The 102506-nt window shown below is 46.3% G+C and overlaps 2 protein-coding genes across 9 annotated transcripts; both read right to left on the bottom strand.

Moving 5' to 3' along the window:
* Positions 1–41681: 41681 nt before the first annotated feature.
* On the bottom strand, positions 41682–61886 carry LOC106987543 (zinc finger protein 709-like). Its single transcript, XM_027050407.2, has 4 exons — positions 61010–61886; positions 45410–45536; positions 45130–45187; positions 41682–44187 (listed from the first exon to the last, which is right to left on the bottom strand). Exons 1-4 carry the CDS (start codon positions 61010–61012, stop codon positions 42450–42452), a joined length of 1926 nt encoding a protein of 641 aa, XP_026906208.2. The 5' UTR covers positions 61013–61886; the 3' UTR covers positions 41682–42449.
* A 4840-nt stretch (positions 61887–66726) lies between these two features.
* On the bottom strand, positions 66727–100279 carry LOC106983941 (zinc finger protein 709-like). 8 transcript variants are annotated; one of them, XM_053219859.1, is made up of 6 exons: positions 99558–100279; positions 90297–90423; positions 90034–90106; positions 89402–89517; positions 83565–83706; positions 66727–67068 (listed from the first exon to the last, which is right to left on the bottom strand). In XM_053219859.1, the coding sequence occupies exons 1-5, from the start codon at positions 99615–99617 to the stop codon at positions 83573–83575; spliced, it is 510 nt and encodes a 169-aa protein (XP_053075834.1). In that variant the 5' UTR covers positions 99618–100279; the 3' UTR covers positions 66727–67068; positions 83565–83572. The 8 variants fall into 8 exon arrangements, 7 of the variants coding, with proteins under 7 accessions (XP_053075834.1, XP_053075835.1, XP_053075833.1 ...); XM_053219858.1 differs by lacking the exon at positions 66727–67068 and adding an exon at positions 81189–83055; XM_053219860.1 differs by lacking the exon at positions 83565–83706.
* Positions 100280–102506: the final 2227 nt, after the last annotated feature.

The following is a 102506-nucleotide window of genomic DNA, read 5'->3' as shown; positions in this document are numbered from 1 at the left end:
GGGGTCCACTTTGGGCTCCGCACTGAGCATGAAGCCTACTTAAATTAAATTAAATTAAATTAAATTAAATTAAATTAAAGTGAAAAATAAGGGGCACCTGGCTGGTTCAGTCAGTGAAGCATCTGACTCTTGATCTCAGGGTTGTAAATTCGAGTGCAGTGTTGGGTGTAGAGATTACTTAAAAATAAAATCTTTTTTTGTTTGTTTGTTTGCTTTAATTTTAGAATGCACAAAGTGGGGGGAGGGGCAGAGGGAGAGACAGAGAATCCCAAGCAGGCTCCAAAGCTCAGTGCAGAGCCCTACACGGGGCTTGATCCCCCAACCCTGGGATCACGGCCTGAGCCAAAATCAAACCGTCAGACGCTCAACTGAGCCACCCAGGCGCCCTCAAAATAAAATCTTTACAGAGAATAAAAATGAAAACTGTGCCTGAGGACACAAATGTACCCATCTTACCACTTGAGAGTCTGTTGCCTGAAATGAATTAAAAACTGGTTTCAAGATTTTCTTGCCTCATACGTATTTCTCAATCACCTTACATTTTCAAAGCCCAAGAAAGAAAAACATCTTGCCCGCTCGGACAGAAATAAAACTGCAAACTGCGAAGGGAAGCCATAGTGGAAGGGCTGAAATAGTCAACAGAGAGAAGAATGCTAAGGAAAGAAATGCAAACACTCACATCCGCTCAGGTAAGCAGCCTGCTAACCCAGAGCTCAGGAAAACCCACGTTCAGAAAGTTAAACACGTCCAGGCCGGGTCCACACATGCCCCGTTGAGACAGCAGCCCCACAGCGGGTCAGTCCCCAGGGAGGGAGGGTAGGGACACCTGAGCGGCCACGGACATGAACTCCGAGAGCCCTGCACACCCTCCCCTCTCCCGGAAGCTTAGCAGAACCCCCCCTCCAAACTCAAGCAGATTCAGTTTAAACTCCCAAGTTCATCAACATTTTGTCCCGGAGACAGAGCTCTGGACCTTCACAGAGTTTCTCAATACATATATTATACTCTCAGGGCATCCATATCATGGATGCAAAACCCGAACATGTAAAAATATCTAGACCTAAGGAGACTCCCTTGGTCAGCTTTGAGCTGGCCGTAGCTTGGAGTCACTGGCCATGAGCCTCTGCTCCCCAGTCATGCTTTGGACCACCATGAATAATTTAAAAAAAAAAATTTTTTTTAGCGTTTATTTTTGAGAGAAAGAGAGAGAGCGGGAGCAGGAGAGAGCCAGAGAGAGAGGGAGACAGAGAATCCGAAGCAGGCTCCAGAAACTGAGGCTCAGCACAGAGCCCGATGCGGGGCTCGAACCCGCCAATCGCGAATCACGACCTGAGTGGAAAGTTGGAGGCTCAACCGCCTGAGCCACCTCCCTCCCCCTTTCCCCCCCCCCCCATGACAAATTTAAATGACAGAAATCCAGTAATTCCTGAATCCGGTGAAACCACCCCGTGTTTTGTACGTTAAGGAGGAAAGAAAAATTTCAGGAATTTTACCAGTTCAACAAGAAAACCAACAGATTTCTACTATCAGAAGATGAAGGTGTGATTAGTCCCAAGAAAAGAAACAGATTTGTATGCAACTGGACTGGAAGGCTTGGAAATGTTACAAGTCCACGCCCTGATAAGCCACTTGAAATCACCTGCAAGAAGGAACACACCTCGGAATATTACTATAGCCACTTGGTAGAAAAAGGGAACAGATTTTAACGAATGGAAAGTAATATTTTTTTTTCCTGAAATTCACCTTTTTGGAAATACTTTTGGAGTGTCTTCCAAGCCCGAACTAAGTCTCACATGAAAAAATCTTTTCAAAGTGACAAATGCAAGGAGGGGGTATGCGGGCAGATCACCCAGCAAAGTTTTAGAGAACTTCCACTCAGAGGGCTTCCCCCCAGGATGTCTGTGCCCAGGAGAGATCCTGAGTGGGGAGGCGCAGGATTTCATAAAACATAGCTCCGTGGTTATGCTTCGCTTTCTTCTGGTGTAAAATATCCCCCCCCCCCATCTTTAAAAAGAGCCATTCGCGGCTCTGTGGTTAAACGATAAAATACTGCGTAATTTGAAATGCATCACGGAGAACAAACAGTTAATAATGATGCTGTGACCTGGAGAGGGAAGATGGCGTTTCGGAATGCAGGGAAGGATCTGGAAATTGAGGCATTTATTTCCAGTCTTACGAAGAGCTAGCCTGGGGCACAGGGTCGTGGCTTTGAGACCCCACTCCCTGGACATCTGGAAAAGTGAGGGGAAAACGGGTACCCCCCCTCCCTCCCGGGAGAGAGGGACTGGGGACCCCACAGACCACAGCTCCTCCCGCGCACGGACCCCGGAGACCGAGGCGTGACCGTCCCCCGATGACCCTCCGGTGGTCATCGCCCAGTCTACGGGAGGCGCGGCCGCGCACAGCGACGGGACAGGACGCCCGGGTCCCGGCTGCCGCCCGGCCCCGCGCTGCGTGCCGCGCCGACAGCGGACTCGGGTCCCCACACTCCGGGGGTCACGGCCGCGAGCCCAGGTCCCGCCGCCCCCGGTTCCGACTCCCGGCCCCGCACACTCACCATCGCTCGGTTTCCGGGGTGCCGGGTCGCCCACCATCCGGCTGCCGCGGCCAGCGCATCGCGGCGACCCAGGACGCGGCGGAACCTCCCGAAGCCCTTAAGGACGGCGCCAGCGGGTGCGAGGCTCGGACGCACAGCAGCCACCGCACACAGCCCTCGCCGTCCACGGCGTCCACGGCGCGTCGCCCGCACGTACGGCTCCGGCGGCTCCCCTGATTGGACGGCTCGCACGGCCCCGCCCCCTCCCGCCTGAGCGACAGCGGGCCGGAGGTCACGTCTTTGAGCCGACCTTGCTTGGGCAGGGGGCTGCCGCCTGTTGTCTCCAAGGCCGTCGCTGGGAAGCGCGAGGCCGCCAGGCCACTCACGGAACCGTGACCCTTCCTCACAAGCGCACGCGCAAGTGACCTCACCATTCGTAAGCATGAGTCCGGTTCCATGTTGGTCTTTCTAGCAAATCCTACCACAAAACATTTTGTACGTTCTTTTCTCAGTATGTTGGATGATCAAAGACTTTAACAAGTTATTAAGGTCGAAAAAGAACAATTTGTAAGTTTGTTTCTTCTGTAATGGGGCAGTGTGAGTTTTCATTCTCGGGTGTGGCAGAAAAGAAATTGGTTAACAACTGGCTGTTTAGAAAGAATTGGTTGGGGTGCCTGGGTGGTCCAGTCGGTTAAACAGCAGCTGACTTGGGGCTCGGGTCATGACCTCCATGCTGGTGAGTTCCAGCCCCGCGTCTAAGCTGTCTAAGCTGACAGTTTGGAACCTAGAGCCTGCTGCAGATTCTGCGTCTCCCTTTCTCTCTCTGTCCCTCCCTGCTTGTTTTCTGTGTCTCTCTCTCTCAAAAACAAACATTTAAAAAATTTTTAAAACTAGAAAGAATTGGTTACATAAACTCATCATCATACTTTTTAAAAACCAGAGTGGCATGCATGTATTGATATGTAAAGATCTGGAGTATTCGTTAATAGAATAATTAATCAAAGTATATTGCAATATATATACCGTGTTACCCCTTCTATAACTGTGAGGTTCACCTGCAGAGTCAGGTGGGCCCCCACCCTAGGTCTGGCTGACCACATTCCTTCCAGGAACATATGGAAAGGTTAATTCTTTGGATAATGGAAGTGTCCAGGTAGGGCAGGCCACCCAGGCAGGTGGGAAATGCCCTGGAAGAGTAAGGGAAGGACCCCGGCCTAGGTTTTTTATTGAGGTGCAGTGGGTGTCTGGAGTAAGAGTTTGTGCACAAGGGCAGGGACTTCCTGGGACTGGCCCTCATGCCAGCAACAAAGCAGTGAGCTGCCAGGTTTTCTTGTCACCTTGTTCAGATGGGGGGCACAAGGGGACAGAGGAGGAGGGCGGCTTTTAACAGCTGTCAGCCAACAAACATTAAAAAATGGGAGTCAGGGGCGCCTGGGTGGCTCAGTTGGTTGAGCGTCCGACTCCGGCTCAGGTCATGATCTCGCTCGCGGTCCCTGAGTTCGAGCTCTGTGTTGGGCTCTGTGCTGACAGCTCGGAGCCTGGAGCCTGTTTCACATTCTGTGTCTCCCTCTCTCTCTCTCTGACCCTCCCCTGTTCATGCTCTGTCTCTCTCTGTCTCAAAAATAAATAAATGTTAAGAAAAAAAAAAAGGGAGTCAAAGGGGCGCCTGGGTGGCTCAGTTAAGTGCGGACTTCAGCTCAGGTCATGATATCAGGGTTCTTGAGTTCGAGCCCCACATCGGGCTCTGTGCTGACAGCTCAGAGCCTGGAGCCTGTTTCCGATTCTGTGTCTCCCTCTCTCTCTGACCCTCCCCCGTTCATGCTCTGTCTCTCTCTGTCTCGAAAGTAAATAAACGTTAAAAAAAAAGAAAGAAAGAAAGAAAGAAAATCAGCAGGGCTTAACTCCGGGAGCTGTGAAAGGCAGTGGGGCTTACCTCCAGGCAAGCTGGAGGGCTACAGGAAACCGAGACTCTGCTCTTAAAGGACCAGTGCCCAGGCTCACTCAGAGACCCAGCACAGCGACGGCAGTTTGAAAGGCACTGAGGTACTGGTGGGGGCAAATTTTCTTGTGCTCCTTCAGCCCAGTTGCCAGGTCTGACACTCTCCATCTACCTTTTGCTAGCACTGCTCACCTCACCCTGGTGTTCCCCTGCAGACCCGCCCTGCTGAACCTGCTCACCCCAGCAGGTGCCGCTCCAGAGCAGTTCCCACCCTGACACACCTGGCCGGTGGCCTTGGCCAGGACCAGAGCTCCCCCAAAGCAGCTACTGCCCTGTCACATCCAGCAGGTGGCCTTGGCCAGGACCCGCACAAGCCTGGTGGCTCCTGCCCCCATCCCCACCACCACACATGGCAGGCAGCCCTGTCCGGGACTGGTGCCCCTCCAGACACCTCCTATACCAGTGGGGGAGGGAGGCTCCACCCACCAGTGTGCCTACAATTATAGCAGGGCCTTCCCACAAGCGTGCCTGCAGCAGTCGTGGTCCATACACCACAGGAGGACATAGGCAGCCCATCCAAGTAACACCACTGGAATGCCTGGTTCCGGTGACCAGAGGAATTGCACTTCTGGGCCCCAAAGGGTGTCTTGTACATAACACCAGGAGACGTAGCTGATCTAACACCTAGACACAAACACAGAGTCAGGCAAAATAAGGAGACAGAAGAACATGTTCTAAATGATAGGACAAGAGAAAACCTCAGAAAAAGAAATAAATGAAATGGAGATAATCTCCCCGATGAAGTAGACCAAATTAAGGGTCATATGCTCATCAAACGCAGGAGAAGAACGTGAATACAGTGAGATCTTCAACAAGGAGAAAGGAAATATTCAGAGCTGAAGAATACAAGTAGGAAATGAAAAATACACTAGAGGGAAACGACAGCAGATTAGACAATGCAGAAAAATGGATCAGCAATCTGGAGGACAAGGTGGTGAAAATCATCCCAACTGAACAGCAAAAACAAAAAATAATAATAGATTTGAGAAGATAGTTTAAGGGACCCTTAGGACAACATCGAGCATGCTATAGGGGTCCCAGGAAAAGAGAGAGGGAAAGGGACAGAAAACATATTTGAAGAAATAATGGCCGAAAACTTCCCTATCCTGGGGAAGGAAACAGACATTCAGGTCTAGGAAGCAAAGAAAGTCCTAAACAAGATAAACCCAAAGAAGTCCACACCAAGACACATATTAATTAAAAGGTTAAGGGGCGCCTGGGTGGCTTGGTCGGTTAAGCGTCCGACTTCGGCTCAGGTCATGATCTCACGGTCTGTGAGTTCGAGCCCCGCGTCGGGCTCTGTGCTGACAGCTCAGAGCCTGGAGCCTGTTTCAGTTCTGTGTCTCCCTCTCTCTCTGCCCCTCCCCTGTTCATGCTCTGTCTCTCTGTGTCTCAAAAATAAAAATAAAAAAACGTTAAAAAAATTTTTTTAAAAAAGGTTAAAAATTAAAGATAAAATCTTAAAAGCAGCAAGAGAAGAACAGCTAGTTACATATAAGGGAAAACCCATAAGACCATCAGCTGATCTTTTTTAGCAGAAACTTAGGCCAGAAGCAAGTGTCATTATATGTTCAAAGTGCTAAAAGGAAAAAAGGAAAGAGAAAAAAACTATAACCAAGAATACTCTACCTAGCAAGATTATCATTCAGAACTGAAAGAGAGATAGTTTCCCCAGACAAACAAAAGTGAACAGACCACTAAACTGGTCTAATAAGAAATGATCAAGGAATTTCTTTTGAGTATGGCCATTTCTTTCCCACTTAAATTTGGAAAATTATGAAAGAAGAAATCTCATTGGTAAAAGCAAACATGTAGTAAAGATAGTGGATCAATTACTTATAAAGCTAGTACAAAGGATAAACTACTAAAATATTAAAACCAACTATATCTACAATAATTAGTTAAGGAGTACCCAAAATAAAAAGAGGTAAAATATGGCATCAAACACATAAAGCATGAGGAGAGGGGGAATATACTTTAGAATGTGTTTGAGGGGCGCCTGGGTGGCTCAGTCGGTTGAGCCTCCGACTTCGGCTCAGGTCCTGATCTCACACTCCGTGAGTTCGAGCCCCACGTCGGGCTCCGTGCTGACAGCTCAGAGCCTGGAGCCTGTTTCTGATTCTGTGTCTCCCTCTCTCTCTGACCCTCCCCCATTCATGCTCTGTCTCTCTCTGTCTCAAAAATAAATAAACGTTAAAAAAAAATTTTTTAAATAAATAAATAAAAAGAAGGTGAAAGGCCTGTATTCTGAAAACTATAAGAAACTGATGAAAGAAGTTTAAGATGATGCAAATAAATGGAATGATATACCATGTTCATGGATTGGAACAATAATATTAAAATGTCTATGCTACCGAAAGCAATCTACAGCTTAAATGCAATTTCTGTCATAATAGCAATAGCATTTTTAGCATTTTTCACAGAACTAGAACAAATCATCCTAAAATTTGTATGGAACTGAAAAGACTCTGAATAGCCAAGGCAATCTTGAGAAAGAACAAATCTGGAGGTATCATGCTCCCAGATTTCAAATAATACTATAGAGCTATACTAAACAAGACAGTACGGTACCAGCATGAAAACAGACACAGAACTCAATGGAACAGAATACAGCCCAGAAATAAACTCATACTTATATGGTCAATTAATCTACGACAAAGGAAGCAAAAATATACAGTGAGGAAAAGACAATAAACTTTGGGAGAACTGGACAGCAACATGCAAAAGAATGAAACCAGACTACTTTCTTATACCACATACAAAAATAAACCCCAAATGGATTAAAGACCTAAATGTAAGGCCTGACACTATAAAACTCCTAAAAGAAAACATGGGCAGTAAACCTTGGACATTGGTCTCAGCAATATCTTTTTGGATGTCTTCTCAAATAAAAGCAAAAATCTACAAGTAGGACTATCTGAAACCGAAAACAAGAGATTTTTACAGCAAAGCAAACCGTCAACAAAACAAAAAGGCAAATTATTGAGTTAGAGAAGATATTTGCAAATAACATATCCAAGAAGGAGTTAATATCCAAAATACATAAAGAACCCATACAACTCAACACTAAAAAAGTCTGATTTAAAAATGGGCAGAGGACCTGAAGAGATATTTGTCCAAAGAAGACATACAGATGGCCAACAGATGCCGGAAGAGATACTCAACATCACTAATCATCAGGGAAATGCAAATCAAAACCACGATGAGATATCCTATCACAACTGTCAGAAGGGCCATTATCAAAAAGACGAAAAGGAATATTCCTGAGCCCCCAAAGAGGATAAAATTTCTCCATGTGTGACAACATGAGTGGACCCAGAGCATATTATACTAAGTGAAGTAAGTCCGACAGAAAAACAAATACCACGTGATTTCACTTATACGTGGAACCTAAAAAACAAAACAAAGAAAATAAAACAGAATCATACTTAGAAATACAAAGATCAAACCGGTGGTTGACCGAGAAGGGGGTAGGGGGACTCATGAAATCAGTAAAGGGGATTAAGAGATACAAACTTCCAGTTATAAAATAAATAAGTCACAGGGATGTAAAGTAAAGCCTAGGGAATATAGTCATTAATACTGTAATAATTTTTTAAAGTTTATTTATTTGAGGGAGAGAGAGGGAGGGAGCGAGCACAAGCAGGGGAAGGGCAGAGAGAAGGAGAGACAGATTCCTAAGCAGGCTGTGCGCCATCAGCACAGAGCCCCATGCAGGGCTCCAACTCACGACTGTGAGATCATGGCCTGGGCCTAGATCAAGAGTCAGACGCTTAACCGACTGAGCCAGCCAGGCGCCCCATACCGTAATAATTTTGTATGGTGACAGATGGCAACTAGACTCCCATTTTATACCTGTCACATCTTCTTTATCTATTCGTCTATCAGTGGATACTTACATTGCTTCCATATCTTGGCTATTGCCCATAATGCTGCAATGAACACAGGGGCACATATATCTTTCCAAATTAGTGTTTTCATTTCCTTTGGGTAAATACCCAGAAATGAAATTGCTAGATTGTATCGTAGTTCTATTTTCCATTTTTTGAGAAACCTCTACACTATCTTCCAATGGCAGCACCAATTTACATTCCTACCAACAGTGCATGAGGATTCTCTCTTTTTTTTTTAATTTTTTTAAATGTTTGTTTATGTATTGGGGGGGGTGGGGGGACAGACAGAGAGGAGCGAGAGAATACCAAGTAGGATCTGTATTCTCAGCGCAGAGCCCAACACAGGGCTCAGTCCACAAACTGTGAGATCATGACCTGAGCCCAAACCAAGATTGGGATGCTTAACTGACTGAGCCACCCAGGCTCCCCAAGCGTTCTCTTTTCTCCACATCTTACCAACACTTGTTACTTCTCGAAAAGATGTCTGTATTCCCGTGCTCACTGCAGTATTATACACCATAGCCAAGATATGGAAACAACCCGAGTGTTGACAGATGACCGCATAAAGAAAATGGGGCGTCTACAGACAAAGGAATGGTATTCGGTCTCATAGAGCAAGGAACATTCCGACATTTGTTAAAACCTGAATGAATCTGGAGGACGTTATGCCAGATGAAGTAAGTCAGGCACAGAAATAATACTTCATGAATTCGCCTAATGCAGAATCTATAAACGTTTCTTCAATACTAAATTTATGGAGAATTTTTAACATGAAAGGGTGTTGAGTTTTGTCAAAGGTTTTTTTTCTCTGCACCTGTTAAGATGATCGTGTGCTTTTCACCCTTTATTCAGTTAATGTGGTGTATCTCATTGATTCGTCCAGCTTTGTCATCAGGGTAGTAATGCTGGCCTGGTAAAAGAACTCTAGGAGGGTTCCCTCTGCTTCAGTTTTTTTTTTTTGTAAGAGTTTACGAAGGATTTGTATTCTTTCTTCTTTGAATGATTACAATTCACCAGTGAGGCCATCCAGTCCTGGGCTTTTCTTTGTTGGGAGGCTTTATTGGGAATTCAATCTCCTTACTCACCATTGGTCGGTTCAGATTTTTCTGTTTCTTCATGATTCAGTCTTGGGAGGTTGTGTGCTTTGAGGAAGTCATCCAATTATTTTAGGTTACCCAATTGGTTTGCGTGTAATTGTTCACAGTAATCTCTAACAATCCCTTTGTATTTCTATGATGTCAGATATAGTTTCTCCTCTTTCATTTCGGATTTCAGTAATCTGAATCTCCTGTATTTTTTTCTTAGCCTAGCCAAAGTTTTGTCAATTTGGTTTATCTTAAAAACAACAGTAGGGGTGCCTGGGTGGGTCAGTTGGAAGAGTGTGTGACTTGTGATGTCAGGGTTGTGATTTTGAGCCCCCCGTCGGATGTAGAGAGGACTTTAAAATAAAAACAAAGACAGTTTAACCCGTTAGTTTCAAACTTCCACATTTTTTGTCACGTTGTTCATCAGCATCCATTTATTTAAGCTTCCAGAATTCCCTCTTGCATCTCCTCTAAGGCAGGCCTACTGGTGATAAAACTCCCCCAACCAGAGATGCCTGGGTGGCTCAGTCAGTTAAGCGTCAGACATCCGGACTTCAGCTCAGGTCATGATCTTACCGCTGGTGGGTTCCAGCCCCGTGTCGGGCTCTGTGCTGACAACCCAGAGCCTGGAGCCTGCTTCGGATTCTGTGTCTCCCTCTCTCTCTTTCCCTCGCCTGCTCATTCTCTGTCTCTCAAAAATAAATAAAAACATTTTTTTAAGGTTTAAAAAAAATAAAAATAAAATAAGAAAATAAACTCCCTCAACAGTTGTTTGTCTGGGGAAGTTTTTATATTTCCTTCGTTTCTGAAGGACAGCTTTACTAGGAAAAGCATTCTTGGTTGACAGTTTCTTCTCTCAGCACTCTGAATATAGGGATCCAATTCTGTTCTGGCTTGTAAGGTTTCTGCTGAGTAATCCACCGATAGTCTAATTGGGATTCCTTTGTGTGTAATGAGTCACTTTCCTCTTGTTACTTTAAGAATTCTTTGTCTTTGATTTTTGGTGACTTGATCATAATGTGTTTGTGAAGTGTTCTTTGGGTTGAACCCATTTGGTGACACTTGATTTCATTTACCTGGGTGTCCCTGCCTCTCCCAAGATTTGGGACGTCTCCAGCCATTATTTCTTTCCTCTCTCTCTCTCTTTTAGCTACAGGATAGATGTGTTAATTTGCTTGATTGTGATAATCATTTCACAATGTATGTATGTATGTATCATCACATTGTACACCTTAAATATATGCACATTTTATTTGCCAATTATGTCGTAATGAAGCTAGAAGAAAAAGGGAAGCTGCCAAAGGAATATAAGTATATTACTGTTTTTAAGACAATTGAAAGAAGTGGAAGCAATTTTTGTAAGGCAATATTCTGTTTCCATGACGACTGTCGTCAAGAGAACAGAACCTCAGAAGGGAACTTCTCTGATCATTATCAAAAAATTTTGGGGGCGCCTGGGTGGCTCAGTTGGTTAAGCATCCAGCTTTTATTCTTTTTAATGTTTATTTATTTTTGAGAGAGAGACAGAGTGCAAGCAGGGGAGGGGCAGAGAGAGAGGGGGAGACACAGAATCCAAAGCAGGCTGCAGGCTCTGAGCTGTCAGCGCAGAGCCCAATGCGGGGCTCGAACCCACAAACCGCAAGATCGTGACCTGAGCTGAAGTCAGACACTTAACTGGCTAAGCCCCCCAGGTGCCCCTCCAATGCTCTTTTCAAAGAATTTCTGATTTTCAACTTAAGAGAGAGGAACAGCTTTTAATTCGCATCCCTTGCGAGCGGGATGTAGGACAGGCTAGACCAGGTCATTGACTGCAACATGCAGAATAATAAGGCCGGTCCCCTCGTGTGCCACCAAAGAGCAGCACACGAGGTAAATATGAAACACAAAAAGCAGAATAATCGTTGCAAAGCCATCTTATTGTTTCAAGCATGCTCTTCAGCTGCTTCAGACTCCCATTAAAAAGCACACACTGGCCAATGCAGCAACATTCCCAAGGGTATGAAATGCAGGAAAAGGCTTTATGCCGCCTGGAAGGCACAGTAATCCAGTTCCAAGGATAGTGAAGCCTATCACAGATCACTGCGACCTGGTGTTGAAACCAAGGGAGGAGGCATCAGGACCCACGTGGTCAGGCCCTGGCTCCCGCTTGCCTGCCCCCCCCCCCCCCGGAACCCGGAACCACCTAAGTGCCCGACTCTTGATTTCGGCTCAGGTCACGGTCTCCCGGTTTGTGAGTGCAAGCCCCACGCCGGGCTCCGTGCTGACAGTGCGGAGTCGGCTTGGGATCCTCTCTCTCTGCCCCTCCCATTCTCTCTCTCTGTCTCAAAATTAAGTAAAATAAAAAAATAAAAATTTCAAAAGCTGCCGCAAATAAATCTTCAAAGAAATAAAATAAAATTGGCAAGTGCCGAAGACTTCATTTAAATTTAATTCATTCCTTGCTCGGTCAGAGTTGCTCTGCTTGGTGAAGGATATTTCAGGCCACCGTGGTATGACCACAGGGAAGTCAGGCGAGACAGTAGTTTTCTGATGATTAAGGTGAGTCATACTCTCTTGTCCTCTGTATGATATTCAGTAACTCCCCAAAGATGATCCGGGTATCTTGCTACAACTTAGTGGGGTCCCCGGGTGTCACTGCGAGTTGACCCTACCACTGATTAGGTGCAGGAGGGTTCCTAAATTAGCAAGATGAATTCAGAACCCACCTCTGAGAGGCCCCGAGGGCCAAGCAGGGTACTTTTCTCCTTTTTATTGCGTAAATTCTTTTATTACACGTTGCCTTTCCGGTTGGGCAAATTTTAGACCTTGGTTTCAACACTTGTTTCTTCTGCTTCCTTCTCTGTCTTGTTTTTTCCCATCACTGGATATACTTCGGGGGAGGGGGGTATCCTCTCTACCCGGGTATTTTTAACATTTTCCTCCAGAGAGCCTCAGGGTTCTCCAGAGCCTCTCCCGTGACCACTGGCTGCCCTACAGGGTTTAAGGGCCCTGGACTTAAATCAAGTGGAACCAATCCCTTTGCTGTGCCACAGGGGCACCTGAGTGTCGTGCCCTCTACCTGGAGGCTCAGGATCTTGGCTGCAGTAGAGGCAGGGGCAGAAGCAGCAGAGGTGCTTAAAGGTCCTGGTGAGTCCTCTGGGGTCAAGGAGCGTGGACTCAGGCCCCCATCTACTGGCTGCCTTTGACTCTCCCTTCTCTTTTTCTAATTAAATGACTGCTGCCTCTGGGGTGCCTGGTTGAGCGTCCAACTTTGGCTCAGGTCATGATCTCACAGTTTGTGGGTTTGGGCCCCGCGCCAGGCTCTGTGCTGACAGCTCAGAGCCAGGAGCCTGCTTCGGATTCTGTGTCTTCCTCTCTCTCTGCCCCTCCCCGACTTATGCTCTGTCTCTCTCTCAAAAAATAAATACACATTAAAAAAAAAAAGAATGACACCCACGTGGCACACAGGCACACACACAAACACACCCCGAGAGAGTAGGGGAAAGCTCAGGACTCACATGACAGGCATCCCTGGGGGAGGAAGGGCCGGCCTCGCAGGCAGCTTCAGAAAGCCAGGAAAGGAGCTGCCTGGTTCGGGCTTTCCCTGGGGGTGGGGTGGGGCCGGAGCAAAGATTCTGCACACAGGCAGGCCGGGGTTTGTGCGATTTTGAGTCTGAAGTCAGCGCCAGAGAAGGGGGCTTCCAGACGTTCTCATTAGCTTTCCCAGTGGGGGGCGGGGGGCACAGTTCAGAGGCCGGGGCCGGTGTAAGCTGCCCGCAAACAACAAAAAAATGCCCAACTTCTCATTACAAGGCCAAATGTAGATAAGAAAAATATGCATTTGCAACGGCTGGGTTTTTTTTTTTTTAAGTTTATTCATTTATTTTGAGAGAGAGTGAGCATGAGTGCATGCAGGTGGGGGAAAGGGGGGAGGGAGAGATTGAGAGAGAGAGAGAGAGAGAGAGAGAGAGAGAGAGAGAATCCTAAGCAGGCTCCACACTACCAGCATGGAGCCGGACACAGGACTCGAACCCACGAACTGCGAGATCATGACCTGAGCCGACGTCAGACCCTTAACCCACGGAGGCACCCAGGTGCCCCCTGTGATGGCTGTTTTTATATAAAGAAACACTAATAAAAAGTTCAAGAAATGATAAACACCGTGTATTTGGGTGGGGCTGGTGTAACCGTGCTGGAGGGATCCAGGATCTATGGGCAGCAAGTTTTCTTAGGTTAGACTTTGCTATCTACAGATTTATTTAAAATAAACAGAGACATGTGGGGGTGCCTGGGCGGCTCAGTGGGTTAAGCATCTGACTCGGCTTCAGCTCAGGTCATGGTCTCACTGTTCATGATCTGTGCCGGAGGCGTGGAGCCTGCCTGGGATTCTCTTTCTCCCTCTGCCCCTCCCCCACGCTCGCTTGCTCTCCCTGTCTCTCAAAATAAATAAACTTTAAAAATTAAACAAAAACAGGGGCTCCTGGGTGGCGCAGTCGGTTAAACGTCCGACTTCAGCCAGGTCACGATCTCGTGCTCCATGAGTTCGAGCCCCGCGTCGGGCTCTGGGCTGATGGCCTGTTTCCGATTCTGTGTCTCCCTCTCTCTCTGCCCCTCCCCCGTTCATGCTCTGTCTCTCTCTGTCCCAAAAATAAATTTAAAAAGTTGAAAAAAAAATTAAAAACAATTTATAATGTTAAACTCTCTGCCCGAGAAGGAGCGCAAACCTCATTAACAACACACTGTATGTATAATCACGCGTCCAGATGCATGTGCAACCTTGTGCCCACCTCTACATACGAGGAAAAAATTCCCCTTTCTGGATATTCATCCTAACCCTAAATATTTAAAAAAAAATTTTTTTTTTAGTGTTTATTTATTTTTGAGAGAGAGAGAGAAAGAGAGACAGAGCGTGAGCTGGGGAGGGGCAGAGAGAGAGGGAGACGCAGAATCGCAAGCAGGCTCCTGACTCCGAGCTGTCAGCACGGAGCCCGACGCGGGGCTCGAATTCACCAAACCATAACCTGAGCCGAGGTCAGCCGCTTAACCGACTGAGCCACCCATCCTAACTCTAAATAAAAGGAACCCACTCTCACCCTTGCCGGGGAGTCCAGGCTTTGGAAGTTATTCCCTGTGATCTTATTCGCTCCAAATAGTTTCCATTGTGTGACAGCTCCCCCCGGATGAGCCTCTACCCCTATGACCCACCAAAGAGCAAACTCACATTCGTTGGGTTACAGCATTACCGAGGAGAGGGCTAAAAACAAGCTGAGGGCAAGACATGAGCTGACACCCCTTAACCACCACCCCCTCAACACACACACACTCTCTTTCTCTCTCTCTCTCTCTCTCTCTCTCTCTCTCTCTCTATGTATATATATATATATATATATATACACACACATATATAGTTTGCAACTGTCTGAATGGTTTACAAGAAAAACACAGTCCTAATAATAGACCTCCAGGAACTCCAGGAACCTATAGACCCAATTTCCTGAAGCCCTAACGTCACCTTAACCTGCGTAGGATAGAAAGCCTCATATAAGGTGCACATGCACCCCAATGTTTATACCAGCGCTTCCAACAATAGCCAGACGATGGAAAGAGCCTAAATGTCCATCAACTGATGAATGGATAAAGAAGATGTGGTTTATATATACAACGGAATACGACCTGGCAATCAGAAAGAATGAAACCCTGCCATTTGCAGCAACGTGGATGGAACTGGGAGGTACTATGCTGAGTGAAATAAGTCAATCAGAGAAAGACGGGTATCGTATGTTTTCACTCATATGTGGGTCTTGAGAAACTTGACAGAAGACCAGGGAGGACGGGAAGGGGGAAAAAATAGTTACAGAGAGGGAGGCAAACCATAAGAGACTCTTAAATGCAGAACACAAACTGAGGGTGGGGGCGGGGCAATGGGTGATGGGCACTTGAGGAGGGCACTTGTTGGCATGAGCACTGGGTGTTGTACGTAAGCCAATTTGACAATAAATTATTATTTTTAAAAAACCTATGTAATCAGTCCCTGCTCACAACCCCAGTGCGGCTCTTTCTGCCCACAGGTCCTGTCCCCGCACTATAATAAAACCACCTTTTTGCACCACAGAATGTCTCAAGAATTCTTTTTGGGCCATTGTGCTCAAAGATCCCACATCATCAACAATCTGCCCTGCCCCTATGTCACCCTCAGGATATCTCTGGGAATGGGTAGCAGATTCTGATGCGTTAGGGGTTTGAGTTTAGCTCCTTAAATGCATCGGCTTTTCAACGTTTTATGTAAGCTTTGGCTGGTTTTCCTCGCATCAATTAAAGTAAGAATTCAGTTGCTTTGGCCTGTTGGTGTCAGTGTTCTCCAGGGACTCATACAAACAAAAACTGACCCAAGAATGAAAAATGACCCAAGAACTTAAACACATTCATCTCACACTGTGAGGTTGTCTTGAGTAAAACTGAACACAAATCCTACTTGGGTCTCCCACAGTTTCCACCTTGCCTCACACCGTCTCTCTCCACCAGCTTACAGTTCAGGGGCCCAAGTTCCAGGGGGAAACCGGGGCCCAAGGGCTGCGCTGTTCCATCAATAAAGGAATCTAGGAAAGAAACTGGACTCAGCACGGACGAGCAGCCCGCGTCCCACAGGACACGAGGAAAGCCACCTTCAGAAGGTTCCCCGCTCTAGACTGTCCCGGTGGAGACAGAAGCCCTGGAGTGGGTCAGTCCCCTCGGAGGGAAGGGAGGGACACCCGAGCAGCCACAGGAATGCGCTCAGGGAGCCCTGCACACCCTCCCCTCCCCTCCCTTCCCCTCCCCGGGGCAAAGGGAACCTCTCCCTGCCTCAGGGTTCCAGGCTCCCAAGTGAGGACACTCAGCAGGGTTCAGTTTACGGTTCTGACCCAGATGACCCCCCCATTCACTGACACGGTTCCAGGACACAGAACTGGACTTTCACAGACTTTCTCAATGTAAACAATTTGCACTCTGAGTACACCTACTCTGTGCACATGCAAAACTCCAGTGTATGCTTAGAAAAGGCCCCGGGGCGGGGGGGGGGGCGGGGCACCTGGGTGGCTCAGTCGGTTGAGTGGCTGACTTTGGCTCAGATCGTGATCTCACAGTCTGTGAGTTCGAGCCCCGCGTCGGGCTCTGTGCTGACAGCTCGGAGGCTGGAGCCTGCTTCGGATTCTGTGTCTCCCTCTCTCTCTTCCCCTCCCCTGCTTGTGCTCTGTCTCTCAAAAATGAATAAATAGAAAAAGGAAGGAAGGAAGGAAGGGAGGGAGGGAGGGAGGGAGGGAGGGAGGGAAGGAGGGAGGGAGGGAGGGAGGGAGAGAAAGAAAAAGAAAGAAAGAAAAGGCCCCAGGGAACAACACTTATAACTTCAGAAAGAGTGTCGCCTCCCCACCTGGTGTACTTCTATCCCCAGCTTTCCAGGGCTCTGTGCTTTCTCTCAGTAGAAAGGGGTACTTCTCAGGTGTGTGTAAGTAGGTAGGACACCTGCAGGAGAGGCCCCCCAGAAAGATCCGAGCCCCGAGGTACTTTGCAGGTTCCAGGAGGGGATCTTACCTTAAAGACACTGACTGCATGCCTGTGACCCCAGTAGGGTGGCTCTGGACCACCACTGATACATTTTTTTCATGTTTATTTATTTTTGAGAGAGAGAGAGACAGAGAGCACACATGGGTAGGAGCAGAGAGAGGGGGAGACACAGAATCGGAAAACAGGCTCCAGGCTCTGAGCTCTCAGCACAGAGCCTGACGCGGGGCTCGAACCTGTGAACCGTGAGATCATGACCTGAGCCGAAGTGGGATGCCCAGCCGAGTGAGCCACTCAGGCGCCCCCCCCCCCCACAGTGATATTTTAAGGGACACAAACCCAGTGTCCGAACACTCCAACAAAATCCCTCAAACCCAGTGATTACGTAAAAGTAGACAAGAAAATTGTAAGGTATTTTTCTAACAAGAAAACCCACAAGTGTCTCCCGCATTCAGAAACTAATGATATTAATTCATTATTATTTGCACGGCAAGAAACTGTTCAACAGTCATTCTTGAACGCTCTGGTGTTGCCAGTCTAAACTCCCCGCCTAGGGGAAGAAAAAGAGAAAACCAGAAATTCTATTTTTATTATTTTTTTTAGAAAACAAGAAATTTTAACACATGCAATGTAATACTACTTTCGGAAACTCTCCTCTTTCTTGCCTCCTTGGACCTATTTTATACTGTTTTGCAAGACCTGTTGATTAAATACATCGTACATGTATTATCAAACAGAGACTTTAAAAGAGTGAATGTAATGTTTTCAATGGGACAGACCCAGGAAGGTGCGGGGCTGTGAGGACAGATCGCCCAGGAAAGTTTCAAAGGGTGTTCAAGGTTCCAAAAGATAGCTCAGCTCTGGAAAGATCCGGCCCGGAGGGGCACAAGGATTTCATACAGCTGTAGTTCCAGGTGGATAGACTCTGCTTCCCCTCATGCAAAATATCCATAAACAATAAATAAACCTTTTTCTTTTAAAAATTTTTTTAATGTTTACTTATTTTTGAGACAGAGAGAGACAGAGCATGAGCAGGGGAGGGGCAGAGAGAGAGGGAGACAGAATCCGAAGCAGGCTCCAGGCTCTGAGCTGTCAGCACAGAGCCCCACGTAGGGCTTGAACCTGTCAACCGCGAGATCATGACCTGAGCGGAAGTCAGACGCTCAACCGACTAAGCCACCCAGGTGCCCCCCCTTAAAAAAAAAAAAAAAAAAAAAAAAGCTTATTTATTTATTTTTAGAGAAAGAGTGCGAGTGAGCACGGAGGGGCAGAGAGAGGGAGAGAGAAAATCCCAAGCAGGCTCCGCGCTGTCAGTGCAGAGCCCAACATGGGATTCGAACCTACAAACCATAAGATCATGACCTGAGCTGAAATCAAGAGCCAGTTAACCGACTGAGCCACCCAGGCGCCCCCCAAAATAAACCTTTTAAAAGAAGCCATCCACTGGCTGTGTGAAAACGATAAGCAATTAAAATACTGTTGTCTGTTTGAAATGCACCACGGAGGACACATAGTTGATACTGAGGCTGTGAACTGGAGAGGGGAAGGCGGAGCCGGATTTGGAAAATTAAGCATTTGTTGCCAGTTCAAGGAAAGGACAGGCTGGGGCACAGGGTCGTGGATTTGAGACTCTGTTTCCCAAACATCTGGAACACTCCGGAGAAAACGGGTGCCCCCGGGGAGACAGGAAGGGCTGGGGACCCCACAGACCACAGCACCTCCCGCGTACGAATCCCGGAGACGGAGTCACGACTGTCCCCTGACGACTCCCCCCCTCCCCCCGTGGTCACCGCACGGATCGGGAGAGACGCGGCCGCGCGCAGTGACGGGACAGGACGCCGCGGGGTCCCGGCTGCCCGCACAGCCCGCAGGCCGCGCGCGGAGGGGGACTGAGGTCGGAGCGGCGCCACCGGGGACTCGGGGGACTCGGGGACTCCGCCCCGTCCTGGCACACCCGGCCCCGCACACTCACCATCTCCCGGCCCCTCGGGTCGCCCGGCGTCGTGCCCGCTGCTCCCGCGGCAGGTGCAGGTCACTGCGCGATTAACGCTGCGGCAGAGCCACCTGGGACCTTTTAAGCGCAGGTGAGAAGCGAACCGGGGCCAGGCCTCGAGCTTCCAGGGGGCTGCGGGGCGTCGCCACACCCACCTGCCCCTGCCGCGGCCCTGATTGGACCGCTCGCAAGGACCCGCCCCTCCGCTCCTGAGTGACAACAGGGCAGAAGGTCCGCTTGCTTGCGAAATCCAGTCTTTTAGGTGGTCGGGAACCTGTCCCCTCCTGGGACGTTTGCTTTTAAACAAAACTTGGTCCTGGCCCTAGGGGGACCGTGGCGTCTTCCTGCAGCTCCTTGTAAACGTGGGGACACAGGCGTCCAGAGTCCGTTCCGGTGGAGCGACTCCCTTGTTCAGAGGAAGAGGGGCCAGGCCAGGCGGGGTTTACACACAGGGTCTGAGGTCCTCCCTGGGTGGGGCCTTGGCATGAGGCTGCGAACCTACTCATGGACCTGTGACCCTTTCTTTACAAACATACTTTATTATTATTATTTTTATTTTATTTTTTGTTTATTTTTGAGAGAGCGGAAGTGGGGGAAGGGGGGAGAGAGAGAGAGACAGACAAACTCAGAATCCGAAGCAGGCTCCAGGCTCTGAGCTGTCAGCACAGAGCCCAACGTGGGGCTCGAACCCACCAGCGGTGAGATCATGACCTGAGCCTAATTAACCGACTGAGCCACCCAGGCGCCCCCAGAAGATTGCCATAGGCTCTATGGGTAAAGGGCTCTAGGGAGAGAGACGCGAATGAAATAACTATCATTTGATGAATTCTGGAGCCATTTCTTTCCTCGTTTAAAACTAGTCAACTTGTTAACTGTTGTGTGAATAAGCAAGCCAGCAAATCTCATAAATATGCAACAGCGGAGATGGCTGTGGCTGAGGGGACTCGACCCATGACATCCGTTCTTCCACTGCTCCTGTCACCCTCACAGCTCCCAGCCCCCGGCCTGGTGTTGCCACGGAGAAATTAGCATGAAAATACAAGTCCACATGACACCATACTTGCCATACGCAAAACTTTATTTCGGCTGTTACCATGGAAAATGAGAAAAAGGCTCCTATATCCATCACCTAAAAAAAGAGCTTTCTCAGCAAGAAAAGTACAGTACACACGTATAATGGAGTAAGGATATTCAGGAACTGGTGCACCCGACCAGTAGAAAATACCAACAAATACCAAATTATTTTTCAATGGTCCTTTCACACACAAACAAAACATTACAAAAAAATTAAACCGAATTACTCATGACCAATAGACTTCAATTCCCCTGTGGATCCAACAGGCTTCTACAGGGAAAGAAAAAATATGAGTGACTGATAAAAGGGGGGAAAAAAACTACCTATAATCTCAGGGGCTGTGGTGGAAAGACAACTCAGAATTCCCTCCTCTCCACATTCATTTCTGAGAGTAATTAGGAGAAAGGCACCCTGCGATGGTGTGCTTTAAGGAAGAGGCTCAGTAAACGCAATACACATGCAACTGTAATAACAAGTCTTCCGTGTGGAAAGTTTTCTGGAACTCTACAAAGGGATTCCTTCGCATCAAGCTTTGTCATGTTACTTACGTGTCTATTTCTTTTCCGGAAGAATTTTCACATCTAAGGGCATGCGCCCGCTGAAGTCTTTCCTACACCGTTTGCAGGAGAGGTTTTTACCCGGTGAGTCCTTTCATGCCTTTGGTAGGACTAGGATGACAGAAGGCTCTCCTACATCCTGCACAGTCACGTGGTGTCGCTCCCGTGCTCACCCTCACAGGCGCTTTCAAGTTGGCACAGAAATGATGGCTTTCCCACGTTCCGAAGGTTTGTCTCCACTGTGAGTTCTTTTGTGTGCTGGTCACAAACTGCAATCCCTGTGTAGGCTTTGCCACGCTGCTCAGATTCATAGGGTTTTCTCTCCACTGTGAGTCCATGTATGCCTTGGACAGGAAACGTGAAGATGAAATGCTAACCCACTTGCCTGACACTGACATGATCCATTTCCAGTATGTATTCTCCAGTGTGTCTGAAAAACCGATGGATAGATGGGACTTCCCACATTCTTTTTTTTTTTTTTTCACTTTAAATGTTTATTTATTTTTTTTTTTTGAGAGGCGGGGAAGGGCCGAGAGTGGGGGGGGACAGAGGGTCCGAAGCGGGCTCTGTTGCTCATAGCAGAGAGCCCAGTGTGGGGCTCGAACGTAGGAACCATGAAATCTTAACCTGAGCCAAAGTCGGATGTTGAACCAACTGAGCCACCCAGGCGCCCCTCTCGTGTAATTCTAAGGCTTGGTGTTGGGAAAAGTCTTTCCCACGTTCTTGGCATTCATAAGGTTTGTCCCCAGAATGAGTTCTTTCGTTTAGTTGCAAGCAAGTGTAGGAACTAAGGGCTTGCCCACGTTGTTTATTTTCTTAGGGTTTCTCTCCTGTGTGAGTCCTTCTATGTGTTCTCCATGAAGTGGAATCGCTTAAATTCCCCCTTCCTTACACTCCTAAGGAGCATCTTCTGTATGCGTTTCCATGTGTCTTTAAAAAGGCTGTGGACCACATAAAGCTTTCCCACATTCCTTACATTCGTAGGGGTTTTTCTCCAGTGGGAACCCTTTGGTGACTTTTAAAGGATCCACAAAAATGGAAGGCTTTCCCACATTCCTAATTTTCTCAGTTTTGCTCTCCCTTGTGATTGCTTCCTCTTTCCCCCCCCCCCCCCCCAAATACTGGAGACAACTGAAGGCTTTACCACCTTCCTTACACTCGTATGGCTTCTCTCCATATTTCTGGTACTGATAGGGCTTACGGCCAGTGTGACATCTGATGTGACTATTAAGGGATGAATGACCCAAGAGGACTCTTGCACATGCACTCAGATTGAGATTTGGAATAACACTGAACTTGTCTCCACACTGATCCTCTTGACTTTCACAGACTCTCTCTACTGTATGACTTCTATAAAAAATGAGAAGCACGTTAGTAATGACTTCTTCCTTAACAAATTTTGTATTTATGAGAAGGGTATTTAAACTACATTTTTAAATGTTTATTTATTTTTCAACGTTTATTTATTTTTGGGACAGAGAGAGACAGAGCATGAACGGGGGAGGGGCAGACAGAGAGGGAGACACAGAATCGGAAACAGGCTCCAGGCTCTGAGCCATCAGCCCAGAGCCCGACGCGGGGCTCGAACTCACGGACCGCGAGATCATGACCTGAGCCGAAGTCGGAAGCTCGACTGACTGAGCCACCCAGGCACCCCTGGACTACATTTTTATGGTTTGTTCCCAAAGGGTAGGTTTTCCCCTTGTCTAGATTGTTTCAAACCACATCGAAGGAATGCTAGAGCATCGTGCTATTATCATCCACCCATCGTCCTATTATCAAAACTGAGTGATATTCACATGTAGGGTTTATTAATACCATTTCCGAGTGAACTATTTTGCAAGCACTGAATAAGTACGTCACATATAAGAAAGTATTCTGGGTGAAAATTTTCTAGGAATCACTAAATTTGAAGCAGGCGTTGCCCTTTTTTCCTTCCCTCCTTTAGTGAGAGAGTGTGAGCCGGGGGAAGGGCAGAGGGAGAGAGGGAGAGAGAGAGAGAGAGAGAGAGAGAATCTCAAGCAGGCTTTACACCACCAGCACAGAGCCTGACGTGGGGCTTGAACTCACGAACCGCAGGATCATGACCTGAGTTGGACGCTTTTCCAACTGAGCCACCCAGGCGCCCCCGGGGAGAGAGAGTCTTAAGCAGGTTCTGTACTACCAGCAAAGAGCCTGACATGGGGCTCGACCTCACAACCATGAGATCATGACTTGATCCAAAATCAAGAGTCAGACACTTGACCAACCGGGCCACCCAGCCGCACCGTTTCCTTCTTCTAAACTATCATCACATGAGACACTGCTATCTCTTGTGAGTTAACTCACCTTAGTTTCCCCCCTGGCTTTTATACTGATCTTCAAAGTCACGATCTTCCCTTTTTTCCTCCGAAATGCAGAGCCAAACAATTCCAAAAGATTACAAATTCGAGAAAAATTATTAGATTCTCTCTCATCTGTTCGCTGTGACCATGCCTTGTTTAAAAAAATTTTTTAAGTTTATTTCTTTTGAGAAAGAGAGAGAGAGCACGAGCGAGCACAAGCTGCGGAGTGGCAGAGAGAAGGAGAGACAGGATCCCAAGCAGGATGGGAGCCATCAGCACAGAGCCTGAAGTGGGACTCAAACTCACGAACCGTGAGATCATGACCCGAGCCGAGATCAAGAGTTAGATGCTTAACCAACTGAGCCACCCAGGCGCTGTCCCCCCGCCCGCTCCATGCCTCGTTTAGTTACCAGTGTCCTCCCTTCCCGCATTCCACATCTTAGAGCAATGTGAACGGAGAAACACCTGTCCGCGGATTGACAAGGTAAAGTTAAGTCGTCGCCCTTACTTACTCTGACAACGTTCCCGAAGGTTCCCCGCATCACATCTCTGTAGGGTTTCTTCTGTGAAGGATCCAGTAAAGCCCATTCCTCCAGGGTGAAGTTCACAGCCACATCTTTACCGGCCAGTGGGACCTAACACATCCCACGTATGTGTTCAGTGGATGGGGGAGACCGACAGCACTGGGGAACTACCCTCCACTTATAGGAAGGTTACATATGATTCTGTCTTCTCCAAACATTTATTTTAGGACTCGGTCATCAGAAACTTACTCTCTCTGCACACTTCCTTGAAACTGTGGCAGCATGACAAACACATGGAAGTTGTGTGCCCACTTTCACTGTGATCACATTCCACCTTATTTCTAACAGCAGGATCCACAGGGCGCCGGGAAATGACAGAAATGCAGTGCAGATGACACAAATATTGCAATTTGAAGACCATCAACTCCTTAGGAGAAACATTTTTTTCACCTTCTTATTACCCACCACTTACAGCACCCCATGAGGCAGAAGGCCAAGTCTGCAGGAGTTTTTCATAATAAAAACAGCGAAGAACTAACTTTTTTCTTCTAAGCCAACCACCAAACATGAGAGGCTGGGAGGCCTGTGGAAATCAAACTTTAAAAAAAATTTTTTTTTAACGTTTATTTATTTTTGAGACAGAGAGAGACAGAGCATGAACAGGGGAGGGGCAGAGAGAGAGGGAGACACAGAATCTGAAACAGGCTCCAGGCTCTGAGCTGTCAGCACAGAGCCCGACGCGGGGCTGAGATCATGACCTGAGCCGAAGTCGGACGCCCAACCGACCAAGCCACCCAGGCGCCCCGAAATCAAACTTTTAACAAAGCCCAGTTGGTCATATGATTCTAAAGTATTCCATGCCATTATAAGTCATCGGATTCAGCTGTCTGGATAGGAATATTCTTGAACTTGGGTGGCTCAGCCAGTGAAGCGTCCAACGTGGGCTCGGGTCATGATCTCGCGGTTTGTGAGTTCGAGCCCCACTTCGGGCTCTGTACTGACAGCTCAGAGCCTGGAGCCTGCTTCGGATTCTGTGTCTCTCTCTCTCTGTCTGCCCCTCCCCCGCTCATGCTCTGTCTCTCCCTCTCAAAAATAAACATTAAAAAAAAGTACAGTGTACTAGGAAAAAAAAGGTGAAGACAGACACATTTAATATTCACACCTGATGACTGACTCATGACAGGCATAGACCATCTTTCGTAAATTAATCTGAATTCATTTCAATAAGTCATAATGGTGCTTTATGAGGCCTGCACCCTGAGACTTAGAAGGGATGGAGAAACTTCCACTGAATGCCTCGTTGGAGAGGCCAGCACTGTATGTTCTGGGAAGTGAAGTGAGTGCCCTTGTGACTATCTGTGGTGTCTGAAACCCTGACAAAGATAAGGAGTCTCCTGGCGAGGCCTTGGATTATGGCCTTAGGATATGTAGAGACAAGAGCTACTTTGAATTTTTTTTTTTTAACGTTTATTTATTATTGAGAGACAGAGAGAGACAGAGCATGAGCAGGGGAGGGGCCGAGAGACAGGGAGACACAGAATCCAAAGCAGGCCCCAGGCTCCAAGCCATCAGCACAGAGCCCAACGCAGGGCTCGTGCTCACAAACCGCGATATTCTGATCTGAGCGGAGGTCAAGAGTCGGACGCTTAACCGACCATGCCACCCAGACGCCGCCTTGTCTCTCTCTTTTTAAACAGCAGCCGTTTCAGGAGCAGCCCCCATTGGGTCCTCCTCTCACACAGGGTGGAGTCTCAGCTGCTACACCCAGTCCCCGGGGTATACCCGGGGCCAACCCGGCCTCTGTCGGTTCTTGCTAAGACCCAAACAGACACTGGCAAAGACATCCACCTAGGAGCACTTTGAGGAGAGCCCCAACTCCATACTCCTGCTCCCAAATTCCCAGGAACTCTCAAAACTGCCAACTGGGATAGGCCTAAAACTAGAACTGAGGCTTGATGGGGTCGCCAACGCAACACAGGGCAGCATAGGTCACGGCACGGGCTCCCCGGCACCCGGCAGCCCACGGTACGTGCCCTTGCCAGCCAGCAGAGCAGGTGAGCAAGTCAGAGCAAGAAGAGACAGAACCACCGGTCATGGTCATGGCTGGACATGCTGCTCCCCGCGGCAACTATTATGGTCTCCTGTAGACATGTGGCTCAGATTGATAGCGGGGGTCCCATGCACACACTCACCCATACAGAAAGGAGACGAGAAGGCTCATGACTCCCCAAACAGAGATCTCCGCTCTGAAATGGCTTCAGAGAACAAGGAAAAGAGGGGCACCTGGGTGGCTCAGTCGGTTAAGTGTCGGGCTCCTGGTGTCGGCGCAGGTCATGATCTCACAGTTCGTGAGTTCGAGCCCTGCATCAGGCTCTGTGCTGACAGCGTGGAGCCTGCCCGGGATTCTCTCTCTCCCTCTCTCTCTGCCCCTCCCCTGCTTGTTCTCTCTCTCTCTCAAAATAAATAAATAAACTTAAAAGGAAGGAAGGAAAGAGCCTGGCCTGTGTTTTCACTGGGGTTGGGGAATAGAGCAAGGGTAAGAATTCGGCACACAGACAGGGGCTTTTCTGCTTGGAATCTCCTGCCTGCTCTCGCGAGACCACTCAGGCCTTCTCATCAGCTCGTCCAGCCAGAAGCACAGGCAGCAGAAGGTGGGGTGAGGCGTAAGCTCTCGGCACTCAAACATCCAAAAATGTGGAGCCCGCCCACTGGCTGCAAGAACGAACACAGCAAAGAATTTGCAATTGCTTGTCTTGATGATATTAAGCAACACTGGGCATCTGACTGGCTCAGTCGGTGGAGAGCGCGACTCTTGATCTCGGGTCGTGAGTTCGAGCCCCACATCGGGCTCTCATGGCAGAGCCTGCTTTGAGTCCTCTTTCTCTGCACCTTCCTTGCTATCTCTCTCTCAAAAATAAAGAAATAGACATTAACAAAATAAAATAAAGATATATTTCTATTCTTTATTTTTAACATTTTTTTAGAGAGAGAGAGAGAGAGAATCCTACGAGGGGCAGAGAGAGAGAGAGAGAGAGAGAGAGAAGAGGGGCTCACCCAGGGTTCTTGTTTTTACCTGATGCTGGACTCGAACTCACGAATTATGAGATCATGGCCTGAGCCGAAGTCAGATGCTTAATGACTCAGCCACCCAGGGGCTCTATTTTTAGCCTGCATACATAAGAAGCCATTCTAAGATTTAATTCCTTATAACACTGACAGTTACAAAAGCACAAACCATCCAAGATGAAAATTCTCAAGTCTCTTTCTAACACGACATGGGTGGGGCATGTAGTTTGTCCCTCCCCTATACTACACCTGGGATATTTCCAGGAATGAGTAGCATTTTCTAATGCTTTAAAAACTTTCAGTTTAGCTCCTTACATGCATTGGGTTTTCAAAGATTTACATAAGCTTTGGGTGGTTTTCCTCACATTAATTAAAATAGAAATTCGGTTGCTCTAGCCTGTTGAATGGCAGTGTTCTCTAAGAATGCAAACAGATAAAAACTGACCCAAAAATGAAAAATGAGGGGTGCCTGGGTGGCTCGGCCAGGTAAGTGTCCACTCTTGCTTTCAGCTCAGATCATGGTCTCATGGTTCATGAGTTCAAGTTCATGAGTTGGGCTCTGCACTGGCAGCACGGAGTCTGCTTGGGATCCTCTCTCTCCCTCTCTGTCCGCCCCTTCCCTGTTCGTGATCTCTCTTCAGAATAAATAAATAAAAACTTAAAAAGGGCGGGGAGCACCTGGGTGGCTCCATCAGTTAAGAGTCCGACTTCAGCTCAGGTCATGATCTCATGGTTCACGGGTTGGAGCCCCGCATCGGGCTCTGTGCCGACAGCTCAGAGCCTGGAGCCTGCTTCAGATTCTGTGTCTCCCTCTTTCTCTGACCCTCCCCTGCTCACACTCTGTCTCTCTCTCTCTCTCAAAAATAAATAAACATTAAAAAAAAAAGAAAAAACAAAGAAAAATGACCTGAGAACTTAAACACATTCATCTCACGCCATGAGGTTGTCTTGAGTAAAACGGAACACAAATCCTACTTGGGTTTCCCGCAGTTTCCACCTTGCCTCACACCGTCTCTCTCCACCAGCTTACAGTTCAGGGGCCCAAGTTCCGGGCGGAAACCGGGGCCCAAGGGCTGCGCTGTTCCATCAATAAAGGAATCCAGGAAAGAAACTGGACTCAGCAGGGACGAGCAGCCTACGTCCCACAGGACACAAGGAAAGCCACCTTCAGAAGGTTCCCCGCTCTAGACTGTCCTGGTGAAGACAGAAGCCCTGGAGTGGGTCAGTCCCCTCGGAGGGAAGGGAGGGACACCTGAGCAGCCATAGGAATGCGCTCCAAGAGCCCTGCACACCCTCCCCTCCCCTCCCTTCCCCTCCCCGGGGCAAAGGGAACCTCTCCCTGCCTCAGGGTTCCAGGCTCCCAAGTGAGGACACTCAGCAGGGTTCAGTTTACGGTTCTGACCCAGATGACCCCCCCCATTCACTGACACGGTTCCAGGACACAGAACTGGACTTTCACAGACTTCTCGACGGACGTGATTTATACTGAGCGCACCTCCACTGGGCATGCAAGACCAGGCCTACGAACAGGCCCAAGGCAATGAGAGCTACAACTCCAGAAAGGCCTCGACTGCCTCGTCACCCCACCCACCCCGAGTGCCATCCCAGATTTCCACCAGCCTGCAGCTTCTCTCAGAATAAAGGGCTCTCTCTCTTTCTCAAAATAAATAAACGTTTAAAAAAAATCATTAAAAAAAAAACAAAAGAATGTTACTACCAATGCTGAGAGGAAAAAGGGGGAACAAGAATTTTTAATACAAGCAGGTGCATCTGTCAGCTCACTGCGTAGAGCATACAACTTTTCATCTTGGGGGCCGTGAGTTCAAGCCCCACGTTGGGTGTAGAGCTTACATAAAATAAATAAAATAAAGAAAGCCTTTTTTTTTTCCAACTAAAAAATAAATAATTAAATAAAATTATATTTTAAAAGAATTTATTTTATTTCTTTAAAGAATTTCTAATACAGGCAATGTAGTACTGGAATTTTTTTGTTCTGAAACACACCCTTTCCTTACCTCCTCGTTAATACTCTATATTGTTTGAAGTTGTATTGATGAAATAAATGTTCATTCATTAAAAAACTGATGCTAAAAATGAGTAAATTTTTTTAATTATTTTTTTAAATGTTTATCTACTTTTAAGAGAGGGAGAGAGAGAGTGTGTGTGTGCCCAAGTGGGGGAGGAACAGAGAGAGAGGGAGACACAGAATCCAAAGCAGGCTCCAGGCTCTGAGCTGTCAGTACAGAGCCTGATGCGGGGCTCCAACTCACGAACCCCGAGATCATGACCTGAGCCGAAGTCGGCCGCTTAACCGACTGAGCCACCCAGGCGCCCAAAAGTGAGTAAAATTTAAAGGTGACTAACTTAGTTTGGGGCAGTCCCACTGTGGAACCCTGCTGACTGGGCAGATCATTCGGGAAAATTCTCCCAAGAAGGACCGCCACCCAAAGGACTTCCCACAGGATGTCCGTGCCCAGGAAAGATCCTGGGAGTAGTGCAAGAATTTTCCAAACGTAGTTCCAAGCAGTTATTCTCTGCTTTCTTCGGATGTAAATATCTACGGACAAAAATAAACCATTTAAAATGAGCCATCCATTCACTGTGGGAAAATGATGGACAATTAAAACTTTGGGACCGTTTGAATTGCACCACCGAGAACAAATAGTTGGTAATGATGGGAATCTGGCATTTGGGCAGGCCGGGAGGTAATTGAAAGAGGCATTTACTGCCAGGCGTCGGAGAGCTTGGCTGGCGAAACAGGCTGGTGGATTTCAGACCCTGCTTCCCAAACATCTGGAACACACAGGAGAAAATGGGCTCACGGTGGGGACAAAGGAGGGACCGGGGACCCCACAGACCACAGCTCCTCCCACACACGAACGCAAAAGAGTCACGCTTGTCCCATGGAGACTCTCCCCGTGAGACGAAGCGGGCGCGGAGCTGATCAAATGCTTCAGGGCCGAAATCCTGGCGCGCAGGGACCGAGTGCGGTCCCCACGCCCCTCGCCGGAGGCGACCGAGGTCCCAGCGGCGCCATGGGGGACTCGGGTCCGCAGACTCCGGAGGTGACCACGGGGAGGATTTCGACCACGGCTGGTTGGCGCCTGTTTCGAGCGACACTTTCTACCCGGTCATCAGACTCCGCGGGCGCAACCACCATTTCTACGTTTCCTGGATTACCCAATGGCCTTCCTTCAACTCCCGCGGGCACACGAATCACAGCGGAATACAAACAAGGCCACGGCAATGCGTCCCCTGAAAGAAGGGGACCTGGGCTACCCAGCAAGCCTGAAATAAGCGAGGACCTCTGCAGAGGCTGAGGAGCGATGCCCCACCCACCGCACCGCCGCCGCCCCTGATTGGACAGTTCGTAAGGCCTCGCCCCTCCACGCCTGGGTGACAGCCGGGCCAAGGGTTACGTGTCTGCGCCTAAGGCGGACTGGATCCCGCCGGGTCCAGAACAGTTGCCTTGTAACCAGTGCTGTCAGTCCACTCCTGGATCTCTGATCCTTCTTTACAAACACAGACACTTAAAAGTCCCCTCTCCATACGCAATACTTAGTCGAGCTCTGAAACCGTGCCCCATAGCGTTCATGAGGTTGAAACTAGCGGGATGTTTAAGCTTGTTTTTCGAGAACTCCGACCCCCCCCCCCCGCCCCCCGCCAATCTCCTATTGTGTCTCCTGAGACCTTAGTAACAAATCCACTAGCTATCTCGGCAGAAGCCTGGATTCAAAGTCATCTGATATAGTTCCAGCCTGTGAATGTATCTTAGCCCAGCCTAAGACCTCATCCAGTTGATACTGGCTCTCAGAGAATGCCCAAAGCCCTTTTCCTAGTCCTAAAATAACCTCTTCGCCTCAGGGGTGGAATTTCGTCTCCTTTTGGTGGTGTTTCCATCCTAACGTGAACAAGGGTTAAGTTCCGTACGTTTGCTCATCGCGCATGCTCCATCTTTCCTTAGGCGTAGTTAAGTTTTCCCCACCCTTTTCATCAAATTGTATGCAATCACAACCCTTCTGATTATAAAACACTTGTTCTCTCCTCCTTTGGGGAGATGAATTTGAGGCTAGTCTTCCAGAAGCATTTTTCCTTTGGCTGCCGATCAAATCTCTCCTTGCTGCAAACCTGATGTCTCTGTGATGGGTTTTGTTGTGCATCCGCATTCTTGGGTTTGTTTACAGCTCCATTTTGATCTTGATTGTTGACCACTGGTGTCTGTCACGGTTTTGCCAAAAAGGTGCACAAACACAGATACCAGAGATGCATTTGGTGGGCATCCTTCCAGAACTTAGGTTCCGAAAAAGAGCATTGGAACCAGAAGAAATCGGCACTTCATAAGAAAAATAACTTCTGGGTCATTAGAATGGTTAACTTCAGAAAATGTTTCCGACGTGATAACTTTAGATCCCATGGAAAATATATATGAGCAGGGACTCTTTCTCACCAGTGAGTCAATCATTCATTCCCTGTGGTCATGATCCATTTCTTTCTTGCGACTGCATGATTTAATCAATCCATGATGAGACTTGGGTATTTGTGCTAAATTGGCTATTTTTCAGTCCATACTGTCTGGCATAGGACGTATCTCGAAAAATTAGTTCTAAGACCATAGTCCCTGAGCATGACTTCATTGTCGAAGAGATCCTGACTTTGTCTCTTGCTTGGTTCGTGTTCTTTGGCAATTTACCGAAGCTTCTAAACCTCATCTGACTCATAAAAGAGATAACAAAGACCAGACAGTTTGCTAAGTAATGTGTGATTAGGAAAATATGCATTTTATGGGGTGCCTGGGTGGCTCAGTTGCTTGAGCATCCGGCTCTTGACTTGGGCTCAGGTCATGATCTCATGGTTGGTGGGTTCAAGCCCCGTGTCGGGCTCTGAGCTGGCAGTGCAGAGCCTGCTTGAGATTCTCTCCCCCTCTCTCTGCCCCTCCCCTGCTCACGTGCTTGCTCTCTTGAAATAAATAAACTTAAAAAAAAAAAAAACCATACATTTTAAGTGAGGTACTTTCCGGAAAGCATCCAATAATACACTATACGAAGTTATTTCAGTATCTAGATAACAGGAAAAGCAAAATTGTTCCAGAGGACTGGGAGCTGACCTCACACTGCCTCAAGGGCCTAGATAAACCCTGTGGAAGAGAAAAATGTCACACATGTCCATCACCAGACAAAGCTACTCTTTGACCAAGGTAGATCAAGATAAACAGACATGCCTTCTGTAACTATGTATCTATAAATGGTAACAGAGAACATTCCAAAGAATGAAAATGACCCAAATTCTCCTCTTCTAATGTAAACGGTGCTTCTCGCAAATTAGGTTTAGCATCAAAACCATTCTTTCTGCCTTATAGATAAAAACTATTATAATTGCCCATTATAGAATTAATCTCACTTCCTCAGAGCAACCCAATACAAAACCTTCCTTGAACAGCAATCATCTAACACAAAATCCAACCAAGAAGTCCTTCTGAGTGTAGTTACTGATACACCCTACAGTGTTTTATGCTTTGGGTCACTCTTACAGCTAGAAATTATTTATACTACTGACTACAGATTTGATCACGGTGGTCTTTGGGAAGAGGGTGCTGGGAAAAAAAAATGACATACGTTTTTGGTTTTATGAATGAATGAGAACCTAGTCTCATGACCAAAGTGAGTATAAAAGAGAAAAAAATAAAATTTGCCTGAGGGGAAAAAAATACCTGAACTTGGGCCCACAATACAGTTGAGTCAGAATGCATAATAAATGTAGAAAATCACAAAGTTTGATCTGAAAATCCTTAAATCAATGGGACCTTTTAATAAAATATTTCAAAGGAAAACTATAGAAGCATTCATTGGGGGGGAAAAATGCATGTACTTTTAATCACACAGAATTCAACTTAACTGAAAACCTACTGAGGGATTACATGAGAAGCGACACAAAACACCCAGAATCTGCCGGTAACGAGGAACGTGCCAGGTTTCAGAGGGAAGAGCTGGGTCACAGCGGTCGCTGCACAGAGCAGAAGGATAAAGTCTCACGTAATTCATCTGGACTGCACCCGTGTGGCCGTCATACTGCAATCAGGAACACACAGACGGACACTCGCAGTATTAACACAACAGGGGTTTACTACACAAATTCGACCTTGTATGAACAGGATCTAGGGAAGAGGGGAGTAGAACACGCAACCCGCGATGGCAGAAATCTGTTTCCAGGTGGACACATGACGGATCGCAGGAAATCTCGACTCTGCTGGTTCTTCAAAGTCGGACAGTGGAGACAACTGGAGAAGCCTACTGCTCGGAGTCAGATGGAAGGCTAGCAGTTGGTGGCGGGTTGGGAATACTGATGGGCATCACAAAGAATGAGGAAAACAGGCTGGAAACATGCATCCGGAAAGCCCTATCCTTCTGTCTCCTTCTACACAGATGACTCCAAAACCTGACTGAATCCTATTTCGCTTCTGCATTCCAAGTTTCGTGGATGTTAGGCTTTGGTAAGTTCTAACATGAAACCATAAAGGCCACAGATCCTAGAAAATACAGTTCGCATTACTTACTCGGACACGGTCAAGGAGAGTCGTTCCCAGCTAGGTCTCTATTCGCAATGCATACTTTATAGTCCAAATTCCAAGAAGAAGGAGGGACAAAGATCAAAAGACAAAAGATGAAATTAGTACTTCATAGGAGACTGTACTCTATGAATAATTTTGCATACGTACAAATATATGGTCAATATTTATTAGCAAGGAGAACAGAGTAAGTCTCTTCAGGCCAACGAAAAGGTTTTTGATCAAAAAAGGTAAAGTGTAGGGGTGCCCGGCTGGCTCAGTCGGTAGAGCACGTGACTCGTGATCTCAGGGTTGTAAGTTCGAGTCCCAGGCTGGATGTGGAGATTACTTACAAATAAAATCTTAGGGGCAGCCTGGCTGGCTCAGTTGGTGGGGCACATGACTCTTGATCTCGTGGTCGTGAGTTTAAGCCCACGTTGGGTGTGGAGCCCACTTTAAAAAACAATAAGAGGGGCGCCTGGGTGGCTCAGTCGGTTAAGCGTCCGACTTCGGCTCAGGTCGTGATCTCGCGGTCCGTGAGTTCAAGCCCCGCGTCGGGCTCCGTGCCGACAGCTCAAAGCCTGGAGCCTGTTTCGGATTCTGTGTCTCCCTCTCTCTCTGACCCTCCCCCATTCATGCTCTGTCTCTCTCTGTCTCAAAAATAAATAAATGTTAAAAAAAAATTAAAAAAAATAAGAAGAAAAATAATAATTTAAAATTTTTTTAATAAAAAAATCTTTAAAAAAAAAGGTAAAATATATACACAGGATGGGTAAGGCATATTTAGTACTTGCCGCAGTAAGACAGTAGGAAAGAACCAAGAAATACCAATGTGGAAATTAGAATGAGTCAGGAGGCCAGCAGGGGGAGCTCGAACAGTCTATCACTCACTGTCCCTTGCAGGCGCAACGGGAAGAGACACAACTTCCAAGTACCTAGTACCTCAGCTACTACTTCTACTACCCCCAGAGGAAGATTTTCTACTCCCCTGGCAACAGCCCAGCCAATGGGACTCACAACTCAGCCAATAAAAGGCCACTATACTTCACCCTCCCAGCTTACTCCAATATCCTTTACAAGCGCACTTCCGGTTCCATTTCCTCTGCCCTTTGTTCTCCAGACTTACCCATGGCTTTGCCGGAGCGTGCTTCTCCCGAATTCTCTAGTCTCAGATAAATCCTTTCTTGCTGGTAAGATAGCTGGCCGTTTTATAGTCGAGGTGAATATTATCTGGTGTCAGAAGTCAGATCCTGAGACCGCCTCAACAATTCTGAGGCTGGTGAGCAAATATGCCAATACCCACGGAAACCACCGAGCCCACGGCTTTCTTGCTGCTCCTGGAGTTTGAAGCTATGCTTTCTCCTCGATTTCGAGCCCCAGCTTCCTGAGGTCTCCAGGCTTTCTTCAGGATGGGTTTAAAGGCTTTGTCCTTTCTGCAAGTGTCCCTTGGGCCTTCGGTTCCACTCGTGTTTGGAATTGGGACTGTTCCCATTAAGACTGTGTTAGCCTTTGGGCTGACTCACTTTCAGAACTAGACGGTCCCTCTTGAAACAGTGGCCTCAAGTCTAATTCTTTTGAAACTGGGCTGTCCTATTGGAACTGTGCAGGCCTTTATACCGATTCCTCCTGGAAGTAGGCTTTTCCTGTTGAAACTGTTAATTTTTTTTTTTCTTTCTGCTCTAAAGAAAAAAAAAACTCAGAAACGGGATCTCAGTCATCAAAGTGCCTTGAGGGTGCCCGGCCCTACTGGGGTCCCTCCTCATATGCATTTCTAACAAAGTGGATGGACTCCATCTAAAGCAACTTAGGGGCGCCTAGGTGGCTCAGTCGGTCAGGCATCCGACTCAACTTTGGCTCAGGCATGATCTCAGTCAGGGTCATGAGATCGAGCCCCAAGTGGGGCTCCATGCTGGGCATGGTGCCTGCTTAAGATTCACTCCCTCTGTTCCTCCCCCCAACCACACAAGAGCGGTTGTCAAAAACTAAAAAGGTAATTTAGAACTTCAATGGGCATTATGGGTAACCTTTGTTCTCCCCAAACTTGTTTCTCTCAAAATTAAATTGAAAAAACATGGCTTATAGAAAACAAAACAAAACAAAACAAAACAACCCTATTTTAATCAGTACCTTTGGGCTTAGCCCTTTGTCAGGTTCCAAGCCAAGCACGGAGCCTCTCCCTCCCCCTCCGCTCTCTCCCCTGCTCATGCTTTCACTCTCTCTCTCAAAAAAAAAAAAAAAAAAAGTTTCCGGTCTTTAAATGTTGAATCCACCAGGCTAGCACCGAACTCTATGTTTATCAACCAGGATCTTTCTCCTTTAGTTAAAAGGACCATGATGGGATGGGAAACTATGTCCCCTCCAGATTTAATCTGACAAATCGGCACACTTGCTACCTGCAAGGAAGACCGTAAAATTCTCAATGCTCCACTCCAACAACTGAAGGAACAAAACCAAAAACCTTCTGGTTTCTGCTATGGTTGCAAAGAGCCAGGTCACTGGAAAAAAGACTGTCACTAATAAAAATGCTCCATGCACCCCTAGCCCGCCAGTCAGTCTTTCCAATGTCTTCCAAATTCCCAATGACCGGGCTCTGAGAAGTTACCAAGGCTCTTTCCAATCACCTCTCCTAATCGCCGCGGAGGAACCACTCTCCCTACTGGGACCACGGAGCTACTCTTAGACTCTGCTGCTAGGAGGCAGCCCCGGCCTCAGAGCAAGAAAACAGCTTGAGTAGCATATCTAATAATGACCCCAACAGGTTCCCGTCTCTGAACCTATTCCCTTTTCTCTAGGCCCTTCGAGAGATGCACTCTTTTCTCCTGAGTTCCTTGCTCCCGTCTGTGCACTGTGCCAAGATTTCTCACGGAAGTATCGCCTGTAATTTCTTTCTCCCAAATGCAGGAATAGTTCTAGAATTTGACTTCTAGTAATAGAAATAGCCAACCTGATGAGTTAGATCTTTAAATGCCCATCAAAACCCCTCACTAGAATCCATACCCTCTAAATAAAGAAGCCCTTTAAGAAGTGTGAAGCCCACAGCAATCCCAAGGCCCACAGCCTCATTGTCCCCTGTGTTAGTAGTAACATCGTTATCCTTCAGCCCTCCATGGTCCCTAACTCCCGTATATGTTCCTGACGGCCCTCCCCAACGAAAGCTAGTTTTTCACTGGAATCCATCTGTGCAGGGTATTTTTAGTATTCCAGGTGATACAGAGAGCCAGTATCTTTTTTTGCTTTATCTTGAGAACTGAAATACATCCAGTCAGTCATGCCTCAGGGTTTCATAGTCTCTCTTAACCTTTCATAAACCTTCTAGGCGGATTTGGAGGATATAAAGTTGTCTACAGGCTCTACTTTCTGACTAATGGAGACGGCTTAGCTTCTCTGCTCCCCTTTCACAGGACAGACAGCACTCCTGTGCTAAACCGTGTGGCCTTAAAGGGCTGCCTTGGTGCTCAGTTGGTTAAGTGCCCAACTCCTGATCCCAGCTCGTGAGTTCGAGCCCCGAATTGGGCTCCGTGCTGGGCATGAAGCCTACTTAAACAAAAACTTTTCGCCTTAAAGAAACATAAAGCCTCCCAGAAAACTTGCAGTTTGCTCGTTCAAGTTTGATATTTAGGGATCTGATCTCAAAACAAGGACTACATTTGGATCCAGTCAAAATCCCTCATGACTGCCTAATGCTTGACAAATTACCTTTTGACTCCATAGAAAAAGGTACAGGAAACTCCTCTAACGAATGCACATTTTTTGTGATTTACTGATGGTTCCTATTTAAAAGATGAAACAGGGGCGCCTGGGTGGCTCAGTTGGTTAAGCGGCCAACTTCGGCTCAGGGCATGATCTCGCAGTCCGTGGGTTCGAGCCCCGCGTCGGGCTCTGTGCTGACAGCTCAGAGCCTGGAGCTTGTTTCAGATTCTGTGTCTCCCTCTCTCTGACCTTCCCCCGTTCATGCTCTGTCTCTCTCTGTCTCAAAAATAAATAAACGTTAAAAAAAATTTTTTTTAAAATAAAAGATGAAACAACTGTGCTGGGTATACTATTACAACACCTTTTGGGGCGCCTGGGTGGCTCAGTGGGTTAAGGGTCTGACTCTTGGTTTTGGCTCAGGTCATGATCTCAGAGTTTGTGGGATCGAGTGCCGCATCGGGTTCCGTGTTGGCAGCCCCAAGCCTGCTTGGGAGTCTCTCTCCCTCTCTTAATAGAAGAAAATAATCATTAAAGAAAGCAAACAAAACTTTTTTAAAAAACTTTTTAATGCTTAGTTTTGAGAGAGAGAGAGAGAGAGACCGAACGTGAGTAGAGAGAAACACAGAATCCGAAACAGGCTCCAGGCTCTGAGCTGTCAGCAGAGCCCGACGCGGGGCCTGAACTCACAAACTGAGATCATGAGCTGAGCCGAAGCCGGACACTTAACCAACTGAGCCACCCAGGCGCCCCACAGAACTCCTTTTGAAGCCACTGAGGCAGCACCTTTACCTTTGGCTATTCCAGCCAAATAGGCTGAGTTATAGAAGCCCTTACACGAGCTTGTACCTTATCCAAGGGTAAAAGCACATTTATACAGTCAGTATGCCCTTGGGATAGCTCATGACCTTGCAATATTAGGGAGACGAGGTGTCCCTACCTCCAATAAAAAACTAAAAATGTCTATACCCCAAATTTATTAGGTGCCACATAGTAGCCAGCTACTATGGCAATTATTAAGGTTCCTGGGCATTCCAGATTCAACTCCCTGGAGGCCAAAGGAAACCACCTTGCTAATACTGCCCCCCAAACAATGCTGCTCTAGGAAGGCAATACTCAAACCTCCATCATGTTCCAAAGGGAGATTCTCCCAAATGATAATCAGAAAACTTAAACAGAGACACCCAACATTGGCCCCAGGAAAAAAAAAAAAAAAAAAAAAAATCAGAAATCTAATAATTGTTGGTCTGATAAAAGAACTCTGGTTTGGGCCAAAAAACCACTCAGTCTTCCCAGAAATTCTAAAACCCCCACTACTTACCGCTGCACGTGTATTAAACAATGGGTCTACTACTGACGAGATGAGAGCACTCATGAACAAACACCGGTGGGAAAATGTTAATAGGACCATGAAAACTGCCTACCCCGCTTACCCGTACCGTTCAATGTATAACCCAGGGAAACCAGTTGGCGCAAATTTAGTTCACACAACTTTCCCATAACGTAGGTATAAATACGCTTTACGCGTGGTTTGTGTACTTTCTCTCTCGTCTGAGACTCTCCCCTAGGGACAGGCCAATGCTTTCACCGTCACTGAAATTCTGTGACAGATGATCCTACCTGAGGAAGCCCTCTTGAACTTCACAGCAATCAGGGAACCAATTTTAACAGTCAGGTGCTTCCACAAGCGACAACTGTCACGACATTTACCATCCTCCATCTGGAGGGTTAGTGGAACACGCTAAGGACACTATTAAGACTCAGTAGGCATATCTGTAGACACCCTTCCAAATACCAGGGCTGATAACACTGCCAACAATAGTTGATAGGCTGATAGATCCACTCTCTCTGGAACTCACGGACTCTCACCCTTTGAATCGGTCACAGGACGTCCAATGCACTTGGCCCCTGCCTCCTCGGGCCCACAGCTGATAAAAAGAGATATACTTCCATGGTGAAAAGGCCTAATCGCTTTTATTAAAAAATAACCATGCCTTGGTAAGTACAATCTTTTTACGCCGCACTTCTGAGAGATGACAACCTTAAGCATTAAACCTTGCAATGCGGAGGTTCCGTGTGTTGGAGAAGATAACTCCAGACTCTTCAACCTCGTTGGAAAGGTCCTTTTCAGGAACTACTAACCAACCCTTGGGTTGCCCAACTTCAGGAAGAGACTCTCAGATTCGCAGGATACCTGTCAAGAAAGCACCACACCCTGACTGGACCTGCTCGCTCCGTGGCAAACGGAAGGTAAGGATTTCCCAGAATTGAAGGGGCCAACATCTGACCACACAACCTTTCCCAAGAGATCCAGACTAGGCCAACACACCTTTTTCTCATTGTTGCTTCTTCTCCCCGTCTTGTGGAAACACAAAGCCCTTGCCTGCATTTCCCAAACCCTTGCACAAAGGGGGCAATCGCTTCTTTTGATTATGACCTTTCAGGAATAGCCTGACCGTGACCCTGTGAGAAATTAATTTTTCAATCCCTTTTTGTGAAGCGTTAGAAGGTTCAAAATTCAGGGGCGCCTGGGTGGCTCAGTCGGTTGAGCGTCTGGCTTCAGCTCAGGTCATGGCCTCACAGTTCCCGAGTTCGAGCCCCGTGTCGGGCATGCTGCTGTCAGCACGGAGCCCGCTTTGGATCCTCTGTCTCCCTCTCCCTCTCTGCCCTTCCCCTGCCTGCGCTTTCTCTCTCAAAAATAAACATTAAAAGAATTAAAAAAAAAAAAAAGAAGACGATTCGAAATTCACAAGTCTTTCTTTCATCGGAAAGGGTAACTGACTGGATTCTCCTCCAAATTCACCGTCTCTGAATTAGCGACCTTACAGGATGTAATCCATTTGGTCACCAACAGCTCTTTTGAGAGAACACTCTTTAAAAAGCCTTTGAAGGTTTGTTCTACGAAAAACTCATCAGCTGTTGCTTCATATTTATACCTGTACTGTATGTATCTCCCCAAATGCAGGTGGTTGATTACAACCACGTGTTTTTGCAATATTTTCTCATTCTTCGCCTATGGCTGCTTTACGCAGCGACTTCCAAGAGGGATACTGGACTCGGAGGTCTGCATTCAGCGAGTGCACCTTCCTCCTCTAAGTTGGACCAACTTAGTTGTCCAACTGAGTTGGACAGTGCACCCAACTGGGGCGCCTGGGTGGTTCAGTCGGTTGAGCGGCCGACTTCGGCTCAGGTCATGATCTCGCGGTCCGTGAGTTCGAGCCCCGCGTCGGGCTCTGTGCTGACAGCTCGGAGCCCGGAGCCTGCTTCGGATTCTGTGTCTCCCCCTCTCTCTGCCCCTCCCCCACTCATGCTCTGTCTCTCCTTCAAAAATAAACATTAATTTAAAAAAAAAAAAATGTACCCAATAAGGTGATGCTGCCTCAACACTCCCGAGATGATCTCCAACACCTCTGACCTTGAGAAGACACAGACCTTGGTTGGGAAATGCCTAGGAGTTCTCCCTCTAACCCAGATTAGTTACTCAAATGTGGCTGACGGAGGCTCCAACGGCTCTGCGCTTTCTTTTTTTTTTTTCCCAACTTTTTTTTTAATTTATTTTTGGGACAGAGAGAGACAGAGCATGAACGGAGGAGGGACAGAGAGAGAGGGAGACACAGAATCGGAAACAGGCTCCAGGCTCCGAGCCATCAGCCCAGAGCCCGACGCGGGGCTCGAACTCACGGACCGCGAGATCGTGACCTGGCTGAAGTCGGACGCTTAACCGACTGTGCCACCCAGGCGCCCCCTGCGCTTTCTTTCTAATGGAGGCCCTGAAAGAGAAAACCACTCAACGTGGAAAGCCTGACTCTTCAGCAGCAACGCGTTCAAAGAAAGATCTCGACCAAAGGACGAAATGTAAAAGTTGACAAAAGGAAACCTGTTGAAAATGTCAGGAGTCAGGAGCTCAGCAGAAGTTCCCAGCCCTATGGCTCCTCAGGTGCGCACTCAACGGGACGGGACGTACCCTGAAATACCACTTTGGCGACTACTTTATTACCTCTGCAGGAGAAGAGAGGGTTCCTCCTCACCCCACAACAGGCCAGTCAATGACACAGTCACGACTCGGCCCATGAAAAGCCGCTGTATTTTGAACCCCCGGTGTGCTCTGATCAAACTTTTGTTCATAACAGCCCCTCCTAAGTCCCCCGCTTTCTTCTATAGGAGGAGCCCTCCTCTCCTTTGTCCTCCGGTTGCCCATGGCCATGGCCATGCATGGCTTCCTTGTCCGGAACTGCACTTCTCTGTTGCTGCAAAACTCATTTTTGCTGAAGAATTGGCAGTTTATTTTTAAGGATAACACGTCATTACTCAATAGCCCTATCCTTACAGAAAAAGGAAAAAATTACGTAAAAATTAAACCTACTTGCATGTTGGAAATAGACTTCGGTTCGTCCACGGATAAAAGCCGTCCAAACAGAAACACTAGCCTTTTACCAAGTGGAAAATTTTACCTGTTAAACTCAGAATCTGCTGCTTCGTGAGTACCTGTAATATTTTCCCACCTCAATGTTTACTTGCAAAACTAAAGTAGAAATCCAAACTACAGAGAATTCCTTTAAGAATGAGGGGCGCCTGGGTGGCTCAGTCAGTTAAGCATCTGACTTCGGCTCAGGTCACGATCTCATGGTTTGGGAGTTCGAGCCCACTGTCAGTGCAGAGCTTGCTTGAGATTTTCTCTCTCCCTTCCCCTCACCCACTCTCACTCAAAATAAATAAATTTAAAAATAAAAAACAAAAGGGGGGCCCCCTGGGTGGCTCAGTTGGTTGGGTGTCCGACTTTGGCTCCGGTCATGATCTCACAGTTTGTGAGTTCGAGCCCCGCATCAGGCTCTGTGCTGACAGCTCGGAGCCTGGAGCCTGCTGTGGATTCTGTAGCTCTCTCTCTCTCTCTCTCTCTCTCTGTCTCTCTGTCTCTCTCTCTCAAAAATAAATAAACGTTAAACAAAACAAAAACGAGCCATTGTACCTTTTCCACAAAATATGTAAATCACACCATCAGGCTACATGCCTTAAACTTATGCAGTAATATGTTAATTTTTCCCAATAAAACTGGAGGAAAAAAAGCCGCTGATGAAGACAATATATGTATACCGTTAGTAACGTTTCTTTCGTGTTGTGAATTTGGGGGAGTGTCATACACTAATTAATTTGCACCAGGCTTACCCATATTACTTACAAAAATAGGATTTCCTTCCAGTGCAGTTTTCAAAGGACTTTGAAAACATTTGTTAAAATCAGAAGGTGTTTCTTTATAAAGTATCTATCCATTATACATTCTCTTGTGGCTTTGCAAGGAGGTGGGGCAAGTGAATTTTCCTACAATGTTTACATTCAAGACTACCCTCTCCAGTGTGGGTTCTTCTGTGGCTTCTCACGGACATGCACGGATGGCCTTCCCACGTCCCTTACATTCATATGGTTTCTCCCCCGCGTGCACCCGTGCGTCCTCGAAAGACTGTGATAAAGGAAGGCTTTCGCCACTTTCCTTCCGTTCGGTTTCTCTCTAGTAGGAGTTCCGTGTATATGAAGGTAACAGCGAGTAGGACTGGACCGTATTGTTTGTGCACAGAGCGTTTCTCTCCAGTGTGAGTGATCTCGTGTATTCAGAAAGAACTGGAACCGAAGGCTTTCCCACGTTCCTTACATTCACACGGCTACGCTCCGCTATGAGTTCTCTCGTGGTTTCGTAGAGAACTGGAACGAGTAAAGGCTTTACCACAATGTTTACACTGATAGGGTTTCTCCCCGGTGTGAGTCCGTTCGTGTGTTCGCAACGAACTAGGACAGTCGAAGGCCTTCCCACACTCCTTACATTTACAAGGTCCATCTCCGGTGTGCTTTATCATGTGCCTTTGAACGTTTGAGAGAGTAATGAAGGCTTTCCCACACTGCTTACATTCGTACGGCTTCTCTCCACTATGGGTCCTTTCGTGCTTTTGCATAGAACTGAGATAAATGAAGGCTTTCCCACACTGCTTACATTCATACGGTTTCTCTCCACTGTGAGTTCTTTCGTGTTTTTGCATAGAACTGAGGTAAGTGAAGGCTTTCCCACACTGTTTACATTCATAGGGTTTCTCCCCGGTGTGGCTTCTTTCGTGTTTCTGGAGGGAACAGGGAAAACTGAAGGCTTTGCCACATTCCTTACATTCATGAGGTTTTTTCCTACTATGACTTCTTTCGTGGTTTTGAAGGGACATGGAGGAACTGAAGGCTTTGCCACATTCCTTACATCCGTATGGCTTTTCTCCACTGTGGATCTTTTCGTGACATCGAAAGTAATTGGGGCAGTCGAAGACCTTCCCGCACTCCTTACACTTGTAAGGTCCGTCTCCGGTGGCCTTCATCACGTGTCTTTGAAATATCGCGAGAGGACTCACGGGAACGTTCTCACAGTCGTTACATTCACAGGGTTCCTCGCCCGTGTGACTTCTCTCGTGTTTTCGAAAATACTTGGGACAACTGAAGGACTTCCCACAGATTTTGCATTCATAGGACTTCTCCCCGCTGTGTCTCCTTTCATGGTTTCGAAAGTACACGGGGCAGCTGTAGGTTTTACCGCATATCTTACATTCGTACGGCTTCTCGCCCCGGTGTCTCTTTTCGTGACTGCGGAAGGATCTAGGGCAGCTGAAGCCTTTACCGCACTGCTTACACTCGTAGGGTTTCTCCCCGGTGTGCGTTTTCTCATGTTTTCGAAAGTAATTTGGGCAACTAAAGGCTTTCCCACACTTCTTGCACTCATAGGGCTTCTCTCCGGTGTGAGTTCTCTCGTGTATTCGGATGTAACTGGCGTAACTGAAGGCTTTCCCACATTGCTTACACTCGTACGGTTTCTCGCCGGTGTGAGTTCGCTCGTGAACCCGGCAGTAGCTGAGACAACTGAGGGCTTTCCCACAGTGCTTACACCTGTAGGGCTGCTCTCCGGTGTGCGTCCGCTCGTGTTTCTGGAAGTTGTGGCGATACCGGAACGTTTCTCCGCACTGTTTGCACGCGTAGGGCTTTTCACCGGTGTGGATCCTCTCATGCTTGCGAATGGACTGGCAGTGCTTGAAGGCTTTCCCACAGTGCTGGCACTTGTAAGGTTTCTCGCCGGTGTGAGTCCTGACGTGTACGCGGATGGACTGGCGATGTTTGAAGGCCTTCCCGCACTCCTTACACTTATAAGGCTTCTCTTCGTATTCCTGGTACTCGTACAGTTTGTGGCCAGTGTGCGAGAGCATGTGCCTGCTGAAGGATGAATGATGCCTGAACACCTGTCCACAGAAACTGCATTTACGGAGTTTGATTCCGGTAGAAATCTTCTTTATCTGCTTAGGACTTGGATTCTGGCGGCGGGGGTCTCCGCGCTGACTACCTTCTTTACTGTGACAGGGACTCTCTACCACGCGCCTGCCAGAGAAAGGAGAAGCAGGTTATTAACGGTTTATTAGGAATTTCGCATTCACTGTATTATTGCAATGAGACTTTTTTTTTTCCGCCATTTTCCCAAAAACACCGCGTATGTGTTTCGTGCTGGTCGTCTGGAAGTGAACGGGTGCTGGGCATTCTGCGAGAGGACTCGATCGCAGCTCTCATCAAAAGAGATGGTCATCAACGGGGTTTCTGAAGACATTTTTCCACGTGTACTATTATTCACACGTCGAACATCTAGGTCACATTACAGCAAAAATTCTTGATGAAAATATCCGAAAAACGAACAGACTTGAAAACTGGTCTGATTTGTTTTATTTGCTTGTTTGTTTTAATTTCATGACAAAGATGCTCTCATGGGACACTCTTTTTTTATTTTAATTTATTTATTTACTTTTAAGTAAACATTAAAAAGGTGGGGGGTGGGCACCTGGGTGGCTCAGTCAGTTGGGCGTCTGACTTCGGCTCAGGTCAAGGTCTCCCAGTTCATGAGCCTACAGCTTGCTTCGGACTCTGTGTCTGCCTCTTTTTCTCTGCCCCTCCCTGCACCTCTCTCTCTCTCTCTCTCAAAAATAAACATCAAACAGTTTTTTTTTTAAAATAACATAAAAGAGGGGCGCCTGAGTGGCTCAGTCGGTCAGGCGTCCGACTTCAGGTCAGGTCACGATCTCGCGGTCCGTGAGTTCGAGCCCCGCGTCGGGCTCTGGGCTGATGGCTCGGAGCCTGGAGCCTGCTTCGGATTCTGTGTCTCCCCCTCTCTCTGCCCCTCCCCCGTTCATGCTCTGTCTCTCTCTCAAAAATAAATAAAACGTTAAAACAAATGTTAAAAAAAATAAATAACATAGAATAGTTGCATGCTGTCTACTAACTGAGTTGGCCAGGCACCCCCAGGGACACTGCTCTTATATGAGTGGGACTCACCTTCGATTTGTCTCATGTTCATACAGACTTTTACTGTTACGATCTTCCCATTTGTCTCCTACAACGCAGACCAGGAAAAATCAATTATAAAAAAATACTAATATTATTTTAGTTTCTACGTCCCTGATGAACCGTCACCATGGCTGCTTCATTTACCAACGTATCTGCTTTCCGCACTTAACCTCTCGAAACAGCACCGATAAACAAGCAACACTGGCTCCCTAGTTGATTAAGTGAATAAGAATATTGACCAAGCAAATAAGAATATCATCATCCCTACCTACTGAGGCCAGGTTCCTGAAGGTTTCCTGCATCACATCTCTGTAGAGTTTCTTCTGGGAAGGATTCAGAAGAGCCCACTCCTCCAGGGTGAAGTTCACAGTCACATCCTCAAAGGCCACTGAGTCCTAAAACATCCCATACATGTGTACAGGGGGATGGGTAAGATGGGCAGAACTGGCGATCTATACTCAATTCGTAAGAAATTCACATACGACCCTGACTTCTCAACATTCATTCTACGACTTGGTTCTCAGACTCCTCCTCTCTGGCCACACTCACGTCCTCGTGAATTTAACAGCATCACGAACACACGGAATTTACTGCTACATTTTTACGGTGATCACTTCAAATCTTCATTGCTCTCTACTGTCAGGGAACAGAACACCTTGGAGAAACGCTACAGAGTCGGAAGAAATATTTCCATCTTAAGACCACCAATTCTTTGTGAGAAAAACTTTCATCTCCTTAAATAACCACATCAGGTACTACTCCATGAAGCCTGGGGTCATAAGTGCACGATGTTTTATGAACAAAAACAGGAAAAAAAAAATGGAAGCTTTTTCTCCTATTCCCATCCCCAAACATGAGGAGCCAGGAGGATCCAAACTATCGAAAGATCCAGCTGGCCATAACGTCCTAACGTCCTGCAGGCCACTGCAGTCATATCCAGCTAGATGAACAACAATACTCTCATGGAAGAGTACAATTCGCATTTGTAGAATATTTATCACGGAAATCAGTTTTGCCTTCCGTGCTCTGTCTCATTTCACGGACCAGGATGATATTCGGAGGACTCAACTCAGACGGGAGGAAAAGACGTGACAACTTAGACATCCCCAAAATCCATATACTAACGAGTCTCAGGGTTGCCTCCCATTAATTTTTAGGACACAAAGGCACACAGACCAGAAGAGATTTTCTGACAGAATCATAACTGACCAGGGCCTTGTGACCTTGAGGAACACGTTAAGGCCTGGAGTTTGCAAGGGACTTCGCTGAATTCCACACCAGTACTGAAGATGCATGTGTACGGGATATGACACAGAGTCCAAAAATCTCATCAAATCTCCTTTTTCTGATTCCTGGTGCAACGGATACCTAACCAGCCATTTGAGAGGCTTTCCTCCCAACTTCTCTCATTTCCGAGTTCCTCTGTTGGGAAGGCAGGACAACAGTCTATCCAAGCACAGGAATCCCTCAACGGATTAATTCCCCTAAATGCTGGTCCGTGAAAGAGATCAGTAATTCAATGATGTTCATGTCTAGGGAACAGCGAAAACGTCCCACCCAGCAATTCTAATGCTAGAATGGGCGGATTCAGTAGACTGACAGCAAATGAGGAACATTTCTCAGGGAGTAATGAGGTGCCTCATGACCAGTAATGAACTGGTCAGTCATAATTATTCTTTCCACCATGGAACTACAGAGCACATTCATAAAAAGTCCTATTATCTAGTGTGCAGAAGAGAATGAACATTTCTAAGCTTAGAAAGCCTTAGAGTGGCGCCTGTGTGGCTCAGTCAGTTAAGCACCTGACTTCAGCTCAGGTCATGATCTCCTGGTTTGTGAGTTCGAGCCCCGTGTCGGGCTCTGTGCTGACAGCTCAGAGCCCGGAGTCTGGAGCCTGCTTCGGATTCTGTGTTTTCCTCTCTCTCAAATTACAGAGATAAAAAGTAGTCATTTAAAGATAGGTACAGGGGCACCTGGGTGGCTCAGACAGTTAACTGACTCTTGATCTCAGCTAAGGTCTTGATCTCAGGGTGGTGAGGTTAAGCCCCAAGTGGGCGTAAAGCCTACTTTAAAAAAAAAAAAAAAAAAGGGGGAAAAAGGTCCGTAATATCCTATGCTTCTCAACAAGGCCCATCCTCAAGACAATCTATTTCACAAGAGTATAAGTGACCAGGACCGTCCCAAGGCCTATTCGACCTGGGAGGAGGGAAACAGCCAACTTAAGTCCCTTCTAGCCTTATCACCTCCAGAAGGTGGAGTGCTTCTTCTGAGGATGACGAGGTTTTTTTCCCCCTCGTGACACCAAATATGTGATGTCTGTCCCAACACCACTTCTCCAATTCTATGTCACCAAACGGGTGTCTAACAGTTCAATTCACTTACAACACTAACACCCAGAGTCCACATCAGACTCCATAGGTGAAGAGTTCAGTCCCACACACTGCCCCTACGTCGGACGCTGGCTGTGACACTTCTGCCCGGCCGCCCACACATTTGGATCCCCTCCATGTGCCATCATGTGCGGTAACTTACATGACACAGACAAGACGTAGTGATGCCAAGTCAGGTGGTCATACGCCTAAGGGGAGTGGGGGGGGAGGGGTTTGCAGAGCTGCCCCCTCCTCTCCGGACACGCCAACCTTCTAGCACCTGGATGTAGGTGTTCACCCACCTGGACACCCCCCGAATTGGGTCTTCAAGGGTTTTCGTGGAGATTTCATTCAATGGACACAATTTATGAAATCTCTGGCCACTGGTGATTAACTCACTCTCCATAGCCTGTCTTCTCTCTCCAGATGCTGGGAGCTGGGGCTCAAAGTCCCAAGCCCTTAATCAAGGCTTGGTGTTCATGGTGTGTTCAACCCTCACCCTGCTATGTAGTAGCAGTATATATTTATATTTACATTATATATATACACACACACACACACACACACACACACGCATTATATACATATGTATATATATATAAATATATAAAGGGGTGGCGCCTGAGTGGCTCCATCTGTTGAGCATCTGACTTCAGCTCCGGTCATGATATCACAGTTCATGAGTTCGAGGCCCGCAGGGGGCTCTCTGCTGTCAGCACGGAGCCCACTGCAGATCCTCAGTCTCCCTCTCTCTGCTCCTCCCCCGCTTGCACTCTTCTCTTTCAAAAATAAACACTAAAAAAAATGTTTTTAAAAGACACGATCGGGGCGCCTGGGTGGCTCAGTCGGTGAAGCGTCCGACTTCAGCTCAGGTCATGATGTCGCGGTCCGTGAGTTCAAGCCCCGCATCGGGCTCTGTGCTGACCGCTCAGAGCCTGGAGCCTGTTTCGGATTCTGTGTCTCCCCCTCTCTCTGACCCTCCCCCGTTCATGCTCTGTCTCTCTCTGTCTCAAAAATAAATAAATGTTAAAAAAAATTTTTTTAATTAAATTAAATTATTTTAATTAATTAATTTTAAATTAATTTTATTTTAATTTTATTAAATTTTATTAAATTTTTTATAAAATTTAATTTTATTAAATTAATCTAATTTTAATTAATTTTAAATTAAATTAAATTAAATTAAAAACAAAAAAAGACACGATCACCCCCTTATCACTTAGGTAATTCCAAGGGCTTCAAGAGGTTTTTGCTAGGAACTAAGAGACATACCTTTCCCACTGTAGCACAGTAGGTCAAACCCAAGTACACAGATAATAAGCTCCCTAAAGACGGAGACCAAATCATTGGAGAGGAGGATGCTTCCTTCCCCTGTGCCCACACCTACCTCTCTACACATCAACTGGGCTTTTATTTAATATACGTGCACTACCCTGAAAGAACTAAATGCTTTCTGGTAACATCAGGAAGAAGGCCAGGATGTCCCCTCTCCCCAGTCCTGGTCAACCTTGTACTAGAATTCTTAACTAATGCAGTAAGACCCAAAAAGGAAAAAAACAAAACAAAACAAAACAGTATGCAGGTTGGGAAGCTAGAAATAAAATGGTCTTTGCGGCAAAAGACAAGACTGTGGAGCAAATCGCATAGTCCCAAATGACAAGAAAATCCCTTCCAACTCCAGCTGACCCTTGAACAACTTGGGAGTTAGGGGCACCAAACCCTTGGGCAGTCAAATATCTGGGTACATCTTTTGGCCGCCTATAACTATGGAGAGCTTACTGTTGACCGGGATCTTTAAGGACAACATAAAAGCCGATTAACACGTATTTTGTAGGTTACGTGCCCTAGATTCTTCCAGTAAAGTAAGCTAAAGAAAACATTAATGAAATTATAAGGAAACGTTGATTGAAAAAAATCTACCCATAGGTAGGCCCAGCCAGGCTGGATTAGGCCCCGGGCGCGGTGGGTAATGGCTGCGGGCCTGGCCCCAGGATGGCCACGGTCCATCGCCTGGTAGCTTCAGCTCGGCCAGGCCTCAGGGTGGCGACAGCAGCCTGGAGGCTGGTGGAGCTGCCTCGCCCGCTGGGAGCTGCACCCCAGGCCCACGCCTCTCAGCAGCTGTGGCCACACCTAAGCGCTCCCACCCCCAGGAGGACTGGGGTGCCGTCCCCGCTGGCCTGGGAGGGACCCGACGACCGTAGCTGTCCCAAATGCAGCGCCAGAGGCCAACCTGCTTGCCTAGGACTCAGTGGGTGTGGCCTCCTTGTGCATCACTGATGAGTTTCCCCACTTCAGCCCGGCCTCCTGAAGACTAGCACGAGATACGCCACCTGACCACCCCGTCAGTACACGGGCGACCTGCAGCCCTGCCCCGTGCCAGCACCTCCACGGGTACTCAGGAGGCAGCAAGCACCACCTCTGGGCCCGTCACTTTTGATTCAGTCCAGGGAAGGCCGGCCGGGGGGTGGGGGCGGGGGTAGCTGTAAATAAATGCCTTGTCGGGGCGCCTGGGTGGCTCAGTCCGGTAAGCGTCTGACTTCAGCTCAGGTCATGATGTCATGGTCCATGAGTTCGAACCCCGTATCAGGCTCTGTGCTGACAGCTTGGGAGCCAGGAGCCTCCTTTGGATTCTGTGTCTCCCTCTCTCTCTCTCTCTGCCCCGCCCCAGCTCACATCCTGTCTCTCTCAAAAATAAACAAACATTAAAAAAATTTTTGAAATAAAAAATACCTTGTGGCTTTTGCTATCATCTCCTTAAAAACTTTTTTACACCCACGTACCCACAGAGTTCAAACCTGTGTTAAAAGGTCAACTATAGGGGCGCCTGGGTGGCACAGTCGGTTGAGCGGCCGACTTCGGCCAGGTCACGATCTCGCGGTCCGTGAGTTCGAGCCCCGCGTCAGGCTCTGGGCTGATGGCTCAGAGCCTGGAGCCTGTTTCCAATTCTGTGTCTCCCTCTCTCTCTGCCCCTCCCCCATTCATGCTCTGTCTGTCTAAAAAATAAATAAACGTTGAAAAAAAAAAGTCAACTATACCAAGAGACTAAGGAAAGCTGAAGGACAAAATGTTAATTTACAAAAGTCAATTACTACTTTTTTTTTTAAGTTTATTTACTTATTTTGAGAGAGAGAGAGAGAGAGAGAGAGAGAGAGACCGCGCGCGCGCGCGCAAGCACACGGGAGGGGCAGAGAGAGAGGATCGTAAGCAGGCTCCGCACGGTCAGCAAGGAGCCCAATGCAGGGCTTGAACCCACGAGCGGTGAGATCATGACCTGAGCTGAAATCAAGAGTCAGACACTGAATCGACTGAGCCAACCAGGCACCCTTCACTTTCTAAAGATCCACACAAGAATACAGAACTCATCTTTGAGAAAGGACTGAAGGCAATTCAATAGAAAATGTAGCCTTTAGAGTTAATAGTGCAGGAAGAACTAGACATCCATAAACATACACACAAAGAATCCGTACACAGATTTTACACCTCTCACAAAAATTAAACAATGGATCGTAGCCCTGCTACGGAGCGTGACAGGGGGCATGCATGGGCTTGGACTATCCCAGGGACTTGGTGAGGGGGCGGGGGGTCCAAGCGCCACGACGCTGTGACCAAAGCGCAGCAAAGTGAGCACACAGGGTCAGTGGTGATGTCGACCACCCACCCGACCAGTCTGGAAACAGGGACCAAGGAGTCTAATACGTGTGAGTCGGGGGCTGGCAGGAAGGTGGGTGGGGGTGGGGGTGAAGGATCATAGATTTAGTGTAAAATGTTAAACTACAAAACTCCTAAAAGAGAACAGAGGAGAAAATCTAGGCGGCCCTGGGTTTGGTGAATGCTTTGGGGACACAATGACGAAAGCAAGATCCAAGAAAGAAAAAATAAATATGTTTTCATCAAGATGAAGAACTCCTGCCCAGAGAAAGACAGTGTTAATTAAGGAGATGAAAACACAAGCCACAGACTGGCAGAAAATCTTTATAAATCACTTACCTGATAAAGGACTGGTATCTAAAATATCCAAAGAACTCTTAAAACTCGTAGAAGACGAACAACCCAATTAAAAATGGGAAATAGATCTGAACACGCAGGTCAAGGAACAAAAGCAATTTGAAAGTGCTGGGTCTTTGGAAAATTGCAAATAAAAGAGTTATCACCAGCCTCTAGGTGTAAACCCTGACAATTGTTTTTTTGGTTGGTTGGTTGGTTGGTTGGTTGTAATGCAAGGGCCTGAATTAAGCTTTGATTGCTAAGGCATTCACTTCAAAGATGGCCATTTCAAATAAATACACAGCCAGCCAGCAGGAAGAATAAGGCCCCGGCCCCTCACTGAGCCATCTTTTTTGTTAAACATCTTGATTGATTTCAATAACTACCTGGGCCGCTTGTTTTTCCTCCTCCTCCACTTGAAATGCCCGCTCTTGTGTTTTAAATTCACCAAAGAGGGGTGCCCGGCTGGCTCAGTCGGTTGGGTGGCCGGCTTTGGCTCAGGTCATGATCTCACGGTCCGTGGGTTCGAGCCCCGCGTCGGGCTCTGTGCTGACAGTGCGGAGCCTGCTTGGAATTCTGTCTCCCTCTCTGCCCCTCTCCCGCTCAAGCTCTGTTTCTCTCAAAATAAATAAACTTAATAAAAAAATTTTTTAATTTAAATTCACCAACAAAAGGCCTTAATTGACTATTAACATGCATAAGGGTCCTCCATACCTCAAGGCAAGGAGAGCTAAGGAGGGTGAAATTGCGATCACAAGGCTACTGTCATATCCCAAGGACAGGCTCTAGGCTAAAGGCATGAGGAAAACAGTCCCACATTTGAGCAGTCTGGGAGAACTCCGCCTGTGACCACAGAGTCAGTGACTCATGTCCGGACTATAAGCCCGAACCCAGAAGAGTGAAGCAGCCTTGCAACCAGAAACCAACGGCACCACCAGAGGAAAAAAAATGTAACAAAGGCCAATGGTCTCTGTGTCACTCTTCACACCTGACTCGATGGGATATGGGTCCGATTCCGGGCATGATGGTGCTTAAAAAAAAAAAAAAAAAAAAATGAAAGGACAGATATAAATGTCATCAACATCCGGGGTGCCTGGGTGGCTCGGTCAATTAAGCGTCCCACTTCAGCTCAGGTCATGATCTCACGGTGCAAGAGTTCGAGCCCCGCGTCAGGCTCTGTGCTGACCGCTCAGACCCTGGAGCCGGCTTGGGATCCTGTGCCTCCCTCTCTCTCTGCCCCTCCCCTGCTCACGCTCTGTCTCTCTCTCAAAAAACAAATTTTTTCAATAAATAAATGTCACCGACATCCGGTGTAAGCACCCAAGATCCCAGAGGACAAACACCTGCTCCTTGATAAATGCAAAAGCCCAAGGCACGTCCCGGGTGTTCCTCAATGCTATCATACCAGCATGCCGAGAGGTCTCCGGCTCTAGAGGGTTCGCCTAAGGGGTTTTCTCAAAGACCCTGTGCATATCACACTAGTGGAGGCAGACCTCAAGCCAGAAGTCTCTTGGGACTCCCTGGAAAGGAAAATTGCTAACTACGAAGGCTCACCGTGCCATCATCCGAAAGTGTCTGGTAACAGGGACACCTGGGTGGCTCAGTCGGTTGAGCGTCGGACTTCGGCTCAGGCCACGATCTCACGGTTCATGACTTCAGGCCCCGCGTCGGGCTCTGGGCTGACGGCTCAGAGCCTGGAGCCGGCTTCCGATTCTGTGTCTCCCACTCTCCTTGCCCCTCCCCCACTCAGATTGTGTGTGTGTGTGTGTGTGTGTGTGTGTGTGTGTGCGCGCACGTGTCTCTCTCAAAAATAAAAGTTTTTTTAATTAAACACACACACACACACACACACACACACACAAAGTATACCTTAACTAAAAAATCAAACCTTCCTTGAAGATTTTATGCAGGAAGGAGAGAGGGGAATCAATTGGCTAACTGTGGGTTTTTGATGGTTTGGAACAGGCTCTGAATTGTCACTCACAGCTGCCAAATACATCAACCGGCTGGTATCTCTCAAGACCCTACAATCCATTAAGTTTCTTAAAGATCCATCCAGGCCTCTATGCTTGTTTCCGCCCAGATACCACAGACCCTAAGCTCCCTCAACTTTCCCCTGAACAGGGCAGAACCAAGAAATACAGCCCCTGCCACCAGTGGAATCCCCTGAGAGGATTACCAGGGCCTCTAACGAGGAGGAAGAGGGAACTGGGAAGGCAAAGGCTCCCAGAGCTACCAACTTATACTAGGACCTCCTTCCAGACTTGGAGATTTGCTGCCTGGCTCTATGCCCATCGTGACATCACAGTGATCACAGCTAAGGCTCCCGGGGAATGGAAAACATTAAGATGAGCCCATCTCCTGCTAGGCGAAACTGGGAAGGTCCAATGGGTTTACTAATTCCTCGACCCCAACCCTTCTTTTCCTACCCTGAAGAGGCCCCCATTTGACCCACGCCCAGAGAAGGAGTCCTTGCAGGGCGCTCCCCCTAATCACAGCATGGCACTACCACATCTTGATTGGAACGGTCAAAACCATCCAAAAGGCAAGAAACTCCTAGGGAAAAGCTTGTGTTTTCTTTCTCGGTCCCCTGAAGATGTAAATCTTACCATGCCTTTGAAATGTAAACACCCCAGCAGGTAACTAAAACTGCCCGCAACAGCTGGCCGACAGAAGGAACAAAGAGAGGCTACACGAATTAGGCTTTTCATGGGGTATGTTAAATTACGTGGGAGGCACCGTCGAATCAGTGATGATAAACTCTCAGGTCATAAGTTATGGGTGAATGTTATTAAAAGAAGCGTTCTAGAAATTGCACGAAATTCCTGAGGCTCCCCCATGTCCTGGTATAACGTTATCACTTGTAATTCTAGTTATTATCTTGGAATGTTACGTGCCGCAGAAATAAACAAATTGTCCTGGCAACGGCCTCACGATGAACTCTCATCGGATCTTTAACCATGGCCATTTTTAAGTCCTTTGTCACTCAATAGACAGGTGTTTTACTCTGATGCTCTTGCGAGTGACATTCAGAGATATTCGTGGAGATATTCTCTGAGATATTCGTGGAGAGGGCTATGACAAGCCCTCTCGAATTCAGGTTTCTGGTAACTTTCAGATCATTCCACTGAACTGGGTAAGAATTTACAGTGCTCTCAGGAAAAACCGCATCCATAAAACTGCTAACCAAAGATCAAGAGAAAGGATTAATTACATAGGACTGAGTGAACTGATAAGGATAATTGTTATGACTTTTTGCTTAAAATTTTCGGACTCTTTAATCTTTTGCTTCCTAGATCTAAGAAAACCCTTCCTCTTAAGCTAGCTATGACTTCCACCAATTTATGATAAAGTATACCTTTGTAAACAAAGGTGAAACTATCACTTTTTCTCCCTACCTGATCTCTCCAGAATTCAGAAACTTTTAATGAGTATTCGTAGTATACAGTTACATAAAATCAGTAAGAATCTAGTCTCCCTGCAAAAGGACACGATTGAAAACATTAGTTGTATTACCAAGGCTTTGACTGAAATGTTATGTTTAACAGAGACACACGTAGATTCAAATATGAACAGACAGCTTTTTAAGGAACTAAGGCTGACTTTACGGAGCCAATAAAGCCCTGTGGAAAAATCAAGCCTGATACCTAGTTAATAGGGCTCCCAGCAGCCTTACCAGGTGACTAGGGAAGGTCACTTTCTGTAGGTGCAGGAACCTCAGGATATTTTGAGGACCCCGAGAACAGAGGAATTAAACCCAAACCAGTAGGTGTTGCAGGCAAAGTCTGATGCTTAAGTCCTTGGCTTGGCTTCCTAGCCACAAGAAATTTTTAAAAGTCCAACCTGGGGCGCCTGAGTGGCTCAGTCGGTTAGGCGTCAGCTCAGGTCATGATCTCACAGTCTGTGAGTTCAAGCCCCGTGTCGGGCTCTGTGCCGATAGCTCAGAGCCTGGAGCCTGCTTCAGATTCTGTGTCTTTCCCTCTCTCTGCCCCTCTGAGCTCATGCTCTGTCTCTCTCTGTCTCAAAAATAAATAAAAACATTAAAAAAAAAAAAGTCCAACCTGAGATTCCTTATGAAAAGTTCCAACAAAGCAGACTATGTGGTCAATCACTATTCTTACTGCACTTATGTAAATTACCAGGCCAAATTTATTAAAACTAGACTCAATTTGCAAACCAATTCGTTTTACCATGGTTATCTTAGATAGAAATGGGGGTGGCTATACAGAGAAAAATTAAGTCCTTCATACACCTTTATAAATATTAGATTCTAGCGGCACCATGAGATCAGGACCTGAGCCCAAGTAGGATGTTTACAACCTGCTGAGCCACCCAGGCGCCCCTCACGGATTTAGTTTTATTGCAGGACTCTTCAAATTTGGGACAACGGTTGTGGACTGGACTTCAGACTACTGCCCGTTCAACTATCACAGAATTTGCTACCATAATCCGACCTACTTTCTGGGTTTGGACAAACCCTACTCCTGGACTTTCAGCAGATTAACTAACCAGGCAGTTAATGTCCTCACCATCGACTCTGATTCATCTGCATCACAAGGGTGGATTGTAGTGTAAACCCTGACAGTTTCGGGTTTGTTTGTTTTTTTTTTCTTTTTTGCGACGCATGGGGCCTGACTTAAGCTTTGCTTGCTGAGGCATTCACTTCAAAGAGGCATACGCTTCAAAGACAGTATCTAGAATAAACACATTGCCGGCCACGTGACTAGATAAAGAGCCAAACCACCTCCTTTGTTTTGGAGATCTTGGTTGATTCTAACTGACCACTCGGACCATTTGTTGTGTCTCTCGTGATTTAAACGTCTGCTCTTAAGTTTTAAATTCACCCATAATGAGTGTGAGCCAGTAAAATCACAGACCCCCACCCTTACCTCAATAAAATAAGAACCCAAGCCTGGGTGTTGTCTCTCTCTACCGAGGACGTGTGACCCCCAGTGCGCTGTATAATTTCCAGCTCTTTTGGTTATAAATTTCCTCCCCCGCCCCAAGTTTCCTGGTGGTTACTGCTGAAAGGGAGTCTTACAGTCATAATAACATCATCCACAAGGGCCAGTCCAACCACAACCGGTACTAAGACCCAGCACAAAACGTAGGCGAATGGGGAGCCTGGCTGGCTCAGTGGGTAAAGCACTTAACTCGGTCTCGAGATCAACTTGTGAGTTCCAGCCCAACTAGTTTACTTGAACAAACACACCAAATACAGGCAAATGGAGAAACAATCACTGGTAAATCCACAGGATGAAAGAGTCTTCAGTTACAAAAAAAAGAAAGGAGATTCCCAAGCCAAAACCACATGGAGAAAACTTAAAATCCTATTCCTAAGTGAAAGAAGCCACTATGACAACACTGTCTGGCTCCAAGCATAGGACATTCTGGAAAAGATAAACGTAAAAGACAGTAGAAGATCCTCGGCTGCTAGGGAATGAACAAGGGGGGCGCGAGCACGTGAGATGTTCAGGACAATGACAATATTCTGTACGACGCAGAAATGATGAAGACATGTGTTTTCATATTAGCTGAAGACCTGACATTGTGTAAGAGTCAACCCTACTGTAAACTACTCCAAAGCTGGCTCATCAAAATAACAAACGCACCAGAGTAATAGGAGATTAAAAAATATATATATATAGGACAGGGGCGCCCGGCTGGCTTAGCTGGAGAAGTGTGCAACTCTTGATCTCAGGGTCGTGAGTTCGAGCCCCTCGTAGGGTATAGAGATTCCTAAAAAAAAGAAACAAACCTTAAAAAAAAAAAAAACCCACCTCTGCTAAAAACTGTATGTATATATTTATATATCATGATATATAAATATATGACAGTGTCCAGACAGAGGGGTTATGTGGGAAATCTCTGCACTTTATGATCAAGTTTTCTGTACAATGTAAATGCTCTTTAAAAAGATAAGTCTAGGGGCACCTGCGTAGCTCAGTCAGCTAAGCATCTTGGTTTCCACTCGGGTCATTATGTCATGGTTCATGAGTTCAAGCCCAGCATCTGGGTCTGCACTGACAGGGCAGAGCCTGCCTAGGATTCTCTCTCTCCCACTTTCTCTCTGCCCCTCCCCCACTTGTGCTCTCACCACTCTCTCTCTCTCTCTCAAAATAAACACGTAAAAAACTAAAATCAGAAAGGAAAGTCTCCAAGGCAAAAAAAAAAAAAAAAAAAAAAAAACAAAGATAATGAACACGGATGCATTCATATTCATCCCTGATGCTAGAAAACAGAACATCTTTAATTAATCCGAACTTATTTCAATAACCCACTATGCTGCTCCTGGAGGCCTGCAGCCTGAGACTTAGACGAGAAACTTCCACTCCATGCCTTGTTCCACAGCCCGGCTTTACAAATTCTGAGAAGGGGGGCACCTGGGTGGCTCAGTCCACTGAGCGTGGGACTTCGGCCCAGGTCATGATCTCCAGGTTTGGGAGTTCAAGCCCCGCCTTGGACTCTGTGCTGACAGCTCAGAGCCTGAAGCCTGCTTTAGAGTCTGTGTGTGTGTCTCACTCTCTCTCTCTCAAAAATAAACATTAAAAATTTTTTTTTCAATTCTGGGAAGGTATGAAAAGCAACGTGAGTTCCACCATGAATGGAAGTGATGCTGTGAGGTTGTCTTGAGTAAAACCGAACACAAATCCTACATGCATTTCCCGCATTTTCCACCTTGCCTCACACCGTCTCTCTCCACCAGCTTACAGTTCAGCGGTCCAAGTGCAGGGGGAAACCGGGGCCCAAGGGCTGCGCTGTTCCATCAATAAAGGAATCCAGGAAAGAAACTGGACTCAGCACGGACGAGCAGCCCGCGTCCCACAGGACACGAGGAAAGCCACCTTCAGAAGGTTCCCCGCTCTAGACTGTCCCGGTGGAGACAGAAGCCCTGGAGTGGGTCAGTCCCCTCGGAGGGAAGGGAGGGACACCTGAGCAGCCATAGGAATGCGCTCCAAGAGCCCTGCACACCCTCCCCTCCCCTCCCTTCCCCTCCCCTCCCCAGGGCAAAGGGAACCTCTCCCTGCCTCAGGGTTCCAGGCTCCCAAGTGAGGACACTCAGCAGGGTTCAGTTTAAGGTTCTGACCCAGATGACCTCCCCATTCACTGACCCGGTTCCAGGACACAGAACTGGACTTTCACAGACTTCTCGACGGAAGTGATTTATACTGAGCGCACCTCCGCCAAGTGTGCAAGACCAGGCCTACGAACAGGCCCAAGGCAATGAGAGCTACAACTCCAGAAAGGCCTCGACTGCCTCGTCACCCCACCCACCCAGAGTGCCATCCCAGATTTCCACCAGCCTGCAGCTTCTCTCAGAATAAAGGGCTCCTTCCACAGTGGCAGTGAGCAAATAGGACACCTGCAGAGAGAGGGACCCCAAGGACAACTGGGGGCCTTCAAGTACTTGCTTTTGCAGGTTTAAGGGGGTCTTAGCTTAAGGTGCTCGTGGCTGGCTCAGTCTGGCTCAGTTGATAGTCTGTGACCTTTGATCTTGGGGTCATAAGTTCGAGCCCCACGTTGGTTACAGTTTACTTACAAAAAAAAAAAAAGAAAAAAAGATTAAGAAAGAAAGGAAGGAAGGATCTAACAAGGGGGTCTTAGCTTAGAGACCCTGACCTCAGGCTTCTGCTTCCCCTTGGAGTTGGGTTGGACACCACTGACATTTTATTTATTTTTTTTAATGTTTATTAACTTTTGAGAGACAGAGAGACAGAGTGTGAATGGGGGAGAGGAAGCGAGAGAGGGAGACACAGAATCCGAAGCAGGCGCCAGGCTCTGAACTGTCCCCACAGAGTCCGACTCAGGGCTCTAACTCCCGGACTGTGAGATCATGACCTGAGCCGAAGTCGCATGCTCAACAGACTGAGCCACCCAGGCGCCCCTGACACCACCGAGGTTTTAAATCACACAAAAGCACAGCTCGAAGAGGCCAGCAAAAATCACTCAAACCCAGTGTTTCTACGGAAAAGAGAGAAGAAAATTGGAAGGCACTCTGCTAGGTCAGCAGGAACCCCCACAAGTAATTATTGCATTCCTGGAGGGGGGAAAAGGTGTTAATTATTATTTCCACAGCAAGTAATTGTTTTTATAAACTCTGAATCATACCTGATTAAGAATCAGGGGCGCCTGGGTGGCGCAGACCGTTAAGCATTCAGCTTCGGCTCAGGTCATGATCATGCATTTGGGGGGGTTCCAGCCCGGTGTCGGACTCTGTGCCGACAACTCAGAGCCTGGAGCCTGCTTTGGATTCTTGTGGCTCCCTCTCTCTCTGCCCCTCCCCCACTCACGCTCATTCTCTCTCTCGCTCTCGCTCTCTCTCTAAAAAACAAATACACATTTAAAGAAGGAAAAGAATCACAGTTCTGGTCTGCATATCCACGCCCTGGAAATCCATCTGAACTCACCCCAAATAAAAGAACAAACCTCAGACTCTTACTAGCTGCGCTGGGAGGAATAAGAGGGAAACAACAATTTTTAAGCCGTGCAACTGTAGTACTGGACTATTTTTCTGAAATCACCTCTTTCGCGCCTCTTTGGAAATACTTCACACTGAGTTTCAAGCTCTGCTGATGACATGAATTTTCAGACACTGAAAAACTAAGACTAAAATAAAGTGAAAAAAAATCTTCTAAAAGCAACTTACTCAGAGAGGGGCAGCGCTGACCTGGAACTGTGCTCACAGCACAGAACACTCGGGAAAGTTTCAAAGAGGAACCGCCACCCAAAGGACTTCCCATAGGATGTCTGTGCCCAGGAAAGATCCTGGGAGGGGGGGGGGGGGAGGAGAGGCACAAGGATTTCATACAAAGTAGTTCCAGGTGATTATTCTCGGCGTTTCTCTCAAGTCAAATATCCACACAGAAGACTAGCCTTTTAAAAAAACAGCTAGGCACGGACTGTGGCTAAATAATGAGCTAAAATGCTGGGTGTTTGAAATGCACCCATAGAACCAATGATTGATAATGATGCTGTGAATTGGCAAAGGGAAGCTGGCGTTAGGGAAGGCGGGAAGGAACTAGAAATGTAGGTATTCACTGCCTGCCCCAGGGAGAGCTAGGCTGGGGGCGTGTAGCGGGGACAGAGTCACGGACTTCAGACCGTGCTTCCCAAACATCTGGAACGCTCAGGAGAAAATGAGCCCGCCCTGGGGAAAAGGAGGGACTGGGGACCCCACAGATCACAGCTCCTCCCACGCACAAACGCGAAGGAGTCACGATTGTCCCCCTGACGACCCTCCCCGTGGTCACCACACAATCGGAGGAGACGCGGCTGCGGGTGCAAAGCTGCCCAGGGTCTCCGGGGCCGAAGTCGCCGTGCACAGGACGGGGCAGCCCGGACGCCAGGGTCCCCGCTACCGGCCCAGCACCCAAGCCGAAGGGGACCCAGGCGCCGCCGGCCAACTCGGGTCCGCAGACTCTGGAGATGACCGCGGGGGTCCCGCCACAGCCGGTTCCGGCCGGTTCCAACCGGCCCCTCAGCGCCCGGCTCTGGACCCCAGGAGGCACGCTCACCATTTCTAGGTTTCCTGGGTCCCCCGGCGGCCGTCCTTAGAGCACTGCCCACGGTGTAGCTCACAGCGCGAAATAACGGCGGCTTGAGCAACGTGGCACCTTTAAATCCAGGCGACCCGCGATCCCCAGGGAGGCTGAAAAGCGCAGGGACGTCCGGGGTGGTTGCTGAGCGGCGCCCCACCCACCGCGCCGCCGCCGCCCCTGATTGGACAGTTCTCAAGGCCTCGCCCCCTCACGCCTGAGTGACAGCGGGCGCCGGAGGTTAGGTGTCGGAGCCTAACACCGGCCAGGAAGCGCCCTATCCAGGAACATGTGCGTGAAAGCGTAGTACTGCCTGTCCGCTCCCAGAACTCTGACACTTCTTTGCAAACACAGACACTTAAAAAAATCACGTCTCCAAGGGCGCCAGGGCGGCTCAGTTGGTTAAGCGCGCGACTTCAGCTCCGGTGGTGATCTCACGATTCGTAGGTTCCAACCCCACCTAGGACTTTGCGCCCACAGCGGGGAACCTGCTTTGGATTCTCCGTCTCCCTCTCTCTGCCCCTCGGCTGCTCGTGCTCGCTCCTTCTCTCTCAAAAATAAGTGAACAAATTTAAAAAAAAATTTATTTAAAGTCACCTCTCCAGACACAATAATTAATCTAGCTGCATTTCGGTCTTGGCTGTTGCAAAATGGGAGTCTGACACAGTACTTTTGTCAAAAAGGTGCACAGGCAGATAGCAGGGATGCATTAGGCGGGCGTCCTTCCAGAACTTAGGTCAGATTCAGAAAAACGTCACTGGAACCAAAAACAAACCATGACTTCAGATGAAAACTGGCTTCTGGGTTTAGAATGGTTAAATTTAGAAAATGTTTCTGACATGAAAAATTAGGATCGCATGGAAATCGTAAGCAGGGACTCTTTCTTACTGGTGATTCAGTCACCCCCGCACCCCCCCCCCCCCCGCCGTCATGATCTGTCCCTTTCTAGTGATCACATGATTTAATCCGTCTATAATCCATCTGTAATGAAGTTTATCAGAAAACTGGGTTTCGTCAGAATAGCAATCCCACTGATTGATGAATCTAGGATACCAGAGAGTAACCATCATTCTGACAATGATGGAATCACTGTGACAGGCATCCTCTCCAATACAGCATGCAAAACTACCATTTCTTTTCTTTATTCTTTTTTATTTTTCTTTATTTATTTTTTAATTTTACATCCAATTTAGTTAGCATGTAGTGCAACAATGATTTCAGGGGTAGATTCCTTAATGCCCCTGACCCATTCAGCCCATCCCCACTCTCACACCCCCTCCAGTAACCCTCTGTTTGTTCTCCATATTTAAAAGTCTCTTATGTTTTGTCCCCCTCCCTGTTTTTATATTATTTTTGCTTCCCTTCCCTTACGGTCATCTGTTTTGTATCTTAGATTTTACACATGAGTGAAGTCATATATTTGTCTTTCTCTCACTAATTTCACTTAGCATAATACCCTCTGGTTCCATCCACGTAGTTGCAAATGGCAAGCTTTCATTCTTTTTGATTGCCGAGTAATATTCCAGTGTGTGTGTGTGTGTGTGTGTGTGTGTGTGTGTGTGTGTCTGTGTGTCTGTGTGTGTGTATATATATATATATATATATATATATATATATATATATCTCACATCTTTATCCATTCATCTATCGATGGACATTTGGGCTCTTTCGATACTTTGGCTATTGTTGAGAGTGCTGCTATAAACACTGGGGTGCATGTGCCCCTTCAAAACAGCATACCTGTATCCCTTGGATAAATGCCTAGTAGTGCAATTGCTGGGTCATAGGGTAGTTCTATTTTTAATTTTTTTGAGGAACCTCCATACTGTTTTCCAGAGTGTCTGCACCAGCTTGCATTCCCACCAGCAGTGCCAAAGAGATCCTCTTTCTCTGCATCTTTGCCAACATCTGTTGTGGCCTGAGTTGTTAACGTTAGCCATTCTCACAGGCATGAGGTGGTATCTCATTGTGGTTTTGATTTGTATTTCCCTGATGATAAGTGATGTTGGGCATTTTTTCATGTGTCGGTTGGCCATCTGGATGACTTCTTTGGAGAAGTGTCTATTCATGTCTTTTGCCCATTTCTTCGCTGGCTTAGTTGTTTTTTGGGTGTTGAGTTTGAGAAGTTCTTTATAGATTTTGGATACTAACCCTTGATCTGATACGCCGTTTGCAAATATCTTCTCCCATTCTGTCGGTTGCCTTTTAGTTTTGCTAATTGGTTCCTTTGCTGTGCAGAAGCTTTTTATTTTGATGAGGTCCCAATAGATCAATTTTGCTTTTGTTTCCCTTGCCTCCGAAGATGTGTTGAGTAAGAAGTTGCTGCAGCCAAGGTCAAAGAGGTTTTTGTCTGCTTTCTCCTCTTAAGATTTTGATGGCTTCCTATCTTACGTTTAGGTCTCAAGGGCCCTTTAATCACTGTGGTTGGCATACTATCAGACATGCTATCTTGAGGTTGTGTTTGGTAAGAGCGGGTAGTTGTTGCTGGTGTGGAATCATGGCAAACGTGAGGGCCACAATGTACTTAGGGTGCTGGTGCATCCAGCCCCCTGCACTGAGGAAAGCCCCTGAAATCTCAAGACCCATCCTATAAGATGTCCTCTTAACCCATCAAGAACTCTCCTTACAGGACTCAAGGATTTCTTTGTACATATGGAGATATTTTCCCCATGACCTTGAACTATATACCCCTCATGCAATGCATTACCCAAGGTTCAAGAAGCTGTTCTCAGCTCTGAATGAAAGACAAGGGAACAACTGATCCTTCTTGTGGTGGAAAACATGAACTCTCTTCAAATGGAAAAATGTCAAGATATAGGCTTGCGCTTTTTTTTTTTTAATTGTTTCTTCATGGTCTGATTGAAATATTGACATGGTGTTTGAGGTAGGAGTGGGAGGGAGAATCAATTAAATGGTTCCACCTGATGGGGAAGGCATGAATTACCAAAACCAAGTAATCACAGCATTTACTTAGTGAAGGTTTCAAAGTACAAGAAAGTACCACCCGAACAAGAAATCAAAATAGTCATCACAGAATGTTATTATTTTTTAAATGTTTATCTATTTTTCAGAGAGAGAAAGCGCAAACAAGCTGGGGAAGGGCAGAGAGAGAGGGGGACAGAGGATCTGAAGTGTTCTCCAAGCTGACAGGAGAGAGCCCGATGCAGGGCTCGAATGCACAAACATCGAACATCGAGATCATGACCTGAGTTAAAGTCAGACACTTAACCGACTGAGCCACCCACGCACTCCCAAAGAATCTTATTAAAAGCATCACTTCGGGGCACCTGGGTAGCTCAGTGAGTTAAGCGCCCGACTTTGGCTCAGGTCGTGATCTTGCAGTTCATGAGTTCGAGCCCCATGTCAGGCTCTCTGCTGAGGGCTCAGAGCCTGAGACTGCTTCAGATTCTCTCTCTGCCTCTCTCTGCTCCTCCCCTGCACATGTGCTCGCGCTGTCAAAATAAATAAATAAACGTCCGAAAAATAAATAAATAAAACCATGACCTCTCAGTAGTTTTATAGGCCAGGTGCAATCTTACATTTCCAGGGACATCGATTCATCTGCAGTGTAAAATGTCATAGATTCCACTGAGAGACGTTTTGCTTCTTAAGTCTTCATAGAGATGATGAAGACAATCACAATGAGAATAGTAACAGGAATGTTAACACTAATAAAAAAATTTTGTTTTAATTTTTTTTAATGTTTATTTTTGAGAGAGAGAGTACGAGCAGGGGAGGGGCAGAGAGAAAGGGAGACACAGAATCCAAAGCAGGCTCCAGGCTCCGAGCTGTCAGCACAGAGCCCAACTCAGAGCTTGAACTGACCGACCACAAGATCATGACCTGAGCCAAAGTCAGACACTCAACCGACTGAGCCACGCAGGTGCCCCAATAAAAAAATTTTTTAATGTTTATTTATTTTTGAGAGAGAGAGAGAGAGAGAGAGAGAGCCTGAGCAGGGGAGGGGCAGAGAGAGAGGGAGACACAGAATCGGAAGCAGGCTCCAGGCTCTGAGCTGTCAGCACAGAGCCCGACGAGGGGCTCGAACTCACAGACCGCGAGATCATGCCCTGAGCCAAAGTTGGCCACTTACCCTCCTGAGCCACCCAGGCCCCCCAGGAATGTTAGCACTAATAATAGACACTGTCAGGAGGCTTGCTAAGGGGGAGGCACCCCGCTCAGCACCGTAGGTGGATCGGCTCATTACTCTTCACCTTCACAGATTTCCTGACGTGGAAGTAATAACATGATCCCATTTCCTAAGAGGAAACTGAGAGGCAGCAGAGCAAAGAGCCCCATCTCATGTCACACAGGCTGTCAGTTAAGGGCGCTCGGATTCGGCACCAGGCTGTCCGACTCAGACCAAGCTTTGCCACTGAACACACGTCACCTGTTGTTACGAACTTGGGACAGATAGTTGAACACCTAGGGCGGACTCCTTTGTGCCACTCGGACACATCTTTGTTCTTCCCCTCTACCCTTATTAAGATCCCCGGGGTTGGAATCCGTCCCTCTTGCCCCCCGGTTGACATCTGAAGAGGGTGCCGAGTAGTGTTCGTCACCTTTGGTCCAGCTCCGATGGACACTTGCAGACACACTGGGTGCCAGGCAGTCCTAGGGCTCGATGAACCATTCCTCCCACTGAAAGGAGGAACGGACCCAAACCAAATCCAAAGATGTTGATCCACACCCCAGTTACTTATCATTGCTTTCGTCTCTAACCTCATGTCAGAAATCACAGCGACCAATATGGAGAATACAGGCCGGAAGAAGCAAGTGTCGTCAGTGGAGATGACGGTATCGTTTACTTGGCAAAATAAAGGGGAAGTGAGTGGAAAACCGCCACCACCCATGAAGGCGTCGATTTGCTGCACGTTGTGTAAATACATACCGTATACACAACAGAAATGATTGGACTAAAATCACGTCTTGCAAAACATATCTAAGATTTGCAGGGGCGCCTGGCCGGCGGGCGGCTCAGTGGGGTTAAGCATCCGACTTTCAGCTCAGGTCACGATCTCACAGTTCGCGGGTTCGAGCCCCGCATCGGGCTCCGTGCCGACAGCTCAGAGCCCCGAGCCTCCTTTGGATTCTGTGTCTCCCTCCTTCTGTCCCTCCCCCCATCACGTTCTGTCTCCCTCTCAAAAATAAACATTAAAAAAAAAATTTTTTTTTTTAATTTTTTTGGAGGTCACAGTATAACACCACGTGCGGGATCTATGTGGACAGAAGTCTAGTGTCTCCTGATGAAGTGACAGAAGCATGGCCTCCGTCGTAATGTCATCGACTTTGGTGCATGGAGGACACCTGAACTCAGTGATGCAGTTGTCTCTACCTACAGCCACAAAAGTTAAAGAAGTTTCCAGTCGCATTAGCCTCAGGATCTTCTTTTCTGTCCTGTAATAAAATAATTCTAAATTGTATGTCAGCGAATAAAGCCAAAGGGTAATCAGGAAATTAGCGCAAGTAAAGAAGGAAATTCGGGGCGCCTGGGTGGCGCAGTCGGTTAAGCGTCCGACTTCAGCCAGGTCACGATCTCGCGGTCGGTGAGTTCGAGCCCCGCGTCGGGCTCTGGGCTGATGGCTCAGAGCCTGGAACCTGTTTCCGATTCTGTGTCTCCCTCTCTCTCTCTGCCCCTCCCCCGTTCATGCTCTGTCTCTCTCTGTCCCAAAATAAATAAACGTTGAAAAAAATATATTTTTTTAAATCAATGGAAATGTTTAGATTTGGAGCCATTTGAGCCCGCTACTCAGAGTCATTTACTCGGTGACACATAACATGACCAGTTTTAAGTGGTGTTCTGCCCAGAACAGAAAAAGTCCTGCCTCATGTCCACATAGTGGTGCAACTGCCTTTCTACTTGGATCTTATTGCCCAGAACTGATGATGTATTACACGGAACTGATGCTTATGGAAACCTCAAAGGGAAGAATCACAATGCCGAACCCCTAAAACTTTACCGTGTGGTCATACCTTCTCTGGAAAACTTCTCTCCATTTGAGAAACAGGCTTGACTTTCCTCTGAATCCTGGTAGAGACTGTGACCACCATCAATCATATTAAAAAAAAAAACAAGGGGCGCCTGGGTGGCGCAGTCGGTTAAGCGTCCGACTTCAGCCAGGTCACGATTTCGCGGTCCGGGAGTTCGAGCCCCGTGTCAGGCTCTGGGCTGATGGCTCAGAGCCTGGAGCCTGTTTCCGATTCTGTGTCTCCCTCTCTCTCTCTGCCCCTCCCCCGTTCATGCTCTGTCTCTCTCTGTCCCAAAAATAAATAAACGTTGAAAAAAAAATAAAAAAACAAACAAACCCTTTAACATCCAGCATTTACTGGGCGTCATCTAAGCCACCAAACCATAAAACTGCATAAGAATAGCAGCATGACATTTAAAACGGGGGAAAATATATATGACGGGGCCTGAGCATGTTTGGGAACGCAAGTCCTTTTTAAAAAGAATTTTTTTATAAGGTATAATTTATAAGGTATGATTGACATACAACATTATATTAGTGTTGAGGAGGAAAAATGTCCTTCCATCTTTCAAGGTTCTGGCAGCTGGTCTAAGAATGAAATTGATCTGAAACAGATTAACAGGAGAAAAAAAAAAGAGTCTTGTTAGGTTTTACAAGAAAATCGAGACCAAAAAAATGACCAAGGCAGCAAGTTTTTACATGTTTTAGACAAAGACAGTAAGTCTGTGAGGAATTGACAAGACAAAGAACTCTTTGTGCAAGAGCTTCAATTAGTAAGGAATTCTAAACAGAATTTGGCCGCGGTAGTAAATTAGTAAGAAGTAACAAGTTTTGTTTAGACAGCCTTCTTGGCTCCAAATTCCCTATTTCTGGTGTTAAGGATGTCTCTTTACCTCTTAGTGCAGGGAGGGTACCTTTCACATGGAGGATTTACTTCCTGCTTTCTGGAGACAAAGGGGGGGGGGCGGTCAGACTGTGCTTTTTGCACTCGCTTCCTGCCTTTAGCCTCTATGTTAGTTATAATTATTTGTTATCAGTATATATTGTGAAATGATCGCCAGAGTTGGCATAGTTAACATCCCTCACCACATAGTCACAAAATATTTTTTCTTGTGATGAGTACTTTGAAGATTTACTTTTAGCAACTTTAAAATGTTCCGTACTGGGGTGTCTGGGTGGCTCAGTCGGTTAAGAGTCTGACTTTGCTCTCAGGTCATGATCTCACGGTTTGTGGGTTCGAGCCCTGAGTCGGGGCTCTGGGCTGACAGCTCGGAGGAGCCGGGAGCCTGCTTTGGATTCTGTGTCTCTCCCTCTCTGCCCCTCCCCCCCCCCCGCTTGTGCTCTGTCTCTCTCTCTCTCAAAAATAAATAAACATTAAAATGTGCAGTACAAAAACAAAATAAGATATGCAGTACAGTATTATTAACTATAGTCACTATGTTGTACATTATATCCTCATGACTTATTTACTTTATAACTAGAAGTTTGTACCTTTTTACCCCCTTTACCCATTTCTCTTGCCCCCCACCCCCAGCCCCTTGCCACCACCAATGTTTATTCCGTAGCTTTGAGCTCAATTTTTGTTGTTGGTTTATTTTCGGGGTTTTTGGATTCCATATATAAGTGCAATCATATGGTATTTGACTTCCTTTGTCTTATTTTATTTATATTTGTGCCAGTCTCAGCTTATTAATGGTAATGCTTTGGGCTATAAATGCCTGGGGCACTCACTTAGGCTCCCGTGAGCTTCCCACATGCCCCTTTCCGAACCAAGATTATGACTGGACCAAACCGCAAGATGCCCTTCAGCAACATTCATTTGGAAACTTTGAAAAAATAAAGGTTTATTATTATTTTTTAATGTTTATTTATTTTTGAGAGAGAGACCATGAACAGGGGAGGGGCAGAGAGAGAGGGAGACAGAATCCGAAGCAGGCTCTAGTCTCTGAGCTGTCAGCACAGAGCTCGACACAGGGCTCGAACTCACAAACTGCAAGATCGTGACCTGAGCCAAAATCGGACGTTCAACCTACTGAACCACCCAGGTGCCTCAGAGATTTATTACTTATAAGACCTGGAACTTAACACAGCACACCAGGGACCACAGAGCAAGATCACCAATAGAGAGAGACAGAGACAGAGACAGAGAGAGAACACAAGGCAGGGATTCTGCTTTTATCAGAGTGAGGGTGGGGACCTAGGGTTTCTCTGGCTCACTCATTGTTGTTGAATCGAAAACAAAAGAGCAAGAATTTAAAGTTCAGGAAAACAAAAGACAAGTGCCCCAAATGGTCGGGTTACTGAAATCAACCAAGATCTCTAAAACAAAGGCATGCTGGTGGGGGGAGGTGGCCTGGTTCTTGACCTAGTCCTGTGGCTGGCAATGTGTATTATCTGACATACCGTCTTTGAAGTGGATGCCTCTTTGAAGTGAATGCCTTGTCAATCAAAACCTAAATCAGGCACTTGCATTACAAAAAAGAAAAAGAAAAGAAAAGCGAAAAACTGTCAGGGATTACACTACAATCCACCCTGTGCCACACAGCTATCAGATTCAATGGTGAGGACATCAACTGCTGGTATAGCTGACGGGCTAAAAAGTCAGGGTCAGGGGCGCCTGGGTGGCTCAGTCGGTTAAAGCGTCTGACTTCGGCTCAGGTCATGATCTTACGGTTCGTGAGTTCGAGCCCCGCGTCGGGCTCTGTGCTGACAGCTCAGAGCCTGGAGCCCGCTTCGGATTCTGTTTCCCTTTCTCTCTGCCCCTCCCCTGTTCATGCTCTGTCTCTCTCTGTCTCAAAAATAAATAAAACATTAAAAAGAATTAAAAAATAAAAAAAGTCAGGGTTAGGGCATGTTGTAACCCAGACAGTACACATCTAAATAGGATTATAGTAGCAGATCCTATGATAGTTATACAGACAATAGTCTGAAGTCCAGTCCATAGTCATCGTCCCAAACTTGAAGGGTCCGACAGTAAAACTAAGTCTGAGATCTTGGGGGTCCCAGGAATCTATGCAAAGACTTCCATCATATTAGGGAATATTTTAACATCTTGGGCCACCTGGAGTATTGTAGGTTTGAACCTATCCCGAGTTGGTAGATAGCTCATAACTCATTGATCCAGCCTCTTAGTCCTAAGAATGGATCGGTTCAGTTGAGTTGTGTCTCATTTCAGGAGGGGGTGATGCAGGTGGGCCCCCAAAGTTAGACCTATATGGTGCAGGTAGTTACATCGGGTTATTAAGAGGTACTTTAGGGGCGCCTGGGTGGCGCAGTCGGTTAAGCGTCCGACTTCAGCCAGATCACGATCTCCCGGTCCGTGAGTTCGAGCCCCGCGTCAGGCTCTGGGCTGATGGCTCAGACCCTGGAGCCTGTTTCCGATTCTGTGTCTCCCTCTCTCTCTGCCCCTCCCCCGTTCATGCTCTGTCTCTCTCTGTCCCAAAAATAAATAAACATTGAAAAAAATTTAAAAAAAAAAAAGAGGTACTTTATGGAACCAAAAGAAAAACAATGGCTAATGATTAATTTGCTAACATGTCTCACAGAACTCTGAGAAATGTTGTACTAAGGTTTATTCTAAAGAAGGAAACTCTGGAATAGCCAGATGGAACATGCAAAGGGCAAGGTATGGAGAAAGGGATGTGAAATTTACATGCCTTACTTTCTCCTCCAATCTCCACACATTCACCCGCTGAAAAGCTCTCCCAAACCCTGTCCTTTTGAGTTTTTAGGAAGCCCTCATTACACAGGCAGCACTGATTAAATCACTGGCCTTGGGCTATGGATTCAACCTCCCCTGGAGGTCGGGGGCTGGGACTGAAAGTTACAACTTTTTAATCATGGGATTGGTTCCCCTGGCAACCAGACCCCATTCTTAGGTAACCTGAGGGCTTCTCCAAAGTCACCTCATTAACATCACAAGAGGCACCTTTATTGCTTTTATCGAAGGAAATTCCAAGGGATTTTAGGAGCTCCAGTGCTCGGAACCAAAGACCAAATATATATTTCTTTTCATAAGTCACAATATCACAAGTGTGTATTCTCAAGAGCACTCAAGAGCTCTCTAAAGGCTTAGTGACCTTTAACACCAGGGCAAGGTGTGTCTCAAATTTCTCCATTATAAACTTCACTCTCGTTCCCATTTCATACTGTATTCTTTGCAAGGTATCCATTATACAGAGACCCTACATTTCAGGAGTAGGAGTTATACCTCATCTTCTTACATTCTTTCTTTTTTTTTTTTTTTAACATTTATTCATTTTTGAGAGACAGAGAGAGACCGAGCACGAATGGGGGAAGGGCAGAGAGAGGGAGACACAGAATCTGAATCAGGCTCCAGGCTCTGAGCTGTCAGCACAGAGCCCCATGGAGAGGGGGTGGGGGGTTGGGAGCTCGAACTCAGGAACCGCGACATCGTGACCTGAGCCGAAGTCGGCCACTTAACCAGCTGAGCCACCCAGCTGCCCCTGGCAGTTGCTCTTTGAAACTTTCCCTGGTGTTCTGTCCAGTCAGCGATGCCCTAACCTGAGTTATAAGCTTTATTAACTTCAGGGGCGCCTGGGTAGCTCAGTCGGTTGAGCCTTGGACTCTTGATTTCGGCCGGTCATGATCCCAGGGTGGGGGATGGAGCCCCACCATGGGCTCCTCGCTGATCATGGAGCCTGCTTTAAGATTCTCTTTCTTTCTCCCTCTGCCCCTCTCCCACTCTTGCATGCTCTCTCTAAAATAAAAAATGTTTCAGGGGTGCCTGGGTGGCTCAGTCGTTAAGCGTCCGACTTCGGCTCAGGTCATGATCTCACAGGTGTGAGCTGGAGCCCTGTGTCTGGGCTTAAGATTCTCTCTCTCTCTCTCTCTCTCCCCCTCTGCCCCTCCTCAACTTGCACACATGCTCTGTCTCTAAAAAAAAAAAAAATAATAATAATAATAATTAATTAAAATAAAGTCTCAAAAAATAAAATAAAATGAAATAAGACTCATGGTTCAAAGCAACTCTAGTTGGAGGGTGGAGGCAGAGGTCTCAGGGCTCTAAGCTAAGGCCTTCCTTGAGCCTGCAGAGGTAAGTATTTGAAGGCCCAGTTATTCTTTGTTCCTGGGGAGCCTCCCCCTGCAGGTGTCTTAACCTGCTCACACCCACCTGAGAAGGAGCCCTTTATGCTGAGAAACTATTGAGCCCAGGGGGGCTGGGGATACACCTGTAGGGGTAGGGTGGAGGTGGGTGGACCCCTATGCCTTTTCTAAAGTTGCAACTGAGGTTCCCTTAAGTCTTTTTTTTTTTTTTTTTTTTTTTTAATGTTTATTTTTGAAGGAGAGACAGAGCATCAGCGAGGGATGGGCAGAGAGAGAGAGAAACACGGAATCCGAGGCAGGCTCCAGGCTCCCAGCTGTCAGCACACACAGCCCGACACGGGCTGCAACCCATGAATCATGAGATCATGACCTGAGCTGAAGTCAGACACCCAACCGACTGAGCCACCCAGGCGCCCCTGAGGTTCCTTAAGTCTTAAAACTCCCACAGGTTGGTTTTCCGTCCACAGTGTAGGGGAACTCAGAGTACAATTTGTTTACATGGAGAAGTCTGAAAGTCGAGAGCTCTGTGTCCTGGAACCATGTCAGTGAATGGGGAGGTCATCTGGGTCAGAACCTTAAACTGAACCCTGCTGAGTGTCCTCACTTGGGAGCCTGGAACCCCGAGGCAGGGAGAGGTTCCCTTTGCCCCGGGGAGGGGAGGGGAGGGGAGGGGAGGGGAGGGGAGGGGAGGGGAGGCTGTGCAGGGCTCCCTGAGCGCATTCCTGTGGCTGCTCGGGTGTCCCTCCCTTCCCTCCGCGGGTGGAGGACTGGCGGGGACTGACCCACTCCAGGGCTTCTGTCTCCACCGGGACAGTCTAGACCGGGGAACCTTCTGAAGGTGGCTTTCCTCGTGTCCTGTGGGACGCGGGCTGCTCGTCCCTGCTGAGTCCAGTTTCTTTCCTGGATTCCTTTATTGATGGAACAGCGCAGCCCTTGGGCCCCGGTTTCCTTCAGCACTGGGGCTCCTAAACTGTGAGCTGGTGGAGAGATACGGTGTGAGGCAAGCTAGAAAATTATGGAACCAAATAGATTTTGTGTTCTGTTTAGCCAAGAGAACCTTGAGATGTGAGATGAATGTGTTTAAGTTCTCGAGTACACTATTCCATTCTTGGGTCAGTTTTTGTTTCTATGTGTCTCTAGTCCTTAGAGAACACTGACATTCAACAGGAGAAAATCAACAGAATTCCTATTTTAATTGATGTGAGGAAAACTACCCAAGGCTTATGCAAATTTATTAAAACGCAATACATTTAAGGAGCTAAACTCAACCCCCTAACACACTGTAATAGGCTACTTATTCCCAGAAAATACCCTGAGTGTGATAGAGGGGAAGGACAAACTGTGATGCCCCCATGTCATCTGTCCGAAAGAGATTTTTTTATGGTTTACATTTTTGTGACATTTGGTGTTTAAAGGAATTAAATCTGAGAATGGCTTCCTGAAGACAGAGTTAAATTATAGTACATAGCAAAATACGGCATAAGCTTATTTATTTTTTAATATAATTTATTGTCAAATTGGCTAACATACAGTGTGGTTTTGTGTTTTTTTTTAATATAATTTATTGGGTATCTTTATTTTAAATACATCCATAAGATAGAACAGTCTTAACTTAAGAAAATCACTGTGGGGCGCCTGGGTGGTTCGGTCGGTTGAGCGTCCGACTTCGGCCCAGGTCATGATCTCGCGGTCCGTGGGTTCGAGCCCCGCATCGGGCTCTGTGCTGACAGCTCGGAGCCCGGAGCCTGTTTCGGATTCTGTGTCTCCCTCTCTCTCTGACCCTCCCCTGTTCATGCTCTGTCTCTCTCTGTCTCAAAAACGAATAAATATTAAAAAAAAAAATTAAAAGAAGAATCACTGTGGAGATTTAGGAGTTAAGATGGCAAAGTAGTAGGGGGACCCTGGGCTTGCCCGGTCCCTCGAACACAGCTAGATAAACATCAAATCATTTTGAACACTTAGGAAATCAATCTGAGGATTAAGGGGGAAATCTGCACAATTAGAGGGAGAGAACTTGGCAGGTGTGGAGATGTGACCTGGGGGGAGAGCAAAGCCCCATTGCTGAGGAGGGGAGGGAGCCCTTTTTGCGGGGAAAGGACAGAAAGAGAGGGAGAGAGCACCGCATTTGGTTTGCATGAGAAAAATACTCAAAGGAACTGACTGTCGCCAAGTTTTTACACACAGTGGCGCTCCGATTCTGAAGTTTTTGGAGGTCTGTGCCATTGGCCAGAGTCAACCTGGGAGGGCAGCAGTGCTCCTGGGGAGAAGGAGGGTGGAGACCCAGGAGTGGACAGCATGGTGTGGGGATCCCCTGGGGCGCCCTGGGAGAGAATGTTCCCCTTCCTGGAGTGCATGCGGAAGAGGGTATGTTGCCTCTCCGAGGACAAAAGACCCAGCGGGCACCACTGAGTGGCCATTCAACAGCGGAGGACAGGGACCTGTGGAAGCTTGGGACACAAGACGGGAGACTGTTCTTTTTCCGGGAGGGCTTCCTGAACAGCATAGGGGGCAAGCTCCCCTCTCCAGGGGAGGAGAGAGCCCGTGGCGCCATCTCCCCCCAGCCCAGCAGCACGGTGGGACCTCAGTGAGTAACACAGCGCCCCCAGTGGCGGCTGGAGCTACTTACACCAACCCCTGCCTGGGCCCTGCTGCTTTATCTTTGCAAAGGCAGGTGTCACTGCGACCCAGCACAGCGGGGCCTCTCCAGAAGAGGACAGACACAGGGCCCCCCCCACCACGCCCCATGTTTTTTGTTTGTTTGTTTTTTCCTTTCCTTTTCTCGTTTTTTGGCTCAGGCCTTTTTTTTTTCTTCCTTTCTTCTTCTTTGGAATCGGGCTTATAGTTTTGCCTGTTTAAAAAAGCATTTTTTTTAATGTTTATTTATTTTTGAGGCACGCGAGCGGGGGAGGGGCAGCGAGAGAGGGAGACACAGAATCTGAAACAAGCTCCAGGCTCTGAGCCATCAGCCCAGAGCCCGACGCGGGGCTCGAACTCAGGGACCACGAGATCGTGACCTGAGCTGAAGTCGGACGCTTAACCGACTGAGCCACCCAGGTGCCCCTGACCCCTTCTTAATATAGCATTACTCTCAGGAGCAGGAAACATAACAAGGGCTCATAGCACACAAAAGATAGAAACCCAGACAAAATGACAAGGTGGAGGAATTCTCCCCAAAGAAGGATCGAGGAGAAATCACAGCCAGGAATTTACTCAAAACATAAGTGATTTAGCTGAACAAGAATTTAGAACAAAAGTCTTAAGAATACTACCTGGGCTTTAAACACACACACACACACACACACACACACACACACACACAGAAGACACAGGAGAACCCCTTGCCGCAGGGATAAAAGACCTAAACTCTAGTCAGTCCGGAATAAAAAATGCTATAACTGAGATGCAAAACCAAGTGGATGTAATCACGAGGATGGAAGCAAAGGAGCAATAGTGATATAGAAGATAAAATATGGAAAATAATGAAGCTGCAAAGAAAAAGGAAAGAAAACTATTAGATCATGAATCTGGACCTAGGGAAGTAGCTACCCCATAAGGTGCAAGAATACCCATATCATAGGCATCCCAGAAAAAGAAGAGCGGGAAAAGGGGGCAGAAGGTTTTTTTGAACAAATTATAGCTTAGAACGTCCCTAATCTGGAGAAGGAAACAGGCATTCAAGGCCAAGAGGCACAGAAAACTCCCCTCAAAATCAACAAAAACAGATCAACACCAAGACATCTCATAGTGCAACTTGCAACATACAAACACAAAGAGAGAATTCTCAAAGTAGCTAGGGACAAAAGATCCGCTACAAGGGTAGACACGTAGGGTTAGCAACATACCTGCCCACAGAAACTTGGTAGGCCAGAAGGGAGTGGAATGATACATTCAACGTGCTGAATGGGAAAAATATGCAGCCAAGAACACATTATCCAGCAAGGCCGTCATTCAGAATAGAAGGAGAGGAACGCTTGGGTGGCTCAGTCCGTGAAGCGTCTGACTCTTGATTTCAGCTCAGATCAAGATCTCACGGTTTGTGGGATTGAGTCCCGTGTGAGGCTCTGTGCTGACAGCATGGAGCCTGCTCAGGATTCTCTCTCTCCTCCTCTCTCCCCTCCTTCCCTGCTTATGTGCTCTCTCTCTCTCTCAAAATAAATAAATAAACATTAAAAAAAAATTAGAAGGAGAGATAAAGAGTTTCCAAGTCAAGGAAAAACGAAGGAAATTCATGCACACTAAACCCACTCTGCAAAAAATATTAAAGGGGACCCTTTTGAGCAGGAAAGAGAGACCAAAAGCAACAAAGACTAGAGAGGAACAAAGACTATCAGCAACTTAACAGGTAATACAATGGCACTAAATTCATATCGATCAGTAATTACTCTGAATGCGAATGGACTAAATGCTCAGTAAAAAGACATAGGGTATCAGAATAGATCAAAAACAAAAACAAAAACAAGACCTCTTGATATGCTGCTTACAAGAGACTCATTTTAGACACAGACTGAAAGTGAGGGGGTGGAGAACCATCTATCATGCTAATGGACATCAAAATAAAACTGGAATAGCCATACTTGTATCAGACAAACTAGATTTTACACTGAAGACTATAGCAAGAGGTGAGGAAGGGCACTATATCATCATAAAAGGGCTCTATTCACCAAGAACTAACAATTGTAAATATTAATGCCCCTAACTTGAAAGCAGCCAAGTATATAAATCAATTAATAACAAACATAAATTCATTGATAATAATATAATAATAATAGGGGATTTTTAACACCCCACTTACAGCAATGGACAGATCATCTAAGCAGAATTTCAATAAGGAAACAATGCCTTTGAATGTCACTGGACCAGATTGAGTTAACAGATATATTCAGAACATTTCATCCTAAAACAGCAGAATACACATTCTTTTCAAGTGCACATGGAACATTCCCCAGAATAGATCATATACTGGGTCACAAATCAGCCCTCAACCAGTACAAAAAGAGTGAGATCATACCATGTATATTTTCAGACCACAACGTGATGAAACTTGAAATCAACCACAAGAAATAATTTGGAAAGACCACAAATACATGGAGATTAAAGAACATCATACTAAAGAATGAATGGGTTAACAAGGAAATTAAAGAAGAAATTTATTATTTTTTCTTTTTTTATATGAGTCATTTTTTTAACGTTTATTTATTTTTGAGAGAGACAGAGAGTGAGTGGGGGAGGGGTAGAGAGAGAGGGAGACACAGAATCTAAAGCAGGCTCCAGGCTCTGAGCTGTCAGCACAGAGCCCGATGTGGGGCTCAAACTCACGAACCGTGAGATCATGACCTGAGCCAAAGTCAGACACTTAACTGACTGAGCCACCCAGGCATCCCTTAAAGAAGAAATTTTAAAAATACATGGAAGCAAACAAAAATGAAAACACAACAGTCCAAAACCTTTGGGATGCAACAAAGACAGTCATAAGAGGGAAGTATATTGCAATAAAGGCCTCCTTCAAGAAGCGAGAAAAGTCTCAAATACATCTTAAAAAGCTAGAAAAAGAACAGCCAATAAAGCCTAAAGCCAGCAAAAAAGGGGACACAATAAAGATTAGAGCAGAAATAAACAGTATAGAAACAAAACAAAACAAAAAACAGTCAAAAAGGGGCACCTGGGTGGCTCAGTCGACTGCCTCAAGTTGTGACCTTATGATTCGTGAGACTGAGCCCTGTGTCCAGCTCTGCATAGTGTGGAGCCTGCTTAGGATTCCCTCCCTCCCTCTCTCTCTCTCTCCCTCTCTCCTCTCTGCCCCTCCCCTCCCCCGCTTGCATGTTCTCTCAAATAAACTATTAAAAAAAAAAGAACAAAATTTGCACCTATTTTAATATCCATGGTGGCATTCCACCAGCACTTGTGATGGAGAACATGGAAACGCTGCTGGTCTCTGTCCTTAATCAGGTCAGCCTTGACCAAAGACAGGGTCCAGTGGGCAGCAGGATTAATCATACACCAGAAAATCATGCTAGAGGAGGTCCTGGCCAAGAGTCCGCCTTATCTTCACATTTTTACAGACCTTGAGGCCATTTATTGCCGATGATCCAGCTGCCTGGCACCAAGAAAAATGCCTTAGCTGAGGTCATCCCTTGCCTCATAAAGACTCAGATACAAAAGAGGACCACATATGTCTCTGCACATAATAAAAATCAAACTGGACAGACTCGTTTCAATCCTCAGGCTAATTTGTTACTTCAATTTTTGGAAACACATACTGAAACTTTAGTTCCGCTCTGGAGCAAAGAAAACAAACAGGGGCTTTGGGAAGTAGCCTTTGCAATATCAAATTAGTGAGGTGCTCCTTACGTTCCCAAGGGAGTATGGGAATGGCTTATTTGAATAATTCTATGGACAGACATGGTGATGATACCCACTATGGGACTAAGACTGAAATACTAGTCTGTGAAAGTATACACCATACCACATTGGATAATTTTACATCATATACAACATCATACATCAGATGTAAACAATACTTTTTTTTTTAATGTTTATATTTATTTTTGAGACAGAGAGAGACAGCTTGAGCAAGGGAGGGGCAGAGAGAGAGACACAGAATCCGAAGCAGGCTCCAGGCTCTGAGCTGTCAGCACAGAGCCCGACGCAGGGCTCGAACTCACAAACTGCGAGATCATGACGTGAGCCAAAGTCGGTCGCTCAACGAACTGGGTCACCCAGGCGCCCCGGAAATACTTTCTATTAATATACATGGAAAAAAAAGCCACAACAAAATTTTAGTGAACTGAATCCAGCAATATATAAAATGACCTAAGCCTGATGACCACTTGGGATTCAAACCATGGAAGCAATACTGGTTTTGCATCTGAAAATGAATTAATGTAACAAACCACTAACAGAATACATGCCCCCAACTACAGAAGCATCTCAATAAACACAGACAAGCATTTGACAAAGTTCAAACACACCTGAGTAAGAACAACATTCAATAAACTATGATAAACTACCTCAATAAACTACCTAAGTGTAAAATAGGTAACCATTGAAAAACCCAGAGCTAACAAATTCTTGATGGTGAAAGAATAAAGGCTTTCTAAGATCCAGAAAAAAACAAAAATAAAAACAAAGGAAAACAAAACAAAAAACCACCACCACCACCAACAAAGTATGCTCTCACCAGTTCTTTCAATGTGGTAACTGAGGTGTCACAAGGGCCATTAGGCAAGAATCAAAAATAAAAGCATTCCAAGTTTCAGAGTCCATTGATGCATACTTTCCCAGGCAGACATATGAAATCACAGACTTTGTTGTGGCACATTTTTTTTAAATTTTTTTAACGTTTATTTATTTTTGAGACAGAGAGAGACAGAGCATCAACAGGGGAGGGGCAGAGAGAGAGGGAGACACAGAATCTGAAACGGGCTCCAGGCTCTGAGCTGTCAGCACACAGCCCGACTTGGGGCTGGAACCCACCGACCGTGAGATCATGACCTGAGCCGAAGTCAGACGCTCAACGGCCGGAGCCACCCAGGCGCCCCTGTTGTGGCACATCTTTATGGACACGCAGACACTCAAGTTCACAAACCCTCAGAGATAATGGCCCAGGGAAGCCCTGCCCATTGCCCCGCCCCCCCGCCCCCACACTCCCCTGTAGTTTTCTCTCCCTCCTTAGCTCTAAGAACCACCTGATCAATTGCAGCTCTTACTTCTGTCTTGTTTCTGGTCTCCTAGAATGTCAACGTCAAGGGGACAAGGATATTTGATCCTTGTCAGTCACTGCAGCACCTGCTAGAGAGCCTGTTATGCAGGAGGAGGTCGAGAAGCATTGACTAACGGGCTTCGCAGACACACACCGACCTCCCCCCAGGAACCGTGTCTGCTTGGCTTGGTTTTAAAAGAGTGAATTGCTCTCACCCCCTTCCCACGTGACAATCCCAAGCCAATCCCCAAGGGAGGATCCACGTGCCCCTCCCGATGGCCACGTGACTTCACACTCCGTGAGCAGGAACCATACGATAAGGCCATCTCTTAAAAAAAACAAAACAAAAAACACAACTCGGGAACCTCGAGAGGGGAGTCGGGGCCCATGGCAGCTGGAGCTGTCGTGTGCCAGCCCCTCGTACAGCTATAACGGCCTCCCTTTCTACGCTTCACAACGTGACACCGCGCTCGTTTTGCTCTTCTATCCTGGATTCACCGAGGGGCGCACGGGGTGGCATGTCCTCCATCAGCAGCCACGTCCTTTGCTGAGTTCTCCTGGGTCTGGTATCCAGGTCCCCGAGGTCTCACCCCTGCACAGACGTCAGGCTGGTCGGCCACCTAGTCCCGTCCTCATAGAGGCCTTGATGGCTGCCCTCCCCCCCCCCCCCCCCGGAAAACGTCTGCTGGTGGGGGGGTGAGGTAGGGGGGGTGGAGTATGGCAGCCCGGGGACCTCAGTCCCCAGGCCTCCCGGCCGCAGAGAGATCACTTTGTGGACTCAGGAAAGCACTGGAAGCTGTTGAAAGAGCGCGTCGAGATGTGTGCCACGGCCCATCTCTGCCTCTTCCCTTCAAGAATCAGGCGGCGTGGCCTCTGGCAAAGGGGGGGCATCGCCTCCCACGCCTGCGCACTCTGGCAAGGACGGACTCCCCGCCGTTCCCGCCGCCCTCTGGGGGGTGGGGCCCGCGCGGCAGTCTGGCGGCCATCTTTGAAGAGGGCGTCCCGGGCCTGTGGGGGTCGGCGGTTTCCGCTGGAGACCTCCGTTTCCCAAAGGCCTCAGGACTGGAACTCTGTAGGGGGAGTCCAGGTCCAGAAAAGGGTTGGCTGTGGCCTTGCGGGATAGGCTCCAAATTCGCCGAGGTGAGGGAACGGAGCAGAGTTAGCGCGTGGGCAGCGGACGCCTCAGGGCGGACTGTGCCACAGAACCCCAGGAGGGAGAACGTCTCGGGGAACAGCCCGGCGCCTGAGATTCTCCTGGGCCTAGGCTAGAACGAGGCAGGCTTTTTTTTTTCTTTGTAATGTTTATTTATATTTTGAGAGAGAGAGAGAGAGAGAGAGAGAGCGAGAGCATGAGTTGGGGACGGGCAGAGGGAGAGGGAGACAGAATCCGGAGCAGGCTCCAGGCTCCGAGCTGTCAGCACAGAGCCCCATGCAGTGCTCGAACTCACCAATCGGGAGCTCATGACCCCAGGGGAAGTTGGAAGCTTAACTGACCGAACGACCCGGCCGACCCCAGGCTTTTTTGAGATCACTGGGGGGTTTTGAGATTTGTGAAATTGTGCTGTCAGCACAGAGCCCGACGCGGGGCTCCAACTCACGGACCGTGAGATCATGGCCTGAGCCGAGGTCGGACGCCCAACCGACTGAGCCACCCAGGTGCCCCGCGTAGCTATTGCATTTAACCTTGGTAGGGCGCCTGGGTGGCTCCATCGGTTAAACATCCAACTCTTGCCTTCCACTCGCGTCATGATCTCATGGTTTACGGGATCCAGCTGGGTAGGGCTTGGGGCAGAGACTGTGGAGCCTGTTTGGGATTCCCCTTCTCCCTCTCGCTCTCTGCGCCTCCCCCACTGGCGCTCTATCTCGAAATAAACTTTTTAAAGAAGTGATATAAAATAAAATAAGATACATAAAATAAAATATAAAAATAATAAATAAAATAAAATATAAAATAATTAAAATAAAATAAAATAAAAGTTCCTCAGCAGGCAGGAACAGTGTAGGCAAGAGATGGGAAACTTGGGGCGCCTGGGTGGCGCAGTCGGTTAAGCGTCTGACTTCAACTCAGGTCACGATCTCGCGGTCCGTGGGTTCGAGCCCCGCGTCGGGCTCTGGGCTGACGGCTCAGAGCCTGGAGCCTGTTTCCGATTCTGTGTCTCCCTCTCTCTGCCCCTCCCCCGTTCATGCTCTGTCTCTCTCTGTCTCAAAAATAAATAAACGTTAAAAAAAAAAAAAAAAAAAAAAAAGAGAGATGGGAAACCTCACATCTGAAAATGGCCTCAAGACCTGCTCTCAGAAGACATGATGCTGATAATCAAGCATTCGATTAGGATAAACGCAGACAGTTCCCACCAGGATCTGTTAGAGGCATCTTTGTTGCGGGTGACAGCATTTCCAGGGTAGGACCTGAAATTCCTGCTGTTAAAAGTGGCACCAGGAACCCTATCATTTTTTATGCAAATGACAGGAGGGTAAGTGAAGCCCTGAAGGTGTTGTCTAACTTCAGACCGGGTTCCAAGTCTATGGTGGCTTAGGTCCTCCCTCCTCACTTCTCAGAATTCTTCCTAGGAAGGACCCCAAGGTGGAGGAAGTATCGGGCACAGAAATGAAACTTAGGGTTTTAACATCTTCCTAGCACGTGAAAACATTTGTACTGTTTTCTATGAATTACTTTTAGTATATACACATACAATTTGAGCAGTTGTGTATTTTCATAAATGTATAGTTGTGACACTCACAAGATGGAGAATACTCCATCATCCCCAAAGAACAATCTGCGGTGCCTGTTTGGACTGACCCCTTACCCACCGATCTGTTTTAGGTTCCCACGCTTTTGCTTTTTCTGGAACATGTGGAATGCCATGTTGCCTGATGAGTCCTGTTGAAAGGACCCGGAGGGCACATTTGTAAAAGTGCACAATCGTATAAACTTTGCCGTGCTCTCTCGAGTTTAAAGCTTCTGACACTGCCCAGGGCACGTAGTATGCCTTCAAAACGGAGAGATTCCACTATTATGAGCTATGTGAATTGGAGTAAGATCCCCTGCTTGTGTGATGGAAGGAATAATGAGGTCAGAGATCAAATGAGGTAGGACTACTAATAAAATTACATCATCTCTACAATACTAAGAAAACAAATTGCCACCGAAGAAAAAAGAGAGCAGATACGGATTTCCTTAGCTGTTTTATGAAAGAAAAGCTGACGCTTTTTACCTGGTCTTCCATGATACTCCTGGAAGTGTAAACAGACAGAAGTGATCCGTGACAATAACGAAAGTGGCCTTGTACACCCTTAAACAAAAGCCATCAAGATACTATCTTTATAAAAAGGCACAGAAAATCCCCACTTTGAGGAGGTCAAATATACCTCCTTTGCCACTACCTTGGGATGCTACTTAAAATGATACAGCTCCAGGCACTTGGGTGGCCGAGTCAGAAGAACAAGCGACTCTTGATCTCAGGGTTGTGAGTTTGAGCCCCATGTTGGGTGTAGAGATCACTTCAAGTAAACCTGAACAACGAGGGGCGCCTAGAGGGTTCAGTGGGTTAAGCGTCCGACCTCAGCTCAGGTCACGATCTCGCAGTTTGTGGGTTCCAGCCCCACGTCGGGCTCTGGGCGGACCGCTCAGAGCCTGGAGCCTGCTTCGGATTCTGTGTGTCCCTCTGTCTCTCTCTGTCTCTCCCCCCCCCCCCCCCTTATTCACGCTCGATCTCTGTCTCTCCAAAATGAATAAATGTTAAAAGAATAAATAAAAACTGAACACAAAACAATGAAATGATGCAGTTCCCTTATCACTCACAGGAAAACTCATGATGGGCTATAGGTCCGCAGATGACAGAACCTCCCCAGACCGGAACGCGGCGTGGGGCAAAGTGTGCCACGCAGCCTGATCAGCCAGAAAATACGTGCCAAATCATTAAGGGAGTTCCAATTCCTTTCATCTGAGTCAAATAGAAACGTAAATAAACATAAACATAATGGTCAGCCTCACGTCCCAACACCCATGAGTGTGCTCATAATTAAACAGCACATGCCCTACAACTCATAACCAGGGCCAAAACAAAGATGAAACTGGTCTAGATCTTTCCTGTGTGGGGAATCCCTGCCCTTCATCCCAGGAGTGCGGGACTTCTGGTGTTATTGGCCATTACTTCCACCCACACACCAGCAGCTGCTCCATATTTAGGATGTGTTAGATGGTGGTAAAACGATCACATTCTCACTCATTGTGGCCCCTACCCTCCATAGAGAAGACCTACAACCCACTCCCTACCTTCTTGTCACGGGCCTTCATTTCTTTTCCTTCAGAACATTTATTTTCTAATTAAAAACCAAAGCTTTCTCAGCTAACCATCTTCTTGTCTCACAAAAACATAAGCACCAAGAACATAGGAACTTGTTTCTTTCATGCCTACGTTACCTATGGCCCAGAGTGGCTTAAATATTTGTGCTAAATTGTATTGTCAGCCTACACTTCCTGACATAGTGTTGAAAAATGAACATCAAGAGCATTGTCTCTGAGCAAGAAGGGCTTCACTGAGGGGCGCCTGGGTGGCTCGGTTAGGCATCTGACTTCGGCTCAGGTCATGATCTTACGGTTCGTGGGTTCGAGCCCCACGTCGGGCTCTGTGCTGACAGCTCAGCGCCTGGAGCCTGCTTCGGATTCTGTATCTCCCTCTCTCTCTCTGCACCTCCCCGGCTCACGCCCTGTCTCTCAAAAATGAATAAACATTAGAAAAAAAAAAGAAGGGCTTCACTGGAAGAGGGATCTTGACTGTCACTTTTGGAGTTTGTGTTCTTCGACAATTTCCCTAAATTTGTAAGCATTGCTCCTAAAAGAAATAATAGTCTTACATATTTTGCTAAAGAGTATGTGATTTGAAATATATATACTTTAAGTGAGGTAGTTTACAGAAGTGTCCAATACACTGTAGGGAGTATTTCAGTATTTAAATAACAAGAAAGGTAAGGTGTTCCAGATGACTGAGAGCTGGCCTAGTACTCCATGCAAGGCCTAGACCGTTGAAAAGTATCTCATATGTCCATCATCAGACACAGATACCTTGTAACCATTTTCCATCAAGATAAAACAAAAGTATTCTATAACCAAATCCCTAACATGACAATAGAGAACAGATCCCAAAGAAATAACCAAAATGACCTTCTATTCACTAATATGATTTCTGCTTCTTACAAATTAGGTTTACCATCAAGCCATTCTTTCTGCCTTCTATGTAAGAATTACTGTGATTATTTATGATTGAATTAAGTTCATTCTCTCAAAGCCCCAATACAGAAAAACGTCTTCCTTTCTTAAACAGCAATCAAATAATCTACCACAAGTCAAATTCCAATGAGAATTCCTTTTAATCAAGTGTGCTGATACTGTTGTTACACAGCACGGTTATTTATGGCTTATGGTCATACTTATTTCTAGATTTCACATACTCTTGTCTTTGACTATAGATGCGATACTAGTGGTCTTGGGCAAAATGCAACTGAAAACGACGTAAGTTTGAGGTTTTATGAACAAATGAAAAACTAGTTTTATCACAAAAATTCTAAGTATAAAAGAATTTTTAAATATTTTCCTAAGGAAAAAAATACTCAAATTTATATGCACACAATAATACTGACTTAAAAAAAATTTTTTTTTTTAATTTATTTTTGACAGAGACAGAGTGCGAGCATGAGCAGGGGAGGGGCAGAGAGAGAGGGAGACACAGAATCCGAAGCAGGCTCCAGGCTCTGAGCTGTCAGCACAGAGCCCGACGCCGGGCTCGAGCTCATGAACTGTGAGATCATGACCTGGGCCGTAGTTGGACACCTAACCGACTGAGCCACCCAGGCGCCTCAATAATATTGACTTATAATATATAACGATTAAGTGAAGAAAATTAACTGAGCCTGGGTGGCTCAGTTAAGCGTCTGACTTCGGCTCAGGTCACGATCTCGTGGTTCGTGGGTTGAGCCCGCGTGGGGCTCTGTGCTGAGAGCCGAGAGCCTGAGGCCTGTTTCAGATTCGGTGTCTCCCTCTCTCTCTGCCCCTCCCCCACTCATGCTCTGTTTCTCTCTCAAAATAAATTAAAAACAAAGTTTCTTTAAATAAACAATAAGACATTTCAATATATCCTCTCAGCATCATACCACATATTAGCATACAAGTGCCTGTGAAAATTAACCAAGTATTTCTAAGAAAAAACTATAAATGAATTCATCAAAGAAATGCACACATTTTCAATCACATACCAAGATGACTAACAATATATCGAGGGATTATGCTCCACTATGAATTACGTGAAACACCCAGAAAGAATCTGCCTGATAGGAGGAAGGTGCTGATTCTCACACGGAAGGACTGGCCCTCAGCAGTCACTGCACAAGGCCATGTAGTTTTGCCGGACTGGCCCACTACAGCTGTCACAGGGGAAACACACACACACAGTCAACCGTGGTATTAACAGAAAAGGGTGTTTACTATACACATTAGACCTTATATGAGTAAAATGTAGGAAAGAAGGGGGTGGCACTTCAGAGAACATTCTCAACCACAGCAGCCTAAATTTGTGGATACCTGAGAGCTTGCTGGAAATTTTAACCCCTGCCGGGTCTCTGATGTAGAACTTTGGACACAACTGTAGAAGCCTACTGCTGGGATCAAATGGAAGTCAAGCACTTGGTGGTGGTTTTGAGATTATTCTTGATTCTCAGGGGAAAAAAAAAAAGAATGAGGAAAACAGGCTGGAAGCAGGTGTCCATGAAGTCCTATGCTTCTACCTGCATCTATACAGGTGGCTGAAAAACGTGCCTAACCCTATTTCACTTCTGTGTTCCAAGCTTCATGTAGGTTAGGCTTTAGTGAATTCTAACACGGATACATAAATGCAACAGATACTGGAAAACATACTTCACATTACTGACTTTGACATTAACAGCATCAAGGAGGGGTCATCTCCAACTCTAGATTTATTATTGTTCTACCTCACACAGACCTTTATTCTTAATGTAACTCTATACTCCAAATCCCAGCCACAAGCAATGACAAATTCACGAGACTGTATGATGAACTTTGCATATTGACAACTATATGGTAAGTTGGTAAGGAAAGGAAAGGAAAGGAAAGTTGGTAAGGAAAACAGAAAGAAGCTCTTTAGGTCAATGAAAGGGGAACTCTGTGTTAATAAAGAAATGTAGAATATAGAAAATTATTTCTATAATATGCTAAAGCATATTGAGTACATGCCCCACAGGAGGACTCTAGGGAAAAGGAAGAAAGTGTTATTTTTCAATGTTCCTCTCCTTACAGAACTTAAAAATCATATAAAAATTAAACCTACTTGCATATTAGAAATACACTTCAATAACCCATGGATCCAACAGACTTCAAAATAAGAACACAATAATATTACTCGGGAAAAAAATTACTTACTAAACTTAGGAACTCTTGCTTAAAGAGTACCTACTTAATTATCTCACTTCAATATCTGCTTTCAAAGGTAAGTAGAAATCCACAGTGCAGAGAATCACTTTACAAATGAATCCTTTGGGCGCCTGAGTTAGTCAAGCATCCAACTTGATTTTGACTCAGGTCATGACCTCATGGTTGTGAGATCGACCCCCACATCCATCCACGCTGGGCATGTAGCCTCCTTAAAATTCTCTCTCCCTCTCCCTCTGCCCCTCCCCCACCACATGGGCGCATGCTCTCTCTCAAGAGAATGAATCCTTGATAAAGACCATACAGTATAACGATTATAACATTTCTTTCATGTTGTGAATTTTCAGAAGTATTATACATGAAGGTTCAAAGAGCTTACCCATATCACTTGAGTATGATTTTTTTCCCATATAACTTTCATACCACCTTGAAAATATCTGCAAAAATTACAAAGTTTTTATTTTTTAGTTATACAGGATGAATCTGGGGAATGAGATGTTTAGTGATGGCGGGCAAGTGAAGGTTTCCCACGTTGTTTATTACCAATAGAATTCTCTCCACTGTGACTTTTGGTAAATTCTGAAGGAAACAGGACAACTGAAGGCTTTCTTGCGTTCTGTACATTTCTACAATTCCTCTCCAGTGTGCATTCTTATGTGTCCATGAGAGATTATGCAACAAATCTTTTGCTTTCTCACATTCCTTATGTTCATAGGAAAATAGGAAAAAGTTTTACCACATACATTTCTCTCATGTATGAGTTCTTTCATGATTTCGTAAGGAATTTGTAAGACTGAAGGTTTTACTACAAGTTTTACATTGATAAGGTTTCTCTCCAGTGTGAGTTCTTTCATGTGTTCGTAACGAACTGGGAGAAATAAATGCTTTTTTACATTTCTTACATTTATAAGGCCCATCTCCAGTGTGGATTACCATGTGCGATCGAACACCTGAGCGAAAAATGAAGCCTTTCCCACATTCCTTACATTCATAGGGCTTTTCTCCAGTGTGAGTTCTTTCATGTTTTTGAACATAATAGTGACTGCTGAAGGCCTTACCACATAGTTTACATTCGTAGCGTTTATCATCAGTATGAGATCTCTCATGTTTGCGTAAGTTACTGGAGTACCTGAAGACTTTACCACATTCTGCACATTCATAGGGCTTTTCTGCGCTATGCGTCTTTTCGTGTATCCGAAAGGACTGGGGACAACTGAAAGCTCTTCCACACTGCTTACATTCATATGGTTTTACTCCAGTGTGAGTTCTTTCATGAATTCGAAAATAATTGGGACAACTAAAAGCTTTCCCACATTCCTTACACTTATAAGGTTTCTCCCCCGTATGAGTTCTTTCATGATTTCGAAGGGAACTGGGATAACGAAAAGCCTTACCACATTCCTTACATTCGTGAGGCTTCGTGGCAGTATGAATTCTTCTGTGTTTTCCAAGGGACCTGGGAGAGCTGAAAGCTTTACCACATTCCTTACATTCATACGGCTTTACTCCACTGTGTGTCATTTCATGACTACGACAGTTTTTGGGACACCTGAAGGCTTTCCCACACTCCTTACATTTATAAAGCCCATCTCCATTGTGCTTGATCACGGGTCTTCGAAATTTGGTGACAGAATGCAAGGCTCTCCCACCTTCTTTACGTTCATAGAGTTTCTCCCCATTATGACTTCTCTCATGCTTATGTAAATTACTTGAGTAACTGAAGGTTTTACCACATTTTGTACATTCCTTGGGCTTTTTTGCACTGTGTATCCTTTCGTGTATTCGAAAGGACCTGACACAACTGAAAGCTTTACCACATTGCTTACATTCACTAGATTTCTCTCCGATATGAGTCCTTTCGTGTTTACGTAAGTTACTTGAATAACTAAAGGTTTTACCGCATTCTGTACATTTGTAGGGCTTTTCCCCACTGTGTGCCCTTTGATGAATTTGAAAGTAATTGCGACAAATGAAAGCTTTCCCACAGTGCTTGCATTCATAGGGTCTCTGTCCAGCGTGCGACCTTTCGTGCATTCGAATGGATTGGCGATGCTTGAAGGATTTCCCACAACGCTTGCATTTATAAGGCTTCTCTTCACCTTCTTGATACTCACATAGTTTGTGTCCAGCGTGAGATCTCAGGTGCTTGTTCAAAGATGAATGATGCATGAACACCTGTCCGCACAAAGGCCACTTACCTAGTTTTATTCCAGTAGGAGTTCTCTTCTTCGGATTCTGATTTGGAATCTGGCCGAAGATTCCTTCATACTGGCTACATTCTTTACATTTACAGAGTCTTCCTACCATTTGACTGCTGTAAAAAATGAGAAGCATATTACTAATAGCTTGGTTATTAATGAGCTTATATTTATTAATAACTATGACAGTGACTTGTTACCATCAAGGAAACTGTAGGTTTTCTGCAGATTTTGATTGTTTGAAAGCGAACGTACCAAAAGCTCTGCAACAGGGCTCCACCTTAGCTGTTATCAAAACAGTAATACTCATAAATGGTATTTCTATACGCTGTTTCCAGGCGTACCATCTTTCGAAACCTGTACATCTCGGCCACATGTGGGAAAAAACTACTGATGAAAATAGCCTATGGATCAATGGATTTAAATAAATCCAGGCTAATTTATTTGTTTGGTTTTAAAATTTTACGGGGGCACCTGGCTGGCTTAGTTGGTAGAGCATCTGACTCCTGATCTTGGGGTCACGAGTTCGAGCCCCACACTGGGTGTAGCGATCATGTAAATAAATAAAACTTAAAAATAAAATTTCATCACATCTCTAGATTCTCTTGTTTTCCCACGTGAATGCTACTCACATTAGATGTGTCCCATGATTCTCATCCTGATCTTCGCTGTCATAGACTTCCCATTTTTCTTCTGAAATACATACTAGGAAAAAGCATTATAAATTATAAAAATTTATAGAATTGCTAGATTCTAGGTCCATGATAAGTTATGATCATGGCAGGTTTATTAACAAAACATTCCCTTTCCATTTTTTCCCTTAAAATAGCACTGAGGAGCAAGTTACACTGGATCTCTAATTGACTTAGTAAGCAAGAAATGTCGTCGTCCCTACCTATTGAGGCCAGGTTCCTGAAGGTTTCCTGCATCACATCTCTGTAGAGTTTCTTCTGGGATGGATCCAGGAGGGCCCACTCCTCCATGGTGAACTTCACAGTCACATCCTCAAAGGCCACCGAGTCCTAAATAATCCCATATATGTACATAGGATGGATGAGACAGACCCCTGAAGACCTATACTCAATTTATAAGAAGTTCCATATGACTCCCAGAGCCTAAGTGACCGGGGGGGACAAAGGTATTTCTTTCCTTTCTGCTCCAAAGGTGGGACAGATGATAGGGTTCTCTCACTCCTGATACCAAATATGTGGTACCTGTTCCAAAGCCACTTCTCCAATTCTATGTCACTAAAAAGGTGTCCAATTCTAACACAAACTACCCAGAGTTTAAGTCAGACTCATAGTTTAAAAAGCAGTCCCACACACTGTCCCTATTTGAGATACAAGCTATAAATGGGGAGCCCAGTTTACTATTTCTACAGGAAACTACAAATTCACAGATTCCCTCCACACTCTGCCCTGTTTGGTAATTTACTGAAATGATTTTGAGGAGCTTAGCAAAATGCTTTATTTACCATTACCAGTTTACTATAAATCATACAAATAAGGAACAGGCAAAAGGTGCAATACATAGGACAAGTTAAGGCAATGGTAAGGGGAATGGAGATGGGGGGTGGGGCATCCAAAGCACCCACCCCCACTATGGACATGCCAACCTTCCAGCACCTGGATTGATTCACCAACACAGAAACCGTCAGAATCCTGTCTTTAAGAATTTTGATGGAGGTTTCATTACATGGATTCAATTTATTAAATCACTGGACACTGGTAATTAACTCAGCCTCTAGCCCCTATCTTATACCCAGAAGCTGGGACCCGCAGCCCAACTTTCTAAAGTTTTAATCAAAGTTGGCTATTTCAGGTGTCCAAAACCCCACCATAAAACCTCACTAAACAAAACACATTCTGGGGCGCCTGGGTGGCTCAGTCAGTTGAGCGCCAGACTTCGGCTCAGGTCATGACCTCACAGTTTGTGGGTTCGAGCCCTGCGTCGGGCTCTGTGCTGACAGCTCAGAGCCTGGAGCCTGAGTTGGATTCTGTGTTTCCCTCTCTCTCTGTGCCCCTTCGTGGCTCACACACTGTCTATCTCTCTCTCAAAAATAAACATTAGAAAAAAATGTAAAAACACACACATTCTTTCACCATTAACACTCAAGTAATCTCAAGGGCTTCAAGAGATTTTGCTAGGAACCGAGGACACTTACCACACATCTTTCTCATTGTATCACAGTAAGTCAAGCCCAGGGACAAAGGCTCACTGAAAGACTGAGAGCAAATCCCTGAGGTAAGAGAATGTTTCCCCACTGACCCCATGTGCCTCTACATTAACTGGGATCTTGTTTAATATAAGTGTACCACCAGGGCGCCTGGGTGGCTCAGTCGGTTGAGCGTCCGACTTTGGCTCAGGTCATGATCTCGCAGTCTGTGAGTTCGAGCCCCGCATCGGGCTCTGTGCTGACAGCTCAGAGCCTGGAGCCTGTTTCGGATTCTGTGTCTCCCTCTCTCTCTGACCCTCCCCCATTCATGCTCTGTCTCTGTCTCAAAAATAAATAAACATTAAAAAAAAAATTAAAAATATATATATATAAGTGTACCACCTTAAAAGAACTACATGCTTTCCGGTAACCTCAGAACAAAGGCAAGAATGTCCTCTCTCACTACACTTAGACAATCTTGTACTGGAATTCTTAGCTAATGCATTCAGACAAGGGGAATAAAAGGTAAATAACAAAAAATAATACGCATACATTTGGAGAAGCAAGAAATAAAACTGTCTTTGTGTCATATGACAAGATTGTCAATTGAGAAAATGTCAAAAAATTCCAAATAACAAAGAAAACCCCATGAACTGAGAAGAGAAAAACTAAAAGATAAAAAGTTAGTATAGAAAAGGCAACTGCTTTTCTGTAGATCTACACAAATACAATGAACACATCTTTGACAAAGAACCAAAGTTAACTCCATGGGAAACAGTCTTTTCAACAAATAATGTCAAAAAAAACTGGACATGTGCATACAAAAAAACAAATCTACAAACTGTACACCTTTCACAAAAATTAACTCAAATTTGATCACAGATTTTAGGGTATATTGTAGAATTTTAACACTCCTAAAAGATTAAGATAGAAAATCCTGGTGATGTAGTATTTGGTGATTAATTTTTAAGAAAACAAGAGCAGGGGCACCTGGCTGGCTTAGTCAGTGGAGTATGCAACTCTTGATCTCAGGGTAGTGAGTTTGAGCCTCATGTTGGGTGTAGAGATTATTTAAAAAAGAAAAAAAAGCAAGATTTAAGAAAGAAGAAAATACCTTGGACTTCATTACAATGAAAAGCTACTTAGTGAAACAAGTTAACAGAATGAAAACACAAGCAATAATCTGGCAGAAAATCTTTGGAAGTCACTTATCTGATAAGGGACTGGCATCAAACACTAACATTAAAAACACTTAGAACTGGGGCGCCTGGGTGGCTCAGTTGGTTGAGCATCCAACTTCGGCTCAGGTCATGATCTCACGTTCCGTGAGTTCGAACCCCGCGTCGGGCTCTGTGCTGACAGCTCGGAGCCTGGAGCCTGTTTTGGATTCTGTCTCCCTCTCTCTCTGACCCTCCCCCATTCATGCTCTGTCTCTCTCTGTCTCAAAAATAAATAAACATTAAAAAAAAAAAAAACACCTAGAACACCAAACAATTGGAAAAATGGAAAGCAACAGGTGACCTCATTCATTGCTGGTGGAAACAGAAAATGATATACCTACTTTGGAAGAAAGGCAATTTCTTAACCCTAAGGCCACATTTACCAGACTATGTAGCAATTATACATTTCAAATATACATAAAGGAGCTGAAAACTTAGGTTCATAAAAACCCTACATGTAAATGTTTATAGGAGCTTTATGCATACTTGTCATGACTTACATGCAACCAAGATAATTTCAATAGGCGAACTGATAGAAAATATCACTGGTGCATCCACAGGATGAAATCTTCTTCAGTGATGAAAGAAATGAGCTCATCAAGCCAAAAGACATGAGGAAAATTTTAAATCATATTTCTTTTTTTTTTTAAGTTTATTCAGTTTTGAGAGAGAGACAGAGACAGAGACAGAGCGTGAGCAGGGGAGGGGCAGAGAGGGAGACACAGACTCTGAAGCAGGCTCCAGGCTCTGTTCTGTTAGCACAGAGCCCGACGTGAGGCTCAAACCCACGAACTGTGAGATCATGACCTGGGCTGAAGCTGGACGCTTAACCGACTGAGCCACCCAGACGCCCCTTAAGTCATATTTCTAAGTGCAGGAAAACCATATGACAAGGTTACACACTGAATGATTCCAAGGGAATCACATTTCAGAAAAGAGAAAATTAAAAGTCATTAAAAGATCTCTGGTTACCAGGATATGGGGTGGGAGGGAGGGAGGAATGATGAGGTAGGGAATAGGAGATTTTCAGAAGAGTGAAAGTATTCTATATGATACAGAAATGATGGAGACACATCATTTCACATTAGCTAAAGACCTGAGACTATATGACACAGCATCAACCTTAATTGTAAAATAAGGACTTTCATGCATCAAAGTTGGTTCAACAAATGGAACAAGGGTATTACAACAATACAAAATATAAAATATAGGAAAAACCTTGTCAAGGCAGAGGGATTATGTGGGAAGCCTCTGTATTTTCTGATTAAATTTTCTGTTAAAATTCTCTTAAAGTTAAAAAAGTCTACTAGGAAAAGAAAAAGACAGACACATTAATATTCACACCGGATAACTGATCCATGAGAAGCATAGACCATCTTTCATTGAATGAATTTCAACTTATTTCAGTAAGCCATTACGGTGCTCTATGAAGCCTGCACCGAGACTTGGAAGGGAGGAGAAACCACTTCCACTCAATGCCTTGTTAGAGCACCCAGCACAGTATACTTTGAGAAATGAAATGTCTGTCTTTGTTACTGTCAGTAACATCTTGACTCAGACCTAGATAAGTGTCCTGGCAAGGTCTTGTATTCTGGCCTTAGTATATGTAGGGACAAGTGTTACTTTGATTTACACTGGGGATGGGGGAGGCATAAGATTCCTAGAATCTTTTCACCTCAAAGGGGCAACTCAGAGAATCACTCAAGACTAGTCAACAGATGAAGATAATGTCTTGTTGCCTGGTGCTAAAATGACTACTGGATGTGTGGTCAGTAGTAATGACCACTGGGTCCAGTTATTAGTGAGACATCCCAATTAAGACATAAAAAGCAACAACTCTGGGGCGCCTGGGTGGCTCAGTTGGTTGAGTGTCCAGCTTCAGCCCAGGTCATGATCTCACGGTTCATGAGTTCAAGCCCCGTGTTGGACTCTGTGCTGACAGTGCGGAGCCTACTTAGGATTCTCTCTCTCTCTCTTTCACTCTCACTCTCTCTCTAAATTAATTAATTAATTAATTAAAAAAAAAAAAAGGAGCAATTCTGCCTATGCTCCACCATGTACAAATGTGGTGATGTCATACCTAAAGTCTACGGACTACCATTGCTTTTCACTCAGGTACTCCTATGGAGCATCTGGGGGAGGTCAGGGGCCTGGGAAAGGGAGGGGTTTATTTCAGTACTAAGACATCTTGCAAGAGATGGAGCAGAGAATAGGTCACCCCCTCCCGCAGGTGGCTATCTCATAGGTCCAAGGTTTGCCCCATAATGTCTCAAGCTGGTAACAGAGCAGGCCTTTTCCAAGGCCATCATGGGTAATTCCAGGAGGTGTGAGAGGAGGCCAATGAATCATCTACAGTGAAGAAGTGTCTGTGGGCACGACCAGGAGTGCCAGTTCAATGGCAATTTGAAAACCTCCAGCCTTTTGAGGTACAGGTGCCCATTTGTAAATAACAGCGTAAATGGGTTCAAGTAAAATTTGTAAACAAGGAATATGTTACTTCCGGAACAACAAAAGAACATCGTTGAGGTTGGGGGTATTGCTAGGGAGAACAGCTATTTCCTCATGATGTTAGAGAAGGAGCAGGTGTCAGATGATCAAATAATTTCCGGTACAATAACATGGTTGACCAGGCCTCACATTTTATGCATGACAATGTCCCATCCAAAGTTTGCTAGCTCCTTTTCTCAATATTTGTCTGTCTAGTCTGTTCTCAGAGGAGGAGGAGGAGTTCATTAACATGACGTGACACCTGTGTTCTTGTAGAAACAAGGATGCAGTTCAGATCTTGCCTACAATTGTGTGGGAAGGCAAAGCTGTTGAAGATCCATGAGGATAACCCAGTAAAGGTATATTACGTCCCTTCAAAGTGAAGGCAACTGCTCTTGAGATAAACACTGAACAGAACAGACCCAGCCAAATCTGTGACAGCAAGTTTACCCAGTTGTTGATTGGCTGAGTCAGTAATTTCCATAAAGTTGGAGACTGGATATAGACCTCTGTTGGGCGTGACCACATTTACGAGGTTACAGTAATCCACTGTGAGGTGTCATTCATTCATTCCAGATAAGAATAGGTCAAATTCAGCTGTTCAAAGGAGAAGCACTGGGAATAATCAGCCCCTCGCTAAACAGGTTTTATATGTGGTTTCATTCCTTCAAGGGCCTGAGCAATTTATGTTGAGCCATATTAACTACTCAATTTAGAGGGCACAGTCCGTGAGGTCCCATTTTGTCAAGATAATTTATAAGTGCCAATGGCTTTATTTAATTTTAATTTATGAATCATTGGTTCGGAGCTTCCTAGATCACTCTGGGTTCTTTTAGAACAACCAGGGCTATGTCCATGGAGGATTTCGACAAGACCACAGTTCTGACGGTCAAGAAGAAAGAGCTGTGCTGTTTTTCCCCTATATCCTATTCAGTGACTGCCATGAGACCATCAGGGGTACCCTGCTTAAATGGGAGTGGGATCCCAGGTATAGCTATAATTTGAGACCTAGTATGGACTGACTGCTTAAAGGTTCTTGAGTTAGTGCATTACATTAGATAGCAAAATTGATCCAGAACTTATGTTATAGAGGCTGAAAAGCCAAGCAGTGAATTCTTACCTATTCTGTTGTATAAATTCTTTTTGTACATTTTGGATTTCCAATTCAGTCAAATTGTGGTCCTTTGTTTCAGTACTTTATCTATTAGTCCCTTCCTCGAGCATCCCTCTTTTGTTTTCTTTGTCCCTGGATATACTTTGGCAGAGGGGGTGCCTTTCTACCCTGGTGTTTATAAACGGTTTCCTCCTGAGAGTCTCAAATCAGTGCCATCAGGGTTAGGAGCCTTCCCCATGATAACTGGTTGCTTTCATGGGTTTAAGGACAAGGAGCTTAAGTCAGCTTTGAACCAATTCCATTGCTGTGTCAAAGGGTGCCATGGATGCTGTCCTCTCAAATCCGCAGAGTCAGGATATTTCTTGCAGAAGAGGCAGGGGCAGGAGCAGCAGAGGTACTCAAAGGTCCCATTCAACCATCTGGTATTCGGAGTGTGGACTCAGCCCACCACTTACTGGCTGCCTTTCACCCTCTCTTCTTTCTCTTTCCAAATGTCTGCTCTCCCAGGAGTAAACGCTGAATGAGGCTACCTCTTTCCACAGGGTATACAGGGGCCAACCCAGCCTCTGTCACAGCTTCACTCTAACACAGGGAGAGAAACCAGCAAAGACATTGACCCAGGACCACTTTAAGGAGGGCCCCAATCCGACAGTCCTGCTCCCAAAAGCCTAGAAATTCTCACAACTGCCAACTCTGGTTGGCTCAGTCTAGAACTGAGGCTTGCTGGGTCACCGACGCAGCACAGGACAGCACAGGTCACAGCACGAGCTCACCAGCCCCCGGCAGTACATGCCACCATCAGGGAGCAGAGCTGGTGAGCAACTTACAGCAAGAGAAGACAGACCCATGGAATGGTGGTCACATGTGGACACGCTGCTCACGGTGCCAACTGTTATGGTACCTGCCGAGAAGTGGTTCAGAAATTGAGGCGAATGGCGATGCAGCCCCAACAACACTGTACACAGACACCCAGACAGTCGGAAAAGGCTTAGGACTCACATAACAGAGGTCTCAGGGCAAGGCTGCCTGTTAAGGCAGCTCTGAAATGGCTTCAGGAGAACAGCCATTCAGGAGAATGAGCCTGGCCGGGTAAGGAGTCCATTGGGGTTGGGGAGCGGGCGGGGGCAAGAGTTCTGCACACAGGCGGGGGCTTTTCTGGTTGGAATCTCCTACCTGTTCTAGAGGAGAGACCACGCAGGCTTTCTCATCAGCTCATCCAGCGGGGAGCACAAGGAGCAAGGGAGGTGGGAGTGGAGAGGGCAGGGAGAGGCTTAAGCTGTCAGCACTAAAATATCCAAAAATGCAAGGTCTGACTGCTCATTACAAGGACAAACATTGGTTAAGAAAAATATGCATTCGCAATTGCTTGTTGAGTATAAAGAAACCCTAACACGAGGCTCAAGAAATGATTAAAACTGTGTATTTGGGGGTGGCTGGGCTTCACAGTGTTGGAAGGAACTAGGATTTGTTCACAGTGATTTTCTTAAGTCACACTTCCCTATCTTACAAATTTACTTAAAAAATATAGAGAAATTTACGTATATTACACTCACAGTCTTGATTTCATTTTAACTTTTATACACAGGAAACCATTTGACAATATAACTAAACACTAAAGTTTACAAAAGTGTAAACCATACAAAATGAAAACTTTCAAATGCCTAACTGGAAGGACACAGAGTATCAGTCTGTCCTTCCCCCCTGTATCACACTCCGGGTATTTTCCAGGAGTAAGTAGCATATTACAATATTTTAGCAATTTGAGCTTAGCTCCTTCAATGCACTGGATTTTCAAATATTTACATAAACTTTGGGTAGTTTTCCTCACATCAATTGAAATAGAAATTCATTTGCTTTAGCCTGTTAAATGTCAATGTTCTTTCGGGAAAAGTGAATTCACTAACTGATCCAAAAATGAAAGATGACCTTCAGGAGCATCTGGGTGGCTCAGTCAGTGAAGTGTCCAACTTAGCTCAGGTCATGATCTCACGGTTCGTGAGTTCCAGCCCCGCGTCAGGCTCTTTGCTGTCAGTGCAGAGCCCGCTTCAGATCCTCTGCCCCTCCCGTGCGTGCTTTTTCTATCCCTCAAAAATAACATTAAAAAAATGTTTAAATGACCTTAAGAAAACTTAACTGAATGCCTCTCACATGTTGAGGTTCTCTTGCCTAAACAGAGCAGATTCTACTTAGTTCCACAATTTTCTTGCTTTCCTCACATGTTACCTCTCAATCAACTTAAGAGTTTCTGAGCCCAAGTGCCAAAGGAAACCAGAGCCAAAGGGCTGTACTGTTCAAGCAGCAAAGGAACCCAAAGGAAAGAAAGATCAGAATCAGCTCTTATGAGCAGCCTGCTTCCCATAGGATAGAAGGAAAGCCACATTCGGGAGGTTTCACATTCTAGGGGCCCCTGTTTGGCTCAGTGGGTACAGCAGGTGTCTCTTGAGCTTGGGCTCATGAGTTCAAGCCCCACTTACTTAAAAAAAAAAAAAAAAAAAAAAAAAAGTTTCCATTCTAGACTCTCCTGGTGGAGACAGAAGTCCTGAGGTGGGTCAGTCTGTGGAAAGGACACCTGAGCAGCCACGGGAATGAACTCCGGAAGCCCCACACACCCGCAGGGGAGGTACTGCTCCAGGAGGAAAAACTGGGCACCATGAACTTCCTTTTGCAGCCTCAAGGGGGGGCCAACGCTTAGGCAGACCATCCTGAAGCCTCTGCCTGCCACTGGCATTGCTTTGCACCACCAGAGATCAGAGATATTTTATTATTTTATTTTATTTTTTATTTATTCGCACCACCAGAGATATTTTAAATGACATCAACCCAGTGTTGGAACAATCCAGCAAATCACTCAAACCCAGTGTTTATGTGGAAAGGAGAGGGAAAAAAAAAAACAAAACTGTAAGGCCCTTAATAAACTGGCTCAGCAAGAAACCTCCCAAGTATGAACCGCATTCACAAAAACTAAAAAAATAATAAGACGTTAATTATTTCCATGAGAACAAACTGTTTTACAAGCTATGAATCATAGTTGAACACCACAGGTCTGCAAGTCTAAGCCTTGGAAATTCATCCCAACTCGTCCAAATCAAAGAACAGACCTCAGAATATTAGTAGCACACTCAAGGGACGGAAAAAGTAAAAAAAAAAAAATAATAATAATAATAATAATAATAATAATACCTGAGGTGTAATCCCAGAAATGTTTTTTTTGTTGTTGTTGTTGTTTTTTCTGAAATTCATTCCTTTCTTGACTCTTTGGAAATACTTCACAACTGCTTTTCGCGTTGTATGGATTAAATACGTTTTTATTCACTGAAAAATTTGAGACTAAAATTAATTTTTTAAAAATGTTTATTTATTTTTGAGAGAGACAGAGAGAGAGAGAGAGACAGAGCATGAACGGGGGAGGGTCAGAGAGAGAGGGAGACACAGAATCCGAAGCAGGCTCCAGGCTCCGAGCTGTCAGCCCAGAGCCCGACGCGGGGCTCGAACTCACGGACCGCGAGATCGTGACCTGGCTGAAGTCGGACGTTTCACCGACTCAGCCCCCCAGGCGCCCCAAGACTAAAATTAATTGAAGAAATGTTTCAAATGTGACAAACCAAGGGAGGGAGGGGCTGTGCTGTCGGCACATCACCCAGTAAAGTTTCAAAGAGGAACCGCCACCCAAAGGACTTCCCATAGGATGTCTGTGCCCAGGAAAGATCCTGGGGGGAGAGGCACAAGGATTTCATACCATGTTGTACCGGGCAGTTATTCGCTACTTTTCTATTCCGTAAAATGTCCAGGAACAAAAAACTACACCCTTTTAAAAGAGCCATCCACTGACAGCGGGAAAATGATCAACAAATGAAGTATCGGGTCTGTTTAAAACTTTTTTTTTTTTAAACATTTTATTTATTTTTGAGACAGAGAGAGAGAGGGAGCATGAACAGGGGAGGGTCAGAGAAAGAGGGAGACAGAGAACCCGAAACAGGCTCCAAGTTCTGAGCTGTCAGCACAGAGCCCGACGCGGGGCTCGAACCCACGGACCGTGAGATCATGACCTGAGCCGAAGTCGGACGCTCAACCGACTGAGCCACCCAGGCGCCCCTCGGGTCTGTTTAAAAGGCACCATAGAGAACGAATAGTTCATAATGACGCTGTGAACTGGAGGAGGGATGCGGGCCAGGAGGGATTTGGAAGTTAATTTAGGCAACGAATGCCAACCCTTGGGAGGGCTGGGCGCGGCGGCTGGGGAGGGGGGGGGCGACGGTGCCGCGACAGGCTCGTGGATTTCACGGTTTCCCCAAATTCTGGAAAACTCAGGAGAAAGCCGGTCCCCTCTGAAGAGAAAGGAGGGATTGGAGACCCCAAAGGCCATACTTAGCATCTCCCGCGCACGGACACCAGAGAGCCGGTCACGATTGCCCCCTGTCACCACGGTCACCGCACCATCTGGAGAGACGCGGAGCTGCGGGCGCGGAGCTGTCCGGAGGCTCGAAGGCCGAAGCTGCCGCGCACAGGGACCGCACAGGTCGTCGGGGTGCCGGCGGCCGGCCCAGCCCCCTGGCCACGCGCGGACGGGACTGAGGTCCGAGCGGCTCCACCAACGGATGCGCACACTTCAGAGTCGTCCGCGAGGAGGCCAGTTCACGCCACGGCCAGCTCCGGCCAGTTCCACCCAGCACTCCGCCCCCCTCTCCGGAAGCCCGGGCCTGCCCACTCACCATTTCTAGCTTTCCTGTGTCTCCCGGCGTCCTACCTACGATTTCCGAGGAAGGTCCAGGGCTCAGCAAGACAGAACCCGAGGCACAGCGACGTGGAGGACTGCAGCGCAGGCGACCCGCGATCCAAACAATGGCGGGAGCCAGAAGCCTCCCGCGGCGCGCCTGCGGAGCGTCGCCCCACCCCCTTGCCCTGACGTCTCCCCTGATTGGACAGGTTGCAAGGCCCACCCACTCCCCCCGGAGTGACAGCAGGCCAGAGGTAAGCGGTCCATGGAACGCCCGCTGCTGGGAGCCGCTCCTGCAACTGTGACCCTTCTTTGCAAGTACAGACCCTTAAAAGTCACCTGGCTCCATTTTGATCGTTGACTATTGACAGCGTTGGGGCTTCCACCCGATGCTTCCCCATCCTTATTTCATAGTTTAAAAAGCCTATTGCCTTCCAAGCCTATTGGCTGGGATGGAAAATTGGAGCCCCAGTCTCAGCTGGGGGCAGGGACTCTTTGAAAGACCAACCACAGTTGTAAGAGGCATTGACTAAATTCTCAGGTGTACGTTTTACACTGAAAGAAAATTTATTCTTAGGTCATTGTTTGAATGTATACTTAGAGAACTTTGATATATAAAAGGCTAGAATACCCCATAAGGTAATTCGGTTACTGTTTTAACTGATATAACAAGAAACAAGAAAAAGTTATGTAAACATGGGACGTTCTTGGAAAGTATTAATATGCTGAAGAGATTGGATTGCAAAACTCTTTTTTTAATTTAAAAAGTGCTTATTTTAATTTTTTTAATGTTTATTTATTTTTGAGAGAGAGAGACAGAGTGTGAGCAGGGAGGGGCGGAGAGAGAAGGAGACACAGAATCGGAAGCAGGCTTCAGGCTCTGAGCTGTCAGCACAGAGCCAGACGTGGGGCTCGTTCTCACTAACCGCCAGACCATGACCTGAGCTGAAGTGGGAAGTTTAACCGACTGAGCCACCCAGGCGCCCCTAGAAAGCAAAACTCTTAATGCATATATCCACTTATTTGAACAAACTTAGGGTGGGCATTTCTCTTTTTTAAATCATTTTATTTTTACATACACCGAATATTTAAAATGTGCATGTTTGTCATTGTCCAGACAAAAAATTGGATGTGAGAATGAAAAAAATAAAAAAAATTAAAAAAAATAATTTTATGTTATTTTTTATCATGATAAATGTACTCTTTTATCCCTATCCCTTATTTACCCCATTCCTCCACCCATCTCACCTCTGATAATTATCAATTAATTCTTTATACTTAAGAGTCTGTTTCTTGGTTTGCTTCTCTCTCTCTTTCCCCTCTGCTTGTTTTGTCTGTTAAATTCCACATATGAATGAAATCATATGGTATTCGTCTTTCTCTGACTGACTTATTTCACTTAGCATTATACTCTC

This window comes from Acinonyx jubatus, chromosome A2 (genome assembly GCF_027475565.1).
Source record: "Acinonyx jubatus isolate Ajub_Pintada_27869175 chromosome A2, VMU_Ajub_asm_v1.0, whole genome shotgun sequence".
Classification (NCBI taxonomy): Eukaryota; Metazoa; Chordata; class Mammalia; order Carnivora; family Felidae; genus Acinonyx; species Acinonyx jubatus.
This window is presented reverse-complemented; position numbering and strand designations above follow the sequence as displayed.

Bases quoted from the DNA above. Each gene is read 5' to 3' on its own strand.
- LOC106987543 (XM_027050407.2), bottom strand. The intron at 45,188-45,409 runs GTAGGGATGATG...TCTGCGTTGTAG, and splicing joins CAGGAACCTGGCCTCAGTAG to GAGACAAATGGGAAGATCGT. The intron at 44,188-45,129 runs GTGAGTCCCACT...TTTCTCTGGCAG, and splicing joins GAACATGAGACAAATCGAAG to GCGCGTGGTAGAGAGTCCCT.
- LOC106983941 (XM_053219856.1), bottom strand. From the start codon at position 99,617: ATGAATTTCAGAAAAAACAACAACAACAACAAAAAAAACATTTCTGGG. The intron at 90,424-99,557 runs GTATTATTATTA...GGGATTATTTAG, and splicing joins TTTCTGGGATTACACCTCAG to GACTCGGTGGCCTTTGAGGA. The intron at 90,107-90,296 runs GTAGGGACGACG...GCTTTTTCCTAG, and splicing joins CAGGAACCTGGCCTCAATAG to TATGTATTTCAGAAGAAAAA.